Source organism: Bacillus rossius, chromosome 8 (assembly GCF_032445375.1).
Source record: "Bacillus rossius redtenbacheri isolate Brsri chromosome 8, Brsri_v3, whole genome shotgun sequence".
Classification (NCBI taxonomy): domain Eukaryota; kingdom Metazoa; phylum Arthropoda; class Insecta; order Phasmatodea; family Bacillidae; genus Bacillus; species Bacillus rossius.
The window spans coordinates 10,321,179-10,450,039 of record NC_086336.1 but is presented as its reverse complement, the minus strand read 5'-3'; the positions used below and the strand labels follow the sequence as shown (position 1 = coordinate 10,450,039).

Genomic DNA, 128,861 nt, shown 5'->3' with positions numbered 1-128,861 from the left:
TACGTGTAATTGCCATCTTCCTTTATTTCATATTAAACATTATGTTTGGTTGAGTGTGAGATAATTTTATTTATGTATGTTTTAATTTCATTTAATTTCTTATATATATATATATATATATATATATATATATTCTTACCTACCTACTTCTATTAAATTTCAGGCGGATGTTAACATTGTCATTCCAGTTGTATAAATTTTTTTGTCAAATTAGTTGTTATTTATACTTTTTGTTTCATTTTGGACTATGTTTTTTTTTACTTAATTCAAAGATTTGTTGTGTGTACAGGGAGTGATGTCTCTATTAATTTCTATACTCCTTTGGATAAGCGGAATATTGCCACCACATTTTTACATATAAACAAATCCTACAAATGCTTTAAACATTATGACAAATAAAAAATAGTTTCACAAACATCCTTAGTTTTTATTGGTGTGTATAGTTTGAAGTTTAATATTATGTATGTACGTAAATTCTTAAACATACAGTTATTTATTAATTAATTTAGATAATTATTCATAGGTAGGTAATAAGCTTTCTATTTGTCAATATTGTTATTATGGTAGATAGGAGTATACAGTAAATGCCTACATTCTTAAATTCCTTTATATCTCTTTCGATTTGGAGTGTTTCCGAGCCATTTGGGGTCCTCAACATCACCCCCCCCCCCAGGTGCTTAAAGCCCCAAAATTTCGAAAGTTTAATAAATTTAAAAAATCTATCTCTTTCGTTTTTAAGTGTTTTCGAGCCATTCAGGGACCTCAAACCCCCCGCCCCCCTCTGGGAACAAATCCCCAAAATTTCGACAATTTCAGGAATTTCAAATATCTATTCTTTCGAGATGGAGTGTTCCAAACCATTCGAGGTCCTGAACATCCACTTTCCTTAAAATCATCAGCATAGCCTACAACTTACTTCAGAATTAATATAGATAGCCTAGTGTAATTTCTTTCCACTGGCAATTATCGAATTGTTTGCAGTAAAAATACTAGTTGTAGGAACTATCACTATTTCCATTGTTTCAGTTTCAGATTTTCCCAATAAAAATTATCGTCTTTCACCTAAATAGCATTTCCCCGCCCCCTGCTTCTCAAAAATAGCAAAAAATCGTTTTGAAAGTTGTCATATATTTGCTTAAAGACACAATATCCGAGTATAATGTTATCAAGAAGAACGAAAAAAGTAATTATATATTTTTTTCTGTGTAACGTCTTAGCTTTCACTGTAAATGGCATTTTGCGGGAGTAATTTCGAGAATGCGACTGAAGTCAAGGAACGGAAATGTATAACAGGAAGTAGGCAGAAGCGCAAGCCTTTAAATTTTATTTTGAGAAATCAATAAGACCATCTGTTAAACAGAGTTATACATAGTTGAGTTTACGGTTTTCCCCTTAAATGCATACTTAAAAAGCTACAGCCATTATAAAATTTCAAAATAACGCTTTCTCTAAAGTGTGCCCAGAAGCAAAAAGGGTTTACGTACATTCAAGAATATCAACGAAATAATCAGTCACTCTCGTCCAATTGATATAAGTGCTTATTTTTAAGAACCATACGTGCCATAATGATAAATAGAAAAATAATCAGTTTTAAAAAGTTATGCTTGGGATATGTTTGAGAAATATATGTACAGTAGCTAATTGTGTAATATAAATATTGATGAGTTTAGGGTAAAGTCGGGAGAGATGCCGCAGGGGGATAGATGCCGCAGGTAGTGAATCATCCTGAAGGCCATGAGTAACCGCGCTGCCTGCCAGTCGAGTGGAGAGTCTTGGAAGTGAATGTTCTTTGACAAGTTTCGTGCGGACCGTGCAGTGCAAACGGTTGTTTTATGTCGATTATAACGAAGAACTGTCGTTTCAAGGAGGCTTGAAAACTTTCAGGTAACTTTTCAACATCATGCTGAGTCAATAATCTTCGCAGTTTTACTGAGTCTTGCTATTTTATACGAAAGTGCAAATCGTTTTCTTTCTCGCTGTTGTGGTTAGAGGCCGTACGCCATGTTTTTTTTTCCGTTTAGCTGGGTGCGGCATCTCTCCCACGATTTAAGGAGAGATGCCGCATCTGCGATTGGGGTAAGATGCCGCGCTTCAGCATTAAATGCGTGTACAAATGTCATGGTTTCAGAAGGAGGTGGTTAATAATTTTAGTAGTATATAATCCTAGCAATATAAAGGAATTGTCAAGAGATGTAAAAGGTTAAATATCCAAGGAAAATTGTTTTTTTTTCATTTATGTAGGTTAATAATAAAGTAGATAACGAGGTAGTGTTATTGTTAAAGGCCTCGCCTTATTTTAGCTTTCTTTCATTGTTGAGGCATGGTAGCATAATACACAATATTATTGAATATTTCTTTTTATTTCAGAGGAAATGCCACGTGTTTACACACGTAAAACTGATCGAGCGGCATGGTCACAAGAGGATATGAACAATGCTATGCATGCTGTAATAGAAGATAAAGTGAAAATTAGGGAGGCGGGAAGACGTTTCAACATTCCAGAACGAACTTTACGTAGGCGACTCATTTCAAGAAATTTTGAGAAACGAAATCTAGGCCCTTCATCGTGTCTAGGATATGAAGCTGAGAATAAATTAGTTTCTCATATTGAAAAATTGCAAGCTGCAGGTTTCGCACCGAACAGGAAAACAGTCCAGAAACTAGCTTACGACCTTGCTGTAAGTTGCGGTATACCCCACAAATTCAACAATGAAAGGCAGCGAGCGGGTCGGGATTGGTTCAAATCGTTTATGGAACGTAACGTTAACCTCTCTCTGAGAAAAGCTGAAGGAATTTCTGTTCTCAGAGCGCAGGGAATGAACAGAGAAGAGGTTAATAAATACTTTGATTTATTAACTGCTACACTGCAAGAACAGGGTCTTATGGGTAAACCAGGAAATGTCTTCAATGTCGATGAATCAGGTTTGCAGCTTAATAACAAGCCAGACAAGGTAATTGCAGTTAAGGGCAGCAAAGATGTCCATGTTCTTACATCAGGGGAGAAAGGGGAAACAATCTCTGTAATTGCATGCACAAATGCTGAAGGTAGTTTTTTGCCACCATATTGTATTTTTAAAGGCGTGAACAGAAAACCCGAATATTCAGACGGTATTCCACCAGGATCTATTGTTACCATGAGCAAAAAATCAGCTTATGTTACAAGCGAAATATTCATGGACTGGTTGGAAAATCATTTCTTACCACGTAAACCTGCAGGTAAAACTCTTCTTATTTTAGATGGCCATGCTTCACACATGAACTGCTTCAAAATGCTAGAGTTTTGTGTGTTAAACGACATAATTCTCTTATGCCTCCCAAGTCACACTACTCACTACCTCCAGCCTCTAGACCGCTCTTATTTTAAGCCATTAAAAATGTACTTCTATCAGGCTTGTCAAAAATGGATGATAGCAAATGAGAACAGGAAAATCACTTGTTTTCAGTTTGGTGCTCTCCTTTCTAGTGCCTGGTCTCTTGCAGCAACTGTTGCAAATGGTGTTGCTGGTTTTCGTGGTACTGGAATTTTCCCGTTAGACAGGTCAGCTATTCCAGATCATGCTTTTCGTCTTTCTGAAAGCGTAGGTGTACCTAGTGGTTCTACTTCCATAAACTACCAGAATCATCAAGTAAGTGGTGAAGCAAGCCTAAGCCAGCAGTTAGTCGATAGGCCTGTAAGTCCTAAACAGTGTTCATCGGTTGGCCCAAGTTCATCTAGGCCAGTGATCCTCCACAATAAAGCTGAAGTTTGTCAAAGCCCAGTAGATCCACAACTAACACCTAATAAGGCCCTTAGCGTAATATCTCCGATACCAGTGATGCCAGCAAGAAAAAACTCAAAGAGAAAGCAGTCAGCTGCAATTCTCACCGAACCCGATTTCATCTCCGGAAAAAAAAGTAAAATTTCTGCTAGCCAAACTGCAGGAAAATGTACGCCTAAACAGTTAATGTGCAACAAGACTGAGTCCAAGGGAAAACCAAGACTGAGGAAACGGAAAATTTCTTCGTCATCATCAGACAGCAGTTCGTTTAGTGTAGCATGCAGTGGACAATCAGAACTTTCCGAAGAAAACGAGTGCGTCGAGTGCTTAGAAGAGTACGAAAAAACAACTTCATCGGCAGACTGGATTAAATGTGTTATTTGTTCACGTTGGTTGCATGAAACATGCACGATTTATTGCAACATGTGTTCAGTGTGCGGTAGAATGGAAAAGAGGAAGAACTGGGCAGCTAAGAAACTATAATGTTATTTTCCATAAGCCATCTCTCCCACCACACTGCGGCATCACACCCACCCCTGGTGGGATAGATGGCCAAGTGTAATGATTTTTTAAATGTATTTTTATTTTGTGACATATGTTTTCAAACATACTTATAATAAGATTTAATGATTTGTCAACAAGTACAGATAAGTTTTTATTCATAAAACTTTAGTATTATTTAAATATTAACCTTTTTATTTTATTTTTATAAAATGTGCGGCATCTCTCCCGACTTTACCCTATATAGAAAAAGTATGTATGATATTATAGATACATATGTGACAAATGTTTCGTAGTTATTAAAAATAAATTAAATATTTCAGGTAGAAATCCACCTAAGATTAAATTTTTCTCGAAATAACTTATTTGAAAATATTTTCACAATACTAAATACTCAATTTATGACATAAATTTAAAAATTTGAATTAATGTTGTAAAATAGTATTCAGTAAATAACAGGTTTCAGCGAGATTTGAACTCGGATCGCTGGATTCAGAGTCCAGAGAAAGCTTTTTACAACCATTAGTAAACCACAAATAATATACGTAGTACTAAAAAATTTACAAGTGAATGGGCTTTAGAACTAATAGCATCAAAAACTGAATGCCCTAACCAATGACGTCCCTCTTAGAGCCTTGATGATTGGAAGAGTTTTATCCACCTATCGTTAAACCAAAGGGCTAATTTGATCAAGATTCAAATAAATTCATGTTGAGCTCTAAACCTGGCCACAGGCACATACTAAAGCCTACCCCACACGATGCCCGTTTCCTTTTGTACCTTCTGTTATACCAATGGGTATAAAAGTGGGCATAAAAGTTTGTATAGCAGAAGAGAAGAAAGAACTATTAACTCCATACACAAGATACCTAGACTGCTTACAGAAAACCAGTCCACGCAGTTTGCCGACCACAAAGAGCATATCGGGGTAAGATAACCATGTTGCTGTCCATTAAAACAAATACTGAAAAAAATAAATGAAAATTGCAGCTGTTTATTATTATTATTACGTAAATATTTTATCTTCTACACTTCACTTACAAAAAAATATTACAAAGTTGGTTTAGTATTTTGAAACAAATACAGAACAATTTTTAAATCAAAGAGAATGTAGTTTCTACTGGTAGATTAGTTTCAAAATCTAGTAATATCAAATTTAAAGGATACAAAGGAAATTGGGTTTGCTTTAATGTGGTTTATTTATAATATATATAATTTTGCATCAACCAGACATTTCATCTAGTTAAGTTAACGAGTGGCCTAAATCCAAGATAAATGCCACGCTCTGTGAGCTGGCGCGCAGTCTTCCCACAGTGATGCGCGCAGAAGTAGGAATTAAAGTGGACAAACCACAATTTTAAACTATCGAAAGCCAAAATACAAATGCTTGTTAGATAGTGGCCGCAAAAGCCGGTGATCTGCACTTCAATTTTATTTCACGCGCAAAACAACAGTGGTTTATGTTCGTGTGCCTAAAGTATTTTTAGAGCGAAAAAAAAAAGTTTTGGAAAGGATAGCCCAATTAAATAAATTTAATTTTATTTATTACTAATATCAACATTATTAATTGATATGCAATACTTAAAATTTCTGTTCACAAATGTTATTATTCTTACGTTCAGTCCACATATCACTCTCCCTACTGGATCTCGTCTCGACAGTGGCTCTCCCTTCGTCTCGTCTCTTACACCGCACCTCTGTTCCGACACACTGCCTCGCAGTCCACGTTGCGACACAGTCATCGCACACGAAGCCCGTCGCTATCGCTCACCAAGGAGTCACTGGCCTCTTCTCTTCACTCTCCGCTCCACTGGCTCCGAGGGTGGCCTCACCGTTACCACACCCTTCAGCCCCCCAACCCTTCTTGAGTGGTATGGCGCCCCTTTGACGTGTCGCGTCATCAGAGGGTTGACCCGACCCCCGAAGCTCCCAGAACACTGGCATCCTAATTACGCCACTCCGCGCGGTGGCCTCCAAAGGCCGCAGAACCCTCCGTAAGGACGGCTCAAGGGCCAATGAAACAGCACCGAGGATGGTGGTAGCAGAGGGAGGGAGGAAGGAGTGAAGCAAGGCCAGGCCGATAATCTGCCTAATCAGTTGTCCACTAGCGGCCTCACTGGCTTGCCCCGCAGTACGTTCGTAACAGTATTTTAATTTACTTGGACATGAATTTACTTTTTAAATTAAAAACATTTCTTTTAATTCCTATCCATTTTAGTAAAATAAAAAACCCCTGAAGGATAAGAAAAGTATAAAACATATAGCCTACTTTTGGGGGTTAGGATTTTTAAAAGTTATTTGTAGCCAAACTCTGAAAATAATTATTTGTTTTTGAGTAACTAATCGTACAAACGCGGAACTTAATGGCCCATACCACCGATCTATGTGTGCTTATACGATTAAATGCCTAGTTATATAGAGCACTAGTATTTAAAATTAGTGACATATATACATAAATCATTACTTGTTATAACCCTAGCTTAAATTATAATTTAAAAATTCTAGTTTAGTTAACACCATTTGATAGCTACCGTAAAACACGACATAATTAGTGATCATGCTATATTAACATCTTAGTTCATCTTCTATTATTACTGTTAGATAAATATCTTCACATTAAATTTACGAAAAACACTAGTTGAAAAAATATTCGATTATCCTAGCGAACATAGGCTACATATAACGTCGTAAAATTCCAAGTATGTAGTTTTTTTTTCTTTCAAATCATAAGAATCACTTTGTAGTAGGAAAACCTTGAAAACTTTCTGAGTCCACAGCAGAATTACTCTCACTTCTTCCACTTGTACTTATGTTCATCTGTTTACTACTGAACACGGAACTAGAAAGCGAATTATGGTTTAATTTATTTGAGGCCAATTTTTTTAAAATACCAAATTTTCGAATATTTTACAAAAAATTAAATACAAACATTTAATGTGACCTACATAAATTCACCAACTTGGAACTTTTGCTTGGGTACAAATAATAGTAAATTCTTTTACTACGAGGTTTAGTTTTCGCCTAGTCAGTTTTGATGTGTAACGTCTTTCTTCTCAGTATCCGGCATTTGGTATGAGTAATTTCGTGAATGTAACGGAAGTTACATAGAACGAAAATGTGTTGACATTTGGCGCGAACTAAATTTTACAAAGAAAATGGAAACTTTAGAGTAATAACTCTTTACTGAATTTTAACAAGAGGAGCAGTATTATAAAAAACATTCCTTGTCGAAAATCAGGTCCAAAGACGGGGTTTGATTTTTTTTCAAGTCTTTTCGCTTTTATCGGAGCCGATTCATTATATAGTTTAAAATTTCGGTCTGCTATTGAAATGATTCAAAAGTCGAAGTAGCTGCTACGGGAACGAATTCTCGCGATGGGAGCGGAAACTACAGACCTGCGATTCCCGTCAAGAAATGTAGTTTTAAACATATTTTTCGTTTATTTATCACACTTGGTATTACGTTATAGAATTCTGCGTTAGTTTTCGTGTCCGAGTTTAATTATTATAAGTTAATTTTCAACATTGTCTTTGAAAGATTTGTGCAATGGGAGTGCATGACTTTATGTAAGCTTTTGGACATACGCCATTGCTAAGCACATTATGTCTTTTGGGTTTTTTGTAGTTTTCTTCTACAGACATACATGTGCTTAGCAATGGCGTATGTCCAAAAGCTTGCATCAAATTAATTTTCAACGTTACAGCACACGTATTTGCTCGTTGCCGAGGTTATATGTTGCACATCTCTGTCGAGTACTCTCCTCGAGACGTTAACAAGCTGCGACGTTAAGGGCTAAGGTGCTGCGAACCGTCCGTTCGCCACCAGCCTTGCGAAACGTCTCTCGCGCCACTCGTTCGCTGCAACTCGCCGAACTCAACACCGGCGGCTACCAACATAACAAACGATATTTTACCAGTTAATGATGCCGGAGTGGACAGGTTGGCAACACCGTTTCGCCCACCCCAAGCACGCCGTAAATTATCCTCCCCACGCGCGTGCAATTTATTATTTTTTTTTTATAATTTCCTCCTTTCCTTCGTCACTTTGGACGTGTACGCTTATCTCTCTCAAAATTCGCGTTAACGGAAACGTGAGTTTTCTTTTCTGAGATACGCGCCATTCTGATGCGTGTGTCTGCAAGGAAATAACGTGACACCTACATAATTGGTATTTTCATTTGGCGACAATCGAAAATGCAGATGACTGTAAACGTTTTCTTGCTGGTCATTGTATCACGGGCTATTTGACACGCCCTGGAGGACTGGAAGCCATTGAAAAACGCTGTAGGAAAACAGACGGGCGAATCATGTGCGTCCCGGAGAAAATGTGAAATGTTAACAGCAGCCAATGAGCACATGGCGTCCGTCGTCTTCATTACACACACATTTGTGGATTCCAACTTGGCACCGGAATAGTACCAAGAATTTTGCAAGTTTGTAGCGATGGTGTACCACCATCGAAACGTAAAACATACTGCCGATACTTCACTTATATTGCTGGATTAGCTGTGTTAAGTAGCCCATGGAGAACTGAGGTTATTACAGTTTTAAAAAATCCCAATCAAGCGTATGTGGTGTGTCTACATCCGCGGCAATGTTGGATCCACGTCGACTTTTGGTGAAAAAGGCATTTTAAGGCTTTGAGGTAAATTTTTGAAAGGTGTAACGAAAACTTACAAACTAAAAAATTCTTAAACCAATCATTGAAAACTATCGAGAATGAGACAAACCCTTAAAACAAATTTTAAGATACAAAAAAATACCATGAAAAGCAATAGTATTCGCATTCGAAATGACTCAGATTCAAATCTGTTTTTTTTTATTGTTTCACAAATAATGTTCTCAATTTAACATTTATCACGTAGAAAAAACACCAGCAACTACGAAGGAAAGTCATTAAGCAGGGATAAGTAATAAATTGGTATGAAATAAGCAGCAATAAATTTGCAAGAATGTTACTAGATGACAGCATATTGTTTAGGTAACATTCGCACGCATGCTTCATTCAGATTCAAAATGGCGCTGGTGACCGTTAACTACGACAGAGGAACAGCGTTTTCTAAAGTGGCGGAGACAGCAATCCAAAAACTGTTATGAAGCTGGTATTTGAATACCGATAAAACAATGCGGTTGATATGCTAATATTGGCGGATATTATGTTGAGATTGAAAATAGTTTTCACTGTAAGTTAGTTTTTAACAATCTTTGTTGCTTGCTTCATGATTTTCCATCTTTCGTAAATATGGAATATTTTAATATAAATGAATTTGCTTCGCCTAGGACTTAAATTGCTTACAAATTTAAGTAAAAATGTCTCCACAAGAGCTTGATGTATGCCTTATTTTATTAAGGCATACATCCTTTATTTTCCATGTAGTTTTACTGGCGTGTTACTACCCCCAATTATTCCAATGAAATAATTATGCTACAGCGACAGAATTCGCGGTGGTTGTATATCTACGTTTAATTAAATATCATAAAGGCGTTCGGTGAACTATCGTAAATACTTGGTCTATTATTTACAATAAAAATGTTGACCAGCCACAACTTCATAAACGTATAGCAGTGTTGGGAAGCACTTAAGATTATTAGTCGTATAAAGGTTTTCAACTTATTTTGTCGTGACGAACGAGCAGTGAAGTTTGTTGGTAGAATGCAGAATACATAGACCTAGGCCATAGACGATTCCCTTGCCAAATTCCCTGAATTAATTATAAGCATGTGTCCACAATCACTATCAAATGAAAATAACTTTGAATGGCTAGGAAAATTTGCCTACCCAATGGAGGAGTTATTATCTCACCTCTCCTTCTTTCAACGCCTTTTTTTTAACCATCCCTTGCTGTAATAGTTGGTCGTATCAAAAATTGTTGTCAGACAAATATGTTTGGTACTACACTTACGAGCCCTTAACTCTAGACGGATGAAATATATTTCCAATATAAAATTTATTGTAGTGATATTTTAGTTTATCAAAAAATCCTTCTCCATTTCAAGCTCCTTTCGTTTGATTTAACCATTGACGAACTACTCCCTGACTTTCCATTTCAATATTTTATTTTGCATATTCCTTTTATTAGTGCCAAATTACGGCAGTTATCTTGCCAATAAAACAGCAAATTAATTTTTTTTTTTTTTAACTTTTGTTTGACGATAGTTTTCGGGCATAGGAACTACGAAACAAAAAAAAAATATGAAGAAAATATCCGGAAGTTGCTTTATGGTAACGACAGCAATAGGTAGTCTTTCTTCAAAACCTACCAAAGAGAAAAGTAAAAAATAAATGTGATGATGTGGGCGTTGAACCAAGGCTACATTGTTTGTGTCTTTTTCTAGGCTTTCTTGCGTTTTCCCCCCTCCGCCGGCCACACTGGCCAGTGTTCAAGGTGAGGATGTGAACCGGCTCGCCTTCTGTGACCCCTTACTGCCCCTACGTTGTCCTTGCCACCCCTTTAGAGGGGGTAGTATCCTGGATAACTTTGCTTTCATTGCTAGAGCCACGATTATTGTGTGCATTTATTGGGTAGCAAAGCACAGTGCCTAACAAAAGTTCAAGACCAATATCACAGTAATTATTATTTTTTTTTTACTTTTTACAAGGAAAATCCTTGGAAACCGTGTTCCAAAAGATATGACTTGTAAAACTACAAGGTGGGGCTTTGTAAAATTGCATATAATACAGAGCCCTGCCTTGCAATTTTACAAATTATGTCAATGGCAACAGGGTTTCCAAGAGCTATCCTTGTAAAAGAACAAATTTTTTTTTAAATATGTAGCTTATCTAATATAAAATTACCCTGTTTTTTTTTAAATTTTTAGTTATTATTTCAGGACTATTTTATGAACAGTGCAGACCATGAGACATCTATGTAACCAAAAAACATTGCGATACGAAATTTGATTTTCAAGATAATTTTTTTTTAAATTTACGATACTTTTATGAAAGCATTTATTTTTAAGTATCCAAAAATATCGTTACTACTAAATCATTTTTTTTAGTCTGAGTGTCAATTGTTCCCAGTATTGTATGACGGATAAAGTAATTTTGTACAAGTTATTTTTTGGTGGCTATAAAGGTCTAGCTAGCTCATTCGCCAAAATTTCTATTTAAATCTAAACATACAAATACACTTCATTGTTTTTTCCTATATTTTTAAAAATTTACTAAATGTTTAACTTTTTGTTATTTGTTCACAATAACTTTACATACCTTTAAATACTGGGGAAAAATTGATAATGTTATTAACCAAATAGTTTACTATTTACAAAATTTTTGTTCCTAAAAATGTAAGTATTTATAAAAGTATCCTAAATTAACAAATTAACATTTGATGAAGTGATTTCTAATAAATAAAAAACTAGGGTAATTTTATATAAAATAATTTTGCGGTCTTAAACATTTGTTAAGCACTGTAGACTTAAAAAAAGATATACATCCGCCTCAGGTTAATGTTTGGATTACATAGCTCTTCAAAAGTCCTTGAAGTGCCAGAGAGTTATAAACAAGGGGAAGAAAAAGTTACTCAATCACGTGTAGACCGTTAGGATGAATTACATTGTTTTCAACCAATAAGCAATCTAAAAATGCTTGATTATGCATAGGCAAGTTGAGTCTAACCTGGAGTTAAATTGTGACTGCAAAATAATCGTTGCTGCAGCTATAACATCAATTTTTTTGCTCTTCATTTTAAATAAATTTATAACATTAATTGGTTTTATTATGTGTTAATGGTTATATCAGTTTAATAAGTTATAAATTCATGATATTTAAGAAAAACTTTAAAGCTAATTTATATTTTAATCTAAGCGTAAATTGAGATTACGGTATTTTCTTTTTGTTTATGGGTTCATTTTTTCACAGAGAACTGTATTTTTGATACATAATTCTTCAATCTGCAAAACAGTAGATACCCAAAACTATATAAAAAAATCAGAATTCTTGCATTTGCGAAAAAAAATATATTTTATCATTTTGTTAATCATATTTAAAGCGGTGTTTTACGACAATGGCTACATTTGAACGGTTAATTAATCTGTATACCTCACGATTTCATCTGAGCTCATGCTAGGGTTGAAAAATTAAGTGGCCTTTAGGTTTCTGAAACACATTAAATTAATATTTATAAAGTTAATAAAACATTTTACAAGTAATTAATTATAGATTTATTAAGAATTTATTTACATTTATGATCAAAAACACGAACTGTTAAAGCAAAGGTATTTCGGATACTACCCTTTTAAGGCTGTCATTGCTGTTTTTATTTATTTATTATTAATTTTGCTTTTGCGCACATATTTGACCTGTTAGTTGTACCTACATCCTCAATTTATCCAAGCATGCTAACTTTGGAAAAAGTGTTCGCTGTTTCTCTTGTGTCGGTAAATAACTATAATAATAAAACGAACAAGCAATTCTTAAGAAATAAAAATAACGTCCCTTGTTAGCATATTTAAATTATAAAATGTCATTAAACGCTTATAATGGTTTTAAAATGCTTTATTGTTTATTGCCTTCCGGAACACAGACTTAAAATTTAAACTATTTATTATTCAAACGCTAATGTAAATAATTTTCGATATAAAAACTTTTGGTATGAATCACAATCTTTTTTTTTTTTTTGGAACAATTTTTAGATCAAACAATTGCAAGGAAATAATATATTTTTAGAATATTAAAATAATATTGTGGATGACCTCTTAGAAAGGAAAACTAGAGAAAATCATTATCTAACTAATTAATTTTATTATATATTGTCAATCAGCGCATATATTTATATTAAGTTTCGTTTAAAAGAAATTTAGTAATTTAAATTATTTGATTTACACCAAACTAGAGAAAAAATATACTCTGATAAATATTTGCTGTTGTGGTCTGCAATAAATGATTTATTTATCGATATATACACATATAAACAAGTACGTAGTTAACGTTATTAGAAAAAGGCAAACACGAAAATTTTTATTGTAACTAATAATATTTTTATTTAGCCTATGAATTTTTTTTTCTTGCGATTTAATTATTATTTTATATATCATGTTTGTGATGAGTAATTATACAGTGAAGGCATAAGGCTACTCAACAATTTAACCAGGACAACTAATTTGCCTTTTTTGTGGATGGTAGACATATATTTAAATTTTTTTGTTTAGAGTAACTGAAAATTTTGATAAAGGAAAATTAAAAAAAAACTATATAAAACTGTTAATAGTTTCGGTTATAGGGTGAACGCGCGTTAATTTACGTCACTCCCTCATTACTGAAACTTTAAAGTAAAATAAAACTATTGAAATGTCGGAAAATCCGTTACGCCGTTACTCAAGTGACAGTAAAAAATTTCAACAAAAAAAGACTAAGCTTGAAGAACCTATTTAATAACACCGCGTAGAAAGGATTTAAAGAATTTGAGCAGTCAATTTCCTTCATCGGTCACAAACATAAAACCATGTCAAAATGTAAATTGTACCGCAAGTGCCTTTGAAGTTTTTGATTATAGTATAATTATAAAAAATATGGTTAATGAGCATTTCGTTAGCACTAGTTTTGCAAGTAGTACTAGCTTAATAGTAAACCATTTACTTGTTTCATTTTATTACCAAAATTAAATTAATTATTTTGTATTACCTGAGTAATAATATTTTTCAATCAAACTATAAACATGTATGTCAAGAAAATCAATTTAGGCTATCTTATAAATGGTGTTTAGTTTACATGATTCTTTTTCTTAAACTTAATTTTTGTTTACTAGTGTGAAATATGAATCCAAAGTATCTAAATATTTCTAAAACATATTAATATTTATTTACTAAAAAAAGAATCTCAAAAAAGGGTTATAGTAAACTGTTTGTATTTTTCAAATTTTAATCATCAAGATAACAATTAATAATTACCTGTTTTTAGTTTCCGACTTGTAATAAGCGCATGCAAATAATGGTTTATAGATAAATATGCATAAACTCCCGCATGTATCGCAAATAACACAGTATGGGCATTAGTTGCATGTTTTAGTATGTTATAGCAGGAAGCATGTAATATAATCAAGATCTCATTACCTACCTGTCTTTTGTGTTCTGTGTTTGATGTTATATTAAGAAGAAAAACTGATTGTGTACTTATGTGTTTGTATTTGCTTTCTATTTTTTTTCTTTGCAGAGAGAAGTCATAGCTATGTAAGCTATTAAACTTCTGTAGCATTTCATTCATTAAAAAATTAAATGGCAGCAAAAACATCAGTTTAGGAACAATTGCTTTTTAATTAGTACCTGGTTTGATTAAACTATTTAAAAATATTCTTTTTTACTTTATTTTCAACATTTGCTAACCTATTTTTAATCAAAATTTGAAACACTAGAGCAAAGCTAATTTTTAAAGAAGAAGGTTTGGTTAATTATTTGGCATTATATGGTTATGTAAAGTTGACTTGAAATCACTGCTTATTTTCTTGCTTGTTAATGTACTGTCTAAAGTCTGACGCTACCGGCTTATTCGTAGAACAATAAAAAAATTTAATTTATTTAGCTGCCGCATTCTTGGTACCTTAGCTGACTTGAACATAAATTCCATTTTATGTACTTAATTAACGGGTGTTCTGATCCCAAATATATGTCTATAAGACTGTGGAGACTATCGCGCTGGTGAAATATACCGCGAAAATGCATATTATATATTGGTAGGGACCGGAAAAATTCGCGGGTTCAATGACCTCCAGGATGAACTCCATAGTTCTACGTACACTCGGTCAAATGCCACCCACTCATTGGTTGCTGTCTTGTGAGACGTCCCAACGTAGCAGTCTGTGATTCGATAAAGCTTTGGTTGGGTGTTACTCATTGGCCCAGATTCATCCAGGTGAGTTGTGAGCCAATAACAGAGGCAGCACTGAGGTATAACCTATTTCTATTTTAGCCTATCACGAAATGAATTCGCGAATTTTTCCGGTCTCTATACTATTGGCCTAATAAGCCCACAATTACAGTTCTACCAAGTTCAGGGAAACAGTAGATACCTAAGTGTCGCGGGTTTGATGCATCTGTTGTGACGTGTGATGTGATTATGGCTGTGGCAATGAGAGGGATGAATGGGAGTAAACTAACTGGAGGAAAACCCAACTGCTCACAGTAAAGTTCACCAAGTTTCACGATAGTTGTATAAAATGTGTGGGCATTCATTCCATCGGGTCTCGGTAGGAGGCGAGAGGACTGGTCTTAATTATTTTCAATGTTCGGCTCGTTTTTTTGTTTTGTTATCATCAATCAATAGAGGCAGTGATTTCCCGCGAAAAGATATCCATACCAGTTACGTGTTAAAACACTGTAGTATATTCTGTGTTTCGTGATTGGTTGATTCGAGATGTAATTTTGGACGTAAGCCATTGCTGGTTACAATGTATGTCATAAGTAGAGACCCGGAAAATTCGCGGGTTCATTTCGTGTTATGCTAAAATTCAAATAATTATACCTTAGTGCTGCTTCTGTGATTGGTTCACTTTAAATCTAGAGGACTGAGGGCCAATAAGGGACAATCACTCATAGAAGTGTCGAATCACAGGCCACCCAGTCGAGACGACTCACAAGTCAGCAGCCAATGAACAGTTGGCATTTGCCCGAGTGTGTAGAGGATATTGGAGTCTATCCTGGAGGTCATTGATCCCGTGAATTTTCCGGGTCACTAGTCATAAGAAATCTCAATAACAGACAAAAAAGTTAATAATTCAAATAAATAAACTTGCAAACACAAAGAACATAGGTTAAACCAGCCGATGTCAAAAAATTTAAAACGTAAGCAGCAAAACAAAATGCTGTGGAAAGAATTAGTCAAAATTATAACAGCACACACAGTCACAGTAACAACAAGGACAGTGTATAAGGACAAAATACAACCTTGTACAACTCAACTGCAAACATACGAAAACAACGATGATACTAAACAAATAACGTGGACAACGCAACGACAACACAGACGCGACAGGCGAACCCAGCGATGTGACAAAATGGATAATCTGGTCACCACAGACGGTTTGCGCCTGAGGATGGGAACATTGATATCAGCTCCCGAAACGTCGCAACTGTTGTCTTAGGAAGCCCACTGTGTTAGTCTGTGCTGCAGTCGTTGTTTACTGTCATCGGTGGGTTCGTCTGTTAGCCGCTGTGTTCAATGTTGTTCTCTGTCTTTATACACTGTCCTTGTTGCTACTGTCTCGTTGTTTTAGCCTCCTGTGTCCTCCTATGCCGTAATAATTTTTTTGACCTGTTACATTTACGCAGTTTTCTGTACTACTTGTATTTATAATTTTTTGACTGCGGCTGATTTTAGCTGTTTTCTGTGTGTTTGCGAATTATTTTTTGTAATTATCATTTTTTTTGTCCGTTATTGAAGTATTTTATTACATACAGTGTAACAAGCAATGACATATGTCCAAAATTACACCCCGACACCATCGAAAGAACCATTCAAAGAATGTGATCGGTTAAGTTTATTTAAGTAACACGCCCATAATCGGCACACAAATAACTTCAATTCTGTACGGAAGCAGATGCTTTCTGAAGGGCCTGGCCGAATAAGGCTAAGACTTCCCTAGCAGACGGCTGCCAATCACAATGCAGACACACCGTATTGTATTATAGTTGTCAATTAGATTGTTTCTCGAGAAAATCACTGCCTCTAAAAATTATGTGATAATATTTGAAATATTTAAATCTACTGACAAATATTGACGAGTTTAGGAGATACAAATTCATAATCATGCCTTTCCCGGGACTCAAACCCAGAAGGTCCCTTCGCACCAACCGCCGGGTGAATTAAATTGCGTTATGGAGTTCTGCGATCACGAAATCACCTAGACCATTTTCCAAAAAAAAATTTTTTTTAAATATTTTTAATGATTTTTTGACTGAAAGTAAACAGTACGCGAAAATTGAAAAACGTTCAGATTAGCAACATTGTCAAAGACTTTCATACGAAGAGGGTACCTCAAATATTCGGAGTGCTTTTCATTATTCCAGGTAGCTTCATATTCTAAGAGATTTCTCCCTGTTTCGACTTGTTTTCCCCGGGATAAAGATGCAAGTATAAGTAATAAGAGTTTTTTTTATGTGGACTTGATAATATGTTTTTTTTTATTGACAATCCCAAATGATTCCTACCAGATCATGCCCAATTAAAGCGAGATATTTTTCAGCTGTGAAGAACACACTAGAATGAATTCTCAACCCTGAAGATGCCTGCTGCTATGAGAGCTAAACTTCAGTACGGCGCATAATTTCAATAAAGCTCACTCCGGAAATGGCAAAGAGGGTTGTTGCGTGAGCGTATTTAACAATGTGGAATGCAGTGAATCTTTATTTTTTTATTTACCCTCCGGATCTGGGGACCAGGTCTGCCAATCCGACGGCAGGATTGGCGGGGGAAACAGAAGCTGGCTATGCGCGTGCGTGTGTGCGCGTGCGTGTTCGCGGGTGTTTACAGCACTGCCGCGGCTCGTCGTTTATTGCCCCAGCTCTCGCATGGTTTGTGTGCCCGTGGGGAGGGGAGGGAGGGGTTCCTGCCCACCTCGCGGCCAGAAGCCCAAGCAAAACAAACATGGACGAGGCCGGCTCCCGCGCGGCCCGAAAACGTATCCTGGGATTAAAAAAAAAAAAAAGAAAGAATTCGCGATGGCGTTTGCCGACGAGACGACGGGTGAACTTATGGATAGAGACTGGAGAAATTCGCGAATTCATTTCGCGATAAGCTAAAATACAAATAGTTCTACCTCAGTGCTGCCTTTTTTATTGGCTCACAACTCACCTGGATGAATCTGGGCCAATGAGAAACACCCAACCAAAGCTTTATCGAATCACAGGCTGCTACGTTGGGACGTCTCACAAGACAGCAGCCAATGAGTGTGTGCCATTTGACCGAGTTTACGTAGAACTATGGAGTTAATTAACGCGCGAATTTTTCCGGTCCCTAGTTATTCGACAAGTCTTGAAGGACTATGAGCCGAAGAGAAAGAACAAGGGGAAAAAGTTAACATATGTGGCCCGGTGAGAGGTGAATTGACGCACCAGCTAATGAACGCATGACATTGACATTATTACGCACGTATTTGTGGTATCCAGCCTGGCAACAAAAATATTGCCAACTTTACGAGGTATGATCCAAAAATGCGGCGACGGAATTTTTTTAAGTAGCCACTGTTGAACGCTACTACAATTTTGAATTTTTTTAAACATACGTAGCATTTAATTTTTTCTAATCATTGCCACTTCTTATAAGAAGAACTTGTATTTAAATGCGTAGTAATTTAACGGGCTAGTCTGCTTCTTTCCAATTTCTTGAAGAAAATTCTGACATTAATGTTATACTTAAATGAAAGGATTGTTTTTAAGTACTGAAATGCAACACGTATTTTTGGATGACAATTTTTCTGTAGATTTATACTTTTTGGTTAAACAATAGTCTAATGATTTATAAAAAGATTAACTTGTTATGTCAACAAATAGTCCAATGTTGTTTTTTTGGTCACTGTGCTGTATGTATTTAAAAATCAACAATTCTTAAAAATTTGTGATGTTGGTATAACCAAAGGTGATATAGCTATATGTATAAAGCCGAGATAATTTAGGCTTGAATTTTACTCTAGGCTAGCCTCAACTTGATTATATATAATAAATATTTTTAAGAGTGTTCACTGTTCTACAACAAGTTCACGTCCTTTTCGAAAATTTTATTGAAAAATATAATTTTCACTTTATTGTAGATTATTATTAGAGACCCGTGAATTTCGTGGATTCAATGACCTCCAGGATAGACTCCAATATCCTCTACACACTCGGACAAATGCCAACTGTTCATTGGCTGTTGTCTTGTGAGTCGTCTCGACTGGGTGGCCTGTGATTCGACATTTCTAGGAGTGAGGGTCTCTAATTGGCCCTCAGTCCTCCAGATTAACAGAGAACCAATGACAGAAGCAGCACTAAGGTATAATTATTTGAATTATAGCATAACCCGAAATGAATCTGCGAAATTCACGGGTCTCTAATTATTATTAATTTTATGCTCAATAGTATCTACAATTTATAAAAAAAATAACTGCTATATCTTAGAACAAAACCGCCGTTCAAAAATAATGCAAGCGCATATTTACTGATCTATCACAAGTAGTAATGAACTGAAATGACCGATCCCACTAAATAAATGCAGTGTGTTAAAGGCCATCATGCCTTAAAAAATTGGATCCACCTGTGTGGTTTATTCAAACAAATATTTTATTACACGAGAAATTGCTACTTCGGCTTAAAATATTTTGTCGTATAAAGTTAATGGTTTTTGAAGCCTCCTCCTATATCTAACACAAAGGGATCCAGAAGGAATAACATACGTTATTATTAGAGACCGAAAAAATTCGCGAATTCATTTCGCGATAGGCTAAAATACAAATATTTATACCTCAGCGCTGCCTCTTTTATTGGCTCACAACTCACCTGGATGAATCTGGGCCAATGAGAAACACCGAACCAAAGCTTTATCGAATCACAGGTTGCTACGTTGGGACGTCTCACAAGACAGAAGCCAATGAGTGGGTGGCATTTGACCGAGTGTACGTAGAACTATGGAGTTCATCCTGGAGGTCATTGAACCCGCGAATTTTTCCTGTCCCTAGTTATATGAGAAGTCTTGGACGACCAGTAGCCAGTTGTAGAATCTCATAGGAAAACAGCTGACTGAACCACGTACGACCCGGTGAGAAGGGAAGGCGTGCCAGTAGACAATGTGCTCAAGACATCGACCGGGTCACGAACACACGAGTGAATTCCAGCCCAGCACCAGGAAATACAGCGAATTTTAAAGCTCCATCCTTACCGTTGACAAGACACAAGACCCAATTAAATTGAAAAATAAATAAATCTAGAAGATTACAATTCTTGACTGTGCTGATTAATTTTATATATTTATAGAGAACAAAAATATTGTAAAATCTTCTCTGGTATAAGAATATAAAATGTTCCAGAAAGACTATAAAGATTTGGTTTACAAAATACCAAATCGTTTCCACTGAAAAACAGTAAAAAAATATTTCACACTAAAATATTCTTTTGAATGAAGTAACCATAATATTTTATTTTATATCTACTAATATAACAGTGTATTAAAGAATTACGAATTATTTGATTTCCGGCGGAATTCCTAGAATAAAGGGCCATGGTTTCCATGACGTATAGGATAGACTCCACACACTAGGGCAAATGCCACCTGCTCATTGGCTACTGACTTGAGTGACCTGACAAATGGGATGCTTTCGATTTGATACTTCCTTGGCTAAAGATTTTTTGCTTTCATGGCCCTTCAGATAAACCGTGAGCCAATCAGAGAAGAAATAGGTAGGTATATAAAGTTGCATGTGTTTGGATTCCAGCAAAACGCGAAATGAATCCCCGAATTTTCTGGTCCTTAACGAACTAACGTTATTCTGGTTCATTACCAGCGGGGCGTTACCGTAAACAGGTAGAGATTCTTAAGGTGCACTGTAAATATTTGTTTGTACTTTTAAAAGGATAGTCCTTGGAGACTCCGTTGCCAACGATATCAGTTGTAAAATTGCAAGGCAGAATTTTGTACAATAAGTAGGGGCAGGAAATTTTTACGAAAAAATCTGAACGCCTACTAGACTGCAACAAGGTATTCCCACACCAGCGGTTTCTTCCTTGTGATTGGCGGCCGTCTGCGAGAAAAGTCGTTGCCTTGTTTGCACGAGCCACCAAGGACGAGTTTGCTTCCACACTGAATTAGCGTGATTGGTTGTTGTAACAATCGACATGCACCTCAACTCACGCAATCACGAAAAACAGACGATGCTACAGTGTTTTAACTTCCAGCTACTCTCGGGATCTATTTGCGACATTTTCATGGCCCTAACAAAAATTTGTAATTTTACAAAGCTCTGCCTTGCAATTATACAAGTAATATCGATGGCAACAGAGTTTCAAAGGATTAACGACCTTGTGGCAAGTACATTTTTTTACAGTGTGATCCTTAGGGACCGGAAAAATTCGCGGGTTCAATGACCTCCAGGATGAACTCCATAGTTCTACGGAAACTCGGTCAAATACCACCCACTCATTGGCTGCTGTCTTGTGAGACGTCCCAACGTAGCAGCCTGTTGGGTGTTTCTCATTGGCCCAGATTCATCCAGGTGAGTTGTGAACCAATCGCAGATGCAGCACTGAGGTATAACTATTTGTATTTTAGCCTATCGCGAAATTAATTCGCGAATTTTTCCGGTCTCTAGTAGGGGCAGGAAAAATTCGCGAATTCAATGACCTACAGGGTAGACTCCAAGATCCCCTATGCACTCGGACGAATTACATCTGCTCATTGGCTACTGACTCGTGACACCTATTAACTAGAATATTTTTGATTCGATATTTCTTTCATTGAGGATTATTAATTGGCTCTGAGTCCTTCAGACAACCTGTGGTCCAATCACTGAAGCAACACAAAGTGAAACACATTTGGATTCTAGCATATCGCGAAATTAGACAGCGAATTTTTCCGGTCTCTAGTGATCCTGTTTCCCCGAGCAGAGCTTGATCGTCCTTAATGGCCCTGACGCCTGGGGTCGGCAACCCCGCCGGACGGTTCCTCGAAGGACCCGCACAAAGCGGCGACGAGGCCACGCCCACCAGCCCGCCACGTGCGGCGCGACGAGACGAGAAACTGCTATCGCGACACCCCGGCCGCTCAAAGGCGGCGCCGACAAGGCCACAGGATGTCGCCGTGGTTTTCCCGCCCTCGCCCGAGCCCCCTTCACCCCTCCCCGGGTGTGGGCGGCCGGCGCCCGCTTTCATCGCGCGCGCGCGTGTGGCAACACGCGGCTTGCGAAACACCCGCTCGCAGGTCCCGCCAGACGCCCAGCACCTTCAGTAGGGACAACATAAGTCACTTTCCGTATTGGAGTGTAAACATCATCGGTAGGAGTAACATCGTGAACGAAACGGAAGTCGCATGGAACGGAAATGTGTAACCACGGTCCTGCTATCTGTGGCTGAGACCGGAAAATTTCGCGAATTCATTTATCGATAGGCTTGAAATACAAATAGTTATACCTCAGTGCTGCCTCTGCTATTGGCTCACTACTCACCTGGATGACGCTGGGCCAATGAGAAACACCCAACCAAAGCTTTATCGAATCACAGGCTGCTTAGTTGGGACGTCTCACAAGACAGCAGCCAATGAGTGGGTGACATTTGACGGAGTGTACGTAGAACTATGGAGTTCATCCTGGATGTCATTGAACCCGCGAATTTTTCCAGTCCCTACTGATGGTGGGATACCAAAATTCACAAAGACAAATGGTAACTTTATACTTTTAAAATTTAATAAATTTAAGCAATATTAAATAAATCCTTGTTTAAAATGAGGATAGAAACCGGTGTTTAATATTTTTTAATAGTTTTTTCGCTTTTATCGGATCCGTTTTATTACATACATTTATCTTTTCGCTTTTCAAATCCAATGGTTCCATAATAGACATATTCTAGCGGCGGGTGCAGAAACTACTAGTGATTCGCAAAACAAAATTTTCATACATTTATCACGCTCGGTCTTATTTTAAAGATTTCAACATTTCATTTTGTGTCCGAGTTTCGTATTATAAGTTTATTTACCACATGGGAAGACATACAATTTTTAGATTTTGTCGAGTACTGAAACACTCGCTCACACTTTTATAATGTTATAAATTCTTCGTTGATATAGCCTATCTATAAATAAAAAAAAATCATTAACGTTTTTTTTAAATTTTAGTTTAAAATCTTATAATACCTAATCATATGTGAATGATTATTGCAAAACCAAAATTATTGTTGTAATAAATTTCTCCTTGAGTATAAATAATTTATTTCTAATAGAATTCCTGAACATTTTTATATATTTTATCTACCTTTTTTCCAATATAAGTCTTTTCGGACCCCAAATAATGATTCAAATATCAATTGCGGTAAAGAAGTTTAGTAGGCTACTAGTACTTTAGTACCAAACATCATTACGTTTACCCTACAAATCGTTTCAAACCTTTGGTATGTCCTTTAGTCGTTTTGTAAGAGTCACAATATATAGGTAAATTTTTTTATGTCGTACACCCTACCTAATTTTGTAGTGATGGAAAAATAATTTTTTTGTCCCAGGAACCACTTGTTAGTGACGAATAACTTTCCTGTTACTAACAACTAGGGACCTGAAAAATTTTACGAGTTACTTTGACGTCAAGCTAAAATTCAGAGTATTATGTTTTCTCTACCAACATTTGCTTTTCCATTAACTGATTTCTAAGTGAGAAACGTTTCGCTCTCATTAATCGGCTCTCCTGATTCGCTTACTTCTCTCCTAGCTAAGCACCATGCATGCGGAGATATCTGCGCCAATTAAAATTTCGCAACAGAAGAAGTTATAGAGTCACAAAAAAAAAATAAGCAGCCAATATTTATAACCACGATTATTTCGTGGATTTATTTTATTCCAAGCTATACTCAATTTATCACTATGAAGTAAATTCTTTTTAATGTCCATTGTCCACAGGCTCTCTGGTTAGCTGAGATGTGATAGATTTAGTTAAGCACATTGTGATACTCTTGGGAAAGGTTGTTCCATCTAGTTAATTATGTTTCAGTCCATAATCGTGCCATGTTTGTCTTCTCCTGGGGGATATAAAGCCACTGACAAAATTGCAAAACAAATAATTATCTAGGCATGTGCAATAAGTGCAAAGGAAACCATATTGTGTCACTATATCAACAACATAGGCTGAACCACCCTGATTTTGTTGAAAAGTTGGTTTTAGCCTGGTAAATAGAGACCCGAAAATGTCGAGGATTCGTTTGACATCAAACTAATATATAAAGCCTTATGTTTTCTCTACCGATGTTTGATTTTCCATTGGCTGATTTCTAAGTCTCTCCTAGCTAAGCATCGTTGGTTCACTGTCGTATAGAGGGACGTGTCCAAATAATTGCGGTCCAATCATTTATTGATAAAGACTTAAAAATTCGCGGATTCATTTCGCGATAGGCTAGCATCAAAATACATTTGCCTTAAAGCTGCAAATGATTGGGTAACAGCTTATCTGAAGGACACTGGGTCAATTAAATACCTTCAATAAAAGAAGTATCGAATCACGAGCATCCCAGTTAACAGGTGTCACGAATCAGTAGCCAATGAGCAGATGTAATTCACTTGCGTGCATAGAGGATAATGGAAACTATCCTATAAGTTATTGAAAACGTGATTTTTTCCGGTCTCTATTAATACATTGCAGTCAATGGAAAATACTCAACCAAGGCTGTGTCGAATCACATGCCATGACGTTGGGACCTGTCAAAAGAACGCAGTCTCAATGAAAAAGTGACATTTATCTGAGTAAACGTAGAGTTATGGAGTACATCCGAGAGATCATTATACCCGCGAATTTTTCCAGTACCTACTGATAAAGCATAAAGCGAATTTTGCAGATCAGAAATGCAGAAAATAATATTTCCATGGTTATAGTGAAAGCATTCACCCACTGATCAAAGAAAGCGCGGAGTTGTTCGAACTGCAAATTCATGGGATGGCAAAGGGTATTTTTCTAACTTCACAATCTATCCTACTCGGTTAAAAACAGTGGGGGCACTGTAAAAAAAAAAAGAATTTTTTTTTTGGAATGTGATAGCTGTAGAAAGGCGTTAAGAAAAATGCGTGGTATTGGAGCATTTAAGTCCTTATCTTTATAATACTAATTTCCATGTCTCATTTGTAGAGAGCGGAAAAATTCGCGATTTCAATGATCTATAGGATAGACTCCATGATCCTCTATGCACGCGAGAAAATTACACCTGCTCATTGGCTACTGACTCATGACACCTGTTAACTGGGATGCTCGTGGTTAGATACTTCTTTTGTTAAAGGTTTTTCATTGGCCGAGTATCATTCAGATAAACTGTGGCCCAATCACTGATGCAGTAAAAAGGAAAACGTTTTTGGATTCTAGACTATCACGAAATGTATCCGCGAATTTTTAGGTCTCTACTCATTTTTTTTAACCTTAAACAGTTTTTTCTCTTCCTTTTGCAGGCTATAAATGCACACTCGAAGATGTTGTGAAAGTAAGCAGCTAACCTAAAACTCTAACCCAAAATCTTACCTAACTAATACAATTTGTTAAAATATTTCAACATAATGATTAATAATCCTTCAGTGATGGGTTGCAAATGGAACTTACAAGAGTTCTGACTTGGTTAAGACACGGTCAAGTGGGAGAAATTTTTTATGTTAAGGATTTTGTTTATATTGGATATAATTCGTCTCATCGTTAATTATGCCGTAATTACTGTACAAAATTCCAATAGTATTAAAACTATGAAAGATACAACTGCGTTGTAATTGAATTAACTACAGAATTGAACACTTTATAAATTAGCTCAAGGGTGATTATTAGAGACTGCAAATTCGTATAATTATCTGGTACTAGGATAAACTCCATACGCTTGTTCACGAAAAGGTCTGTCAATTCTCCACTGGTTGTTGCCACGTGTTACCTTCCCGCCGTATGGCATGAGATTGGGTCATTTAAATTTTGTTAAAATAAATATTTTCATTAGTTTCTTGTTCCCCTCGGCGTGTAAAAAGTAACTACCTGTTATCAAATAAGAACGCGGTTAAATTGCAACATTTTTTGCGTTCTAGCATCTCCCCAAATGAAAATACAATTTGTCAAGACTCTAGCAATTATTGAAACTTTTCTTTATGATGGAAAAAAAAAACAACTACACTGTGCGTGTGTAACTCTTCTGTCAGTCACTGGGAATACGGTCACCGCTTGTAGAAGTAATAGAAAATTCAATTCCACCAAAGCACAGCTTCATTCCTCCGCGCATAGATGTCGCGACGTGCATGATTCTCGCTCACCCTCGGCCGAATCTGCTTTCCTTCGCGATCGTCGTCGGGTCAGGGGTCAGGGGTCAGGGGTCGCGCGTTTTGGTAGAGGGGGAGGGGGAAGGGGTCCGCAAGATAAACGCGTCTCCCACCAGCCACTCTCCCCCTCCCTCGTCAACCACTACCCCGTGGAAGCTATTCACACCCCTCGTTCCCAGTCTGCCGCACGCCAGCTCAGGGTGTCCGACCTTTTTGGGTGACGCCGAACTCTGGAGTGTAGGTTGTTTTAGGAGTGGAACTTCTTTGCTGAGGGCACTACAATTTTCGAACGTTACGAAAAGTCCGAACGCATGAGGGGAATAGTTACATACTTGGCGGGGGAACCGGTAATGGAGGAGACGGCAGGTGAGAGGTTGAAATGGCAAATCATACTTGCACACTTGCATGATTGCACACTCGAATACTTGCACACTTCCACACTTGCAAAATCGCTTACTTGCTATTTTTTATCTATGACTAGAGACCTGAAAAATTCGCGGGTTCATTAAGTGCTATGCTAAAATTCAAATAATTATACCTTATTGCTGCTTCTGCCATTGGTCTGGAGGACTGAGGGCCAATTAGAGACAATCACTCATATAAGTGTCGAATCACAGGACACCCAGTTGTGACGACTCACAAGTCAACAGCCAATGAATATTTGGCATTTGCCCCAGTGTGTAAAGGATATTGGAGTCTATCCTAAAGGTCATTGAACCCGCGAATTTTTCCGGTCTCGATCTATTACATCTACCAACCAAAGAGAATTATGTTTTATATACCTAATAATATAATAAGCAAGAATTTTCACTTCTGTCGTGTAGGCCTAAGGTCTCCACGCACACATTTGTTTTATAATTTTTGGCGTCTCGTCAATAGAAACACGGTTATTTCGCAGATTCATCACGTGTCAAAATAGACTTGAAGCACATATATGTCTGCTCCACGTTGATGATCGGACTACAGTTCTCTCGATCCTGAGACAGTTGTAAACAAGGAGTGGAGGTGTTTTCCCAATCACGAGTAACCTTCCCTAGACAGATTTAACTACATACGTACAGGCAAGTTAAGTCCAGCCTGGTATTAAATAAACCCGTGAAATAATCGTGGTTATTATCTTCAAAAACGACGTCTTCAGAGACGGATTCACTCAGTGAATGAAATTTTTTGTAAGCAATTCCTCCGTGGTATCAATACCAGAATTTGTCATGAGTGATTTCAGGAAACAGTGGGGATCTTATATCAGGTTGGTTGGTCCGCTACTCTATTCCTATTTCTCAGGAGTGCGCACTCCTCACTCCGTTTAAGGGTAGGTAGCCTAAATAGGCTTTTACGTCACATGTTCTCAGACGACTGGCCATGTGGAATTAATATGTGCTCCAAAACAATAAAACACCAAATAATCAATCATAACTTTAGAGTCATACATAGAGTCTTGAAACCATGTATCCTTTGAGAATAAATTTGAGGAATAATTCTTAAAATTTATGAGTGAAAAATTATAGTATATTTTACCAGGTTATAACATCTCTGCGATAAAGCTTTACGCCTAGCAGGTTGGTGACAGAATAAAATGCAATAAAATCAACAACATAAATGACAGCATGAGCAATCATTCAAATCTAACTCATTGGCTAAAGAGGTAGGACACGACCTTTGAGTCATGCATGAACCATATGATCTCATTTCCTGTTGGGGGTCAAAAGGATCCCACCACTTATACGGCATTCTTGTTCGAAGGAACACATAATATTTTTTTCACCACTTTTTACATCGTTATAAAAGGCAGGAGGTTGCTTCTGTCAGGATTTTTTACTCACTTATGCGTGCCAAAATTGTAAAAAAAAATTATTGATTCTCCATGAAATATTCTAGCATTCTAAACTACTTTGTTTAATTAATTCTTAGAATGAATTTATTACTTTAAAATAGAGGCCTATACATATCTTCTTTTCATTTTTTGTGTTTTAGAACGAATAACTAAACTGCGACCTGGATAAATGTGTTTTTATCATTATATTAAATTTAAAAATAATTTACAGATTAGAAATATCGTAATAGAGATCCCGCAATTTCTTAATCATTAACACATAAATGTACTGGACAATAAGCTTAAACATAAATGGTCCTGTAAAATACTTGTTACCTTGACCCAAAACCTTCTTTAGTTAATATATAATTTACTTTATTTTGGTTAAGTACCTAAGATTTTCCTGTTTTTGATTACTTGTGCATAGGGTTTCCTTTAAAAATTTACTTATTTAAATTAAAAAAGTTTAGAAAAAAATAATTTTTCATACTTTTGTTTAAATAATAATTTAAAGTTAAGCTCAATAGTTTTTTTAAATTAACTTTTTTTAAGTATGAGTAATGTTCAGTAGTTCTTAGTTAAATAAAATTAAATGCTGAAGGTAGATGTTTTTAAATTGGGATTTAAACCTGAAATAATATACATGTTACTTTAAACTGAACACTGAATCACGCACAAGCCGGAGACAGATGTTTAGGTGTAACCACTTTTTTTTTTCGTAATCGTTTGTCTTAAAATTCCAAGATATCAGCGTTTACTTAATGTAAGCAACCCAAGTGAAAACTCCTTTAGATACAGCGGTGAACTGCGGATTGCATACATCCAGGCGCTAGATGAGCATTCTTTTCAAAGAGTAGTTACCATTACTGTTTATTATTTGTTTAAAGAATTTTATAACTATCGCAGTCGTGTATTGAGGTGGCGCAGTTGTAAGATCTGGCCTTATACTTCAGGAGACCTGGGTTTAAATCCTAGTTCAATTATCCCTGTTTTCCTGAAATTACTTCAGGCAAATGCTGCGATGATTCCTTCTCCAGTACCATAGAACAGTAAACTTGAATTAATCTGCCTCTAGCGACTTTGCTCTCGGGAGACGCAAAGTAGATGAACGGAGAAAAATCTATTTAAATAAATGTCTAGCCCTGCTGAACATATTCTTTCACCGCTAGAAATAAACCTATAAACAATGGGTAAATTCATTCTTAATATATCTTGATTTCTGATGTCGCTTGAAAAACGAACATAATTCTTGAACTGCATGATTACACATTTTTTTAAATTACAATTTTTCACAGCTCATATGTCCAGTATACACAAACAATAGGCAGGTATTAAATATATTTAATTGTTAATTAATTATTTTTTAATTAACTTCTCGCTATTTTTAGAAGGTAAACGTTTTTATTTTCTTAATTATTTGTGTTATGAATTTGTATGAAAAATTAATACTAAATAATGCTTGTTACGTAAAAGAAAGTAAATTTTCATGCCAAATTTGTTTTATTTATTTCTAAAATTTAAATTAATAAATTCTACATTCTGCGTTTGTAAAAACGATTTCATGTTTTCTTCAACTATGTGTGAGTTCCTGTGGCAAAAGTTGACTATAAAACGTGGTAAGCATAAAGAGTACTCAACACGCAAACTTTAACACATGTTCCTTTGTTAAGTGTAACGTATAAAATAAAAAAACACTTTAAAATATAATTTTAAGTAAAATAGATGAAAGAAAAGATTACCATGAGTATTAATATTTTTCTCAAAAACCAATTATCCGTCCTCAACATGAACTATCAAAAAGTTTATATTTTAAAATTATTTGTCACCATATTCAAGGGAGAAAAATTGTAGGAATACACATATTCTGAGAAATTTTAGTACTTTAAATAATAAGTACCTAATACGGAATCATAGAAATGGTATAATTAACTTAAAATTTTTCCCCCTGTAAGGTACATCTTTTTGCCTGAAGTTGCCCATTGTTATTTAAAAACCATGCAAGTCCACCTTATAGTCTATTTTTTCTTAGCTATAATAATTAGCTATAATTTTTTATAGTACGGTTTAAAAAATGTTACTTTATACTATTTTTAATACGTATTGCTTCCAAAGGAATATTAACCACATATGATATTTGTCAGTTGAGAATGTAACAATTAAAAATGTCTACTGAAAATAGGTAAAAAAAGTTATATTTATCTCTTCTCAGAGTTTCGATGATTTTTTATTTGAAATAATGTAACGAAAATATTTTCAAATAAATGTTAGCCCCGTAGGCTTTAGTTCATATGAAAATAACTAAAATTTAAACTCATTATAGGCACTGCGTAGATTGCGAGACATCAGATAACCCTAGCAAAAATTCCATTTTAAAATTATTTCTTTTTTTTCTACGCTAAAGTTTTGTATACTTTGACTTAGCTTTATAAATTAATTTCTGAATTATAAATTTTTATTGTGTAAAATTTCTTTACTAATTGGTGCTGAATACCGTGACTAATATCATATTTGAATTATTTCGTTATAATTAGGCGGGTTTAATTATTACTAGGGACCGGAAAAATTCGCGGATTCAATGACCTCTAGGATAGCCTCCATTATCCTCTGTACATCTCAAGTAAACACGCATGTTCATTGGGTTCTAAATTGTAAGGCGTCTCCACTGGGTAACTTGTGATTCGACGCTTCTTTGGTCGATAGTCTCTCATTGGCCCAGAGAGCTGCAGTTAAACTACGAGCCAATAGCAGAACCAGCAGAATTGTACACATGTTTGAATTTCAGCCTATCACGAAATGAATCCGCCGAATTTTTCCGGTCTCTAATTATTACACAAGCGATAACGCCGTGTGGACGTGAAAGCTAGCAAGGCGGCGATCGCCTAACGGTCAGCACCGTGGCCGTTGACAAGCGACTAGGGAGAGGTGGATGAAGCGCAGTCCGCGCAACGGGAAAACAACACCGGTTCGATTCTCTCCGCGGGGAGAGAAGACGCGGGAGAGAGAGAGATGGTAAAAAAAAGCGCCCGTAGCGCCAGGGCGAAGCTGTTTGCGCTGCCGGCCGCAGGATAGCGCGCGCGTCGCAGGGTGTGATAGCGACTTCATGAAGGAGGGGAGCGAGGGGTAAAGATAGATAGTGCGCGAAGGGGGGAATCGAGGATGACGAGGAGGGGGGAATCCCAAGCGCGGGTAGGGGAAGGGAAACATCGCCGGGCGAAGGGGAAAGGAGCGTCGCGTAGGCAGTCGGGCCGCGGCTATGCGCGCAGGCGGTAGGTGGGGCGTTTCAAGCATTTTTCCTCCGCGGCTAGCCTTTTACGTACGCGCGTCATTCCAAAGGGCAAGAAAATCCTCAGAGCACGTTAATAAAATCCTAAAAAATTTTTTTACACGTAGGAATTCCGGCTTGCAAAACATCTCGACCTCCGAAGTTCGAAGAGCATAATAAAGGCCAGCTATTTTCAAAGAAATAAATATTTGAACCCCTTTGACAGTGCTGCGAAATTTAGACACGTTAAAAAAAAAATATAGCGTTCCAACGATCCTTCATAACTACGTTCTACGGGCCACGCAAGCAGCTGCCATCGGCTACCTTCAAGAGACTTCCTTCAGCTCCGGAGTGACGAGGTGGCTATCACGTGGCCAAAAATAGTGCGCAGACGCAAGTTACGCGAGTGGTCCGTGGCAACCTGCCTGCTGCGAGCACACGTGTGTTGCCTTTCGAAGACTCCCGTCAAAAACGTCCAGAGTCGGAACTCTCTGTCACCCTCCTCACTTTGCTCCTTCAAAGACGGGAGGCAACGTATACATCTGGTCTCTCCCGAGCCTCGAGCAGAACTGAAATGACCCGCGGTCCTCTTTTCAACCCTTCCACCGTTTAACTTTCCCTCCGAAACGATTTTTTTTTTTTGTGTGTCGTTCCACCCTTGAAGAGGGTTGCGGGATGGGACATCGCCCTGTTTTCAGGTAACCTAGTTTTGTCGTGCTTTGCTCTTTCAACCTGACTCCTTGTCAGGCATAAATAATCTGAGTTCGTTCTCCTTAACCTACTTCTGTATTCACTACTCGGTCTTCTTTCAACGACCGGCGCTTCGAAGGTAGAAAGTTAAGAAACTGAAGTTTTTGCTGTCAAAGTAGTGGCTTGTCTACTAGTTGATTTTTTAAAAGATTTGTGGTACTGTTTGTGACGTGACAATTTGTTGGTAATTAGACCTGTGGAGTCATCATCATGCATACTTTCTCGAGGACGAAGTAGTTCTGTGATCGTGTAAAGTGTAGCTGTGTTAATTTGGCCGCACTTATTGTCGAGGGGGAAAAACATGCAGAGTTTGACTTGAAGAAGAGTTGTGATGGATTGGTCACGTGTGTGCTGAGTGACTTGTGCGGAGAAGCGATTCTAAAGTCCTGCTGTTGTTTTTTTCTTGTCTGTTTTCCGTCCGTCCCGCCTCCACCGATCCGGCGCCACCCCACCCGCCCCCACCTGCATGGCCTCGCCGCCTCCCCCACTGCTGCCAACCATGGCGCGCCGCCTCTGCTGACGGCTCGGCCCCCGCCCGCCCACCTAACTCACCATCATCATCGCCGACGCGGGCCTCGACGTGGCCGGCGCCACGTTGTACGACGTCCACCATGCGGCGGCGGCGTCGGCGGCGGCCCCAGCGCCGGGAGTGGGCTCCAGCTCCGGGGTCACGTGGTGGTCAATGATGAACGGCGGCCTCTACGAGGAGAGCCCGCCGCCGCCGCTGCAGCAGCCGGGCGCCGCCGCCACTCCGCTCGGCAACACGTCGCCCGCGGCGCCGCCCCCGGCCACCACGTCCGCCTCCTCCACGTCCCCGTCCTCCGTCTCCAGCAACAACAACAACGGCGGCGGCGGCGGCGGCCCGCTGCACATCCCCGCCAAGCGGCTCGGCTACGGCGACTGCCCGGAGGCGGCGGGAGGCGGCGTCATCCGGCACTCGCACCACGGCGCCCAGCCCTGGAGCTACAGCCCGGCGGCGGACACGCACCACGCCAGCGCCGCCGCCACCGCCTTCGAGCCGGCCGGCCTCAACCACCACCAGTACCCCCGCCGCCGCCGCCCCCACCTACTACAACCTGGCGGCGGACGCGGCGGCGGCGGCGGCGTCGTCGGGCCGCAAGGCGACGGCGCTCGCCTTCTGGAACCCGGGGGCGGCGGGGGCGGCGGCGGCCGCGCCCGAGTACAAGTACAACCCGGCGACGGGCGCCGGCGGCGGCGGCGACCCGGCGGGCGTGTCCTCCTGCCACCAGGCGTCCTTCTCGCAGGGCTGGGCCTGCAACTACGCGCCGTACGCCGCCTCCAGGCACCACCCGCACCACGCGGAGGCGCACCACCACCAGCCGCCCGTGCCTTACCTGACGCCCGCCGACGACCGGGGGCGGGCCGTGGCGGCGGCGGCCATGGCGGCGGCCGAGGGCTTCCAGCACGACGGCTACGGCCTGCGGAACTACGGGGGGCCCGAGCCGGTGCCCTCCACCCCCTACCCGCCCCCAGGTAAGTGGGGCTCGAACCACGGTCTTGCCTTCCCTGCTTATATGGCCACCAACAACAATATTTTGAACACCCAGTAGCTGCAAGAAAGGAGATATATCACTACTGGGTGTTTCAAAATATTTATGTTCTACCTGTACCTTTCCTACATTTCCTGTGTTTTACTGTTGAAGTATTATTCTATGTTTTTAGTTGAATTTTAAAAAGTTGAGAATTTCTTAGTTAATATTTTACAAAGGAAAGAGTATTTTTATGCATATTCATTTTGAAGTTAGGTGGCAATTTCCTCGTCGATAAACACTTACACATAAAGGTTTTTTATTAAGAATCTTTTTGAATTTTCTTGGCCGTATTTACTTTTTTGAGTTACTTTAGTTAAATACACTATTTTCACGGTGAGTATGCTTGGTTAAAATTTGTATCCTCAGCTCCATTACCAGTATTTTTTTTACCCTTTTTTTTTATATGGTTTATTAGGATTGTTTTCTCTTCAATCACTTCTGTTATTACCTTCAGGACACTTGCGAAAAGATACAATTATTTCGAAGAGGGAACAAAAGAGGGGAAGGTGTAAGGGAAGAAGGAGGGGTGCAGAGGAGATTCAGCACTGAAAAGCGTGAGCGATCGATTTCCACTGCCTCCCCTCTTTACTACCCCCTCCCCTTCAACAACCCCGTCATCCACCCCCCCCCCCCCCAGCCCCTTTGCCATCATCGTGCTGATCGGCCGCGGGTAAAAATGAAGTAGAATACGTTTCCAGTGGCGACTCAGTGTTTGTCAGATGTGCAGCAACCCCCTTTTCCCCTACCTCCTTATGATGCGAATTCATTATCTTAGTGCAGCTTGGTGAAATATATATTTTTTTCCCACACGTTTGACATATTTACTGTTTTTTTTTTTACAAATAAGTACCTTATTATTATATTAGGTTATGCAAACCAGTAAAAATCTATTCAATGCCTTAAATTAACATGCTAGGAAGAAGAATGCACTGATAATCATTTGCTGTAATAGTGGAGAAATTATAATTATTTCACAAATTTCTGTTTTACTGTTATAATTTTAAAATTTAAATTTATTAAAATTGAAACCACATCTAATATTTTGACTCTAGGTACGCTGGAGTGAATCAATATAACACTACTGAACAACAGACATCACTGGTGATCAGTAAAGTTTATTAACAAGCTAAAGGTTTTGCACATTCAATATGTGTGTATCTGAAAACAGTGGTTGCTAAATGACATTATTTATCGTTTTAATTAGGGTCACCACTTCATATGGTTGTGCTGCCACGTCATTCGTAACGTAATTTTTTTACCGCTGTGAAATATTCCTTTGCAACATAAAATATTTAATCAGTTTACAAGGTCATGGATCATTTACATTCAATTAATTTAATTTTTATCAAATTTTTAACTTATTCATTTTCATTTTATATACATTTACAGAAACATTTAAGAAGCAATACAAATCTGCCTGAAAAATAAATACCTATGGTATCAAATTTTTTTTAAATAATAAAATATCTGCTAATTTAATCTGGAAATTTAATTGCATTTGAATTGTACAGTTAAATGTTTAATACCTTATAAAGTAATTACAGTTTAGTATGAATCTAATTAGTAGGTACTTACCTCTGTCTATGAAACTTTGTAAATACCTGGTTTAGAACTCACTGCCTTTTTCAACAGAAGACGGAACTTCAACTACCTACGCAGCGAAGGGTTACTTGACAGACAAACGTTAAAACGAAGTTACTAGCTGGTCTATGGACTGTTTTTAACATGTTCTTACGAATGGTTTGTGTCTAAACATGTAAAATTCCATGTTCACTCGGGATGCTTATAATGTTTTTCAATATTTCTCAGCCAGATGTTCTTCCAACGCTCATTTATACCTATATAGCTGTAGTCATATTTATTAAGTAGTAGTCATATAGATTTAAGTTTTATTAGAACTTCAATTTTTTCTTGCATAGTTCATATGTTATAGTAGGTATATAATCTGTTTTCACAACAAACCAAAATAAAATTACCTAAGCGCTCATACTTTGTTATTGACGGATTTTTACACACATAAAATAACAGGCTGGTAACCACTCTAAATAAACAGCTGATTACTCGCTTCGCTTGGACTCGACGCATGTTAGTATCACAACAATCGCAATTATAACACTTTTTTTTTTACTTTTCAGCTATTCCTTATACAGACCACAAGTTCATACGAGGAGACATGCGGACTGGTCACTATTAAAATATTACTGCACACCCATGTCTTGACTGAATTTCGAACCTAAAACATAATTCAAAGTTTGCTGTTAAATCAGCTGCATAGGACAGTCAGCTGACAAACCCGGAGTAGTTTCACAGGGTGTTTCGACAGAAGCTCACACACGTGTAAATATTCCATTTTATTTTTTCTGGCCTTGGATGTTGCGTCTTGAGTCTTTTGTCTCTTTCTCTTCCGGCATCTCTGCCCCCCCCCCCCCCCCCCCCCATCATCGACGCTAGTTAACGGGCTTTCTTTCTTTCTTTCTTTTTTTCCCCCCACCGTGCGGCTTCTCTGAGGATGCAGGGGTCTCCATGGTGCACGCTTCCCGGCGACACGTGTTAGCGCGGGCTCCCTGTGGCGTCATCTTCATCCACGGCCGTGACCTTGGACTCGAACCCGGCCGTGACCTTGGACTCGAACCCCGCCGTGTCTCCGGCGTCCTCGCGCCTCGCTCCCGAGTCGAGGGTCCTGGGTTCGGCTTCACTCGCAATCCATGGAGACCGGAAAAATTCGCGGATCCATCTCGCGATAGGCCAAAATACAAATAGTTATACCTCAGTGCTGCCTCTGTTATTGGCTCACAACTCACCTGGATGACTCTGGGCCAATGAGAAACACCCAACCGAAGCTTCATCGAATCACAGGCTGCTACGTTGGAACGTTTCACAAGACAGCAGCCAATGAGTGGGTGGTATTTGACCGAGTGTACGTAGAACTAAGGAGTTCATCCTGCAGGTCATTGAACCCGCGAATTTTTCCGGTCCCTAGCAATCCAGTGTCCTGGTGGTTCGAAGCCCACTATAACCTTTAGGTGGGTATCCCTATGTTGCACGTTATCGTTAAGTATGACCCTGCGACACGACAAGTTGCAACAATGTTGGAATTCCCTTCGTGTCATTCTTCCGTAACACCGCATCCGTCGTAACTACATCAAATGTTGCATCCCGTAGACATACCAGAATGATAGTTTATGAGTATCCATGAGTGCATATTAACTTGCAACTACCACCTTCATTGTTATACACCTCTAGCTCAAAAGAAGAGCGATTCACCTCGGCGGATGTCAAAAGTATTAACAAGAAGGTGGTTAAAGTTTGTTGGATGATTTGAAGTTTCAGGCAGTCAGTGGACTGTACAAGACCTTTACGAGAGTGCGTTCTTTATATTTTGAATTTCTATTCTGTGTTCATTTGGGCCGAAAAAATGGAGGACATGCCACCCGCCCACCATGGTTCATTCGTTGAGCCGTCACTTCTTTTGATGTGACGGCGAAAGACCGACAAATGACGTATCGAGACCGTTTTTGACACGCAACGCTGCAAACGAATCCCGTCCTCACATGAAAATTTTTACTAAAAACTTCCCTCACTCGTTACACAAAATCAGCAATTTTATTCCTTTATCAGATCTTCGACCCTTATACAGAACTAATTTACTTTTACAAAAGTTTTCTTTAGAAATCGGGTGCCAAGAAATAGTTTCATGAACTGAAAAAAAAATAATAATGTAGCTTTGTTCAACACATGGCTATGGTTATTTTTGCATGTAATAAATACCTTTTTCGAGGTAATACTGAGCATTTATTACGAAAACTTAAAAAATATATATAATTGATGTTTCATTCAAGCAAAAATTTTTAAACCATGGAAATATAATGGAATAGTCAATAATTTTTCCTTAATTTTTTATATTATTCTTATACATGTGAGATGTTAATACTGGAAGGCTATTCGGAAAACGGTTTACAAATAATTTTAACTATTGGAGGTACTGAGACAACACAAATCATAAATTTCGGGTAAGAATCCGAACCCAGTATTTCTGCGAACACTATTTTGTAGTGGTACTACACGTAAATGTACAAATTCACAAAGAAATTACAGTGTATGGAAAGTTAGCAGAATCACGGTTGAAACCCGTGGCTCCACTTCTTGGCAAAAGCCTCGCGACTGTACGTGACTGTACGTGACTGCACTGACTGCACGTGACTGTACACCTGCGACCTTGACGCGACACCACGGAGTGTTGTTGGGTGTTCATCTTGGGCCAGTGGCGGCTTGCGTAATGTTGTGGGCGGGCAGAGGGAGGGGCACACGCTACACCTTGCGTCCAATCGTTTTAAGGGCCTTGCCTGCCCGGGCACACACACACACACGATGCGTCGAGCTTCAGAAAAAAAAACGCGATTTCAAACCTCACAAGATATCCGAGTGGAGTCTGTTTTTCGAAAAGCATTTAAGAATTCGCTGAGGTCCGAAAAGTACTTTTGATTTCGGATGAAGTTTTTGAACTAAATTTTTAGAAGAGTTTTTACATGGCTAAAAGGCATGATTTCAGAATAATTTTGAGGTGTAAAACAACGGTAAATTTTCTACGAACCACTTAAGGGACTTGCATTACTCCTTTATCTTCATTTCTCCGCCATATAAATGTTACGGTCACCGCTCAAATTTCGCAGTTGTTCTATGCACGACGAGGCAACTGCGCGCCAGTTCACAGCCTTGCGCTTAGAGGCGATACCGCTCTAGAAGCACCAGCGAGCGTCTCGCTTTATCATCCCGTTTCACTAACACACATACACTAGACTGGCCCCTTTTAACCCTGACTTCAGTTCAGTTAAATTTGCGCCTGGCGACTGCTCATCCCACATACATCGGGTAGCGTTTGCGGCACGTGAGCGTGTATTTTTTTTTTTTTTTACGCCCGGTCGCCGAACGAAACACATAAGTGTCGCGTGAACATCCGACGCGAAAAGGAGGATAAAAAAAAATAAAGGTGTTTCGTTTGCCTGCGGGTGGGAAAGAGAGGGAGAGGGGTTGTTGGCGAAAGCGAATAAGGTGGCTGTGTGGGAGGGGGGGGGGGAAGTCACCCCTTCAATCGACTCCTCGCAGAGAGGGCTCCAGAGGCAGGCACTCAGCTTCCAACCTTTTCCCGCATACCCTCCCCTCCACAAACGTATCTTCAACGTTTCTTTCCTATACTCCGGCCCAGACGTTCTCCCAGCTGGAGGATATAGGCGCCAATTCCGTTCCTTATCTCGCACGATTACCCAGTTCTTCCCCTGACCCCCCTCCCGCCCAATTCCATCACTCCGCGTGGCAGCTTCGGAACTATATCCGGAACTAGTCACCGCAGTCTTCTGCAGACGGGAGTCTCTTCCGGTCCAGCGGGTAGAGTGAGGATCAACCACACGGTTCTTGTATAGGTATTTTTTACAAACTTTTTTCATTAAAAATTGTAATGAAAATAATAATCTATCTGCGTTGCAAAATTCAAAGAATTCAAAAAGCACATTGACGGCCTGTTACATACATATTAAAACATTGTGCACACATTATAAGTAAAAATAACATACAGTTCTTCATAAGATTTAGACCAGACCGGAAATCAGGAAATTCGTACATGCATTTCTAAAGAAATTGGCCCCGCCAATTCGCCTTTTTTGCTTTTAAATAGTGTGCAAAATCTTTATGTACAGTGTCCGAGATAAACTGTAAGGTTTGAAATGAACTAGGTCATAGACCCTGGTTTTGAGCCATTTTTGATGACAAATCCGTTGTCTGGTGTGGTAGTTAGGAAATTCAGTGGTCACTTCCGTTAAATAATTAGTTATTTTCTTCCGGTGGCTCTATATATTAAATTGTCTGGTAATATCAGATTTAACAAGAATTTATGCCAAAAAATTGAATCATTTACAATGCATTTGTTCACCTTAGTATCAAAAGCTATGTCTAATACACAAGATTTTACAGAAGAGGCAAGAAAACATTTTATTTTGGATATCCTACCTAACGGAAAATACAGATAGGTATACAGTAATAAATAAAAATGACAAAACAAAGTTATATTTAATTATAAAGAAAGAAAATATATTGTGTATATGAATTATTATTATTACTATATTTAACATAGAAGTATTGGACAATAATACGAGTTCAGAGACATAGGAGGGTTTAATTAAGTGTGATAGATGGCCTTGCATTCATAATTCTTCTTTGGAGGTTTGACATGCCTAAGTGTCAGTAATTTATCGACAAAATCCATCAATAACACCAAAGTCTCAAAATTCAACTAAAGTATGTTTTGATAGTAACCTGACGATTTAAATTGTATCATAAAATGGGAAAATGCTACTGACAGGGCCTAATACCGCTTAATTTTTTTAATCCTCCTTGTCATCTGGCCATAATCTAATAATGGATATGCTTGTGTAAACGAGCATGCAAACCAAAAATGAAACAAACTGGAAAAAATAATAAAAATAATATTTATGTCACACCTCTTTTTTATAAATCAAGTTTTAATTGGTTTTTTATATTTGCAATTCTAAGCGTGCGTGCAACATGCCAGAAACACATGCAGTGTGTTAGAACTGAACGGAAAAATCAATTTTTTTCCTACCCCGTGAGGATGACGTACAAAGCGATAGAGTTTCTTATTTTAACAACACAAAATTTGATGCTGAAACTTTCTAAACAGCTCTTTCAGTATATAAGTCTAGATCAAATATTAATGACTGTTGACGTGACGGTTTAAATTGGAAACATAAACTAGCTTGTGGGTATTTTTTTAAGCATTATTTTTTCAATGCAAAATACAGAATACTCCGTGACAGGTGTCACAGTCTCGAGCTGACCTATATTCAATTCATTTCCCTGGCCAGCCAGTATGTAGCTTCTAATTAAGTAGCTAAATTTCCACTGAGAAACAGTTCACGAATATAAATCGTTGATTTATGTTTTCAGAATGTTGTTTCCTATAGACAAAACATCCGCTTGAGATTTTGGGCTGGAAGACAAATTTCTCTATCAATTTTACAGTAATCTGAAAAAATATATATACTGACAGTTACTGAAACACGAAAAGTCAGATATAGTCATTAAATGACATATTTATAAATTTTTTTATATTTTATTTCCGAACTTACAAATATTATAGCCCTATTTGTAAAGAGCTGCAAACCAGCGTTTTTTTCTGGTTCCAGGCTAGCATGCAAAAACGTATACGTAACGAAAGTCGATGTCGCGCGTTACTTGTCAACTCTCTTGGTCGTGCATGATTCAGTCAGATGTGTTCCTGGGTGTTTTTCATTGGTAGAGTCCCGGAAATTTCGCGGATTCCTCTGGCCTCAGGATAGAATTCAAAGTTATAGGTGTACTCGACCCATGTTTACTTTCCCATTGGTTGATTTCTTAGCGGGAACATTTTTATCCTTATTATTCGGCACTACCTGATTCGCTTACTTCTCTCGTAGCTGGACATCGTTGGCTCACGGTCGTAGAGGGGCGTGTCCAGATAACTGCGGTCCAATCATGAAAACAGTGCGACAGTGTGGAGGTATGCATTCTAGCTTGCGACTAATTGAATGCGCAAAAATTCCGTGGCTCTATTCATTGGCTTCCAGTGCTTCAAGTAGTGTCAGCTAACCCGCGATGCAATGACCAGTCATTTCAGTGTAGAAACATTGAATTGTAGAAAGTCCCAACAAAAAAAACTCTGTAGTATTGGCCATTCAGCCTTCCCTGGAAATTATAAAAAATAAGTAATACACAGAGACCTGCCAAATTCGTGGTTTCGATGGCCTTCAGGATAGACTGCACATACCCCTGTACACTCGGGAAAATAACGCAATTTCATTGGCTGCCGACTTGTAAGTCGTCTCAGCTGGTTTGTCTGTGATTTGAGACCTTCTTTGGTTGAGGGTTTATAACTGGTTGAGATTCGTCCAGATGAACAGTAAGGCAATAGCAAAATTCTCTAAGAGGTATATGTTTTTGAATTCTAGCCTATGACCGAATGAATCCGCGAATTTTGCAGGTCTCTATAATACACTTTCTAGAACACATTCTACGTTATTGGGGATTAAGGAACGTAAAAATGGACTGACATTTTCCTCTGCGGGCGAGCCTCAGCCAGAATTTCGTAGTCCAACGGAGAAAGCGTGTCCCCAGGATGTTTCCGTGTTATCTTCCTTTCTGTCCTCCTCTTCTCTGTCTTTGTCACTCTCTCTCCCTCTGTCCGTATCCTAGGCAGGTCGCGCCGGTGACTCAGCTGACAAATGTCAGGCGGCGGCAGCGCCCCCCTCAAAGTGACGTACAACCCCCCTCCCTCCCTTCCACTAACCCTGCTTCTCTCTCCCTCCCCTGGTCGTCGTAGCCACGGGAGATTACGCAATGCGCGTGGCTACACCAGGCCACGGCGTATCCAGCCCTAGCAACACCTGCTTGGAACACATCTGGTATAACTGGCTAGTGAGCCGACAACAGAGAGCGAAGTTGCGGCCGTGTTTCGCTTTTGGAGGTTCGGAGACAGTGTTCTACAGTTAAGAGTCAGAATCATTTCGCGATTACATTCCACTCAAACTAGACTCAACCGGTCCTGTTAGGAACCAGGTTATACCACTTCTTATCCTTGTTTGGGCATAACTGACCCAGGTTCGCCAAGAGCACTGTAGTCAAATCAGCGTCAAGCAGACTTGTATGTTCTTTAAGTCCACTTTGCTACCAAACGAATAATCGTAACTCTAATGCTCCACCACGACTGGGAAAATCACTACGGGTTTTTTAACGTTTATATTAATAGGTACTGTTGTACACATGGTGACGATTATTTTAAAAATAAAACTAGTATTCTTTTAATGAGATACCATTTTTTTTTTACATTTAAGTGAAATTAAAAGAAATGAAAATATATTTTTAAAGCAACCATTTTTACTGCCAGTTTTAGTTAAACGGGATATAAGAAAAAAATTCTGAACTATATTGATAATTAACTTTCTTGAATTAAAAAAAATGGGCATGGTCCCCTGATTTCATTTTATAAAGTGTACAGAATACGCGCAAACGAGTCGATATTTTGAATGCTTCACGCTCAAAGTAGTTACTTTGAACTATTAAATAAATTATTTTAGAATGACATTCACACTGATTTCAAAACTAATTTTTATTAAAAAAATACATACTATCAATAAATTTTTAGCGATTTCAGAAAGTATTCTTCTGACTTTTAAATCTTCACGTGGCATTTAATAACCTGGAACACAAATTTTGTCTTCTATTTTACCACCTTTACAAATTTTTTTTTTCGAGAAAAATTGTGAAAGTTTAGCGCGATTATACGCATGACTTGACAAGTTATAAATAAAAATGCCTTTTTTACATAAAGTATAACTGAAGTATTCATTTTACAACAGTGCTTATAATCTCTTACTTAAACTTCTTAACTTATTTTAAGGATTTCAGACTTTAACAATAATATCACAATTCAACACTTTACTATAAATATGAATCTGTGAAAATTACTATACAATATACGTGAACTTTGATTAAAGTATATTTCCACTGCTTCGCCATAAATCAGTTTTGATAGAAATATTTGACAATTTTTAATGATATTTAAATTATGGTTATGAATGTAAACTATATGTAGCTCTCCTCATTCTCCAAAACAAAAACCGTGCAATTATTTACTAAAAAATTTAATTACTGTTATTGCTTATGTGCCAAAAATTCTATACAGGATTAAAGATATAAATTATTTTATTACTTAAAAAAAATTAAGAAATAAATAGGGAGTGCCAGTTAAAATAAAGTAGTAGGCCTATACTTTTTAATGTAAGCCTACTACTAGAATATGATGAAAACTATTAGCAATTTAATGTTACTGCTGACAGGGTTACGTTTTTCGTCAGCTGGAACCGTCGGTGTTAGGTCCTAGCAGTTCATGACGTCACAGGAGATAATCTGTCCAGATTACTTAAGTGGCTGGATGTTGTGGGCTGCCTTAATGTCTACAGCGCGCGACGTAGGTCGACAATCACACGAGGCACTAAACAATGCATAGGCCTAATTTATTCTTTGGATGCTCCGTTTTTTTTTAAATTAAGGACTGTAGTTATTTATCCATGAAATTTATTGCACTCATTTAACATACACGTTTATGTTTTTTGAATGATTCCTACAATGGAGAAGATTGATTTAAAATAAAATTATGGACATACGCCAGTACTGTTTTTTTATGTATATCTAAGAGAAACCACAAGAATGAACGAGAAATCAAAAAATCGCAAACGCACATAAAGTTAAAGTTAATTTAATTTTAGGCCTATTTTACCAAAGGGAACTTTGTGCAGATTAAAGAATTCTGAATAATGATAATTAGTTTTTTAATATTCACATATTTTCCTGTGGAAAAAACAATAAATTGGTTGGTTGTTAACTGTTAAACGTGTTCCCTATGTTAGGTAGCAGAATACAAATTTTATAAATTTGTATATTCCTTTATATTATCAATTAGTTGAGATTATTTAAACGTCTGCAATGAGAAAAGTAACAATCACTTTTATTCACTAAATACAATAATATCTAAGAATATATGAAATGTCTCTCCAGCAGCCTATGTTTCAAGAAGAAGAATACGAAGAACAAGTATCTTAAAGGTATCATTGGGACATGCCCTATCTCTGACTTTACCCCAGTGTCTACATGAAGTCATGTTGGTACACCGCACAACTGCATTAAGTCTTAGTGCGTAGTGTGTAGAAAATATTTTAACTTTTAAAATGTATGACTTGGTATAACTTGTGTGAGGTAATTTTTAATATGATTAGGCCTAAATTTTGCTGTCGTACTTTTGTTTTACATTCGTCGAAATACTACTATTTCCAAGGAATAAAACAAAAATTTCCGAGTGTGTTTTTTAGAGTAAAAACACACGTGGAAGATAGAGTGTTTTTATGAGTATTAACAAGTTTTTTAATGTTTTAATCATATATTAAAATTATTCTTGCGAATTCATGTTCAAAGTAAGTGAACCTAGTTCCTGTACATTTATTAAAATACCTGGATAATTTGTAACTAGCGTTATTCGCGAATTTGAGGTGAAAAGTTTTAACTGTTTGAAAACTTTCAGTATTTATACTTTCCATAACACCGCTACCAAAGAAAAAGAAAATTGCTTGTACTTATACACGCATAAAAAGATTTTGTGGATAGTGCAAGTGATTTAGGATATACCTACGGAATATAAATCTAAATGAGATAAGAATTCAGTGGTTGGGCAGCTATCGGTACAGATTCATGTGATGCTGAAATTTGGCTAAAATTTAGTGACAGCTCATTAAATACGTAACTTCCCGCTAGGTAAAAATCACGGTTTGAATACGCGTGAGCTCTGAGAGGTTCGTTCCTGCATGGTGGCCGGAGCAAGCCAATCCTGATGTCCGTTCCGGGCAATCCTGATGTCCGTTCCGGCCATTCCCGAAGTCCGTTGTTCTGGCAAATCCCAATGTCCGTTTCAGTCAATCCCGATGTCCGTTACAGCCAATCCCGATGTCCATTCCGGCCAATCCCGATGTCAGTTCCAACCAATCCTATGTCCATTCCAGCCAATCTCTTTGTACTTTCCGACCAATCCCGATGACCATTCCGGCCAATCCCGATGTCCGTTATGACGAAACGTGTTTCCATAACGACCAAATCTGATGTCCGTTTTGGCCAATCCTGATGTCCGTTTCGGCCAATCCTTATATCGTGAATTCCGCTTTGCATGGTTCTCCCAAATGACTGCAAACAAGACGAACGCTGGGCTCGTCCAACATACCATACTTTCTGTCAATGTTCCTGTGTTACTAGATGCGCGTGTTTCTTCTGTAATGAATAAAGCCACGATTATTTCACGGATTCATTTCACCCCAGGCTAGTCTCACTTTTGCCTGTACGTATTCAAGCATTTTCAGAGTACTCATTGGTCGAGATGGGTAGGGACCTGAAAATGTCGCGGTTTTGATGACCTTCAGGATAGTTTACACAGTCCTCTGTATACTTGGGCAAATAACGCCAGTTCGTTGGGTGCTGACTTGTGAGACGTCTGAACTAGTTTGCCCGTGATTCGTTACTTGTTTGGTTGAGCGTTTCTCATTGGCCCAGAGAAGCTCAGACCAACTGTGTGCCAATAGCAAAGCAAGTTTAAAGGTAGGTCTATATGCATATGAATTTCAGACAATCGCGAAATGAATCTGCGAATTTTTCCGGTCTCTAGAGATGGGTAACCACTTCTTCTCATTGGTCATAACTGGCTCACAGTGGTCAAAGTATGTGTCAAAAGCACTGTAGTCCAAACATCAAGCAGATGTGTATGTGTTTCAAGACTACTTTGCTGCCCAATGACCGCCAGAAATGACCTCGCGCTATAAGAAAAATTCGGCAGATGGCACGTAACCAGTGGCGGCAGACAGCAAAAGCGACTCCGTGCGAAAATGAAAAAGTTACAATGTTTCAGGCTAATAAGATGTCAGCACTGCTGGTGACCTCTCTTTCCCCTTCGCGTTCACCGACGAGCATGTGTGCCTACGCGCGCCGCTGTGACAGAGCCCTTGCGTTTGTGTGTGTGTGTGTGTGTGAGGGGGGCGGATTCCAGTGATGCCAACTCCTACAGCGTGTTCCCCCTAGGGCCAACTTAAAATACCCCCAGATTTCGATTAAAAACTCACAACGTTTTCATTGTACACCAATGTTTGAGAGCTAAAATTATTTTCTCTTGAACCTCGTTTTTCAAATTCAATAGAGATTATGCGTGTTTACATTTCCTTATTTTTCTGGCCATACAAAGTATAATAATTTTAAAAAATAACATTCAGTATCAATTTCAGGTAAAAGAATACGTGTTTACTAACCTTAAAGTTCCGGATTGGTCTCCCAGCATTTGGTATTTTTTGCTGATATTTTTGTTGTGTTTTTTTTTTTTTGTATTCTGGAAAATATTCTTACACGAATATTTAATTATTATTCATGTTTTTTTTAAATTCCTTGTCACCACAGAAAATCATAAACGACTTAATTTGCAATCTATTGAAACTCGCGAGTAGACAACAAACTAACGGACACAAACTCAACGTGACAACTGACAACATAAAAACGTTGCACGGTAAAAGTTGAAAAAGGAAATCTCTTGACCAGCAAGCTTTTGTTGATCGTTGTGTGAAATTGAGCCACTAGCGCCACTTGTGTGGCTGTTATTTTTTTTTCTCACTTTTTTTTCAAGATATACACTTTAATTTCACGCCCTCAGAAATATTTCTTAAATAATGTACCTGCTAGATGATACCCCTAAATGAATTTACCCCCTTAAAAAACGTCCTGTACATCTTGGTTCCCCTTAATTTGGGGGAAAAACCACCAAGTTGGCCTCCCTCTGGGTAGGGGGGGGGGGAGAGGTGGCCTGCGACGTCGTCGACGAAGGCAAAACGGGTTGTCGCTCGCCCGAAGTCATAATCATCGCCCAGCGCGCACCTGCCTTCCCCGACGAGCCACGAAAAATGTTGTCCTTCTTTCCTACCTTTCTTTCGGTCGCCTCCCCCCTCCCGCCCACCCGCCTGCTGCAGAGCTTCTGGGGGCGAAGACAGCGCCGCCGTGGCAGCGCGCGCAATTAGCGCTGTCTCCGTTCCGTTTCCTGTGCGCGTGGCAAAGGTGGCCAAACTTCGGCCTTAAAAATGTGAGAGCCAATATGTTCGACGATTTCATTTTTTTTGGTAAATGAAACGGAAATATTTATTTAAAATCACAGGTATTTTTAAAAATTTTACATTTACAAAAAAAAAAAAAAAAAAACAAATGGGTCACTACAAAATAGTGTTCGCAGTAAAACTGGGTTGGGATTCGAACCCGGGCAATTATTCTTTGTGTTGTTCCAGTTGTCTCCGATAATTTAAGTTATTTGTAAACCGTTCCCTGACTAGCGTTAAAGTATTAACTGGGCACATTAATAAGCATGATAAAACAAGTAAGGGTCAAATAATTTTATTCTCGATATAATTATGCTCTAGTTTTAGTAAGAACTACTCAGTATCAACTTGATAAACTTATTTCATATGTTCAAAAATAACTTTAGCCATGCTTTGTAAAAAGTTACAATATATTTCATATCTTTCTTGTAGTAGGTATTACAAACTATTTACTGGTGACTGGTTTCCAATTTTTTTGTAAAAGTAAAGAACATTTTTTGTCTGTGCATCAGCAACAAACTCCACCGTCTCTCTTTTCTTGAAATTGTCTTTATTTTTAAACTCACCATCACGTCTGCAGCGAGGCCAATGGAGACATCTGACGCTCTACACAGACCAAGGACATCGAGGAAAGAATTATTGTGGAATATGCAGCTTTATTAATTTCGTAGTCAAGTTCGAAATGTTTATAAAAAAAACAATGTGATAATTCCTTATATATATATATATATATATATATAAAATTATATATATGTGTGTGTGTAAGTGTGTGTGTGTGTTGAAGGGCTTCAAAGTAACACGTACGTTCTATCTGACAAGAAAAATCTAAACGGAATGTTTCTAACGGAACATAAACTTTTTTCCCCGTTTTTCTTGTAAAAAAAAACAGATTGTGAATGCCTGGAGTAGTTTCCCTCACAGATGTGTATTTTAATAGGTCTACGTTGCCACTTTGATATCATGTCTAGATGCAAATATGTATTTTTAGAGCTATTGTTTTGAAGGATTACAAGATAAAGTAGCTGGCCTGTAAGCTTACTCTCACAGTGGATTACTTGAAAATTCAAAGGATTATTAGAACCACAAAGAAAATCACACACTTTTGTAAAGTTGTCAGTCATGCCGGAAAGCGAACCCAGGACCCTGGCTTGCCAATCACTTGCGTACGAATTCCGGATGTTGATTTGCATCCAACGTGCTCCTGGGAGAGAATGCTCCATTGTTCTGAGCCAACAAGAGGGAATGGTTACATTGTAAAGGAGGTGCGCCTAATGTAACTTAACCAGCCGGAGGGACACACCGGCGGGATGTAAAATTATGTTTGTTTTGGCATTTGGTGCTTAATTGCGGTTTGTGTTTCGTATTTTGTAAGCTCCCAGCTTGCAACCCTGTGTTGGCAAGTTGGCGTTTAAAATATTTGTCACGTTACTACCTGAAGTCCCCTCCCAATTTCATCTGGATAGCAAAACATTTTTTACACTTTTTTGTACCCAACGCTCTGTTCACATTTTAAGTCATACAAGAAGGTAATATATTTTTTAATATAATCTATAGATAATTTTTTTTTACCCAAACTTCGGCCATTTGTCAAAATCAAGAATTGCTTCGTCCCGACAAAAGAAGTTCTAACGTATAAAACTGAATTAGAGCTGAAGAGGATCTGTGTACGAATCTAGTCCATCACACCAGACGTAGATTTCCAATGTTTCATCGTTTCCACTCCATGGTTGCTTGTAATTCCGTTGACAAATATTTTTCTCCCCTTTGCTTTGTACTGCATGCGTAAATCTTTAGCGACTTCAATGACCAGAATACATAGTGCCATGAATAAAACATCAATAAACAAAACACAAATGTTTGTTGATCACGTGAAGCTGTCCGTTTTCCGGACTCATACATGCGTGATCCTGCGTCAACTTTGTTGCATCAATTAGATCTGCAAGTTTCCCTCGGTCACTAAAGCCTATTTTCTTGTTGTCGAAGGACGTGGTCTTGTTCTTAAAACATTGGGCGTGACTCGAATATATGAACATCCAGATCGATTACCAACGCGTTCTGAGCCCACTGCAACTTTGGAGATCCCTTTCAGCGTAAATCCGACTTCCTAATTTTTTTTTTTGTCGTGACAACGTCTAATAAATCGATGAACGCCGGCTGCACGCACGAAAAAGTGTCCCGTGATGCACATTGTCCCGTTACGCTGTGTCCCGTTACGTTGTGTCCCGTTGCGCTCATTATACGCTTGCGCCGCATCTATCTATCTTCCACTCGATTGGAACAACCATCGATTTGACTTTTTCGAGGCACATTCAACTTGAAACACTCCTATTCGTTTCCTACTTTTCCTATCATCGTCCTATCCTTAACAGAGTAACACATATTCATATTGGAAGAAGTTGTATAGCAAACATGTATTAAAGTTATAAAGTTAAAATGATCTCTTCGTTAAAGTAGCATAAACATATTTGAATTAATAAGTGGAAATAAAAGTAAAATTATCAATTAAATTGTAGATTTCATTTCACTCCTTCTTTTTATCCATACAATATAGTAATAATTCAATAAAAATGATTCAATTTTATTCATAAAAGTATGCAATAATTTCATCAATGTTTTGTTATGACGCTGTCACGTTAAACTATCGTCCGTAAACCGACTTTACAGACAACCAATTTTTTTTCGTTACCAAGACGTATCCGAGCTTCGTGGCCATCAACCGGACAGTGGATATTTATTGTATGCGGCTCATTTAGAACAATTATTGAGTAGCACACGGTTGAACTGTAGCAGACCTGCATTGGTGGCATCCAGAAGCTAATTAACGAGAAGAAGAAAAAAAAACATTTCGTTGCCCGCTTGTCTGTCTCGCCACGGGCAGCTGTAGTTTTATTTTCCCCGATCGAGAGCAGGCGTTTACGTGCTTCGCCGCACCCCTCCACTCTCCCCTTACAGTATCCCTCCATCACCCCCCCCCCCCCTCACGACGGGTGGTCCTCGCACGCAGCATCCCTTGTGGACCTTTTCCCCAGCCTCCCTCCCTCCCGTCCCTTCAGCCTCTCAGGCTGCAGACAAGCACTCTGGCCACATTTTGCTTCCCCATTTGAATCTGTACACTACGTGTGTGTGTGTGAGCGACTTAGCATTGATGTAACGCCATTTCATTCTTCTTTACTAATTGCAAACGTGCAATGTTTACTCTTATTTTTAAATTGCAGTTGGTGTAGTTAGTTAATTAATTTTCGGTTTGAATATCGTAGATTCTATAATTTTATTTTTGAAAAGATAATTAGCACTAATTTTTTTTTTAAAAATAGTATTTCCTTGATCAAATTAGTTCATTTCATTGGTAGTTGATTAGCGAACGAGGTTAAGAGTAATAGAAGTCGTATCACATTAACTTCGCCTTCTAAAATAAGGTTAAATAAAAATAGCATAATGCCATTGGTGACATGAGTTTGGCCGTTATTTATATGTTGTTTGTTTTATTTGTTTCTATTTTCCTGGATTCGATATTTTCAACTTAACTAATGGCTATATTGGGACAGTAGATAAATAGGTATATGTGCCATTGTTTCCAAAACAAATTGACACTAAGCGCACCATAGTATGAGGGGGTTAGTAGAACTGACACCCTAGGCTACCGCACTTCTCCCAAAACTCCCCCCGTGGTGGCCGGTATTTCAATTTGTACCGTTGTCTTGCCAAATTTATTTAGGGTTTTCTCAGGGTGTCCCAGTTTCCCTCGCTGATGTATTCCATTGCAGCTTCTCTAGAGCAACATGGATGCCGGTGACTCTTTAGCACTATTTCATTCTTTCATTGAAGCTCTATCCCCCCCCCCCCCCCCCGGAGTCAACCCAAACAACCACTAGTAAAGTTGATCAACAAGGGGATGAGAAAAAAATTCTTTCTTGAGGCATGTCCTAGTCTATCGACTTCTATACTTCCATTACCTCTATCCACGAGCGTTCCATACACTGTATTTTTTTTTTTGGAAATGGATTAATTAGAAATATTCACGTAAAATCACAGATATTTGTAATGTACATTTACATAAAAACAACTGTCTCACTACTAAATAGTGTTCGCAGTAACTCTGGGTTCGGTTTATTAGCCGGGCATTTATGATTTGTGTTGTGACAGTATCTACAATAGTTCAAACCGTTCCCTGAATATTTTTTTTTCAATATTAACTGCGCACATAATAAGCACGATACAACCAAATAAAGTTAATGTTTTGAATATTTGATTATCTTTTCCACGTTAAAAATATATGCTGGAATGAAACATAAATTAAACTATAGGCCTTTAATTATGTAGGTACCAATTTTCGTAAGAAATACTTAGTATTATCTCAAAAAAATTTTTTTATAAATGCAAAATTAACAACAGTTGTAGTGTTATAAACTAATTCTTGGCAATTGATTTCCCAAGGAATATTTTGTAAAAGTACAAACAATTTTTTTTTTCTCTCCGTACAAGCTCTTAAACTATCCCCCTGTTTAGTCCGCATACACCTAGATACTAGCACGATCTCTCAACTTTGATAAATTCACAAGACTCGACTGACTTTCAATAAACTAACGGATTTTTTTAAAATTTTTATTTTATGTTTCATTTCATGACTACTGCTGTACGGCAGAATGTGAACAAGCCTATTGACCTACCAAATCTGTAGGCATATATTCACTTATAATGTCCGAAGAGGGTTTTGAACCTGCGACCTAAAAAAAACGTCGTGATTCGACCACTGTTGCTGCTCCTATCGATGGCGTGACGGAAACTTCGAACGCGGACGCAAAAAAAAAAAATATATCTCGGTGTCCAGAATGTATTTGACTTCAATCTATGAGAATTTTTGCTATTTAATAAACTTAATTATTATTATTATTATTATTAGAGGTAGTTAAGGATTTCCATACTATACCAGCTGTGTGTTAAAACACTATAGTATCGTCCGTGTTTCGTGATTCGTAGAGTTTTTTTTTGTTACACGCCCATAAGCTGCACAAAAACCACAATAATTCTGTGCGGAAGCAAACGCTTTCCAAATGGCCTAGCCAAATAAGGCCAGTCGGCTACCAGTCGCAAAGAAAAATTTATGTCGCAGACTTTTCATAATTTTCTAGTTAGCAATCAGAATGTTCGTGAAAAATCCCCATCGTCTATCGTTCCCGCATTAAAATCTCAGTGTCCAAAGATTTTTTTTCTCATGTGTCTACTCAAATCCTTTGAATTAAAATTTAAAAAAAAACTTAAAAATTCTTTTATATGACATTTTGAACTGTGAGAACTATTTATTATACAAACGACATAAATTTTTCGTCCATTTTCTTCATAAACGAAAAAAAAACTATTATTTCCTTATCTTTATTTAAAACAATCTATAGGCTACTAAATACATTAATCGAATGTAGAATGATGTCTAGTATTGGTCTTTGATTTTTGTTGTACCAACACAAGCCTTGCCTACACTCGAAGTATTAAAAAAAAAAAAAAAAAACTTGAAACTACCGCAAATTAGTGCTGTTGGAACCTTTGTATCGTGAATCAGTTTAGAGCATTTGTAACAGTTTCCCAAGGAAATTCCCAGTGTTCTGCTGCATTCTCCACAGTTTCAAGTTCACAACTCCAACGTCCGCCCAACAAAAAATAAATGTCGATGAGAGCTTTGCAGCGCCACGCTCGCGGACGCGCCGGAGCGTGGAAAAAGAAGTGTTCTCCCGGCGTCTCCACGCTCACGCTCTGACGGCGCGGCGCTCAGACTCGGGACTTATCTGCCGTCGCGTCGTCTCGCGTCAGGGCTCGTCGCTCGGAATTACGCATTCCTTATCTCGACGCTTCCCCCTCTACCCGACACACAATTTTTTTTTTTGGTCTCTGTCCTCCCCTTCATCAATCGTTACCCCTCCCTCTCTTCCTGCCCCCTCCACACGCAGATAAGAGAGCTGGGGAGGATAAAAAAAAAACACCCAGGGTCGGGGTCGCTGTGTTGCGACTTCTGGCCGATAGATGGCAGAGCGATGGAGTTTCGGAGCCGTGCGCCGCAATGCCGCCGAATACAGTGAACGCGTTTTCCCCTGCGGACTCTTCTGCCTTTTCATTCTCACGTCTTTCGTTCACGTGTTTCTTGAGTTCAAATCTCAAAATTAATTACCTCCTCAAACTAAGGAGGGTTAGTCTTAATTCAACTGACACACATTGGATTTTTAACCGGGGGTTTCTACCACGGAAAATTTAAAAAGAATAACTAGCATTAAATTGTATATATATTTTTTAAGTTTTATCAGATTATTTTCACCACGATCACAAAATAATAGTCTACATTGTCTATTTACCCCAAACGTTATATTGTTAGTTACTTTAATTCATACAAGTTCCAATAATTATTTTAATTTCTTGCGCTTAATGAGGCTTGATTAAAAATCAATAAAGAAAGTGCAATGCATGTGAATTTTTTTCTTTTACAATTGTTTGTAAATTATTTATATATTTTTTACTTCAAAATGGAGTGACTAAATGCTCGATTGGACAATTCTGGGCTGGTAACTGCCACTCCTTGCCACATCCCGTGTTACGCCTATGTCTGCCGGTTTATCACGACAAAATTAGGTTTTAAACTTCACTCCAAAAAACACACATCCGATCACTATGCCACAGGAGTTAACGTATCTGCCTTGTTCTACGTGACGCTGCTATTTTCAGAAGTAAAAATAATTTAAAATTCTTACCTACTCATGTTCTATAACGGAAATTTTTTGAAAAACCTTTGCGCAGTAAATCATGGGGTTGTAGCCTACTTAATCTGTGGTTCTCTAATTAGACACTACCTTCGTAACTGATTTCCATTGTTTTTAATTGAATGTTTAAACAGTTTGAAATTTTTTGTGAGAAGCATATTATTTAATAATACTTTTATAAAGGTACACATTTTTTATTTTTTTTATTCTTTAAAACATGCATACATTTTCCCTTCTTTTTAATTTTGTGGTGTATATAATTTTTTTATTATTATTTTGTAGCAATGGGTTCTACAGAAAACATTTTTTCCAATGTGTTGTAAATACATTTTTCAAAAAGAAGTGGCAAAAACTTATCTTTTCAAATGCTACAGGAAAAATATTTTACTATTTATTATAACACATTCCTGTGTAACATACGAAAATGAATATTATAAAAAAAATCATTATTTTATTTGCGTCTAGTTAGCGTAGGAATGTAGGCATATTGAAAATTTTGCACTTTCCCGTAATATATTTACAACGAAATATTTTTTGGAACTACTCTACAATGAATCACTTTGTTAAGGGGCCCGCCTAGTCTGTGTCAGTGAGGCGGGATGATAGGTGCGACGCACGCTGGTGCTTCTAGTGCGGTATCGCCTCTACGGGCAAGTCTCTAAACTGGCGGCAGTCTTCTCCTCATGCACAAGGAAACTATGAAGTTTGAGCCTTAACTATAACATTAGGTGGCGGAGAAATTAAGACAAATATCATTGGAAGATTTTTTAGGTGGTTTCAAGAATCTGTACCGTGCGATTCACGTTTTAAAAAAAAATTATTCTGAAATCACGTTTTTTTTAGATATTTTTAGTGTTATAAAAGTACAGTTTAAAAAGGAAATATGGCAACAGAACCATCCATCTGCCGTCGGCGAGTTCTTAAACGATTTTTGTAAACAGACAACACTACACTGTCGACTTGAGCAGTTTCCAAATCGCGAGGTTCTTCTGTATCGCTGCACGGCGTGTGTGTGTGCCCGGGTAGGCAGGGGCCTTAATGGCACGTGGCCACAGTGGTGAAGGAGTTGAAACACGCGCTCTCCAGCCTAGCGATACGCGTTCGATTCCAGGCGGTTCACACCCGGATTTCTCTAACCGGGGAACGCGGCGGACGTTTCCATTAATACTGTGGGTTTTCTCAGTGCATCCCCGTTCCCCCCACCTGCGCAATCCGTCAATGTTCCATTCTCAACTTGGTATTTTCCCCAGCCGCTGGTCATTGCTGAAGCTCTAAAACCCTCCCTAACAGTTCTGTTTTTAAAGAAGCTATGTTATTGACGTGACAACGTCTAATAAATCGATGAACGCCGGCTGCACGCACTAAAAAGTGTCCCGTTACGCACCTTGTCCCGTTACGTTGTGTCCCGTTACGCTCATTGTACGCTTGCGCCGCATCTATCTCTCTTCCACTAGATTGGAACAATCATCGATTTGACTATTTCGAGGTACATTAACTTGAAACACTCCCATTTGTTTCCTACTTTTCCTATCATCATCCTATCCTTAACAGTATAACACAGATTGGAAGAAGTTAAATAGCAAACATGTAAAAAAGTTATAGTTAAAATAATCTGTTCGTTAAAGTAATAAACAAATTATAAATTAATGAGTGCAAATAAAAGTAAATTTATCAATTAAATTGTAGATTTTATTTCACTCCTTCTTTGTATCCATACAAAATAGTGATAATTTAATAAAAATGATTCAATTGTATTCATAAAAGTATGCAATCAATTCATCAATGTTTTGTTATGACTTTGTCACGTTAAACAATCGTCCAATAACCGACTTTACAGGCAACCAATTTTTTTATGATAAGCGAACTGGAATGATACTCCCACCCTACCCTATTAGGGCGCATATGTGGGAGGGGAACGTAAGAATGCCGGCCGTAAGGTCGGAATAATCTGCCTCAGCTGTCGCCACGTCCAGTGACGAGGCGTTAATCCCTTATTAACGTGGATACATCCATGCCATATTTTTTTGTATGATTCCGTCGTTCAACTTATACCTACATGAATTAAATAAAAAAACTCAAACTCATAATTTCCCATATTATTTTTTACATAGAACGGAAGATAATATATAAAAATGATAACACTGATTATGGTTGCAATTAAAGCTAAGTTAACATCAGCTATAATTATCTGACCATCCGTGGCATCGCTAGCGCATATAACAGAAAAGTGCTAATATCGTAGGTGCGAAAAACTAATATAATATTATTTTGCACAATTTAAATCATCATTAACTTAAACAATAAAGACAAGATGTTAATGTCAGTTGCATGTAATAATTCTTTCAAATTATGTAAGACTATTCTGAGGGTGGAATTTCAAAGTGGCTATGCTTAAAAATGTTAATTTTTAATATTTTTGAGTATATGACAATTAATTACCTCATTTTCACGGCATTGGTAAGCATATATTGAAGGATAAAAATGGCCGAAACACGCATCTATTTCATTTTCATCTTTAACAATTAATTTTAATTTAATGAACTTTGGGCTTAGAATCTTAAAAAAATACATCAAAGAAGCTTTAGAATTACTGTAGAGAAATATAAAAAAAACCAATGTGGACGGAACCCATCAAGACCAATCTATAACACAACATTGTACCTATCTCTACCTCGGAGTCATGAGACACTATGTCACAATATCCATAATTTTTTCAAGAAAGCAGTTGAAAGAATTATGAAATAGTGCCTCACTTATATACTCAACTATTTTCTACCTCAAATTATGTTGATTTTTTACAATTGTTAGAATAACAAACAGTGGACCAGTTTATGGTTAAGAGGTGCATTTCGCCCAAAGGACACATGGTGTGTTATTCCCCTGAGGTGCAGATATGTTCCGCAGTGTACGGCTGAGCAATGCCACACGACGTGGCGAGGGTCTAGTGTTCGGCTGAGCGATGCCACACGACCTGGCGAGGGTCTAGTGTTCGGCTGAGCAGTGTCAAAAGACCTGGCAAGGGTTTAGTGTTCGACTGAGCGATGCGAAACAACCTGGCGAGGGTCTAGGGTTCGACTGAGCAATGCCACACGACCTGGCGAGGGTCTAGTGTTTGGCTGAGCAGTGCCACACGACCTGGCGAGGGTCTAGTGTTTGACTGAGCGAAGCCACACGACCTGGCGAGGATCTAGTGTTCGACTGAGCAATGCCACACGACGTGGCGAGGGTCTTGTGTTCGGCTGAGCAGTACCACACGACGTGGCGAGGGTCTAGTGTTAAGCTGAGCAATGCCACACGTTCTGGCGAAGGTCTAGTGTTAAGCTGAGCAGTGCCACACGACCTGGCGAGGGTCTGGTGTTCGACTGAGCAATGCCACACGACCTGGCGAGGGTCTAGTGTTCAGCTGAGCAATGCCACACGACGTGGCGAGGGTCTAGTGTTCAGCTGAGCAATGCCAAACGATCTGGCGAGGGTCTAGTGTTCAGCTGAGCGATGCCACACGACGTGGCGAGGGTCTAGTGTTCAGCTGAGCAATATCACATGGACGTGGTGAGGGTCTAGTGTTCGGCTGAGCAGTGCCACACGACGTGGCGAGGGTCTAGTGTTCGACTGAGCGAAGCCACACGACCTGGCGAGGTCTAGTGTTCGACTGAGCAATGCCACACGACGTGGCAAGGGTCTAGTGTTCAGCTGAGCAATGCCACATGACATGGCGAGGGTCTAGTGTTCAGATGAGCAATACCACACGACGGGGCGAGGGTCTAGTGTTGGGCTGAGCAGTGCCACACGACCTGGAGAGGGTCTGGTGTTCGACTGAGCAATGCCACACGACGTGGCGAGGGTCTTGTGTTCAGCTGAGCAATGCCACACGACGTGGCGTGGGTCTAGTGTTCGGTGAGCAGTACCACACGACCTGGCGAGGTCTAGTGTTCGACTGAGCAATGCCACACGACGTGGCAAGGGTCTAGTGTTCAGCTGAGCAATGCCACATGACATGGCGAGGGTCTAGTGTTCAGCTGAGAAATACCACACGACGTGGCGAGGGTCTAGTGTTGGGATGAGCAGTGCCACACGACCTGGAGAGGGTTTGGTGTTCGACTGAGCAATGCCACACGACGTGGCGAGGGTCTTGTGTTCAGCTGAGCAATGTCACATGACGTGGTGAGGGTCTAGTGTTCGGCTGAGCAGTGCCACACGACGTGGCGAGGGTCTAGTGTTCGACTGAGCGAAGCCACACGACCTGGCGAGGTCTAGTGTTCGACTGAGCAATGCCACACGACGTGGCAAGGGTCTAGTGTTCAGCTGAGCAATGCCAAATGACATGGCGAGGGTCTAGTGTTTAGCTGAGCAATGCCACACGACGTGGCGAGGGTCTAGTGTTCGGCTGAGCAGTACCACACGACCTGGCGAGGGTCTAGTGTTCGGCTGAGCAGTACCACACGACGTGGCGAGGTACTCCCATGTCTGGTTGTTCTGACTCTCGCTCCGACACTAATCGATACTTCGTGCGGTCGACCGCTAGGCGCGCGCTCATTTTCAAGGCGGGTTCAGGAGGGGAAAACGGAAGAAATAGGTTATGCACACGTCACTATTTTGAACATAAGTAAAAAAAATTTCTAGACATTATTTAGAAGGTTTACAATAACTTTAAGGAGCCCACCTAGTCAGGGGTTTATCTGTGTTATTGACTCGGATGATAAGTGCGACGCACGCTGGTGCTTCTAGCGCGGTATCGCCTCTAAGCGCAAGGCTGTGAACTGGCGCGCAGTTTTCTCGTCGTACATAGAACAACTGTGAAATATGAGCGGTGACCGTAACAATATATGGCGGAGAAATGAAGATAAAGGTGTAATGTAAGTCCCGCAAGTGCTTTCAATAAACTGCACCGGTTGTTTTACGTCTAAAAATTACTCTTAAAACACGCGTTTTAGCCATTTATTTTTTTTTCTAAAAATTAATTTTTAAAAACGAAAAAAAGGAAACAGGACCACCCATCCACCCTTGGCGAATTCTTATATGCTTTTCGTAAACAAACCCCACTCAGATATCTTGAGTAGTTTTCAAATCGCTTTGTTTTTCCTGAAGCTCTGCATACCGTATGTGTGGCCAGGTAGGCGGGGCCCTTAAAATGGATATGAATTTTATCGTTCCTTAAACCATTTTTTTTTAATTTTTTGGTTAAAAAACTTCAAAAGAACAGTAACTTAAAACATTACCATTTTTTTTTTCATCTTAAGGAAGCTATAGGACTATAAATACTTTATTCCTGATTTAAAAAAAAAGTTTTTTTCCATGCCCTTGGGTAGATTTCATCCGTTAAAAAACTCAACCAAAATTTTACATTTAAATATTTTATATAGGCCAATTAGTCTGGATGCAGAGATAACATTACACAAAACCTTTTCCAAAATTACTGACACTAAAACAAAACAAAAAAAGTTATGCCAGATATTCGACGCATTGTCAGAAAGCGGACGAAAAAATAATAATTTCAGATCAAGACAATATAAATACAAATGATAGACTGAAACTACTATAATAAGTTACGCACACGTCTAAACACTTTTCGTTTTTCAACGTGAACCATTTTTATCAACCTGGGCGCTCGAACGAAGAAAACGGAGAAGAACGGAGAAGAACGCAGAAGAACACAAAAGAAAGAAAGCACAAATGTCGGCCGTGTGCTGTTCGCAGGCACGCGCTAGTTTCAAGAAAGCGCTTGTCCATGTTCCGCAAGTTGTTTGTTTACGTTTTACGCTCAGTTTACTTCTCCCCATTTAACTCTGCCCCCTCCCCCCTGCCAACCTATACAACCAAAAACACGAACACACGTACGAGTTGTCGGCGCGTCTCTGAGACCGCCTTATCGAAGGCCTTTATTTTCGGTCGGCCAAGTCTTAACGAAAGACGCGTGACTCGACATCCGTGCTACACGAAGCCATGCGTGAAAACCAGAACTGACCTCGGAATTTTTCGTCACATCCACATTTATTTTTATTTTTCACCACCTCCCTTCCTTCCCCCCCCCCCCCACACACCCCTATCCCCCCGGATCTAATTTCATTCCTGCCGATAGTAGTGAGCTGGTAATATTGCCCAATTTTTTTTTTTCAAAATTCCATAATTCTGTTTTTATGTCACCGAATGACCGTCTAGAAAAGTGAAAACGTAGACATTATGGTTCTGTTGATTTTATTTCCTAGTTCAGCTAATGAACGTGACATACATTTTTTTCTTCAATTGAAATCTGAGGACAATGCTTTTGAAAAAAAAAAATCGTTCGTGGTAAATTATTGAGACAATATAAACCCCAAGAATATTTTGTAGTCAATTGTCAACTTGAAATCAAGGAATATTAGCGAATATTAGCGATTTTTGTATACGGAAGAAAAAAAATTTGCCCTAAAAGTAAATGTGCCTTATGTTCCTAACTTGAGGCACGAGAAATTCGCAAGTACATCTTGTGGAAATGTATTTAATACACGTATGCATTATGGTTTTCTTGGATGGTTAGCCCACGGTTAATTTGTCACGCTCTGCACAACTCAGATCCGGTTATAATTGAGCGGCTTTCGTTTTGTTTTCTGGTACCAGAATGAAATACACGCACTCTTGTGCACAAATATTTCAGTATCTACTGTCCATTGACCGCTGCCATATTTTAACTTCTAATCAAATTACATGAAATTTTGGGGTTAATTGAAAAGTAAGTTTTTTTATCTGTTTCTTGTTCTCCGGGGTAAGTGTGAACTACTAATGGTCTTATGAGGACACAGCTAACTTCACCTGTCTCTAGGGAAAAGCAGCGTGATCGAATATTTGGCAAACCAGACCTAAAAGATGAAAATACTCTGGAATAGCTATCGACCATCCCACGCACTGAAGTGGCATCAGGTTGCACATATGACTGCTCACTGAATAGGAACCAATAGCAAAGGCTGTAGATGAAGTGGGGAAATTGCTCCATTTTGAATCTGTTAGGATCACTTTCAAAAGTATTCCATTGAAATTCCAGTAGTTTTCAATGGTTTTGAGGTTTTCATATTTTCAATGTGCATGTGTTCAGGTATATTTCTGGTTCATGGAATCCTAGCAGGAAAAGTATGGTTTGGTGACTGTGGAGTTGGGGTTGTGGAGGGGGGCTGTTGTTCACGCAGCTGCCAGTTGAAAATGGTGTAGTGACATGCCAAGTTTCGCCCCCTGTTCCTGGAAACTCTCTCTCTCCACTTTTGCCCCACTCCCCCAAACCGTCGTAGTTCAAACCCTTCTACCCTCTCCCGCCACTAAATGTTCCCCTTCGCCCAACCTCTTCCCCCCCCCTCTTCCTACCCAGCGAATGATAAACTGTCGGTGATATACTGTGACGGATCACGTCAGCCAGCCATGTTTGTGGCGTTTCAAAGACTTCTTTTTATACATTTCGTTCCTCCCTAGAGACAACCGCCTTTCTCCTCCCCTTCCCTTTCCACGGACGAAGTGGGAGTGAAATGCGCCTGACGTAGAGCCAGAGTAAGAAAAATACTTGCTGAATAAAAGCCACGTAGCCGTTCGTTATGTACAGCATATAAGTATGTCTGATGGAGCTTTGATTCACTTATTATTTTGTTAAAGTTTTATGACAATTAAACACAAATGAAATGTTACTATTGAAAAAAAAATTTCCTTCGTATTTAGACGTATCATCCATAACGTTTTTTATGCGTGTTTTATAAAAAAATTGCCGACTAATATAATTAATTTATGTACCGGTGGGTTATGGTGCAGTCAGCATATTTGATTGTTAAGCAGTGCAGCACTTATTCATTCTTCGTTATTATTTTCATCTTATTTTATGATTTATGCATTAAGGGGTAAATCGCAATGTTGAACATAATATTTGAATCTAATTAAATTTAAAAATAAAAACACCAAAAATATTAGTTAATTATTAAAATATATGTTATATGAACGTGTGCGTTAAATATTAAAATTTGTGAAAAAAACTAAGAATCTGTATGAATATATATGAGGTGCCATTCAAATATCTTGTTGAAGTAATTAATAAGCTCACCCTCCTTATCAAGACATCCATTCAAATATAAATAATTTTATATTCATATATTCTACCACCAACCAATTGGCTATTACTTGCTAAAAAAAATACTAAAGCTTCTAATAGTCACGATTATTTAAGATTAATTAAATCCCATAGCCCTAATGTATTGTTTAAAAAATAAACTTTTAAGGAGGCTTACATAAAATATCACAAATTTCTTAGTAACACATGAGAAATATGCATTACGTTGTTTCCATTGAAGCACACAAAAAAAGGTAGGTAAAATTTTTTTCACGGTTAGCTAAAATCTTACTTACCACATTCTTTTACACATAATTTCTGATAGTCAAAAAAATATTTTTGGGTACGTTTTTGGTACGTACTTTTAGATACTATTGCTTCGAGACACTCGTTACCTTTAAGTTTTGCTTATTTACCTGTCATCAACAGCATTCCACAGAATAAAGTCAATTCATCCTTTTAAATGCATGGCTGCGTCACCACATAAGCAGGAAATAGTTAAAATATAACTATGCACTCCAAACATAAAACTTTGGACATTGGTTCAATAAAGTGGCTTCACCATTTAAGTTTCAAACGTCCATTAGGTATATAATCTCGATAAGCCTAACCTTAATTTGCGAGCTGTATTCAATACATATTTATTTCTGAAGTCTCTGTAAAGTAGTGGTGTCTCGTAACCTATGTACGTAAAACCCTATTTTCCAATCTATTCTAAATTAAATAGCTAGTTTAATTATTTTAAGGGGCAATATAGAAAGGTAATCTTGAAGTAACGGTGTCATAAGTAACTTTTATTAAAGTGAACAGAATCTATTACTGTATACAACAAAACATTTATATATTATTGAAATTTTGTAAAACTATAACCATGGCTTAATTCTTTATATTTTAAATAATTTCAGTCAGAAATAGATATTAAAAATAATAGTTAAATAAAGGCAGTGTCTTTGGGTTAGCTAGACATTTATTTCATCGCAATTTTTGCAGATTAATCTTTAAGAAAATGTGTCATTGTTAATAAAACCGATAAGTTTGAAAAAAAATTTCTATAAATCCACAGTTTTGTATATTATATATTTGTTACATTCATGCAAACAAACAACAAAACATGTAGTTTTAAACCATTATTTTATTTTTACCCATATTTGGTTCAGAATTGGAATGGATTTACTTTATTTAATTTTGTGTACTCAAACATTTGGAACTTCTCTCAATGAATGAACAATGAAAACCATTTAATTAAAAAAATAAAATAAAATGAAATTATAAATGGACTACATGTTTATGTTTAAAAATGGCCATAATACTTTCTTTTTTTGTTTATTTCACTCTGGACCGCGAGGTACACGCGGGGTCTGGGTTGTCGTGAAGCGGATTGGCTGTCACTGTGATAAGGTCGAATACACAAGAAACCAATTCTGTAAGCGCAGGCCGGCGTGAGGAAAACAACCTGGTCTCATGGAGCTACACTACAGCAACTTTTTTTCCATCCTGTATCCGGTTACGCTCATCACTGACTCAACTGAATCTGTAACGCCAAAGAGATATGTGTACATTTTGAGATAGGTGTATCATGAAACACAAAATATTAGCCTACTACACAGAGATGTGTAGGCAATAGATTAGCATTTGAAATACAGCTACATAAATGGAACACGCCTTAAATATTATATTAAAGTGTTTGTTATATTTATAATTTTTCATTGCGCACCTTAGGCACCTTACGAATAACTATGCTTATCATTAATTAATATTCTCATATCTCAGAAAGTTGAGCTCTAAACAAAAAAAAGGTTAAAAAATTTTCCCTTTCTGGAAATCTTAGTTTGCGGCATTGGGAATCTTTTGATGATATTTAGAATATTGTACTTATGCCTTTTCGAAATATTTTTTTTTATTTATAGCTACTTATTTCTTTTAAGTTTATATTTTTCTTTAAAAAACTGTTTTTTTTATATTTTATGTAGGTATATATTTTGTGAATATATGCTCGAAATAACTTTTTGGCAGACTTTATTTTTTTTTTAATTTCATTATTTTTAATGTTTATATGATATTCTCCTTTTGTAGTCACTATTTTTTTCTGCTAAAATTATCAGTAACTAGCACAATATAAATATAACTTCTTGTAAATAAAACATGTTCTATCTTTTCATATCAGAAACATATTTTGTTTGCACAATATTAGTATTTTTAATAAAAATTGTTTTATAATATATGATTTTTTTATATTCATGTTTTTCACAGGGCGCCTATGCACCTTACGACCTCATTGTAGTTAATAGTTAAATAATGAGTTTTATAATTTTGCTACGGCAAAAAAACTGGCGTAATTTTTTGACAAACATTTTCAAAACTATAAATAAGCTTTCAGTAAGGGTAGTTTTTTACTATTTCTAAAATGGGTATAAATCCTGAGGGGGGAAAGGCCCTCCCAATACCCCCGGAAACAAAAGCCCCACAGAAGGGCCCGCTTGCCAATTTGTAACTGTAAAACACGAATGGTAGACGTCATTCATTTAGCACTACACCCCACTCCCCCTGGGAATCACACAAATTTTCACCCCCAGTATAATGCTAGTGCCGTACATTTTCAACAAACACAATGTTAACACTGCACATATCCTCTGCCATATAATGGACTGACGCGAACATGGCAGAAATCAGGACCGCAGACAGTAGTTTGTTATGCGTAAGTTATCTTCATAATAGAATTTTTAAAAGAAAATCAACGGTCACATTTAAATATCAAGTATTAGTGGACTTTTTAGAACACCACCGTTTACACACAAAAATATACGTTATGATTTTGCTTGAGAAAAAAAGATACTTTTTTATCTTGATTTTTAAGTATATGATTGTTTTCAATACTCTGTTCTTAAAAAAATTGTTTTTATGATTCGTTTAAAACACCTCATAAATACACAATATTTTTAAATGCACGTAACACACGTGACAAGTTTGTATGAAATACATGCTTTGCCAAAAATATAAAACGCGTGCAAACCGTCATTAGATGTACATATACTACTTGGAAAAACAATTCCCTGACGCTTTTGTGCATGAGACAATTAGGGCTGTAACGGGGAGGAAATACATTATTGAACAACAATTAATCCTTTCACAATAATATATCGGTAAACTTACGTATCTAGGTTGGTTGATTTTCTTATTCTGTCTTCGGTTTTTTTTGACGTGACGTCTAATAAATCAATGAACGACGGCTGCACTCACGAAAAAGTGTCCCGTTGCGCAAATTATCCTTTTTACGTTGTGTCCCGTTACGTACATAGTCCCGTTACGATGTGTCCCGTCACACTCATTGTACGCTTACGCCGCATCTATCTCTCTTACACTCGATTGGAAAAACCATCGATTTGACTTTTTCGAGGCACATTAAACTTGAAACACTCCCATTCGTTTCCTACTTTTCCTATCATCGTCCTATCCTTAACAGAATAACACAGATTTGAAGAAGTTAAATAGCAAACATGTATAAAAGTTATAGTTAAAATAATCTCTTCGTTAAAGTAATAAACATATTTGAATTAATGAGTGCAAATAAAAGTAAATTTATCAATTCAACTGTAGATTTCATTTCACTCCTTCTTTGTATCCATACAAAATAGTGATTATTCAATAAAAATGATTCAATTGTATTCATGAAAGTATGCAATCAATTCATCAATGTTTTGTTATGACGTCACGTTAAACTATCGTCCGTAAACCGACTTTACAGTCAACCATTTTTTTTCTTCGAATTCTTGAAGGTAGGGGTTAGGACCAGAAGGACCCCCTCCCCCCCAATCCACCCCCGAGGCTACGTCCTCGCAGAGACGCCGCACAGACATCACGAGGCTGTCGCGTGCTGGTTTCAGCGCGCGGCGGGCAGCCATCAAGGAACACCTGGAGGTAAACGCCGCGCGTGCGAGACGGAGATACCGCAGCGCTTAATGGCGTAGATAACACCGGTTATTGGTTTTATTGCGAGGCAGTAAAGCCCCCGAGGAGGACGGGCGGAGGTGCGTGTGAAGAGACAAGCGAGAGGAGCTACGCCACAAGTGGTCGTCTGCGGAGAGAGACACAGAGAGAGACAGACAGAGATACAGAGAAGGCTGTGGTCCCTTCTTTTCACCACGCACCCCCACCAGCCGTGCCTGCTGCAACACACATTATGAGCCCATAAAAACCAACATAACTGCGACCGTAAAACACTAAGGGATCACATATTGCGACTGCTTCCAAAGACAGGTCTCTTCCTTCCACCGGACTCGTAACACTTCCCCCCCTCCCCCCCTCCCCAGACACCGCCACCAACACACCACCCGCGAGACGCAGTGATTCATTCATCCATTCCGCCAGTCGTTCATTCACAACAATGAAGGGCAATGAAAGGGTGGCCACTATTGTGCCTTCGGCCGGCGGAGTAAACCGCTCTGGGCCTGGGCGTTGAAGGAAGCCATCTGGCCCAGATACTTTTGCTTGAAAGAGTTGGTTCATTCCCGACCATCCTTCTTGCCCTGGTCTTTCCAGAAACCCACTGCTTCTGCTACGTGGGGAGAGACTGGCACTCTCGATGCTGTTAGAACATTTTATCGTAAATTCCCGCGTAGGCTTTATGGGTTTTTTTTTGTAAACGTATAATGTTTACCCATCATTGCAGACTTGGACTAAGCGCGGTATTCCAAGTCGTTCGTAAAATTTAGCGAATAAACACTGCTTTGTTGGGATACAACCGTAACCTAACTCACGCGCCGTATTCCAGAACGTGTCCAAACCGTATCCAACTAAGGTAACAGATCGGCAGCAGTTTTAACTAACGTTTGTCCTACAAGAGGTTAGAAACTGGTTCCAACGCATTCTAGGAGACGTTTGTGAACTATCGATACAAATGTTGCGGTAAAAATCCTACAGACAGTAGCATAGTCGCACAAATTAAATAATTTTTCAAGTACTTTTTAATATGCGAATATTTCTTGTTATGATCATTATGGTATACAACATGTATTACAGGATACTTTCGCTATCATGAAGTTTAATTTTGCACACCAATACGTTTGGTTCGTCCCCCGAAATTCATGATATTGAATATATACATGTTACTGGTGCCAGACGCGGATCCGCCATTTGGACGAAATCAACGAAAAAATGAGCTCCAGGCAGGCACGAAATTTGGTAAACGGATAGGTCACGGATAGGATACCGAAATCCGTTCCCTAAAAAATAGGGGACTGGCCGTGTCATATCGTGCATTAAGAATACTGTTGGGAAACAGGTGTAGCATATTCAAAACCTAAACCGATACGTAGCAGGCAAGAAATCAAACACAAACATTTAATTACAAATAACCTGAAAATTATTTGTTTTAAAATAAATATATTTGACATCACAATATCCTGTATTAAAAAGTTATTGTTTGTAATTGTAATACTCTCATTGACTCATAGAGGTGTCTAGACAATTGGTTTGCTACAGATGATTCGTAGTCATAGAGTCTGTATTGTCAGATACATGTTTACAATCTCGAAGCATAACCTAGATGATAGAAAAATTGTAAAAAATTATTAAATGTAATTATTTATATAAATAACAGTTTGGAAGAGATAACTGCGTAGTTGCGGCACATCTTAAAACAAATTTAATAGCAGCTTAGTAGTTGTACTTCGGGCTATCTAAGGTCCAACCGAGCTGGAGTTTAAATGAATATACGGATAGGCCTAAATCGTATTCAGAAGAGATCGTGTTTGTGTCCTTATCTATTAATTCTGACAGAGGATTCCCGAAGGTTTCTAGAAATCACAATAGGAAAATACAAGTTTGTTTCCGAGCAATAGGATCATGAAGTGATCAGTACCTACTTGCCATTGATGTGCAACATCTAACCTCGGTAACGAGCAAATTAATGTGTTCGCATGTTGGAAACGGAATCCAGACATGTATTTTAAGTAGGATTGTTTAAAATAATGACAAGTGTGATAAATATATACACAAGTTGGGTTTTCAAATAGCCTTCATTTCTGGACACGAATTAAAAGTAGTTCCCGCACTTGACGCTAGAATTTTCTGCCCGGAGCAGATACAAAGCTATTGATTCATTACATTAGCAGTCCGAAATTTCGGAACAGTATATAATGGAACGGCTCCGGTACAAGCGAAAAAGTATTTAAAAAATAAAAACCCTGGCTTTGTATCTGATTTTCGAAAGGAGTTTTAATTATATTACTGATGATCCTGTTACAATCCACGAAAGAGTTCATACTATAAAGTTTCCCTTTGTCTTTGTGAACTTTAGTTTGCGCCATCCGCTACAGACAAAAGCACCGTGGTTGTTGCATACTTACGTTCCTTGACTTCCATCACATTCACAAATTCACTCCAACCAAGTGCCGTGTACCGAGATCAAAATTAGACACACAAAATTTATCCATAAATGCAAAAAAAAAATTATTGCTGAATTGCAGTTTTATCAAACCCAGAATTCACGATCCAATAATCCTTGGTTTGAATGAAATCGACCCACGTTGCTTCAACACACCTGTTTAAATTCAGCCGTGAAATGCTTGTAACTAAACATGAGTAGAGACCGGAAAAATTCGCGAATTCATTTCGCGATAGGCTAAAATACAAATCGTTATACATCAGTGCTGCCTTTGTTATTGGCTCACAACTCACCTGGATGAATCTGGGCCAATGAGAAACACCCAACCAAAGCTTTATCGAATCACAGGCTGCTACGTTGGGACGTCTCACAAGATAGCAGCCAATGAGTGGGTGTCATTTGGCCGAGTGTACGTAAAACTATGGAGTTCATCCTGGAGGTCATTGAACCCGCGAATTTTTCCGGTTCCTAAACATGAGTTTTTCCATCGTGTGAACGTCCAGCGCAGAATCCAACCAGTGGGTCTCTGATTGCTTTACGATGAAAAGCGGTGGGATAATTGGCGTGCAAACGAATGCACAGTCACGCGGTCGTAGTGAGTGTCCCAAGATGCCGCTGTAAACGACTACTTACCGTAATCTAGCGTAAATGCCGTTTCCTGGTGCTCTGATAGGTGATTGCAGTGGTAGCGGGGGATCTGGGCTCGTGCCAAGGTTTCATAATGCCGTAAACAACCCGCGGAGACAGGCGCTGGCCGCAAAGGGAGACACGTGATCCTCATATAGAGGCAAGTGAGCTCACGCAAGCAAATCATATTCTATAGTGCATTCACAATCCTTAAATTATTCTCCCTGAAACAACGTAGTACCTTTATTGATAAAAAATTATCATGCAGGTATATTCATAATTTTACGAACAACTTCGTAAATTTACGACTAAAGAGTTTAATCACGTTGAACATTAACTCACAAAAATTACCTTAAAGTGTTAACGAACGTTCAAAAACTTGTCAAACCGTTAAAAAGAAACTATGCTGTTTTTTTTCTTCTTTCGGTTGCATATTAACCTGATTTGCAATGAAGTATTTGATTATTTGAGGTGAATTTTTCGTTGAAAAAATCCATAAATTTACTGAAACGTCTAATTTTTTTGGTTAACACAAACTTCATTACTGTCGAAAATTGCAAAGGTGGTCATGCATGCACGAGTTCCAAACTGACATAAAACTAGGACAAGTAGGATTTTAAAAAAAGTCCAGATTGTTTGACTGAGCTGTAGATGTGCAAATATATATACACAGGGAAGTACAACTTTGCCACGCAGTGTTCAGCTTGCTCGAATTTCTCATGCAGATGTGAGCAAGGAATAAATTTCGAGTTGGTCGTATAATCTATAACTAGAGACCTGTAAAATTCGCGATTTCAAATCCCTAACGGATAGACTCCATGATCCTCTACGCACTCATGCAAATTACCTCTGCTGATTGGTTACCGACTCGTAACACCTGTTGACTGGAATGATCGTGATTCGCTAATTATTCTGTTAAAGATTTTTCATTGGCCCAGATTCCTTCAGATAAACTGTGGCCCAATCACTGAAGCAAAATAATGTCAAAAGTATTTGGACTCTATCCTATCGCAAAATGAATCCGCGAATTTTACTGGTCTCTATCTATAACGCACTAGAGTACATTAGAGTAGACTTGAAACTACTGCTTGCATTTTGCACGCCATCTTCAAGCCTGGGAATGATTGAGTTAAAACACTAAGTGTCGTCAACACCAAGGATATAATAAGCTATTAGGGGTGACGAGACGAGAGTAAAGCTATAACGGATAAGCGGACTAGCAGCGACATCCGCCACGTTTACAACTCGTTCAAACTTTGGTTGTCCTTATTGCGGATTGAAGCATGTGATCCGTGTTGGTCGGGAGGCAAATAATCTCTCCATTCAAACAAATGTTATCGTTTGTCAACTATAAGTACTTAATAGTTTTGCACAAACTTATTTATTTTAGGAACAATATTCAACGAAGTAGGTTACAATAAAATACTTTCATTTTTCGATTGAAAAGTTATCCTTTTAATGTTGGAATGTTTTACGAGTTCTTAGTAGGTAATCATCTCAAAATACACATTATATTAAAAAAATTTAATACTTATTTTATAATATAATATGAAAAATTAGGAAAAATAAATGTTTATATTTCTTCCTAAATATTGCACCTAGATGTAGGCATACCCTATTTAGTATTATACTATTTAATGATTTTTTCAGCATACAAATCGTTATTTAAAAAACGAAAGTGTTATAAGAGTATTGAAACATTAGATTTGCCTCAAATGGCAAAAAAAAAAACACTTCAGGTAGAGGAGCATTGAAGTTGTTTAATGTCAGCAATCGGTATCTACTAATGGACCAAGACAACACCTACACTGGCATATAAGCTCAGTATACGGCTCCCTTTTTGAAAACTATTATACATTCTAGACACGCATATGAAATGTTATAGAAACACCATTTGTGCATTCTTACTAGATTCCTACATTCCTACTCCAAATTCTTAGACAGTTACTCGAAATCCTTGGCGTTTACAAAAGGAAAAATAGTTATGTATATCCGTTAATTATATATATATACTTGTATATATTAGAAAGTAGTTATTTTTAGAGCATTTTTTTATTTGCATGGATACTTTTGCAAAATAAAAATTAATTTAAGAGAGCCTTTTAATGCTTGCCAGTGATGTGTAACATATAACCAAGTTAATGAGCAAATTCATGTGTTCTCATGTTGTTGCAAATACACTTATAATACGAAACTAGGTCACGAAATTTAACTTAGAATTCTTTAAAAAATAACGCTGAGCGTGATAAATTTAGGCAAATTTTGTTTTCAACTACATTTATCGACGTGAATCACACGTAGTTTCCGCACTCGGCGTTAGGATTCGCTGTCGGATCAAATACGTCAACTATTAAATCATTTGATTAGCAGATATAATTAACTATTGTATATAATGAAACGGCTCCGATAAAAGCGGAAAAGACTAGAAAAATAATTACGAAACCCCGGATTTTAATCTGATTTTCGACAGGGAATTTGATTAAAATACTGTCCATATTTGCTAGAACTCACTAAAATGTTAATACATTAATGTTTTGGTTTGTATTTGTGAACTATGGTTCGCGACATCCACCTTAGATGTTGTTTGTTACACATTTATGATCCTTCAATTCGGTCGCATTCACGAAAATCCCCCCCCCCCAAATGCTGTATACCGATAGCTTATATATATGTATATATATATATAACACATAATAAATTTTCTAGTGGAGTTGTAATACAATTATTATTAGCTTTCTCACAATATTCCACAACGTAGATACGAACTAGCTGAATCTTCCTTGATGTCAGATAATTTTTTAAGAGAAGTACTGTATATAGTAAATGATAACGCACTACACCACTGATTACACTATTAAAAGGGTTCATTTTAAATTTACGAATAATAGTGGTAACAAATCAACAGGGATCTTCGTAAACATATCTTGGAGTGTGACAAATTTTAAATCTTAATTACTTAGCTTCCTGTTATAAACAGAAAACAGAACTTAAGTTGGAATCCAGTGCAGTTTCCACAAAAATGCAGTTGTCTGAAACTACGAACAACCCTTCCTTTATTTGAGGTCGATTCTTCGTGGTAAAGCCCGTACTTTGCAGTAATTTGTAGCCGTGTTCATAAGTAAGCTACGAAACGAATCAGGAATCCAGCCCGACAAAGGTAGATACGAATGGTAGTTCATAGCAAGAAGTAAGAATGCAGGCCAGCGAGTGATGTGAGAACAAGTTTAGTTGTAACTGGTTTTTCCTACCGGACTTTTTTTTTAAGGTGAAAAGAGAAATAGAGAAATAGAGGTGGAGGTAGAGTTGACACACAAGGGCTCGACTTGTGATTTTTATTAACTGTTTCCGAGGGGGGAAAAAAGTCAGTGATAATTACGTTCCAACTACAGTAGTAGATGTGATTGAAAAAGGTTATACGAGAGTGAGAAACGTCGCTTGAGTTATTATTTTGTCACGCGACAAAATGTCAACAGAAATACTTAATAAAAACCTCACGTTTGATATTATAGCTTTCAAACGTAAGAGTAAGTAGAGGAGATATTGCAAAGCTAACAAAAATACTTATTAAATAAAAATAAACAACTGTACCAACTAATTTAATAAATTTCGAATATTAAATATTTTCACCTAAATAATAATTTTAAAAAATTCGTAGCTGGCAATAAGATTTTATACAATGAGATCATTATCCACGAAGTAAAACTATCATTAAAAAATAAATGTTGTAATGACCGCATATCTCACGATTTCTCAATAAAATATTTGATTTTGAAGAAATGCTTTTCAGTGTGTTTACATAAGAAAGTATTGTATTCCTGTGTTCCAAAATAAATTGATAAAAAAATTATTAATGGTTGGAGGAAAAACTTTTTGTGGCCAGATAATATGTTTTAATACGTTGCCGAGACTACTGAAAACCAAAATTATTTTTTATTTGATTTGTAAAATTTTTTTCATAATACATTAGGATTAATTTCTATGAAAATAATTTTACAGTACTCTCTTAGGTGAATATTTTTAATGAGATTAAATAATTTTGCCACTAAACTATTGCAAAATATTCATTACATCTTTTGTAACACAAGTAAAATACTGAAGGCTAAGCAACATATTTTTGAATATTAATCATAGGCTATGCGTACTGCAGGTGTTTTTCTATTGTGTGCTTAGAGTGTACAGTTTTTTTTTGTTCCAATATAATATTAACAAATATTTTTCAATTACACTTAGCCTAAATGATTTACAGAATGAGTACTACTTCACTGCACTCGAAGTGCTGTCTGCCAACCAGATGTGTAACCAGCAGTAAGTGATAGGCTGGCCAGCCTGGAATGACTGGAATGAGCTGGGCGAAATGATCACTCGATGGTTCGTCATCACCTTCGGCTGTATTGTGGAAGGGGGGTCCTACGGTCACCGGCCAGAAGCTGCCAACCCTGAGGTGACAGGTCAAACACATCTGTTAGCACAATGTGTGTTTCGCTTTTCAATGGCTAATAAAAAATATGGGAGTAACTTCGAGGAATGAAGTTTATTTTATTGGAATCAGTGTACATACCTTTTTTTTTTAAGTTCCGAAGATCACATCAGGAAGATGGTGGCCATCAACAGCAATGGATTGATGAAGGCGATTTCGGAACTATTCGACCACTTTTTCGGCACATTTCTAGGGGTATAGTCAGAGACCTGAAAAATTCACGAATTCAGTTACCTATACGATAGCCTCCATTATCCTCTGCTTTTCTCAAGTATACCCACGTGTTAATTGTGTGCTAAATTGTGAGGTGTCTCCACTGGATATTTTGGGATTTGATGCTTACTTGGTTAATAGTGTCTCATTGGCACAGAGAGCTCTAGTTAAACTGCGTGCCAATAGCAAAACCATCAGGATTGTACACATATTTGAATTTAATCCTATGACGAAATGAATCCACGAATTTTTCCGGTCTTTAGGTATAGTATTTCCTCCCGAATTCGTATCTCCAGTTCTTACAAATTTCGAGGACGATGTTTGGAAACTTCTGCCTCTAGGTAACTCCACAGGTAGACGTTAAAAACGCTCAAATCCGTGGCCCGCACTGACCGACAGTATTAGGACATTTGTGACTTCTTCCTGAAAGGAAAAGTTTACAAACATCGTCCTCTCACTTTGGAAGAAATGAAGATGCGAATTCAGGAGTAAATCACCGCCACAACCCTTGAAATCTGCCGAAAAGCGATCGAAAAGTTCCGAAGTCGTCTTCGTCAATGCATAGCTGCTAATCGCCACCATCTTCCTCATGTGATCTTTAGAACATGATTAAAAAATAGGGATGGTTACTGAATCCAATAAAATAAACTTCATTTCTGTAAGTGTTTTCATTTTTTTAAGAGCCCTTCAAAATACCTGATACACATATTTTCGCCATTCTGTTAATGAAAAACAATATTTATACCATAAAGATTAATTTACTCTTTCGTAATACAGATGTTTGTTTTCGATTAAAAAATTACTAAGGCGCGTATTTTTTTACAATTACTCTTATTAATAACTATTTTTAATGAAATTAATACATTTGTTTAGTGCATGCTGCATACCTTAATATTTGTTATTGCCAAATGAAATAAACAAAATCACTAATAAAAGTTATAGCTATTGAAATGCGTCGCCAACGAAAATATAGCAAATGTTTGCTTTCACACGTGGACCTATGTCGCCTTTCTTTCTTACATTTTTGACTTCTACCACTTACACTTCTTACAAAGAGATATTTAATAAATTAAAAGATTCATAAATTTAGGTTACATTGTTCCATACATCGATCTACGTAAGGCGTAAGGCGTGTTGCTGTCTACTTAAATGTCCGCCCATGAGTCACTCTTCGTGACTGATATAACAATTTATCTGTGTTTTGGATGCATACGAATGGTCACAATTTTCTATCTCCATCACAATAACCTATGAAGTTCGTTTATGTAGATTAATGATGAATTAAACATAGCCAGAGCCAAGCGCGCAAATCTGTATTAAACGCAAGGGAGCTCGCGAAACTTCGCAGAAGTGGTCCGCACGGCACGAGAGATTTGCACTTGCGGTTAACCGACACAAGTCATTTATGGATAGGGTGCTTATAGGTTGTATGTGTTGTATACTGCCAATATATCGACGACTATGCGTGCAGTAAGCAGATGATTGTCCATGACACATAGTTTTAACTTTTAAATGTATCACCTTCGTTTCCCAGTCACGATTTTACATGCGCAAGCGGGTTCCCACTTTGAGGGGTTTCTTAATTCTGGGCCGGGGGGGGGGGGGGGGTTCCTTTCCTCCTAGTTCTACGCCCATATTAAATATTCGGGTGATGAAAAAATTTACATCCAATATACTAAAGAGGGCGTATTATAAAAATCTAATAGAAACAAATACACTATACTGCATTCTGTTTACGAGGGAAACGTTTATGGCGTATTGTGACTGTTCGCTTTTATTACATTAACTAGCGACAACAAATTTTGTGTTATTTTCAGGGGTCGGGATATCATCCACAAACGCGTGCGTTATCAAGAGTTGGTGTCATATGTACATTGGCTGCTGTAACGTTTCGATTTTTTTATCCGAGTCGCACATAATTCGGTCAGATGTTTTTCGTTGGCTTATAGTCCTTAAGGGCGTATCGAATAGCCCACGATACACTGACCACACTGTTAGTCATCTTCACTTTTAATCTATGGAGAACAAATTATCCAGGGATCGTCGTTAATTTACGGCTATCTTTGTAAATTTATGGACACTTACTTTGAGCTTGAGCATGAGTCAAAATGAATATTCTGGGTATGTTATCAAAACATTCAAAATCTGGTTATGTCTTCAGCAAGCACACACTTATTTTTCAACGCATGTATTAACCATTGTTTAAAACGAAACATGGAACTCGGAGGTTGAAATACGAAGTAGTTTCTACGAAGATCCAGTTATTTGAAATTAAAAATAAATATTCCTTTATATGAGATGCATTCTTCGTTGAAAATTCCGTTAATTTACTGTAATTTCTTACAGTGCAGGCACGTTCAAAGACACAACAATTTGATGTAAATAATATAGCCAATTAGCAAACGTGAATTTCGCAAGTCTGAAGAAAGTATAAAAAAGTGCGGTGGAACGATAGAAAGCCTCTGAAGAGTGTAAAAAAAGAAAACATAGAATGCTGGCTCATTTACCATTTTTTTTTTTTTTTACCTTCTGTGAGAGATGCAGTTTATAATTCCACGGTAGTTTTACTATCATAAAATTTTTATTTGGCATACCGTTATGTTTGTTACGTCCCCTAATGTTTACAAAAAGTGCTACATACGGGTTTATATTGGTACACCTGCACGTGGGTCCGCCATCTTGACAACTTTGGCTCGTGGGTACAGCAGAAAAATAGAACACGTTCTATTGCGGTTTTTGCTAAGACTTCGGGTATGAAAACTTTTACACCCAGACCCAGACCCGTTGGAAGAGCGCAGGAATGTTACCCACACGAGACCAGGCGCGCTAAAAGATAATAGGTATGAAAACTATACCAAGGAAATGGGCATCGTGTGGGGCTGGCTTGACTAATCCAGTATTTTTACGTTACGTCAACTTTCGGCTCGGCAGACATCTTGTCCTGACCGCTAGCACAGCGGCCTTCCGGAGTAGGCCAGCTGCGGCCACGCAGTTAAAAAATTACATCCGTAATTCTGCACGGACGGCTTCATTGCGTGCTCAGTGGACAGCGAGTAGCCTTTCCCTCGACCTGGGCTGGGAGCTCAGAGCTGCGTCCTGCGTCCTGCGAGAGACGCGCTATCGAACGCTATCAGGGACATTTGTGAAATATTCAAAACCATTTGGGACACCGAGTTTACTTATTTTAAAAATGAGTCTACCAGAATTATTTTAGAGTATTTACAAAACTTTTAAAACCTTGTTAAGTATTCAAGAACTATGACTAAAACCATTTTGATGGACATACAACATTGCTAGTATTCTTCTTTATGACATAGTGAAATCACAATAATGGACAAGAAAGGTGAATGCACAAACACACAGAAAAAATAAACCACATCCGCTGATGTTAATGTGATATAAGATAATTCCGTGGAAGGAAATAATTAGAAAAAATTGGTTGTCTGTAAAGTCGGTTTACGGACGATAATTTAACGTGACAAAGTCATAACAAAACATTGATGAATTGATTGCATACTTTTATGAATAAAATTGAATCATTTTTATTTTAATAATAAAAGAATAAATACTTTAAATTATAGTAGTAATCAGATTTTTAAAATGCAGGAATAATTAACCTTTATTGCCGAAATTCTTGTTGTAATAAGCAATGAAAACCACATTAACTTTTCACTTCACTTTATAAAGAGTCGACGAAACATTTCACGTGTAGATGAATTGTAATCAATTTTAAAAACTTGCGTTTAGCTATAAAGTTTAAATATAATTATGAACAAGTTTTCGTATGAATAAACTGTAGGCTAATCAAATATCTATCATCAATTATATGAATCACCATAATTTTTTAGTCAATTGTAACATAACCTATTATAACTGCACTCGCCGACAGCGTAACGGAACACAGCGTAACGGAACAATGAGCGTAACGGGACACAGCGCAACGGAACAATTTGCGTAACGGGACACTTTTTCGTGCGTGCAGCAGGCGTTCATCGATTTATTGGACGTTGCGACGTCAAAACAATTGTCACGGCACAGATGGACACAGTGGACTGTGACACAAACAAAAATGGCCAACCAGCAATAGCTTATGTCCATAAAAATTGTTTAAATTAATGTTTACCATTTCAACATCATTCAAAGACATATTATTCATTTTACGTGCATGTTCACCTCATTGTTTACAAAAGAACCCAGAACTCAGTAGTTGAAATATGTCTAAGTTCATACGAAGATTCTCATAACTATAACTACGAAGAATTCTTCGTTTATTTTAATGCTGTCTTGATTTAATAGTTTATAATTTATTGTAATTTCCAACATTGCGTGCTCTACAAGAAGTTTAACCATGGTAATAGACACACATTAAATATAACGGGTGAAATGTATCCTCATTACACCTATATATTACATATGTAAGCTACATGCACAAACACCCATTTGATAGGAAAATGTTTTCCTTCCCCTTTTAACAAACACAGAAAAAAATTTTTTTTTTGTACTTTTACAAAAGTTTTCTTTGGAAACCAGTTACCAAGATTTTTTTTTGTAATACTACGAGGAATATATTGTAACTCTGTACAACACATGGCTATGGTTATTTTTGACGTGACAACGTCTAATAAATCGATGAACGCCGGCTGCACGCACGAAAAAGTGTCCCACTACGGATGTCCCACTACGGATGTGCCCTGTTTGCTCATTGTACTAATGCGTGGCATCTCTCTTCATGCTCATTGTACGCATGCGTGGCATCTCTTTTCCACTCGATTGGAAAAACCATCGATTTGACTTTTCAATCATATTTTCGTCGTTTGAATTATTAATATTACGTAATTTAACGATCGTCCACCGATTTTCAGCACAATCGGTACTGTTATTTAATAGTAATGTTGGATATTCAAATACGTTTTGAACCAACAATGGTGTTTTACAGTTACACATAATAATTCAAATTACACCCGGGATCTTTTGCATAATGTTTTAAAAAATATTGTAACACATTATAAATAAGTTTGGTGTATTTGGGATGCGTATTTGTTATGAAATCGTGTTATAAAAACGAAATAATATTATTCCCCTACCGTGAACAAATTTTTTTATTACGAGTATATACCATCTGAAACTATCACATGTCAAGATTGGCCTCGTGGCCTTGTGGTTAGCGGGGCTTATTACTGATTCTGACGGTTGTTGGTACAAATCCCGGCAGCTGCGAATTTTTTTTTTTGTTCTTGTATAAATAAATACGACGTACGCAACATTTCAAAAGTAATAAATATATTTGAATTAATGTATGCAAATAAAAGTAAATTTATTAATTAAATTATACGTTTCTTTTCACTCCTTTGTATCCATACAAAATAGTGATAATTCAATAAAAATGATTCGATTTTATTCATAAATATATGCAGAGGTAGATTTTATCATACAAAAGATAGAAAAATTAAAAAAAAATTCTTCCTCAAACAATATAATATTTTTAATGCCTAAATGGTTTGGTTGCAAAAACCAATTACGGCTCAGTCTCAGGCCGAATATGATATTTCCTTTTCTTCTGGATTAATCATTTCATCAATTTTTTTTATGACGTTGTCACGTTAAACTATCGTCCGTAAACCGACTTTACAGACAACCATTTTTTTTTAGAAATATTTTTAAAAATACGTTTTTTGAAATAGTACTGATTATTTATAACGAAAATTATATTTTATTTGATGTGTAATTCAAGTATTTTTTTTTTAAACCACGGAAAATATTATCGAATATTCAAAAAATTGACTTTATTTTGTTTTAAATACTGAAAAGCTCTTAAGGGAACGTTTTAAAAATAACTTTAATTATTATTGGAGGTACTAGGACAACACAAATCATAATGTCCACGTAAGAATCAGAACCTAGTATTACAGCGAACACTATTTTTAGTGACACAGCTGTGTTTAAAAATTGACAAATATCTGTAATTTTACATGGATAATTCTGTTCTATTTACAAAACAAAAATGACAGTGAACAGTAAGATCCGCCCATTGGGTCGGGAATTCAATTACACTCCTGAAAATTTAGTACCAATTTATTTTGCCAATCACTATGTAGTATTACAGATAAAGTTTGCCTTTGTATTTAAAAGTGCGTTGCTTTGGTGAGGACAGTTTCATATCCTTACAATTCCTTGCAGTACTGTTCAAAGTAAACGCAAATAAAACAAAAAAAAATGGTTTTAATTTTTGCTTACCATAAGTGAGTTAAAACAAGTGAATTCATAATGAGATTCTATGGACAAACTCCATTTCAGAGCATTTATTTGTTGCGTAGACAACGATAAAAAAACTACACAGGCTTTTAGGTTTTTAAAACAACGGTGACAAGCCCAGTTGGCACACTTATCGATGAAAAATTATTTATTCCAAATAGCTGTAGCTTCGAATCAATCATAAATTACATGCTTCTTTATAAATCTGGAGTATATCTTATGTAGATTTGTCTATTTTCAAAGGTTTGGTTGTGAGATCATATTGAAAACAAGTAAACTCATCTGAAAATTAACGAAGATATTACGTCTAAGAAGAGGCTAATAATGCTATTTATAAAAATAAATCTAGATAAATATCTTTTTTTTTAAATCTGAAAGTGATTTTAATATTTTTAAATTGGAGTTACAGCGAGATTACAATATACTGTTTGACGTGTGTATAGGATAATGAACACCACCTTGGAAAATTTAAGAAGGATCCATCTGGAATGATTTAGAAAACATCTTCTGCTTAATACCAGTCCAAAATTTTTCTTTGTAGCACATAGTCACCTAATCTTATACTTAATGATTAAAAACTAGGGTGTTGTATTAAGATGACTACATTAGAGATTTGTTATTTTTAAAAAAACTCACAGCATGCCTACAGCTAACATAAACGATGCGAAGTTAGCTGAGCGAAAATAAAGAAAATTTCAAGGGATGGTAGTAAATCATGACACACCTAATTGACAATCGTGATACAAGGTCGGAACCCAAGAAGAAGGGCAGAGGGCAACGCCGTGTACAATAACATGCGCATAAAACGCAATTATGCTAATTACCCCATAGCGGCGAGGCACAGTCGTGCGAGTTTTTAACTGCGAGTTGATTGCGCCGTAAATCAAGCGACCCGGATATGTATGTAACTCGTACAAGTACACATTATTTTTCTCAATAGTTGGCAGCTGTGCGCTTACGGAGCCTTGCTTCACATAACAATTGCTCTCGGAACAAGAGTCGCTAAATGAAGCGACGAATACCTCCTTCGACGCATTCGCACAAGCAGTACCGCCTTAGAACAATTTTGTCCCCTCGATCTGCGAATTCGGAAGTTACACAGCGTACCTATATTATTATTATTTTTTTTGTAAATAGAACAGACATATTCAGGTTATATTACAGGTATTTGTGAATTTACATTCAAACAACTTTATCATTACAACATCGTGTTCGCAGAAATACTGCGTTCGGTATCTTACCCGGGCATTTATTCTTTGTTATTTGTAAACCATTCTCTGAATAGCTTCCCTGTATTGATTGAAACAAAATAAAATCCAATTGCTGAAAATATTATTTTCTTGTCCATAGTTTAATTTATAATTTATTTTATAGTGACGTTTGAAACACGTCAATAATTCGCCTTTGAGCTACATGCACGCGATATACCGCTATGTTACCGTGCCTATTCCTATAGGGGAATATGTATCATCAAAATTTAAATGCCAGTTTTCTTACGTATTTTAAAACTTGTGGTTACTTTTTACTATGTCTTTTCTAGTTTACCAAAATATATTCCAGGGTAGTTTCACTATCATAAAGATTCATTTGGCACACCAATATTTTAATTATGTTCGCTAATGTTTACGACATTATTTACACACAGGTCTATGTTGTTAAACGTGGTTCCGCCATTTTGACGACTTCGACACCGTGGTTACACACGTCCTTTCATTCGACTTAGTTTTCGTTTTTCACGAAGTTACTCCTACCAAATGCCAACCACCGGGAGCTAAGGTGTTAACACATCAATATTATTTTGTGACGAGTACAAAACTATTCTTTTCAGTTCGCGCCACAATGCTACTCTTGGAGAGTAGACATGTTTACATTCAGAGAAAACAAAAAATATATATATTTTAATTTTCATACCTTAAAATTTGAATGATATCTTCGCAAGAGAGGAAAAAACACACGAGTGCCTGGCCATCATACGTTTTAGATATTACATTTTAGAGAAAAAGGTATAGGAATAAATAAAAACCTGCTCATAACCCACGGTTTCGCTCGCATAAATTCCAGAACATTTTTGATAACCAAGCACTGAAAGAAAAGGATGTGATTTAGTCTAAACATTTTCAGTAATGAAATAGGCTCAATAAACTGGCAGTAGCTTAAAAGAATTAATTCATTAAAATACGGTTTACGAATGATATTTCTTAAAGTGTTAATGCGTAGTAATTTGTAATTTTAGGTATAGATTAAGAAGCTATGGCTGTATCCGAATACATAGGGATGCGTCCTTAGCACACACATCTCTACATCCCTTAGCAAATGCAGCCACAATGTAGAGGACGCATTTCTAATGGATGGATAGTATCCGAATACTTTTACTGCTAGCACCACCTGTTGACTGTTAGTTGTACTAATGTTCATGCAGCCATTTTGTGTAGGGATATCTACGAATATTCAGCAAAACGTAAATAATAAATACCTACCAATTAAAAAATAATGTTACGTGTATGTTATACATGTTAGCGATCCAAATAAAATACATTTTATAAATTGTAAACTTTAAAAATACTTATGAGTTTTCAATTATCCTTTAAGTTTAAATTCGTATTTTTATTATATTTATTAACGTCTTCATTTGTCTCTGTTTAAGTTATCACTTTCGCCTATAATGTTTTAAACAAATCTTATGCTGAAAATCTGAAGTAATATTATGCACAAACAAAATAAAACCCGATTCCGAAGCTAATGGATGTAGGGACGCGTTAGTGGATGCGAGTGTCGCATCCCTAGAAATCTCGAATTAGTGGATGCGTGAAGGGATGCATCGGCATCCCTTATGAGAATTCGGATTCAACACAAAGATGGCCGCGTCCACTACGATGCACTTTTAGTGGAAACCTTAGCTAAGGGATCCATTAGGCCAGTATTCGGATACAGCCTATATGATCCTATCGAGAACATATTTTACTTCAATAAAAATAAAATAAAATCCTTTTCATTTCATGAGGTAGACAATTTAAAAATTCTTAACTACGCACCTATTTCTATTTTAATAAAGTTAATGTATTCGTTTATTCTAACATTTTAATTTATTATGGTTAAAGCCATGCATAAAATAATTAAATAATTACACTTTATTACAAACACCGCCATTATTTTTAGATATTTGATACAATCACATCTTTATTTGTAATGTAGAGTACAGTAACAAATTTCTTACCCAACATATTAGTTATATATTAGTTATGCTTAGTATTTCTTAAAAATAATTTATATAGATAATTTTTTACTCTTCTCCACCTTTCAAACAGGGATTCCTATGTAAAAATTCAAAACTAAGCAGATATGGAATATCCGTGAGCGAAATATAAACCAAACCTATCCCGATTTTTTTACCGTAGATTTAAACTCCAAAATAATTGCAATCGACTTTCATTTAAATTGAATTTAAAATTATCTTGCCAAAAAATATTAATGTTTATTATTTGACCCCAATATTTTAATTATTAATTATTAATCTTTAAAAAACCATAATCACCCCTTTTTTTGCACCTTAGCGGTATAATTTCTCAAAACGGTAAAATATTGGTTGGTATTTTTTGTATGTTTTTATTGGTACACAATGAATTTTATTATTCTTGATTGATTTCGGAGATATAATTCTTTACCTCAAAAATATATTACCCCATTTTCACCTCATAAAGTTTGAACTTCGCAAAACGGTAAAATTGTCCTTGATAGTTTTCGTATGTTCAGTATTGGTACCCAATATATTTCATTGTGTTTGATTAGATTCTAAGTTAAATTTATTCATTTTAAAGACATACAACCCTTTTTCGCCCCTCAGGAGTATAACTTTGTAAATTTGTAACATTGAGTATGGTAGTTTTTGTATGATTATTATTGAACACAAACATACTGTAGACATAATCATTAACCTTAAAACCTAATTTATTTCTTTTTTACTCGTAAGGGGTTAAATTTGGAAAAAATGTAAAATTGTGTTTGTCAGTATATTCATAGTTTTATTATTGGTACACACTTTCTTTTACTAGGCTTAATTATATTCTGAGGCATTCGTATTAATATTTATTATAAAACCAAATTTACCCCATTTTTACCCCTTTGTGGTTGAATTTGGCAACATTTAAAAATATTTTTTGCAGTAAACGTATTTTTATTATTGGTACCCAATATCTTTTCTTGTGCTTTACTAGTTTCAGAGTTATAATTAACTATCTTAAAAGGAAGTTAATCATTTTTCACCTTTTTAAGGGCGGGATTCTGTAATAATATTAAGCCTAGTTTTAAAGTTAACCAGATATCTTTCCAATAAATAAAATTCATCAAAATCCGTCAAGTAATTTTTGATTGATTCTGTAACAAACAGACAAACAGACCAGACAAACTGACAAAAATTTTAAAAACTATATCTTTGAGTTCTTAATAACTTAAATATCCATTTCTAATAGTATTTCGTCATTTTATCTAAGGTACACACTTTTAACTTGAACGGTTCTTTTATTGGTGTAATGTATGGAAGTAATCAATTGATAAGTAGAGACGAAAAAATTCGCGAATTCATTTCGTGATAGTCTTGAATCAAGACATGTTTACCTTCATACTTCTTCATTGTTTCAGAAAATTACTGTGTTCCTTGCTGACATGTCACACAATTCATTAGCTAATGAGCAGGCGGTATTTGTCCGAGTCTGTAGAGGATTGCGAAGTAAATCTTAGAGGTCATCGAAATCACCAAATTTTTCTGGTTCCTCATGACCGTGTATGTGAGAGCGCAAGTGTGCAACTAAAAATGTACACAAGAAAACAAGCATGTACTTATTCAAGCGTGCTAATACACAAACGTGCTCTATTGGCCTACATCTGAGCCCATTGACATCGAAAACTCCACTCCTGATAGTTACCCTTTTCGTCGCCTTATCAGTAGAGAAAGAAAAAAATCGAAATTTCGATGACCTCTAGGATAGACTACACTGTACCTTATGCACTATGACAAATTACACCTGCTCTCGTTGGCTACTGACGCGTGACACGTGTTACCTAGGATGCTTGCAATTCGATACATTTTTTGACGTGACAACGTCTAATAAATCTATGAACGCCGGCTGCACGCACGAAAAAGTGTCCCGTTAACACATTGTCCCGTTACGCCGTGTCCCATTACGCTCATTGTACGCTTGCGCCGCATCTATCTCTCTTCCACTCGATTGGAACAACCATCGATTTGACTTTTTCGAGGCACATTAAACTTGAAACACTCCCATTCGTTTCCTACTTTTCTTATCATCGTCCTATCCTTAACAGAATAACACAGATTTGAAGAAGTTAAATAGCAAACATGTATAAAAGTTATAGTTAAAATAATCTCTTCGTTAAAGTAATAAACATGTTTGAATTAATGAGTGCAAACAAAAGTAAATTGATCAATTAAATTGTAGATTTCATTTCACTCCTTTTTTGTATCCATAAAAAATAGTGATAATTCAATAAAAATTATTATTCAATTTTATTCATAAAAGTATGCAATCGTTTCATCAATGTTTTGTTATGACGATGTCATGATAAACTATCGTCCGTAAACCGACTTTACAGACAACCAATTTTTTTTCTTGAAGGATTGACTCAGAGTCCTTCATGTAAACGGTTTTCCAATCAACAAAGTAACATTGAAGGTGAACGAGGTTGGAGACAAGCCTATCGTGAGATGAATTTTCCCAGCCTCCACTTACGTTGAGCTCTGATGACGTGTTCTCGACCCACAGAAGTTCAACGTACAGAAATAAAGGCGCGTGTTTCGATTCGTATCTTACACCGAGCGAACGTAACGCATGTGTGACTTGTTTCGCGCGTGCCGCGCGCGACAATAGCAGGTCCGCAAGACGTGAGGCCGGGCAGGTATGGACCGTCGGCGCCGATGCGCGGCGCGCCCAAGGACTCGCCACCAGAAAGGAGCGAATCAATTCGCCTTCTCGCCTGAGGTCGCGCGTCGGAGATAACGAACGTGCGGGGCCGCCTTCAGTTTCCATTTCTTTACACGCGGGCCATTGGCCAAATGAGTTAACCTCACCCACTAAAAGAAGTTTTATGGCCACCAAAAAAAATCGCTTTGTTGATTATTTACCCCGCATAATGTTAGGTCTTCATGTTTGTTGGGCGAACACGTACAAAAATTTGCGTAAGCTACAAAAATTATTATTTTTATTTTAGCAAAGATATCATTAAAATTTGTTTGTGAAATAAAGTTATAAAAAATTATTTTAGTAAAAATGTAACAAATATTTTAAATAAGGAACGATAAACAACTGTCTTTGAACTAAAATAAGTTTTTATGATTCTTACTTTAAAATCGAATTCTCTATTTTAATGTCAATTAATTTTTTAATTGAACCGTTATTACTGTTCTACTAGTACGTATTAATAACAGCTTCTGACGCAAACACTCTACTTGTTGCTAATATAAGTGGCCATCTAAGTTGTAGGTATCTACAATTACACTTGACAATGAAAAAAAGAGGGATGAAGAAAGTTATTTACAACATTGTTGACAATTTTCATTCATATTTGTAACTGTTTCAATTTTAATAAAATCAGTCCCAGAAAAAAATATTTTATACTAGATAATTTACCACGGCTTCGCTCGCGTTAATATGTTAAGTGGAAATGTATATAACTTTTAAGTGTAGAATTATGTGCAAATTTCTTACTTTTAAAAATTATATTTGGACATATTTTTATATTTTTAGCAGTTAACACTCTTCTCCTTTCCATTTAATTAGAGAGCATTAATTGAAAACACTTGAATATTTTTTTTTTAATGTTGATTGGGTCAAATTCTATGTTTATAGTTTCATTGGATTGCGATGTAGCCATAAACTTCATTAAATCTAAGTTTCTCAATTTTCATCTTCTACTTAAGGTATTAAAATAGAAAAACGTGAAACTTTCGCAACTATATTTTGAATGAATGTTACAGATATTAAATTTAATATATTTCGTATTTATGTATTGAAAGAAATTTTTTAAGACTCAATGAAACCAAAATCAAGAATATATCAGGCGTTGAACAGAAAAAAAAATCTGTCATTATTTTCAATGTGAACAATCACATCTCCCATTTTGACGGTTTTCGATAACTCTTGCCTTGATAAAATCAAACTGATTAAGTTCTTACAACCTCAGTGTTAAATTTTAATACAAATAACACTTATTTTTAATTATGATTTTTTTAATTTATAATGTAAAATGCAACATATTTTATTATAGTGAATACTAGTGTACGTTAACCTTTAGTAAACAAGCACATGGTTCTTTCATTTCATTAGGAATGGCAATTAAAAAATAGTAAAACCAAAAATATTATTAAAATGATTTTTTACTCATTTTAAATTTTAATTCTTGTAGGCTATATAATCCAATATAGGATTTTCTGATGAAACGATTTAAAACATCTTTTGACGCCTAAAGAGGTGGAATTTTAGTAGAAGGTAAAAAATATTATTTTAGTTTTGAATAGTTATAATTCATTTCCTAAATTTGTTTTTTAAACGAAAACCTACTCATATTCCACCTATCAAGCCATTTAATTAAACATAATTACAATATTCATTGATTTTTTTTATTATAACTTCTTCTTGATTTGCTTTGAAAAATAAACAAGATTTCCTTAACTACACGGTTTTTGGGGTAAAATATTAGAAAATAACGAAGAATATTTTTACATTTAGTATGTTCATTACTAATTCCCAAAATTTTGATTTCCACTTGCCTAACATAAAATATAAAATTGCATATTAAAACAACCATTTTTTTTTAACATTCCATTGCCTTAATGATAAAATTTAAGAAATGACAAACATTCCCTTTCGGCACAATATACAGGCGTACGTAAATGTGACAATATTTACTTATTTTGGAAATGTTCTATAACTTTATATAATTTTCTGAAACATTTTATGACTTTAATGTAAATAACAACCTATTTGTTAATCAGTATTCAAAAATTATCTAGTACAAATTTTTTCATATCCCATGAAGCGAAAATGTTTTGAATGTTTTGAACTCATTACATTCGGCATAGAATTCTTCAGAACGAATTTCATACTATGCCTACTTAGGCATTTATTTTTTTTTTACCTTCAAACACTTATTTTTTAAAATCCCTTGCACCAATACGTGATCGTATAAAAATTTGCTTTGGACCAAGGTTAAACATATTTTTTAAATAAATTCGAAAAATTTTGGTATTAAAGATTTTTTTTCTATTTCAACACCTGTTTTTACGGTCATAGTTCGTATCATCAGAAATGGATTTACCAAATTTTTTATATAATGATAATAATTTTTCAATAAAAAATAAGTAATGAATTTTTTTTGTAATGTCTTTGTATTTCCACCCCTTGCAGTAATGGTTGGGTGCATAAAAAAAATTACTTTAGACAAACATTTCAGACAGTATTATAAATTTTAAAATCAATAAAAACGGATTCAATAGTGTACATGGTAGAAGAGTTTAATTTTTGTGTTCCAACCCCGTTTTTTACCACTCCTTGCAGTAATGGGTAGTCTATAAAAATTGTTTTAAACCATAGTCTTCATACATTGGCAGTCCACGTCACATGCAAGAATATGCTCAAGATGCAATGTCATATGTTCATCATTACGGGCGTCCAGATTTATTTATCACTTTCACATGCAATACAGCTTGGGACGAGATATGGCAGCTGTTACTTCCTGGCCAATCACACGTCGACAGGCATGACATTATAGCACGTGTTTTCCGACAAAAGCTTAAATCGCTGATGGATTTCATCGTGAAACATGAAGTATTTGGATCTGTGTGCTGCTGGATGTATTCAGTGGAATGGCAAAAGAGAGGATTGCCACATGCGCATATACTAATCTGGCTCTACAATAAATTAACTTCAGACGAAATCGACGATGTGATATGCGCTGAGATTCCACGGGCTGACGTCGATAAGGATTTACATGCAATTATTATCAAAAACATGATACATGGACCATGTGGTACACTAAATCCAAATTCACAATGCATGGTAGATGGGAAATGCTCTAAGTAATATCCTCGATCATTCACAGCCAACACAGTAACAGGCCACGATGGATATCCTCGGTATAGAAGACGATCAACTGAAGATGGTGGGAATTCGGCAACTATACACATGCAAAATGGTGATATTGATGTAGACACCTGTTGGGTGGTTCCATATTCTCCTTTGCTGTCAAAAATAAAAAACTCACATAAACGTAGAATATTGCAATTCAGTCAAATCCATTAAATGCATCTGTAAATATGTTAATAAAGGCAGTGATATCGCAGTTTTTAGTGTGCAATCAGATAATAGTGACAAAAATGCAGTACGAGATGATGAAATTGCTCAATACCAGGCTGGGAGATACATAAGCAGCAATGAGGCTGCATGGTGAATTTTTTCATTTCCCATTCATGAACGCTATCCAGCTGTGGTTCACTTGGCAGTACATTTAGAAAATGGACAGCGTGTTTATTTCACAGATGCAAATGTGCAAGAAAGATCCCTTAATCCACCTAGTACAACTCTGACTGCTTTTTTAACCTTATGCCAGGACGACGCTTTCGCCAGAACACTGATGTATTCAGAAGTTCCCTCTTATTACACGTGGAATGTAACTAAAAAAGTATTCGTACGACGCAGACGAGGGGAGCCAGTTGAAGGTCAACCTGGCATTTTCAAAGAAAATACTATTGGTAGACTTTATACAGTGCATCCCAATCAAGATGAATGTTTCTTCCTTCGCAGGCTATTGGTAAATGTGCCTGGTCCTAGATCTTTTCAGCAATTAAAAATAGTTGATGGCGTCACACATGCCACTTTCCGCGCTGCGTGTCAAGCTCTGAATTTATTATAAAATGACCAACAGTGGAATATATGCATTAATGAGGAGTGCAACACTGCACATCCAAACCAAATTCGCGCATTATTCGCAATTATATTGACCGCTTGCTTTCCTTCATCTCCCACAGACTTATGGGAAAAATATCGATCTCATATGGCTGAGGATATTTTGCATAGAGTACGCCTTGAAAATGCCAATATGACCTTAGAATTAACAGAAGGCATTTACAACGAAGCATTGATAAATATTGAAGACAAGTGCTTACCTATTGCAAATAAAGTTCTTAGTCAATTAGCTATGCCAGCACCAACCCGAACTGTGACTGCTGCATTTGATGTAGATTTACGCCGTGAACAGAGTTATAACATTGATGATCTTCAGACATATGTCCAATCGAACATTACCAAATTAACTCGTGAACAGAAAGGCATTTATGATCGCATAATGCAAATGATAAATGACGGAATTGGGGGGATCTTCTTCTTGGATGCGCCAGTAGGAACTGGGAAAACATTCCTAATTACATTGATTCTAGCAACGGTTCGATCAAAAAATGACATAGCCTTAGCTCTTGCTTCGTCTGGAATAGCTGCGACATTGTTACCAGGTGGAAGAACTGCGCATTCAGCTCTAAAGTTGCCATTAAAAATGCAAATCATCGAGACTCCTAAGTGCAATATTTCCAAAGCATGCGGTATGGGAAAAGTATTACAAAAATGTAAACTAATTGTTTGGGATGAATGCACGATGGCACATAAAAAATCGCTTGAAGCTCTTGATCGATCGTTAAGAGATTTGCGTGGAAACGTTCAACCATTCGGGAATGCATTGATATTGCTCGCAGGAGATTTTAGGCAAACATTGCCTGTAATTTCTCGATCGACATCAGCAGACGAAATAAATGCTTGCCTGAAATATTCAACACTATAACGGCACGTACGTACATTGCAGTTGACTACGAATATGCGTGTCCAGTTGCAGAATGATCCATCAGCTGAGGTATTCTCACGACAGTTACTGGAAATTGGAAACGGACAGGTGCCAGTCGATGAGACGTCTAGACGAATATCATTTCCTGATCATTTTTGTAATTTAGTAACATCGAAAGAAGAACTGATAGAAAAAGTACTTCCTGACATTCAAAAAAATCATATAAATCACGATTGGCTCAGTGAAAGAGCTATCCTTGCCGCAAAGAATAAAGATGTCTATCAACTTAATAATGTTATTTAATCCAGTATTCAAAGTCATTAAATTACATATAAGTCGATAGACACCGTTGTGGAAGCAGATGAAGTAGTTAATTATCCAACGGATTTTTAAACTCACTTGATCTGCCAGGGATACCACCACACATACTTAAATTGAAAATAGGTGTGCCAATTATCCTCTTGCGGAATATTAATCAGCCAAAACTCTGCCACGGCACGCGACTTTCAGATAAGAAATTAATGAATAACGTAGTGGAAGCAACGATTTTAACGGGGTCTTTCAAAGGTGAAGATGTCCTCATTCCTCGAATACCCATGATCCCGACCGATACAGCATTTCAATTTAAAAGATTGCAATTCCCAATTTGATTGGCATTTGCAATCACAATCAATAAAGCTCAAGGTCAATCTTTAGAATTGTGTGGTTTAGATTTAGATGCGGATTGCTTTTCACGTGGACAACTGTATGTTGCGTGTTCCCGAGTCGGAAAACCAGATAGTCTTTATATCTACGCATACAGTGGAAAAACAAAAAATATCGTATATCCACAAACTTATATGAAATGTATTCTTTGTTTTGTTTCTCATTTCTCAAATAATCAATCACAATGTGCCACAGCGAAGCGTGGCAGGGTACAGCTAGTTTTATATATTTTTTTTATAAGATTAGCAATTGATTGCAATTGATTTTATAAATATCTTAATAAAGAGGGTTAGGATTTTTTTACCTTCAAGTTCTGTTTATTTCACCCTTAAAGCAATGGTTGCTTGAAACAAAAATTACTTCTGACTAATGTTTTAGGTAGTATTTATAAGATTTACAAACAATTTCAATGAATTTGATAATGTTCTTACGAAGGTAGTTATTAATTTTTAATACTCCAACCCTTGTTATTTTACACCCCTTGCAGTAGGCTAATTGTAGGTTGTACATGAAATTATTTCAGACGAAATTTGTAATTAATAACTCATAGTTTTACAATAAATTATACGAATATGATAGTGTAAATGGTACGAAAATAATGATTTTTTTTAAATTCCACCCCTGTGTTTTTCAACCCCTGCATCAATGGAGCATCTAATCACATGTTTCAGACAAAAGTTATAGATAAAAATTATAAGATTTAAAAACTATTGGAAAGGATTTGATGGTGTAATTACTAAGGTAGTTATAATTTATTTTAGTTATTTAATCCATATTTATCCACTCTTTTCAGTAATGGTAAGTTCTATCAATATTTGTTTCAGACAAAGTTTTAGTAAATATATAAGGTTTTCCAACAATCCCAACAGATTTAATATTGTAATATTATACTATTAAAGGAGTTATTAATTTTTTTATCCTTCAACCCCTGTTATCCCCCCCCCTGTTTTTTGCAGTAATGGTTGGTCGTACAAAAATTATTTCGGACAAAAGTAGATAATTATAATGTCTTAAAGTTTCACAATAAATAAAACAGATTGAAAAGCATATGTGGTAAAGGAAATTATGATTTTTTTTCTACTCCTGTTTTTTTAACACTTGTTGGAATGATTTGTCCTATCAAAAATTGTTACAGTCTACAGGTTTGGATAAAAAAATTATATGATTTGCAAACAATGTGAACGGATTTAGTGTGCTTACTAAGGGAATTATGAATTTTTTTGTCCTTTAATCTCTATTCCATTCTTTGTAGCAATGATTGGTTGGATCAAAAATTGTTTCTGACAAAAGTTGTATATTATACTTACATATTTTAGAAACAATTCAAAAGGAAATAATAGTGTGCATACTAAGGGATTTATGAATTAATTTGTTCTACAACCATTATTTTTTCCCACCCCTTGCAGTAATTGGTTGGTCGTATAAAAATTATTTACGACGAAAAATGGAGATATTATTTTAAGGTTTTAAATAAATAAAAATCTATTAAATATTTTACATGGTACAAAAGTCATGATTATTTATTGTACCCATAATTTTTTCTACCATTATATTTCAACCATTTGCATCAATGGTTCGTCTTATCAACAATTTTTGAGAACAAAAGTTTTAGACAAAAATTATACTATTTATAAGCAATTTGAACGGTTTCGATAGTGTGCTTACTAAGGAGTTGCGAATTTTTTTGTTCCCTGACCCGTTTTTTCCAACCCTTGCAGTTATGGCTCGTCGTATAAAAATTGTATTCAGACAAACATTTTAATATTACTCCTACGAGTTATAAACGTTCAAACAGATGCGATATTCGTCATATTATGGGAAATATAGTGGTTTTAAATTTTTTAAAAAACCTTCCCCATTTCTACCCCTTAAGTGTAATTTCGTCCATTTACGAACTCGAATGAGATTTTCTATTACTTTATTTTATGTATCAGTTTGTGAGTGATTTGTTCAAAAAACGGCAGTTACCGTGTTCATAATAATGTGACATATAGAATTATATATAATTTTTGATTGACGATGATTTTGAGGTCTATGGACCATAAAATGAAACACTATAAAAAAATTTCCTGAGGTTGCACTGTGGTAACAGCTGAAGTAGATAGTCTTCTTAAAAATCTATTTAAAAATTACATACTTTACTCGTTATGTATTTTATTTTTCTTTAGTTCATTCTCCCGTTTGATTTTCCAGGAAGCTAGGATTTTTCATAATTTCACCACATTAGCGGTTGAATTTCTAAACCCTATCAAACACGAGAGTAAGGAATTTTTTTCTTTATATGTATTCAGAAAACATACCTGGAAAAATTACTAAGATCAACAATTTTAGAACTATATTGCAGCTTTTTTTCCACCTATTGCAAACTCTTCTCTTCGTGCTAAAGTTTTATAACGTAATTATGAACATTTGTATCTAAATAAACTCTCTCCTACAACAAATGAACCTTTACATAATTGAAAATCCGTATCACTTAAATGACCTTGACATTCCAAACGTTCAATGCTGTAAGTAATTAAAAAAAACTGGGGTATCTTGTGTCGGGACACGGCTGAATACAATACGTCATGCAAATGAGAAGTTCAGATAACAAAGTAGTTCCAATCAGATGTTTATAATTTAAATATTAATGGTATTTCTGTTACAGTCTCAATATATGTTATAACAATAAATTAATGAAATACAGTAAACGTAATCTTGTTACCGTAGTACTAGTTAGTATAATGTTTTTATACTAAGTACGATAGTTACAACTCTTCCGACGATGCACTGTCGACGACGGTGGAAACACTGTCTCGAAAAATGTCGAAGGCATTGATGTCCTTTGGCTTATCACTGGAGCTCTTATTATTGAAATATTGCTGGGCCGGGCGATGTTTGCCATCTTAGTTCTCTCCCTCTACCTGTAGAGACTACTCCGTAAGGCGCCAGAGTGTGGCGCCTTTTGGCATCCTCGCAAGCTGAGCCTTCTTCTCGTTGTCGTTTCTTCCAGTTACAATCGTGCGAATTCTCCATACCTCGACGTTATAGATTTTTCGCAGTATTCGTTCGTAATTTCATCTAACAGTTGTTATAACACCAATTAAAAATAATTAAAATGGTTTAAATAATTTAATATTTTCTGTGAAAAAAAGAATTTGATTTTAAAAATTACTAACGCAAGTATTCAATACCTATCTGATCTCAAAGTAGATTAGTCACCCGGAATCCAAAGTTCGAATAATTTGCCTAATACCCGTTAATTAAAAATATTGTTTATAATTCCGAATGCGTAAACCCATACTATAGACCTATATATTATATATATGCACATACACAAGTAGAAGCCCTTTTGATCATTTATAACCTTTCAAAATCGATCCTTGTTACGTTACACTCCACTTTTCAAACTGACAATATATATGAGACGAGTTTTATCTTCAAAGCTAATTACTATAACTGTTACGGCGAGACTTGTATTTACTTCTTGCTTACGTATGCAAGTTTATTCAATAACCCTAAATAATTTTTATCATTATATACCGTATAGTCTATGTAATAATTTTCCGGTAAACATGAGAACGTAACCTTCGGGGAAAAATTATGTTACGAAAGTTAAAAAACTAAGAGCAAGGTTTATTTCGTTCAGAGAAAATATTTTTCTGTACTTTTATAAAAGTTTCTTTGGAAATCAGTTGCCAAAAAATAGTTTGTGTAATACTTACTACAGAAAAGATATTGTAACTTTGTACAAAACATGTCTATGGTTATTTTTGCATAAATGAATCACGTTTTCGAATCTTGCTAATTATTTCATACAAAAATTGGCACATAATATTTAACTTTAATTCATATTTCAATGAAGAATAAATTTTTAATCCCTAGAAAAAATGACAGAATATCAAATATTTTTACTTTATTATTTTATATCATGCTTAGTGTTTGCGCAGCTGATACTGGAAAACTATTTAGGGAATGGTTTACAAATAACATTAATTATTGGAGGTAGCCTACTGGGACAAACACAAAGCATAAATACTCGGGTAAAAACACAATTTTGTTAATACTGGAAAGCTGTTCAGGAGAAACTATTTACAAATAGCTTTGACTGTTGTAGGTACTGGGACAACACAAATCATAAATGCCCGTGTAAGAATCCGAACTCAGTATTGTTGCGAACATTTTTTTTAGTGATTCGGCTGTTTTTAGTGAATGTACAAATTTTCAAATATCTGAAATTTAACACGAATATTTCTGTTCCATTTGTAAAAAAAGTCACAGTTAATTTATCTACAAAAAATGAAATAATGGTGATAACTTTAGCAGTTGAATTGGAAATCTACGGTTACTACGACTACTTAGGCTTTGTTGATACGCACACTTGTTAAAAATCGTTAATGAACTCAATAAAGTTGTGATATTTCACAATCAAAAACTTCATGGGATATTTTAGGATACAGCTAAGGTTCAGGGCTTTCGCTTACATCAAAGAGAAATTTCGTCTGAGGCGACAGGACTTTCCGCACATGTGGCACTGTTGCGCGCGCATCACAGCACTTGCATCTGGAAAAGGGGGTTCTTTCCCCTTTGATCTGTTCCCGTAACCTTTTCCTCCTTTCTCTCCCCCGTGAAAATACCCATCTTCTCTCTCTTTCTCTCTCTCTCTCTCTCTCTCGTCCGCTTTTACGTCATCGAGCAGTCGGTCCGCGGAGTCCCTCCACGTATGGGAAGAGTTGGCCATCTCCCGTCGCGACCTGTCTATTTATACAATCGTCAGGGTCGAGGGGTCGGTCCCTCGAACAGGAGATCATTCTGCCTTCTCTCCACTTCGCTGGGAAGCACTGAAGGTCCCCCAGGAGATGAGAAGTTTTACCGATCAGTTGCCTTGCGACTGGCGATCAGAGTCCGCGAGCCGTCTAGTCCTAGCGAGATCTACTTCAGCCGGAAGAAGTGTGTGTGTGTGTATATATATATATATATGTGTGTGTGTATATATATACATACATATATATGTGGACAGAGGCCAGTCGCGTCGCTTATTCGCGGTGACAGGACTCCACGGCTCAGATGGATGGGTTCCGTTCTCCACCAACCGGGCAATACGACCGCGATATTCCGGGCCATCGCGTAGTTTACTCGAGAAGAAGATGATTCAGATTCCCAGGGACGAAAAAAATAAATAAATAAAAATGAAATAAAATAAATTCTCAGTTATACCTTCAGCTTTGCGTCTTCTCTATCTTGAACGCTTAAATATTTTCAGTGTTTTTGTTCCCAAGCATCGAGAATTAATAGCTTTTTTTTTTAAAAAAAGAACTAAGAGAAATCACTAGTACAACAAAAAAAGCATATATTTTGAAAACAAAATTTCTGAAAGCCACTATATGTTCTTTTTTACTTCGAGAAGAGAACCTTTTATTTTAAATTTAGTAAATGTAATTTAACATGATGTTGGTAGAGTAAGTTTTAAAGAACTTAGATCGCAGGACCTCTCAGCGATTGTCTAAAAATCTACCTTGTGTTCCGATGTTGAATCTCAACCCTGCTGCAATTCAGAGCGAAACGATTCATTACTTCATCACGGTTCAACCTCTTAAGAAAAAATATAGTTTAAAGAAATGAAATATTTTCTACGCATGATTAGGAACAAATATTAATTAAATAATATTATTTTAGTGATGTGATTGATAACTTGTAGGTATGGTAGTTTTTTAGTTAAAAGTCTGTTATGTAGCATTATTATCTAATTAAAGAAATTAAAATCTTAGGTTGGTTAAATGCTACTATATTTTTAGGTTTTTATTTGCTATTTTATTGACTCACGACAGTCAACACACATAAGTATGGTGTTTAAAGACGTGGATGAGACAAATTTTTGGTATTAGGCTATAGGGCCTAAGTGTTATAACTTTAAGTCATAACTATTGAAACAATTGGTCACATTTATACGAGATTTTGATAGTAATTAGAGCATATTTAAATGTCTAATAGAAAAAATATTCATTGTAAATTGAGCCCTTCGTTGGTGTATTTGTTACAGTCTGGAGTATACTTATAATTATTATACTAGCACGAAAATTTTAGTATTCAAGCAAATAACAAATATACCTATTATACCAAATATTTATACCAAATAGTCGTGATGGTTGTTAAATCTGTTAAATAATTATAGTTAATTGTTAGTCGATCTCCAATTATTAAGTAGGTATTCATAATTCATCAAGTAAATTAAACATAGTTTTACTAAGGTTGCTAGCTTATCCTTTTATATGCTTCAAGAATCTAATTTCGGTCACCATTCGAGTGTAGAGCTGTTTCGGGATTACTAGGATAACAATGACTATAGCTCCCGAGTTTTACTTGAGGCATTCACATCATGTCATTTAATTCAGCGTGCTTCCGTATACTCAGGAAGCGGGCTTTCGCTCTAGCTTCAAAATAACAAACCAGCTCTAATGCATTCTTGAACTGAAATGTGCGTCGTAAAGGCCTCAGTTACGGTTTCTTGAATAATGACTTTCCTTTGCAAGCTCAACTTCTGCCCCGTGACAATTATACCTTAACAAACCTCATTAAGTTAACGACATATTCTTTTTTAACGCGTCTTAGGTTTCACGATCAGAGGTGGTGGAAGGTACTGTATTATCGTAAGGCGTGACACTTTTATGTATTGTTAGAGGAGGAGATTCTTATTGTAATAACCCCCACCCCCACCCTCAAAAATGTTTTTCCTGGAATCTGTGACTTAAGCTTAGCTAACAAAGGCTCACTCTTATGAAACAAGGCTCCGGTTAGTATGTAAATGCCACAAGAAATGCATTTTTTCTTCTTTACTTAGAATACAGTTAACAAAATCAATAAGTATTTCACTTACATTTCACCACTTTTCTTAATTTAATGCATAGCGGATTTGCATACTGTCAGTTGTTTTCCGGAACGTTTTGAGGAAAGGATGGAAAATATTCAGCGTTTTTCTACCATTTTATCAACAATTTATTAACAGTAATTTTTTGGCAGATTTTTAACACTGATATGGTTTCGAACCAGACGAAGCAGTTTAATGATCATAGTTAAGAATGCATGATAATTTAAACTCTAAATATAAAATATATAGCATATAAGTGACAGATTACTGCGAATATGTTTGCACATTTTTGTTAATAAAGTGGTTCTAATATAATTATTTGTCCTGAGTTAAATTTATTTAATGATATATAAAGTGATTTAAACAGTTTAATGCTTCAAATGTGCTAGTAAACTAAAAATTATTTTTTAGCAACCTAAAACAGCTAACTCTAAGTGTAGCTAATATATATTGTGATCTATATTTAAATGCACCCAATTAAGAAAAGTTACACGGTTCACTTCACATGAGGCTTAATATGGCAGATTAAACTGAGTATTACAATTACTACAGATTGTAATTATATCACAAAAAATATTTTTAAATAAACACGGTTTACATTAAAGCAATGGATATGCATAAAAATACTCCTTTGGAAATATTATTAAAAAATGGAGTTTAAGATTAATGGGAAACTGGTTATGTGTTTTTATGGTTATATTATGGTTATTATGGAGAGTAAAGCAATTGTTCAAAAATACAGATAAAATATAATGAAAGAGAGACATTTTCTCTGCATGTCATTTATTATTGGTGACTTTGATTACTTTTTTTCTGACTTATTCATACTCTTGTCACATACTAATATTGTTTTAGTTTATGCATGCTACGTATAGTAACGAAAAGTGTGATGTTCAATATTATTCACTATTAATGTTTTGTATGTTTATATTTTGTATCTCATTAAAACTATTGTCAAAAGTAGATGTTACCACATCCTATACTAAATATTTTAAAAGATGTTTTGATTAGACACATTGCTTTTATTGGTTAAAAATAAAATAAATAATTTTAAATACTTTTTTCCTCTATTTTTCACATATTTTAACTACAGGATGTTACATATGAAAAAAGAAAAATACAATTTTCTACGAAGGAGTTTGTTTTTTAGTCTTAATTTTATGACTTTCGGTTAAAATAATTGGCTGCATGGGAATATATGTATCTAATTGGTAAATCAATTTATCTTCCCTGTTTTAAATCAATTCTTATTTTACTCTGCGATGGGATAAAGTTTCTAGGCTCCGTAAAATCATCTGTATTATTGTAAATTTAATTTATGATCGAAGTAAATGAAAGCTAATAAAGGGTCTATTAAAACAAATGTTGCTCGTGATATTTGTTCAACTTGTAATTCGGAATTTCGTTTTGAGTATTCTGAATTACAACTTTGGCAATTTATTATTTATTCAATACAATTTATTTAATTTTTAAGTTTCTGTACCGTAAGGTTTTATTCACACTGTTACTTCAAAAAGTGATACTATTTAGGTCTTATAACAATAAATTTTCTACTAGCTTTCATGGGTTTTAAGTATATCCGAATAAATGCTTACTAACCACTAACCACACATGAGTAGATACCGGAAAAATTCGCGAATTCATTTCGCGATAGGCTAAAATACAAATAGTTATACCTCAGTGCTGCCTATGTCATTGGCTCACAACTCACCTGGATGAATCTGGGCCAGTGAGAAACACCCAACCAAAGCTTTATCGAAAGCTGCTACGTTGGGACGTCTCACAAGAGATCAGCCAATGAGTGGGTGGCATTTGACCGAGTGTACGTAGGATATTGGAGTTCATCCTGGAGGTAATTGAACCCGCGAATTTTTTCCGGTCCCTACACATGACTCTAAATGTTGGTTTTGCAACTTTGCTGTACGTTGGACTCAGTGCGATTATTGAACGATGTACCTATTGTTTTTTTATTTTTTTCCTTCTCGTAGGTGTTTTAAGGGGGAACTGGGTGAAGGAGTTAAAGACCATAATCGCAGAGATGTCCAGCGCTCCCTAATGGGTTGAAGTGACGTGGGGGTCCCCCGCGCCCCACCTTCTGTCCGCAGGCTCGCTGGGCATGGGCGTCGGCGTGGGCTCCGGCTCCAACCCGCTGGAGTGGACCGGCCAGGTGACGGTGCGCAAGAAGCGCAAGCCCTACTCCAAGTTCCAGACCCTGGAGCTGGAGAAGGAGTTCCTCTTCAACGCCTACGTGTCCAAGCAGAAGCGCTGGGAGCTGGCGCGCAACCTCAACCTGACGGAGCGCCAGGTGAAGATCTGGTTCCAGAACCGCCGCATGAAGAACAAGAAGAACAGCCAGCGGCAGGCGGCGCAGCAGGCCAACAACAACAACAACAATAACAACAACAGCAACAGCAACAACAACAACAGCCAGAACCACCACGGGCACCACCCGCACGCGCACCACCCGCTGCCCGTGCAGAACCACCACGCGGTGGCCGCCACGAACGGCGCCGTGTCCGTGAAGCACCACCAGTGACCCATGGCCTTCTCTGGAGTTGTCTTCGGCCACACGCACCACCACCACCACCACCAGTTCCCGCCCGGCGTCGCCACGTAAGGCGCCACCGGGTGGAGCTCTCCGGTCCGGCCGAAGACGAGCAGGATGAACCCTACATCGACCCCAGAGGACTAGCCCTGGTCGTCCTGTCTCGTGGTGGTGCCGGCGTGAAACGAGGCCGAACTCTGTTCAGCTGTTCTCCGCGAACAAACACAACTCCAGAGCACAACCACTTTTCATTTACTTTGCAACGTTCTCAGAAGGTACAAAAACTTTAAAAAGTGTTACGTTATCGTGGACGTCATTTTTTTTTTGGAAAAAGGGGGGGGGGGGGGGGAAATAAAGGTTGAACTTGTTAATATATAGGTGTTAACAAATACATAAAGGAAAATTTATATTTCGGAACACTTCTCATCGGTGTCTGACAATTTTTTTTTTGTTAATGAGCTAGTGAATGTATTTTAAAACCGCATCATTTGTATTACTTCCAAACTTTCTCGTCGTTAAATTTACTGTAATATTTGTAGGCACACCATTAGCTTAAATGCTCAGAATAGACTCTTAATAGGAAGTTGGTTTGGAAAGTTAAAATGTTGCCATGTTCATGTGTTTTTACCATAGGTCTCTAATAATATCTCTTTATGAAAAATAAAATTATCGGAATGAAATTGAATCCGTCGGCTCGTACGAAATGTTTTAAAAATAAATGAGTAGATCTAATGATTTTGATTTCATCAGATAATAATTCACTCATATTTAAATTCAGTATTTAGACCTTCAGTTTTTACAACTGCGAATCCACTTTCTTTTATACTTTTATGATTCTGAAAGTGCCAGTGTACTTACACGGAGTAACCATTATTTTGTTACTCTATAGACAATTAATAACATAATTTAATTTATTATTATTTTTAAAACACTATTTAGATGTGAAACTATTGTTGATTATTTTGTTTTGTTTGGATGATTGTTTAATTGATTCAAATATTACACCTACTTATCGTTAAATTCCAAACATTTTAACCTCATTCAACAATGCCCTATCTGTTAAGTATCTAAGTTATAAATTGTTTGATAGTAAATTTATTGCGTGTTTAAAGAATTGTGATACCTTTCAAAAAGTTTTGTCTTTGGTACGTTTATGTTAAATAAAATGAAAACTACATCCATAATGTTACTGAAAATTTTGTATGTTAAAGTTGCTGTTACTTCTTTCGAATTATTGTCCGAGCAAAGAGTTAACTTGATTTTAAGGCTGATTATTTTAATTGTTACATGAAATATAAATTTATATTATTAGCTTTATACCTACCCGAATTAATGTATTCTAATGTTCCGATTTAGGTAAGACCAAATTGTTAGCTATCTTATAAAATTTAGTTTATCATAAAATTTTGTTGTATTTTATTGAGTAGGTGAATTTTATGATTTTGTTTTGAGGCGGTGGTATACAGACAGGATCGCAATGTTATTCCTAGCAAAGTAGTTTCGCTATGAAAATAATCTAATATTTATGCAGTATTTCTTCTCCTATCTTGTTTAGTACTATAGAAAATCATAACTGATAGGAATTAACTAGTATGACCAGCATTGTTAAATGTGCTTATTGTGTACGCAGGAGAAGAATGGAAGATTGTTTTCGAAATAAACAATACAGTATCATATGAAAAATTAAAGAATTGTATATGTTTTGTGAAACCAATGTGTCGTGTGCATGTCAATGTTACATATATATGTCTGTTTTAGGAACATCAATATTAGGGAAACAGCTGTACACTGTGTGATTGATCATTCACCTTGAAGATTACTGATATTTTTTTAAATATTCATTTTATATAAAGCCTTTTAATGAAAAATATCGATTATATTTGGAGGCACAAAATTATCATTACTTACCTTCCATATAAATTTCAATATCCATCAACATTCCCTTTCCTAAATGATACGTTAAAATGTATATCTCTGCACCAGAAAGATTCAAAAATTGTTATTAGCATTTGATGAAACTTGAGGACACGTAGTTTACTAACTACCTTTAAGATGTTTTAGCCTCACACGATGTACAGAATATATGCAAGCCCTTTGTCTGGTATTTCCAGTATTCTAACGAAATACACTGTAAGTCTTGTAAGTGGAAGACTATTTAAAGTTATATTTGTATTGTGAACACACTCAAAACTTTCAGAGGTTTTAAAAATTTCTAGTAAGCCTGTGTTGTATCATACTTTCTTAATGATAAACATTGTCAGTTTAATTTCTTGACAGTTTGATTAATGGCAAACAATGTGCACAAACAGCTTTACAATGCCTGCTCCTGGCATAAAGTTAGACAACTGTAAGTTTATTTTCAATACATTTAACAAATGAGTTTGATAAATATAAGAACTACGAGAAATAATAAATTAACATGCACTGAAATATGAAACAGTTTCCAAGCGTTTGGTAAGTTAAATTGTTCACAACTAGGTTACTGAAGTTCAGCGATGGTATTAATGTAAGTTGGAACGATATTTAAATATCGTAATCTCAGCTGTTTTGCGATTTAGTTATGGAATGTTATTGTTTTATACAACGTTTGAATATTGTTCGAAAACTTATTAAATTTGAAGCTTACTAATGTTCTTATTGACAATTGAGTTATAAAATTCTGCAAGATAGCAATATAAGGTGATATGTTTGAGGAAATTTCATTTATATTTAATATGAATGCATTATTTATGTTTTTATGATTAAACTAAAATGTGCAATACTTTGTTTCAACGTAAAAAATATATCAGATGACTGGCTGAACTATGTTTGATGATAATTGTCTGTTTAGGTGTGTATTGTTATAGTAATTACAAGTAAAGTTTTTAAAATAAATTGATTTGAAGAAGTAATTAAAAAAATTATAATATTACAAAATTGAAACACCAACATGTCCAAAATTCTAATTATTTCCTATACTTTATCCTTCTTAATTTTCTAAAATAAACATTTTCTGCTTAGGAAATTATTTAGGAACCCAGCAACTTTGGATATAAATGTCATTGTACATTTTTTATAAATTTGCTATTTTTTTTAAGTGTAGACGTTTTACGTTTATCTATGTTATTAATGGATTTATATTACTATGATAAAAACACAAAGTTTGGTTGTTTTCATTATTATCTTTGTTGGGCACATTTACGTGACCCAAGTTGTTTTATTATTTTTGTCAATGTATATTGTAAATAAAACGAAAAATATTTACAAGAAAAGCATGCTGTGTTTTTTGTTAATCGTATGTAATAGTTTTGACATGTTATTTCAATTCCTCTACAGAAGGTACGTCAGATGTAAATATATATATATATATATATATATATATATATATATATATATATATATAGCCAGTCATGGGGACTGTCAACAGAAGTGAAAACCTAAAACTTTGTTTTTAAATGTGTAATATGACATCATTTATATGTCAAATGTACGTAAGAAAATGATTTTGGTATTATATCAGTACGATGTCAGCATGATATAATTTATCCTTGCATCATTTTTTAGTCACAACAGATGTCAGTGGTATGTAAAAATTACGTAAAAATTCATTAGCTAGTTATGACTTACCAGTGATGTCAGACCTAGGTCATGTATTCACGTGGTCAAATTAACTTCACTTACTGCTACTACCGCATGTCGGTTATGAGAACGCACAAGATTTTACCCATCGAAAAAAGATTCCAACACGCACATGATACAGTCGAGTAGGTATATACAATGTATTAGTGTATATATGCGTATACATGTGCACAGACCCCTGCGATTCGCCAGTCTGGCGCAACACGTCACTAGCATGTCGATGACGCGTACCCGTAAGTTTTGCCCCTACCAAAAATCGCTCAACGCGGCTAAAGAAGTTTTCACTACAAAAATTAACTTACATGCGTGAGTGTAGGTACAGTGGTGAGGTAAGACAGAGTTATAGCTACATGGGTTCAAAATCCTAGTCCAACTATTGTGATTTAAGTTTTGCATATTTTCCAAAAATCGCTATGGTCATATAGCAAGTTAGGTGTTATTACATACTCTAGTTAATTCCTTCCTTATTTCCTCTGACTTAAAACTTAATGATGTCTTTTTTCTTTACTTAATGATATGTCTGCTAAAAAGACATACGAGTGTAGTCAAATTTATAAAATAATAAATGTGTTTTATTCATTATAATTTACGAACATTATAAATATGCATATTTTAGCTATGTCGTGAAGTAATTATTACTAAGAATGATTTGATTTTACGTGTTGATAAGAGTGCTGTTTTAAATTCCATCGAAACAATTTGTTAAAATATTATGATATTTCATATCAGTCAAAATACAGTTAGGCCTATTTGTATTTAGCAATAAATTTATCATCTACAAACTAAGTTAAAAAGTGTGATATAAACTGAGATTTCAGCACTAAATTTATTTGGTAAGACTAGCCATAAGAACAATAAACGAAAATAATCCCTTTAGACAAGCCTACAGGTTTAGGTAGATTTATAAGTAGCCTACCTACCTATTTCTTCTGGAAATATTTTGGAAACTTCTATAAACTTCTGGAACATTTAAAAATATTAATTTTCATAACATTATTATGTTCTCCAATATTAAAACATTATCGATTAAGTATTTGCTCATTTTCCATGCAGCGAAAATATAGTGAATTTTTTTTCTCAATGTATCCAGCATTGAATAGATTACAACACACCATTGAATAGCTTAGAACGATTTTAATATTATACGCAAACTACGGAAATTATTTAATTTTTTTACCTAAATACCCTTTTTTCATCCCTTGCACAATAATGTGGTTGTATAAAAATTTTCTTTGCACCAAAGTTTAAGATAATTTAAGATGTTTTAAAATAAATTCAAACGAAATTGATTCTATGAAAGTATTTTTTTTTTAATTTCAACCAATGTTTTTACGGTAATAATTCGTTTTATCAAAAACTGTTTCAGCCAAACATTTAGATCACGTTAGGATTCATACAATAAATTATAACATATATGATAGTACACACACACACATATATAGGTATATATTTAAAAAAAGTAATGATTTTTTTAAATTTCAAACTTTGTCATTTCTACCCCTTGCTGTAATAGGTGGGTAAAAAAATATTTAAAGGTATTTTTATTCTTTATTTATACAGTTATACAAAAAAAGAATGGATTCGATAGCGTACCAGGTAGGGAAATTTTATTTATTTATTTTTTTCATTCCATCTCAGTTTTTTAAACTACATGCAATAATTGTTCATATAATCGAAAATTGTCTCAGACAAAATATTTCGATAAAAATTATAAGATTAATAACAAATTTGAACGAATTCGATGTTGTTACTATGAAGGGAGTTTTTTTGTCCTCCAAACCCTTATTTTTTCAACCTCTTGCAGTAAGTAATGGTTGGTCGTATCAAAAACTTATTCAGACAAAATATTTTGGTATCACTACAAAAATTTATAATAAGTTCAAATGGATGTGTTATTTTTCATACTATGGTAGTTACAGCGATTTTTCTGTTTTTCAAAAAACCTTCTACATGTCTACCCCTTTGGTCGGATATTGCCCATTAACGAACTCGACTGAGATTTTCCACTACTAAAATTTATGTTTCAGTTTGGAAGTGATTTTTGAAAAATGGGGACAGTTATCGTTTCCACAATAATGTGATATATAAAATACAAATGTATATAAAATTTTGAGTTCAAAATGGATTTGGGGTTTGTGGAACATGAAACAAAAAAACTACATTAAAATTTTTCGTCGGTCGCATCATAGGTACAGCTACAATAGGTAGTATTTCTTTAAAATCTACCTACATTGAAAAGAAAAGAAAACACTACCATTGAAAACTATGTATTTCAAAGACTTTCCAAACTTTTAAAATAATAGTCAATAGCTTTTCAAATAATCATCTCTAATGTAAGTACTTAAATAGGCCTATGTGTTTTTTTTTACAAATTTTATTTATCTGTTTGCACGTTATTCAGTTTTACATACTATAAGTGATAAATAAACTGCAAATCTTAGGACAAAAATAAAGAGAGGGATTTAATTTTAAAACATGATTTTTGCAGAAAGAAAAATCACACGCATCACAACACAATCTTCATCTAAATTTTGTGAGAAGGCAGGTAACCCCTAGCCAAGAAGTGACCGTCGCAACAAAATATAATGTGTTACAAATTCAAGGCAACGCCATCTATTGACGAAGTTCTAAACTAAACTGTTTTAAGCTAGCAGCTGCGAGCTTCGCTTAGCAAATCGGTTTCACCAAGGAAAAGGATAGGAAAATGCTAGAACTTACAATATGACCGTGTGGCGGACATAGAGAAATGACGCAAACTCATTGTTTGTGTGTCTAAGATCAACCTCCCATGTTTTTCTATTGTAACACTTATTTTACTTTTTTTCACTCCCTTAGGAATATAATTTCATAATTATATGTAGCTATTCAATGTCACTCTCCGGCCCATAAACTATCTATATGGAAAAAAAATCATGTCAATCCGTTGCTTCGTTGCTGCGTAAAACAAGGATAAACAAACACACTTTCGCATTTATAATGTTAGTAATGTTATAACATAGCTCTTAAATAATTTATCAAAAATTTATAATAACTCCCAAATCATTGTTATTAATTACATATGTAATAACTAAACCAGAATTACTCCTAGGATTCTTTGTATAGCATAATATAGGTACTTGAAGCGTACGTATGATTCCCGTTAGTGATTTTACTACGTTCTCTTGACACGTATTTAGCGAAACTGTGCCATTTGTAAACAAGAGGAAGTAGTTATAAAATACTTGCAACCCGTTAAAGGACGTGATCTTGTTATAGAGAAATAAAAATTAATAAAATGTTTGATTATGTAGGTATAGGCAAGTGGAGTTTAGCCGGGAGTAAAAGGAATCCGCGCAATAATCGTGTCTCTCGTAATAACGTTTAAACACTTGCTGTCTTGTTTCCATAAGTGTGTCTGTCAGGAAATATATTATTATTTTATAAATTTGAAATAAATTATTTAAATCATATTATAAATATTGTATTATAATACTTAAGTTATTAAGATTTTAAAATAAGTTATCTTCTTAGTTTTAATTATATTTTATAATTTTGGCTTTGGCTATCTTTAAATATGTTAAGTTTTGACTTGATGTAAGTCATACGCCATTGCTAAGAACTTTTTCTGTTGAAGAAAAAATAAAAAATAAAAAAATAACAAAATAAAAATACCCAGAAAAGACAAAAAACACACAAAATTAAGCAAACAATTGCTGTAGTCAACAAGGATATGAACACCACAAAATATTCCGTAACAGGAATATGGTCAACAAACAAAGAAAAACAAAGAAAAATGTACTAAGAGAACGAAAAAAAACCCCACAAATGATGACAACACAAACATATTGAACCCAAAATAATTCAGCACAACAGTTGAAACGACACAAAAACACGACAAAACGAAAAGACAAACGAACACAATAGTTTTACCAAAACAGAAACAAGCGACGTTTTCTTTTACTTTCGTTCACTATCTCACAAAAATATTACAGACATCATCTAAGAATAAAATAAGGGAGCAAATATAACATAACATGTTTGTAAAAGGGTTACAACCAGATACCAGCGCCTTAAACGGATTAATTTATTTGTTCATGACACACAATTTGTAGCTATCATGAAAATAAATTAAATTTTTATCCAAACCAGAAAAAAAAGTTATGTATAAATTAATCTCGTACGAACATAACACTGTTTTAGGTGCATGGATGGTGAAAGTTTGTCATCGTAAATATATTTTTCCTCAATAGAGAAAATTACGGGAGTTTCAGGTAGGTAAGTGATAAGCCGAATAAATATGGTTTTTCTATGGATGCTAGAAATATAGTGCTGGCAAAAAGTCTTGTTGTAAGGAGGGCGAGAAGTAGGTAAGTGGAACGGAATGGTAGACGCATCATTGGGCTGCGGCCTTTTTTCCAATACCTGTTTAAGATATGTAGACAATGTAGTGCTTAGCGAGCGTGATAACGTTGAATGATTTATTTTTTTTAGCAAAATTTATGTGTAACCGGGCCGGGCCAAGTCTGCACTATGTATGGCTCCGACTACCATTAGGCACTGCTGGTCCGTTTCGGGCAACGCGTTTCCATCGAGTTGTAAAGCCCAGCTCGCTAGACGTTTTCCCCGCACTATATGTTACTCCTTCGCATTATATATATGTTTACCTCAGAGGCATAGACACTACGTAAAAAATATATTGTTCAAGAGAGCAGTTAAAAGAATTTTAAATTGTACATCACTTATACCTTCAAGTATTTAATACCCAAAATATGTGAATTTTTGTCATATATTAGTGTTGTATGCCAATAGAAAGAACGTCAAACGGTGCTCAAGTTCATGGAAAAAAGTGGATTTTTCCCAAAAGTGGACTTAGTGTCTTATGCCTCTGAAGTACAGATATGTACAGCTATAGGTTTTATTTACATAAGTTAGGGTTAAGCGCCTTATCTGCATACATATGGATCATCATAGCTGGATGAAGGACGAATTGGAATTGATTAGGAAATAAATGGTACGAAAGGGGAGATGTAAGGTACTCTCAGAAAACCTCCTAGGCTTACGGAAATGAGATGTTTTCCATGGGTTAAAAATACATTGTAAAACCCCACTGGGAATCAAACCGGGATGGACTGGAATGCGAAGGTGACTGACATGACAACCAAAACCACCTGAATCCAACCCCAGTGTTATAGGCACTACAGTTGCACATGTAAGTAAAGGAGGTGATATTTTAAGGTAAGTGCATTTGATAGCTGGCACGTACATAAACTGTTACATGTAGCCAGGTATATATCGATAGTGTGTGGTAAAATCCCTGCTCAGGTTGGTTTAGTTTAGAAGTATTTTTTTTTCTATTAAAGGTACATATGTCTATCATTGTCTATTTTTTTATATTCCGACAATACAAAATAAATGAAAACTGCTGGTGGTAGTCATTAGAAGATGTTAAGTTTTTATTGTCTAAATAATTATACTTTTTTGTGATTTGTTAAAAAAAATTATTTTAAATCCCCAAAAAAATAAAAGTAACGATTTTATTTTTTAAAAGCTAACCAGAATTGCACATACATATTGGCTGAAAAGTAGATGCACATGACTTCACAAAGGCAAGAGATATTCTTTAGTTGAAACCAGAATAAACGAAAATGTTAAACCTGATTTGTTTATATGTAGACCGATATTTACAATAGCTACCTTCCACAAGAATAACTTAAAATAAGTTTGGCAAACACAGCCGCAGTTTCTCGCTGCTGCGTTAAGCTGGATGCTCTACATGTTTTTTTTTTTTTTTTTTTTTATGTGGCCAACGGAAATTATACATACACATCAACTAAGAACTGGTGCAAAAGTGTCTTGCAGCGCTGAAGGAGGTTAAAATTATTGTTAGTCACCAAGAGAAGGTAAGCATAGAAGTCCATGCAGGTAGCATACTTGTAAGGTACTGGACGCCTAGTCTGCGGGATCCATGTGTGGTATTTCAAAATGATACCCTTACTTGCGTTTCCTTAAAGTGATCGGGTACTGGAGAGCGTCGAAGAACGTGTGGGTGTCGGCGATGCGTCAGAGTTGTCCACCGCGCGCACCAGCACGTCACTGCCGGTGGTGTGCTCCGAGCAGCACCACCTCACTGGTGGTGCGCCGCTCGTGCTTTCAGGGTGGATCACCACTTTGAAGCTTTCAGCGGGCATGTTCTCCACAGCCGTTTTGAATTCACGTGCCAAAATATTGTCTTCGTCGAGAACTCTTCGTATATTTTTTTTGACGTGACAACGTCTAATAAATCGATAACTACGGCTGCACGCAGGAAAAATTGTCCCGATACGCACATTGTCCCGTTACGCTGTGTCCCGTTACGCTCATTGTACGCTTGCGCCGCATCTATCTCTCTTCCACTCGATTGGAACAAACATCGATTTGTCTTTTTCGAGGCACATTAAACTTGAAACACTCCCATTCGTTTCCTACTTTTCCTATCATCGTCCTATCCTTTACAGAATAACACAGATTGGAAGAAGTTAAATAGAAAAAATGTATAAAAGTTATAGTTAAAATAATCTCTTCGTTAAGGTAATAAACATATTTGAATTAATGAGTGCAAATAAAAGAACATTTATCAATTAAATTGTAGATTTCATTTCACTCCTTTTTATCCATACAAAATAGTGATAATTAAAAAAAAAGATTCAATTTTATTCATAAAAGTATGCCATCATTACATCAATGTTTTGCTATGATGATGTCACGTTAAACTATCGTCCGTAAACCGACTTTACAGACAACCAATTTTTTTTTATCTATCTGTCTCCGAACTCCAGAAAGATTCGAGAACGCCGCTCTACTTAACGCAACCTTATCACCTAAAAATAAAAAAATTGGTAAAAACTGTGACTGCTCATTAGACACGGGAATCAAGGACCCAATTTTATGTTAAACCTGCCCTTGTACAATAAATGTTGGTTAAAGGCCCGGCATGGAAATAATATGTCATGTGGAAGCACCCATTGTATTTTCTGATATTATTATTAAAATCACACCGCGATTCATCTGTACTGCATGGAAATAATTCTTTCAATGGTTCCACTGGCTCCTCTAACCGCGAAATTACTAGTTTTTTCCCCCCAGAACAACACGTTTCAGCCGTCTCTTCTATCTATTTATGCGCGTCGAAAAATATGCACGCTTCGTTCATTCTCTCCGTTTTTAGGAGCCTGTGGCAGCCGTAGTGGAGACTCGCATCGTACTGCGATGCAGCGAATTCAACAACACTCCAAGTGCCACCCTTCCGTCTCCGAGCTTCTGCTTCCCCCGTAGTCTCAGCAGTTCTCTGGAAGGCCAGGTATTCACTGACGTGGATGGTTCGCCTGCTCCGGCGTTTCTGAAGCTCTCAAGCTGATCTGCAGCTCAAGCTGATCTGCAGCTCACGCCGCGCCTGTGGTTGTCCCGGCAACTCAGCAGCTTCTGAGTCTCCCTACAATGAGCGTGTTGTTGGCGTCAATGATGTGTCTGCTCCGGCGTTTCCGCCACTACAAGAGCCTCTTGACGCCTAGCTTGCTCGTTCCTCCTCAGCTACGCTTGCAGTGAAGTCTCTTGACTTGTGGCTAACTTCATAGCTCTCGCTTTTTTAGAATTAGGCTATGTCACAAATGGGTTTTTTTTTCCGTCATCTTTTAAAATTTGGATACTGAAAGAACAAATAAAAAGTAAGTCAAAATTAAATAACAAAAAAAAAAACTTATCTCAACAAAACCTACTAAATCCGAATTTCTAAGTAAATTTCTTTTTTTTTTTGACAAATTTAGTAATTAATAATTATGTGTACTTACTGGATTAAATTTGTCACTTAGAAAAATGAAATATAAGTAAATCAAATCAAAATTCACTTACAAACATATACTCAAACAACAAAATCCGAATTTTTTTTCAATTAACGAAGAAAATTACCGTAAATAAAAAAATATATCTGTGTGCCAAATTTAATTCCAATCCGTTTTAAGCATTTTTTTTTGCGTTATTGAGTAACAAACATACAAACATATACAAACTTTCACATGTATAATATTAAGTAGCAGAGCGCTTGGACCGTAGTCACAGAGCTACAGTCGTCACCGAGGCGGCATGTTTTCGTTGCATGCGGTTTTAGCAAGTGACCCCCTACTTAACGAACTGAAAGACGTTTCACGCCAAAAAAAAAGTTTTATTCGGTAACATGTATTCTCAAAGTGAACTTGTAATTTAAATTTAGTTGAAAAAAACTGTGGTACCATACGTTGACGAGTTGGGTTTCCTTCTAGCCGCAAAGTTATAATCGATGTCTGCAATATTTTAATGATTTCTGCGTTGAATTTATTGTCAGAGTTTCATATTGTTACGAACGTCAGTAAGGCCACGTCACGCGCAGGTGCAGAGCTAGCTGGGCTGCATCACATGCCGCCGTAACATGAGATGTGCTGAGCGCACCGGGGTCACCGCTTCCCCCCTCCTTCCCCCTGCTACCCCACGGCGCTGATAGTTTTACATCCGAAACCTGACAGCTGCGGAGTTACGCGAGCCACCGACACGTGTTTCGAGAGATTTCTGCCGTCGTGTCGGCGCGGAATGACGCGACTGGCCCCGGCCGCGCTCTTGAGTTCCAGAAATGGCGGCTGATATATAAAAAGAGGACGTCGGCCTCAGCAGGGGAGTTCAGAGCGAGAGTTCAGGCGGGAGCCTTCTTGCGGTGGAGCTTCCAAGGCGATAGTGCCGCGGGTGCGGCAGAGTGACGAAGACCTTGGACGAAGTTTCCAGGGCAGTGAGTGAGTGAGTTCAGTGAACAGCCTCTGGTTGTACACTGTCACACGAGGACCTGCACCTGGATGAGGCGTGTGACGTTCAGGGCGACCTACGGGTGCTCAATGTGGTGGAGGACCACCTGTACGTAGTCAGAGTGGCGCGTTTGGCACTTGTAGAGGTTGGTGCGAGTGGGGCTCGCTATCACTATCAAAGGGCGATCTATCACTTTCGAAGTGTATGCTATCTATAGAGACCGGAAAAATTCGCGAATTAATTTCGCGATAGGCTAAAATACAAATAGTTATACCTCAGTGCTGCCTCTTTTATTGGCTCACAACTCACCTGGATGAATTTCTGTCTATGAGAAACACCCAACCAAAGCTTTTTCAAATCACAGGCTGCTACGTTGGGACGTCTCACAAGACAACAGCCAATGAGTGGGTGGCATTTGACCGTATGTACGTAGAACAATGGAGTTCATCCTGGAGGTCATTGAACCAGAGAATTTTTCCGGTCCCTAGCTATCTATAATATCTCATATATACCTACTCTCTATGTTCCTATGAAAATTACTCAGGTATAAGTGAAATATAATGGAAATGTAGCAGTAAGCACAATTAAAACATTTTTGTTTTGTCCTTATAAACTAACTAGATGCCCGACCCGGCTTCGAACGGCTATACTAATGGAAAAGCATTAAGCCACATCTCCCATTTACAGTAATGGTAAATAAAAAAATTCAGTGAAAATTTATTAAAATGCTGTATAATGTACCGGAGAGAAAATGAATAGCACCGATGGTTTCCCGACTCGTGCACGCAACGTACAACTGATGTACCCGTACTTCGCTACGACAGTCTACAGGCAGATCACTCTTGCGCCGCTCATTATACATGCCCCTCCTTGTGGGTACGCCACTGCCACGCGATGCCCGTTGCCATGGAGACGCAAAAGGCATGAACAATGCAAAATCCTTTTCTCATGCAGACAAAGTACCCACTGTTGCCTGCTTTTAACCACCCATGGGATCTAATTTTCGGAAAATGTCATCCTGCATAACATAGGGAACATTACTGTGAAGTTTCAAGTCTGTAAAATATAAATACTTGAAAAAAAGGGAAATTTTTGATATTTAAAGTACCTGCAAAATTTCAACGGTGATGAGGACTGCACTAACAATGAAATAGTCGTTGCCATAGAGACGAATGAAGCATCAACAAAGCAACAGCCGTTGCCATGGTGATTTCCTACCAAAAACTGGAAATTTTGATATATTACGCCCCCGAAACTCCCCTTGGGATCTGTTTTCGCAGAATCCGTTCTTAGTGAGCGTCTACATCATAAAATGAGTAACTATGCTAAATTTAAAGTCAATCGGGTGTATAGTTTTAGAGATCTCGTGATGAGTGAGTCAGTGAGTGGTATTTCGCTTATATATATGTATATATATATATATATACACACACACACACATACACACAAGTCCTTGTCAGAATTGTAACGGGAGAGGAAAATTATTGATGGTTCGAAAAATTAAAATTAATTAAAAATAATAAAAATAATTCTATTAAAAGAAAAAAAATTAACACAGAGAGAGGAAAAATAAAACAATAGTTTAGGTTTGCGATTTAAAGTGATAAAAAGTATTTAAATACTAATTGAACTCTTATGAGGGTACTGATTGCTTCGTTGTTAATATCACACGGGTGTTTTTTACTTGTATGGGAAAATTAAGAATGATAAGGCATCTAGTGCGTGGCAACAATGTTAATAGGCAATAGGAATTAAACTTTTAGCGCCTGCAGCATTGTCAACACACACTTCGTACGTGTACTGCATGTTCTATCTAACCCCTCCAACGCATTTGATTCTAAATTGGACTTTAAGTAAGGATCCCTAATGCTATTGATAATATAATATAGCCAATAGCCTTCCTCGATAAATGTACTATCCAACACTGAAAGAATTTTTCAAATCGGACCAGTGGTTCCTGAGATTAGCGCGTTCAAACAAACAAACAAACAAACTTTTCAGCTTTATAATATTAGTATGGATTAAAAAACATAAATAATTTAATTTCTTTCCCACATCCTCGCTATTGGGGCCTGTGTCATCGTAAGTTATCTCAAAAAAATGGATTTTAATAGCGAATTCTTAAGGAAATATTAATTTTTCATGAAAATCTTTTTGTCAGAAAAAAAGACGTAATTAATTTAAAAAATTCCCAAAAATGCAATCGCTTATATTATAGCATCCTATAGGATGTGCTAATTCAGTACATCCAATATCATAATTTATTATATATTAGCTTCATATAGATACATTTTCACAAATTTTACCTCCATTAAGTCACTTTAGCATTCAAATTTTGAAAAATAGGACATACTGCGTAACTAACATTAAATATATTTTTTATATTAATATTTTTGATAAAAAAAACGTACCCTATTTGCACCATCTTAGGGATGTAATTTCAAAAAATTTCGAAGAGCATTTTTTAGATTTTGTATGTTTTTCATCTTGGCTTTTGGAAGTAGTAAACAGCAGCTGTTAGATAAATGTATTTTTTCATGCTCAGAATCATAACCCCCTATTTATTATCTTTATGTTATGTGCCAAAACATGCATTTTACACTCTGGAAAATTTTACATAGATATTACGTAGTTGGATCCATTCTCACAAATGTGAAGTGTTTCTTGACATACATACAGAATTACCTAAAGAACAAACCAATTTATTTAATGAATATTATGTAAGTATCTAGACTATCATTCACAATACTTAGATGATACTTAAGACACTGTCGAGTGGGTACAAAGCTTACACGTAATTTTTTTACAGTGTGTTTGCGAAACAAATGGAATAGTGTGTAACGATCCTCTCGTTCCGCCTGAAGCCCGATGTTTGAATTTTTAGTCGCACGAGAGTTGGAAGTGACGTAGTATTATCTCGAAAGAAACGTAGATTCGGTATGCTGAACCAATTCGAGATTTGTTCGTGCGCTACTAAGCGTTCGCAAAGGATGTCTACGGGTCAGCATGGCCAACTCTCATGCGGAATTGTGGAAAATGCTTTTGCCGAATAAAGATATGTGAACAGCAAGTGCAGCCACAATCGGGATCTCTGCAACCGTTGGTTTGTCGACATCAAGATCTTTAACGTCATCAGGATCTTCGCCGTTGTTGACGTCGTTGCGCTCGGGGTCCATTATGGTCGGTTTCATTATGGTAATAATGCCATAGTGGTTACAATAATAGCCAGTTACTATATTTATATGTCAGGCAAGTTACCTTGATGATTTTTACACCACCATAGTAACAAACTGAGAATCCTACCTCTGGCCACTGCCTATATCCTCTCGCTCGCTGGTATAATAAGTGATACAAAACAACAATTTAAATAAATTTAAAATTTAATTTAAATTTAAATTTACTGTGACAAGATTTTCTCGTGGTGGTATAATGCCTGTCGACATGAGACGAAGGTTTGAGCTGAAATTCTGGCTCGCGTAAAATTCAGCTGTGAGAAATGTCGCAATGGGTTAGCAAAAAATTATATTTTGAAAATATTTGTACTAATAACCTGTAAAGAAAGTACTACCCAAGACCAGCGACTGAGATTGCCATTGTCGAAGACTTGTGTTGGTGCATAACTAAGTAATGAAACATGGCTGAAAGCCAATAAACATTCTTGTAACTTCTGCAGAAATGCATTTGCGATTTCTAGAGATGCATGGAAACATGGTAAAAGATAATTTCCGAAGAATCCATTACGTTTGGAGTTTCGCTGTGAAAAGTTCCAGGAATGGTTTTCTCGTATTAATAATTTGTGGGGGATAAGAAAAAATGTAAAGGTGAGGTCCGTTCACATACTGCGAACGATCTAGTGTTGCAATCTGCCCGGTATGTTACGGTTAGGACTCGTACATAACAATGACTCTAACAGTAAAATGGATTGGCAGCAAGCAGACTTGGCATTTTTGATTACAGTTTATTTATATCTAAACTTGTTCATAATTATATCTAAACGAAAAGTTAATGTGGTTTTCATTGCTCATTACAACAACAATTTCGGCAATAAAGGTAATTATTCTTGCATTTTAAAAATCTGATTACTAGTACCTATAATTTCAATTATTTATTCTTTTATTATTAAAATTAAAATAATTCAATTTTATTCATAAAAGTATGCAATCAGTACATCAATGTTTTGTTATGACGTCACGTTAAACTATCATCCGTAAACCGACTTTACAGACAACCAATATTTTTATTCGTTCTGATACATATTAACATATTTTCTGTTTCGCCACAAGTCCCAAACATCGAATTTTAAAATGTGTTAAAACTTATAATTCTTTTAAACAGACTATTGGAAATTCGATAATAATTAACTAAATGTCAATTTTACTCATGTCGTTTCCGTAGTGTAGTGGTTATCACGTGCGCCTCACACGCGCAAGGTCCCCGGTTCGATCCCGGGCGGAAACAATTGAGTTTTTTCTCTATCCATTGGATAAATAATCATTCGGCATAATGTATTTACTTCGATTTAAACATCAAAGTCGATTTTTCTTTTTGGGTTAGTTTTAGTTTTTAATTACTAGTTGCTCTGCCAAGAAACGAACTGAGGTGTCCAACGTTTATTACATAATTGTTTTTTTTTTATAAAAAAAATATTTATTTACATTTTAAATTCATTTTTTATGTATTCGTTCTGAATTTTGTACAAATTTTAAATGTTGAATCTTAAAGGGTATCCAACTGACGACTGCAATCTCTTAATTAATATTAATAGTTGGTATAAATATTTTTATTTTATTTTTTCGTAAAGGTTTTTGCTACAATTTCAAATAGTTTCAAGTTGATGGTTGTCATGGCCTCAGATTGGACCTTCTGCAGCCTTGGTGAGCTCGTCGTCGGTATGTGGCCGTAAACTATGAAGGGCACTGTACGGCGTGACGGACGCAACCCGCCGCGGTCTTCACAGTCTTGTTGTTTTTCTTCTTATATTTCGTTACTTACCTTTTCGTGCCACTAATTTGGCCCCCTGAGTGACCACTTACTTTTCCCATCTGGAAGCAAGATGGTGACCCGTTTTTTTTTTAAATTTTTCTTTTCCTACCCCCCATGTTTTTTTCAGTTATTTCGTGTCTTTTTTGTTTAATTTCCGTTCCCTTTTTGTCTGCTGTACCTTGGGTTTTTTGTACTTTTTCCTAGAAATTTTAGTGATGATATTTTGTACTGTTGTGTTGTTTTTTTATTGTAACATGTATTTATTTTAAGCACGAAAGAGCTGAGTTAGCTGGAGCGTGCTCTTTTATTTGCTCTAATGTTCGTTTGTAATGTGTATTTATGTGTTGAATAAAATCAATATAAATCTAAAAAAAATCTTAATCTTCACAGAAAAAAAAAAACGTTATCTTCTTTAAAGAAAGAATCCTTTGAAAATAATCGATGTCAAGAAATAGAAAGATATCGTTACTTTATACAACACATGGCTATGGTTATTATTTTTTTTTTTGCATTTATATAAAATACGTTTTTTCGAGATAATACTGTGTATTTCTTACGATAATTGATGCAAAAATTTTTAAATTCTAATTTTTGTTTCATTATAGCGTACATTTTTTAAACCTTGAAAATATAATCAAATATTCAACAAATTTGACTTTATTTTGTTGCATAATGCTTATAATGTAGGAAGTTAATATTGGAAGGATATTCAGGAAACGGTCTAGGAAAATCTTTTGCTATTTGAAGTACTGGGACAACAAAAAACATGAATGCCCTGGTAAAAATCTTAATCCAGTATTATTGCGAACACAATTTTGTAGTGATAGAGTTGTTTTCGTATAAACGTACGAACTTACAAATATTTCTGTAATTTTACATTTATTTGTTCCAATTAGAAAAAAAATTAGTGTAGGATACGCAGGGACTTTGTGAAGGATGAGGAGGCAGAGGGATCCGGACCCCTCCCTTCGACGAATTAGGATTAAAAAAATTGGTTGTCTGTAAAGTCGGTTTACGGACGATAGTTTAACGTGATAACGTCATAACATAATATTAATGAAATAATTGCATACTTTTATAAATAAAATTGAATCATTTTTATTGAATTATCACTTTTTTGTATGGATACAAAGAAGGAGTGAAATGAAATCTACAATTTAATTGATAAATTTACTTTTATTTGCACTCATTAATTCAAATACGTTTATTACTTTAACGAAGATATTATTTTAACTTTAACTTTTATACATGCTTGCTATTTAATTTCTTCCAATCTGTGTTATTCTGAAAAGGATAGGACGATGACAGGAAAAGTAGGAAACGAATGGGAGTGTTTCAAGTTTAATGAGCCTCGAAAAAGTCAAATCGATGGTTGTACCAATCGAGTGGAAGAGAGATAGATGCGGCGCAAGCGTACAATGAGCGTAACGGGACACAGAGTAACGGGACACCGCGTAACGGGACAATGTGCGTAATAGGATACTTTTTCGTGCGTGCAGCCGGCGTTCATCGATTTATTAGACTTTGTTACGTCAAAAAGCTAAGACATAATAAGGGAATCACAGTAACAAAGCTACACAAGTTTACAAAGAAATTTTTTCCCGATGTTTTTTTGCAATCCTTACTTAGTTACAATCATGTATGTATGTCCTCCCCATTATAGCCCGACATGCTGCACACAAAAAAGCGGCCGGAATTGTGTTTTCCAAGTTCATAGGCACACGTCTTTCATACAAATTTACCTTGTGTGTTTAATTTATTTAAAAACTTTCATATATACCTATTTATTACTTGTTTAAAGAAATAATAAAAAAATTGGCCCGAGAACAAAGTATTATAAACCATGAAATAAGTATTCTATTATCAAGCAAAAAAATTACTTTGATTTATGTTTATATACGCTGGAGTTCTAAAAGTTATATTATTCCATGAGGTTATAGTCCGAAAATACATTTAATTTAATTCAGTTATAAAAATTACTAAATAAAAATGATATAATGTTTATATTGGACCACTTCCGTCACACATTTCTGGTACGTACCTAAGGGGGGTGGGGGTGGAAGGGGCAGTCAGATGGATACTCTCATATAAGCGCGAGTGAGCTAACCCTATGCGGATTATCTCCCATTTACGAACACGACCACATGACAGTATGCCTATGCGAGTGTCAGCCGGATTCATCTAGGACTATTGGGTTCCGTAGGAGCGTAACGGACATCTTTACACCAATTATACCTTACAACATATTATTTTATTACTTCCTAGATGCAACCCATTCATGTTATACAAGGCGTTAACTGGTTTTACGGAGTGTTCATATTGTTACAAAAGCAGACAGGACCACGACACGCACCAGGTTTGGAGCTGGCTGTGGCCCTGCATGGTCACTGGCATCACGCACCGTGTCACGCGCCAACCACTGACATAAGGCATGCCACGCGTGCCTGACTAGATTTCATAGGTGGTCGCTAAAACCCCGCCCCCTCCTAAAGCACCGTTCTGCATCGGCGCTGTTATCTATTTCTGAGCGGCCTTCGGGAATTCCGCAGGAAACTGCGTGGAGTGTCGTGAATGGACGCCGCCTTTCCGGACTGTTCGGGCATCGGGTCAGCCCGGGATAACGAGACAATCACAGCCACTCTCGTCGGTTCTGGAAAGTCGACCCACCAGTATAAATGGTGACGCTGGCCTTTGCGGAGTTCCGAGCAAGTTCCGAGCGAGTTCCAAACGAGTTGCGGGTGAATTCCGAGAGTGAAGGAAAGTGCAACAACGTCGAAGAGGGTGAGATACCCCTCGAGAGTGGTGCGACGTGGAGCGACAAGATGGAGAGAGTGCGAACTAGTGGCGAGATACTGTGTGTGTGGACATCCGCGTGGTAAGAGGCGAACCACTGTTGAGCCTAGCTCCAGAGAGGGACACAGCGTAACAGGACAAGTATTACCGTGGCCTGATTTTTGACCTTGACCCCGGTGGCCATATTGGATCTGCCATCTTGGATCTGCCATTTTACTAACATGGTATTAGCACACTCTAGCAGACGAAAACAAGATGGTGGTCTTCAGCGGATGAAGACAAGATGTAGGACATGTCGTCATACCAGCTGACGGTATATACCTGTATACCTTGGTATTGGTGGCGGAAGATCAGTCTGTAGGTGGCTTCTGTGGAGGAAGGAGCTGTTGTTTTTTTTTGTTGCTCTAAGCGGTTTTTAACGAAGGACAGGAATCGAACTTATCAATCAGAATTCTAATAAGTAAATTTTTTTGATGAGTTTTTGAATTTTTTTAGAATCTCTAGCATTAAAATTACGGATTTTCAAGATGGCGACCGTAACAAAAAGTGCAACGGTACTTTTTAAGAATTTTATTTATTTAATTCGATTGATTAATTTTTTAATGGTTTTAAAATTTTTTCCGATTTTCTAACATAAAAATAACGGATTTTCAAGATGGCAACCTTAACGATTATTGCAACAGTTACGTCTTAATACACGATGGTGGTTATGTCTCGAACAGGTGGTGTTATTATTACTTCAAATTTAAAAAAATACAAGACCTAATATTCATGTTATTTTTATATATACCTTATTTAATTCTCAGTCTGGTAATTGTCTCGATGGCCGTGCGGTTAAAGGCGTATGTTTTCCAACCTAGGGATCAGAGCTGCGATGGTTCGAATCACAGCGCTTCCAATGTATTTAGTATAAAAAAATAAATTTTAATATGTCGATAAGGACCATAATAGCTATGGTAGGTGATGGAACATCGACCTTATTGGATGAGACAGAGCGACGCTGGCGCTCTATATGAACAAACAGCAGAAAAAAAAGTCTACGGTATCCAAGATGGCAGCCTCCAGTAGATCAGAAAAAAAATCAAGAGTGATGCTGGTGCTATCTAGGAACAAACAACAGAAACAAAGTCGACGGCATCCAAGATGGCGGCCTCCAGTGGAACAGAAAAAAATCAATATGGTGCCCATGTCAAAAATTTCATCAAGAGTGAGTGGGGCGCTCGACTTAAAGATGGTGGATCCAAGATGGCGGATCCAATATGGCCACCGGGGTCAAGGTCAAATGTCAAGGCCACGGTACTACTTGTCCCGTTATACTGTGTTCCGTTACGCTCATCCAAGATGGCCGCCGTGATGTCACAATCCAATATGGCGGTCGGAACCACAGGCACCACACCCTGGACCCTGTCCCCGTACCGGCCAAACTATACTATTATTTCTACACTTTATGTTACGTCCACCATATTGCATTCTAGAATGTTGCCTGTTCCGTTACGGCCACCATCTTGAAAATCCGCAATTTTAATGCTAGAAACTCCGAAAAATTTCCAAATTTTTTTTTATAATTGCCTATTTCAAATGTTTTGTTACTTAAACGATTCCCGATGAGTAAACCAGTAACATATTAATATATTTAACAAATTATCAATAAAAAGTAATAAAAACGTTTTATATCACACCCGAAATTTTGAATTGTCACCAATGTATCGATTATCGTTACGGAGGCCATCATGAATTTTCTTAATTTTTTTATCAAATTTTAATGGAAAAAGTTCAAAATTCATCAAAAAACTTATTAATAAAGAACTTCGACTTTAACCTTGAACTTTGACCTTGGCCTTGATCTTTGATCTTGACCTTGAACTTTAACCTTGAACTTTGACCTTGACCTTCAACTTTAACCTTGAACTTTGACCTTGATCTTGAACATTACCTTGACCTTGAACTTTAACCTTGAATGTTGACCTTAACATTGAACCTTAACCTTGAACTTTGACTTTGAACTTGTACCTTTACCTTGGCCTTTGACCTTGACTTTGGCCTTTGACCTTGGCCTTTGTCCTTTACCTTGACGACCATCTTAGATCCGCCATAATGTAATCAATACTCGCTACCAGGAGCGATAATTAACATAATGTATATCACCTGCTAGAGGACATTGCCACCATCTTATTTTCGTCTGCTGGAGGACGTCATATTGTGTGTGTACGTGTCTGATAGAGTGCATTACCATCATATTAGTTTATGTTTTACCTGCTAGAGTGCAGTAATCATTTATTATTACTGAGCTGCCCGTCATCTTGAAATTCGGGCGCCATCTTGGAATTGTGTAATTACTAAGCTAGAAATCGGGAAAAAGTTCAAAATTCATCAGTGGTATGAGTTAGAAAGGAAATTAAGTAGGCCCAAAAATATTTTAAATATTAAAAGCCGGGTATATTAAAAACACATTAATCACATAACATAAATGCGTGCGAAACGTTGAGGTGAAATGGGCGCATCAAAAGCCATTACGTTCTTAAGTTCGTCAGAAACCATCTTCCTCGTCAACATGCCCGGTATCTTATATTGTATTAACTATACTCAAATTTCTCACATTAGCTAGCCTAAATTCTACTTAAACCTTATACCAATTTAATTACACAAGACTAACACTAACTTATCTAATCCTCGAAAATCTAATTTCCAATTTCTTGTGATTATTTATTTAATTAATTAGTATATTTTTACTTCTAAGTAAATTTATTCTAGAACCTTTAATCAGGTATATAAATACCTCTGACACCAAATATTACGAGTGGGAAAAGATGGCCAATTAATCAAATATAAATTAATTTCTTAGCTAATATTTATATTTATTAATAAAAGGTCAACATCTTTAATGTGTATCCACAAATTATTCACTCTTGCACTACGTCCACAGTTCAGTCTCCCCACTGGAGCTCGGCTCTACAGTGACTCTCTCTCCTGCTAGTATCTTAGCGCGCACCTCTAGCAAAACACTCTGCTTCGCACTACTCACTAGTATGCCGCACAAAACATCGTCCCAAATGCTTCAGTCCCCGATGCACCAATCTCCGCACCCGAAGCTTCGAGAAAATGGCGTCCTAGTTATGTCACTTCGCGCAGACAGGGCTCTGGAAATGTGCCGGCAAGAGACGGACGGCAGTAATCTACATTACGTCCCGTACGCAGGCTGTCTGGCCAGGTTTTTGTGCTAGGCCCCGTCCTAACACTATATATATATATATATATATATATATATATATATATATATATCGCCCAAAATAATTAAATTATTACAATTATTAAGTCCACTAGAATGTACACCATGAACCTCACATTGTAAGATTCTGTAAACTCCATTTACCATTAAAATGGAAGTGGGCTGTTACAGTAGACAAATATACTGAAAGGGTCATTTCTACAAAAAAAAATTGCGACTCTAATTACCTATATATATATATATCAATACTGTTAAAAAAATGTTATTAAAAATTATATTATAAATTTATTTCACAGCACTTCACAACCATGGAGCTTTAAAGAATTATATATTTATAAAAAAGTTGTTTTTTGTCAAAATTGAAATATTTTAACAATGGTTTGTCCCGATTTTAGATGTGGCTAACCAAACCATTGTGAGTCATCCGGGTAATTTAGTGTGAGTGAGACCAAATGCCGAATTTTCTATATCTTACTATGTGGGTCTTATTTCAGCTGCACCCAATATATACTTATGTAAAATCACTTGGTTCGGAGGGCTGGATAATTGGGCACACGGGTAAGTGTACGATTTTATAATTAGTGTTGTAAGCTAAATTTAATAAGTTTGGTAGATCGTCAGGGAAGGGCAGCTCCCGACCATTTAGATCGGCGAATAGGAGTGTTCTATTGTCATTTTGGTGAGCACTAGATGCTTGGAAGTGTGCTGTGGATCAAGTGGATTGTTAGTCTGTAGTGTAGCGTGTGGTGTAAAGATGTTAAATAAAGATCAGTTAAAGTTTTAATTGATATTTCCACATTATACTTAGCCACTACAAGAGCGCATGTTTGCAACAACAATTTTTAAATGTATGCATAAAAATATAAGAGTGTGATTATAAATATAAAAAAAATATAAATAAAAAGCATAGCATATAAGGTAAACATAAACTTGCAACAAAGTGGTTTGAAGAGAAGATAGAATATCTGAGGAAACTAGTTAAGAAATAACATATATTTACGTATTGTTACGACCTATTTGGAGAGAGCTGGGTTAGTAAGGGATAACCCAATTAAGTTTTATTAAAGTTTTATTAATTACTAATATTTACAATACTAATAAATAATTGTACTTAAAAATGACCGATCACCAATCACTGGGGCACTTAAAAATGTTTATTCGCAAGTCACTCACTGTCTGTCAAATTCCACAGTTCGCACTCCTCTCTGGAGCTAGGCTCAACAGTGGTTTGCCTCTTACCTCGCGCCTGTCCACACACACAGTAAGTCGCCACTCGTTCGCACTCTCTCCATCTTGTCGCTCCACGTTGCACCACTCTTGAAGGGTATCTCACCATCTTCGACGTTGTCGCACTTTCCTTCACTCTCAGAATTCACCCGCAACTCGTTTGGAACTCGCTCGGAAATTTTTGGAACTCCGCAAAGGCCAGCGTCACCATTTAAACTGGTGGGTCGACTTTCCAGAACCGACGAGAGTGGCTGTGATTGTCTCGTTATCCCGGGCTGACCCGATTCCCGAACAGTCCAGAAAGGCGGCGTCCATTCACGACACTCCACGCAGTGGCCTGCGGAATTCCCAAGGCCGCTCAGAAATAGATAACAGCGCCGATGCAGGACGGTGCTTTAGGAGGGGGCGGGGTGTTAGCGAACACCCATGAAATCTAGTCAGGCACGCGTGGCATGCCTTATGTCAGTGGTTGGCGCGTGTCACGGTGCGTGATGCCAGTGACCATGCAGGGCCACAGCCAGCTCCAAACCTGGTGCGTGTCGTGGTCCTGTCTGCTTTCGTAACAATATGAACACTCCGTAAAACCAGTTAACGTCTTGTATAACATGAATGGGTTACATCTAGGAAGTAAGAAAATAATATGTTGTAAGGTATAATTGGTGTAAAGATGTCCGTTACGCTCCTACGGAACCCAATAGTCCTAGATGAATCCGGCTGACACTCGCATAGGCATACTGTCGTGTGTTCGTGTTCGTAAATGGGAGAGAATCCGCATAGGGTTAGCTAACTCGCGCTTATATGAGAGTATCCATCTGACTGCCCCTTCCACCCCCACCCCCCTTAGGTACGTACCAGAAATGTGTGCCGGAAGTGGTCCAACATAAGCATTATATCATTTTTATTTAGTAATTTTTTAACGGAATTAAATGAAATGTATTTTCGGACTATAACCTCATGGAATAGTAAACTTTTAGAACTCCAGCGTATATAAACATAAATAAAAGTAATTTTTTTGCTTGATAATAGAAAACTGAAACGTTTTGGCCCTGACCGTAGCCAACACGTACAACTCCCGCGCCTCGCCACACCGTCAAAAGACTCTAATGACTCGTACCGCGAGCGCAGGCAAACCCCAAAAACAAATATTTGAATCCAAACCGATAGCAGACACAACAACACTACTAGTAAGATTTTGAACAGTGACAGGGGACAGCAAGTTATAAAAAAAATGAGAAATTTATATGGCACCATTTAATAGTTAGATAAATATATCATAAACGGATTTCTCACAAATCGCCGCGAACCACTTCCAATACATACTGTATCATATAAAAAAATTACCGTTAAACTATACACAAAATACTTCATCAATTACTACCAACGGTATACTCTGATCTTATATTTCGGAGCTCCGAAGAATTAATATAATTACCCCAAAAAAAATATTAACTATAAATATATATATATATATATAACATATTAAAAACAACCTCTGACGCGCCAGGCATAGTACATCTATAAATATTAAAGGATAAACTTTTGCATCTGATAAGCGTAATGTAACAACATATTAACACATATTAACATCTCACTAAATATCTTAAAAAATTTTATCTAGTTCCAAAATTTTGGCTTAAAACAAAAAGGCCTTTCACAGTTTAAGTCATAGTCTAACGCTGACGGTCTTTTCACTTCAACGTCTGTCGAGTATAGTTATTTTTGCACGCGGAAGGTAACCAACTGCTGAACAATCAGGTTGCGTAGTAAGTTATTTAAATTTGCAAAATCCCAGCTTTATCATTTCTTGCTGCGACTAAAAAGGGTCAATGGGGCGGTGGCATGGCTGGCACTTACTTGCGTTCCACGTCGAGAAGTCCGGTCACCTGGTACACTCACTTACTCACGAGCGTAAAATGATGGCGAATCATCACCATTAAACGTTGCCGGAGTTGCGAATTTCTGCTGTGACGAGTTCCCGTCATGCTGGTTCGGAGGTGTTGTCGACGCACGTATTTCCTCCTTAATACATGCTCGCGATATTCACCAACCTCTTCACCGCTCACTCGCGTCCTACGTATACGGCTTCCCCAACCTTTTTTAAAAAGGCAAGCCGTTCATAATCGCTTCGTAGTGGAAGCATCACCACGGCCAACCCGCTTTATTTCGACACGTCCGCCGCCGGCTAGGCCCACGGGCCGACTCCCCATCACTCGTCTTCTGACGTCACACCCACTCCATATGTCCGCTGACGTCAGACACACAGCTCTTCCGCCACGTGCGTTCGCCGCGGAGCGATACAATCGATGATGTTCTCGAACCTTCCAGACCAATATAATAACTAAAGTCCATTAAAATTAACAAATTAAGAAGACTAAATAAAAATTACAGTTTCATATATTTTATTACGTTAAACCAAATATAACAAACGTAAATCAAAATAACTTCTATTCCAGGGAGGCCAAAAAAAAAATATAAAAAATCTACCTTTTCTGCCAACATAAATCTCATCCAGGCCAGAGCTGTAGCAGACATGCTACAAATCACCCCGCTCAAAAAAAATATTGAAGCAATTAAAGAAAGGCTTCTATCCGAACCATTATCGTTTTAGCGGTAATCATCCTAGGACCGAATAGCCTAACAACAAAGGTAACAATTAAAGTACAATTAATAGAGCAAGTAAGAACAAGAATAAAGATAAAAAGGAGAGAAAACTACACAGTCACCTAACAAAGGAACAAAGTATTGACAAGATAGCACCAACAATTAACAAAGGTACAAAGACTAACCGCTATAACCGACAGTACTTAAAAATAAATCAAATACCATAACAAAAAAAAATCATTCCACTCTTAACCTACCCAACTCATTATCCACCTGGAATAATATATTTTTTTAACTGCGAAACATGCGCATTCTTTACTTTATACACATTCTTAACATCTCGTAGCAAAACCGTGACTGGACCTAGAAATCTAGTTATTTCAAAGGGCCCCGCAAAAGCGTGCTGAAGTTTCCCAGAAATAAAATCCTTTTTATTACTAAGTATATATTGTCTGCACAAAACCTTGTCCCCTATCTGATAAGGATTAGGAATACGATCTTTGTTATACTGCGAACAGATCTTATTCCTAGCTTTGTCCAAATTGATGGCAACTTCATTCCACATATTTTCCAGTCGCCTAGGACTATGTACCTCTAAACATTCCGGATTGATCCCCCAAACATTTAATAGAGGGTGACAGAAGTTCTCGACCCAAAAAAATTTCTCCAGGAGTAAAACCT

The 128,861-nt window shown here is 36.7% G+C and overlaps 1 protein-coding gene and 1 non-coding gene across 2 annotated transcripts; both read left to right on the top strand.

The window, feature by feature from the left end:
- The first annotated feature begins 32,688 nt into the window (after positions 1-32,688).
- On the top strand, positions 32,689-104,196 carry LOC134535277 (homeobox protein Hox-D8-like). Its single transcript, XM_063374350.1, is given in 3 exon segments — positions 32,689-33,057; positions 33,059-33,500; positions 100,512-104,196. Coding segments are annotated over 3 exon segments (1,242 nt in total). The 3' UTR covers positions 100,943-104,196.
- A 13,539-nt stretch (positions 104,197-117,735) lies between these two features.
- Positions 117,736-117,808, top strand: Trnav-cac (transfer RNA valine (anticodon CAC)). Its single transcript has one exon. It is a non-coding gene; the product is annotated as a tRNA-Val (tRNA).
- Positions 117,809-128,861: the final 11,053 nt, after the last annotated feature.